The sequence below is a fragment of the Dasypus novemcinctus genome, chromosome 13 (genome assembly GCF_030445035.2).
Source record: "Dasypus novemcinctus isolate mDasNov1 chromosome 13, mDasNov1.1.hap2, whole genome shotgun sequence".
NCBI lineage: Eukaryota > Metazoa > Chordata > Mammalia > Cingulata > Dasypodidae > Dasypus > Dasypus novemcinctus.
In genome coordinates, this window is record NC_080685.1 from 80,472,614 (window position 1) to 80,616,792 (window position 144,179).

At 36.8% G+C, this 144,179-nt stretch overlaps 1 protein-coding gene across 1 annotated transcript; it reads left to right on the forward strand.

Moving 5' to 3' along the window:
* Positions 1-43,775: 43,775 nt before the first annotated feature.
* LOC101424440 (complement factor H-like) lies at positions 43,776-110,924 on the forward strand. Its single transcript, XM_071207301.1, has 13 exons — positions 43,776-43,919; positions 47,658-47,829; positions 60,774-60,956; positions 61,831-62,007; positions 72,676-72,846; positions 74,032-74,208; positions 87,593-87,775; positions 94,679-94,855; positions 100,886-101,095; positions 101,569-101,742; positions 103,837-104,013; positions 109,877-110,056; positions 110,527-110,924. The coding sequence occupies exons 1-13, from the start codon at positions 43,776-43,778 to the stop codon at positions 110,703-110,705; spliced, it is 2,304 nt and encodes a 767-aa protein (XP_071063402.1). The 3' UTR covers positions 110,706-110,924.
* The last annotated feature ends 33,255 nt before the right edge of the window (positions 110,925-144,179 follow it).

A 144,179-nucleotide genomic window follows, 5' to 3' on the forward strand; every position in this document is an offset into this window, starting at 1 on the left:
CTGCACATTTTAGACTTTGAACATTGTTGTGGCGGCTTGCTCGGTCGGTGGCGGTGGGGTCTGGCTGCAGACGAAGGGTCGGTCCAGCTTGGGACGAGGGGTCAGTCCGGCAGCAGACGAGGGGTCGGTCTCACAGGGGTTGCGCGGTTCGGTTGACGGGGTCGCCCGGCGAAGCCGGCGACAAAGGGGTCGCCAGGAGAAGCAGGTGACGAACTGGGGACAAGGGAGGCCAGGCCCTTGTCGGGGGCTCTCAGGACTGGAGGGCGGCACGGCAGAAGAACTACCGCGGAGACGAGGTAAACAGGCAGGTCCAATTTTATTGAGGAAGTGGCTACAGTTTTATAGGGGCTGGGGAAGGCTGATTGGTCGACGCTTATGCCATGTTCTGATTGGTTGCCACAAGCAGTTACTGGGGAGAAAGGTCGGTGGGAGGTACTGGAAGGGGGAGGGGTGGTGATTAGGGATTGGCTGTTGCTGTTGCCGGGGGAAGTGGCAGGGTTTAGGGATTGGTGGCTGGTGTTGCTGGGGTAGAGGGCAGACTTGAGTTTCCCGCCTTGTGCCTGGCTGTTGCTGCTGTCGGGGTGGGGGGGGGGAAAGGGCAGACTGGACTTTTCAGCCCTGCGCCTGCGCAGGGAGAAAGAAGAAGAAGAGTGTTGCCTCATAAGGCATCGTGTGGCGCTATCCGGGCGGAGGGGCGGCCGCGGAAGCATGGCTGCCGAGAAGGGGAGACCCGAGGGCACTCTGCGCCCATGCCGAGCTCCCTTCAGGGGTGGTGGTGAGTCCGACCAGCCACCCTATTATGGGGGCAGTGGCTTGGAATTAGGCCTACCGCGGCTGCTCCCCCGCCAGGCCAGCAAACCACACTTCAGTCTGAGGGGTGACCACACATTGTAAATGTGCTTTTTATTTAAATAAACATGAAATTTAAAAATTAATAATAAAAAATAAGTATTTTTAGGACACTTGATATAAAGACATGATAAAATACTTTAAAGAGCACAATCATTGAAAACAAGAATGGAAACTGAACCAGGTGGATATAAATATAAATCAATAAGAAAGTCAGAAGATAAAAACTCAGATCACAGCTAAATAAAAGAAAAAAATTAGCAGAAAGAAAAAAACTCTTTCAAAAAGATAGCTATTAGGACAACCAGGAATTTGGCAACAGAGTAAGGAGCTTGTAGAGTCATCTTGTACTACTGGGCAGTAGGTAGTCACCCAAAGCTATCCAAACCAACTGTTTGGGTTTCCAGGAGACCAGAAGAGCATCCTGCAACATCCCTGAAAGAAAGGAAGGAAGAGAATGCCCATCTGCAGAGAAGATTTATAAGTAGAGCACTCCACACCACGGAGGCTTGTGCCCTTCCTCCACTGGTGGTACAAACTACCTCAGGAGCAATTCTGCAGGTGGAATTGGAGGCACTATTTCCCAAAAACAGGGGAGGAGGAGACAGGTCACCACTGATTTAGCTTCTGATCAGTAATTAACCTGGCTAAAGTTTAACCCTAAGAACTGTTCAAGTACGAACCTGTGCAAGTCAGAAAGAGGATGGTAGCTGCCATTTTGACTCCACCCCAGCATGAGGGGAAGCTGGGCTGACTGAAAATCACAGTGATGGTAAAGGCTGCCTGCCTCCACCCAGATTGGCTTGCAGCCCTAGCCTAGGCTTCAGCCCCACCTCTAGCAGGAAGGAGGCTGGTGGGCCCTGCAGCAGCCTTTCCAGGTAACTTAAGGTACATTTGGCATGCACAGACTGAACAGTTGGAAATCACTGGGGCAACTGTGGTCATTTTGGACCTGCATGGCAGAGGTTGCTACCCACCCCTGCAGCTGCATCCCCACTCTAGGCAGGGGAGAAAGGAGCTGAAAACTTCATTAGTCTCTCTGAGCAACTAGAGTCTAGGCCTGTACAACTTGGATTATTACACATGGCTGTGGATCTGTCTCTATTCCAGATAAAGGAGAAATTTTGAAGAAGCTTTATTGGTCCCTGAGGAAATGAGGGCTGCTTGAACCTCCAGCTACATCCCTGGTTCCTACTACACAACCAGGAAGGAAGAAAAGGCAGGAAAGCCCTGGACCAAAGGGAGAAACTGCGCCCAGAATAAATACTTCTAATAAGCCAAGTGCTAAGACACCAACAAAAAATCACAACCCACACCAAGAAACAGGAAGCTGTGGCTCAGTTAAAAGAACAAGATAACTTAAAGGACATAAAGGAGTTGGGACAACTAATCATAGATATTCAAACAAGTCTCCTTAGTATTTCAATGGGATGGTTAGAGAGATTAAGGATATTAAGAAGATGTTGGATGAGCACAAAGAATTTGAGAGCATACATAGAAAAATAGGAGATCTTATGGGAATGAAAGGCACAATAAATGAAATAAAAAATACACTGGAATCATATAATAGCTGATTTGAGGAGACAGAAGAAAAGATTGTTGAACTTAAATAAATGGCCTCTGAAAGCAAACACACAAAAGAACAGATGGAGAAAAGAAAGGAAAACATTGAACAATGTCTCAGGGAACTAAATGACAGCAAGGGATGTGCAAAAATATGTGTCATGGGTGTACCAGAAGGTGATGAAAAGAGACAATGTGCAGAAGGAATATTTGAAGAAATAATGATAGAAAATTTCCCAGCCCTACCGAAGGACATGTATATTCATGGTCAAGAAGCACAGTGTACTTCCATCCATATAAGATGCATACTAATCAGAATGTCAAATGCCAAAGACATAGAGAATTCTGAGAGCAGCAAGAGATAAGCAATGCATAACATATAAGAGACACCAAATAAGATTAAGTACTGATTTCTCATCAGAAAACATAGAGGCAAGGAGACAGTAGTATAATATAGTTAGGATATTGCAAGAGAAAAACTTCCAGCCGAGAATATTATATTTGGCAAGATTGTCTTTCAAAAATGAGGGTGAGTTTAGAATATTCACAGATAAACAGAACCTGAGAGAATTTATAACCAAGAGATTGGCTTTGCAGGAAATAATAAAGGGTGTGCTACAGCCGAAAAGAAACAGTAGAGATAGGCTTGGAAGAGAGTCTAGAAATTAAGATTATATCAGTAAAAGTAACTAAACGTGTTAAAAGAGTGGTGTAAATAAAATATGACAGATAAAACCCAAATATTTAGAAATACACTTAACCAATGATATAAAGCACTTGTATTCAGAAAAGTATAACTCACTGTTAAAATAAATAAAAATAGTCCTAAGTAATTGGAAGAACATTCTGTGTTCAGGGATTGGAAGACTGAATATTATTAAGATGTCATTTCTGCTCAAATATGACCAGTGATTTTTAAAGAAATTGAAAACCCAACTATCAAATTACTATGGAAGAGTAAGGGGTCCTGATTAGCAGAAACATCTTGAAAGGGAAATTGAAGTTTTAGGACTCTTACTACTTGACTTTAAATCACATTACCTAGCTACAGTTGTAAAAACAGCATGAAACTGACTTAAAGACAGACACACAGACCAAGGGAAACAAATTGATGGCTCAAAAAACAGACCCTCACATATAGGGTCAAGTGATTTTTGACAGGCCTGTCAACCCACCCAACAAATGGTTCTGGGAGAACTGGATATCCATTGCCAATAGAAAGAAAGTGGGCTTCCATCACACAGCTTATATAAAAATTAACTGAAAATGGAACAAAACTCCGACTATAAAAGCAAGAAATGAAAGCTCGTGGAAGAAAATGTAGGAAAATATCTTTAAGACCTTACAGTAGGTGGTGGATTCTTAAAGGAGATAAGAGGAAGACTGAGATGGACTACTGATACTTAATACATGTAGAAGTTTTAATTAGCTTTACTGTAAAAGTGTGAAAATGTAGAGTTGATGGTAATACATTACAATGAATAAGCTGGTTTGTAAATGGTAATGCGGCTGAGAAGAATTGTCTAGGGATCTAAATGCAAATTGACAGAAAGCTAGAGAATAATCTAGGGACTGAATAACACAGTAAACTCAGAGGTGGATGAGAATTGTGATTGATGGTACAGATGCAAGAAGTCCTTTGAGAGTTAAGGCAGATGTATGACACTATTGGAGGGTGGTGGGAATGGTGGAGGAGCATGGGAAAAATACAACTGGAGTGGCCTATGGTCTGTGGTTAACAGTAATAATGTAATATAATGGTAATAATGTAATATTCATGCTTCTATACCAAAGATGTACTATGTTGGTAATGGGGAGTATGGAAAAGTGTGCCAAATGTACACTGTGGACATAGTAATAATGTGATATTATCTAAGAGCTGTAACAAATGTTGCACCACAGTGTGCTGTGTTGATAAAGGGGTTTTGTATGTGAATTCTGTACATGTGCACAATTGTTTTATAAGTTTACAACTTCTGTCATAAAAGTATAGTTAAAAAATAATAATAGGGTATGTTGGGGGAAAAATTCACCAAATGTGAGATAAGGACATTAGTTAGTGGTGAGATTCTGAGGCTATTCTTTCACAATTTTTAACAAATGTATCACAACAATGCAAGGTGTTGTCGGTGGGTTAAAGTATGCGACCCTTCATGATGATATACATAGCTGTTTTATAAGTTTACAATTTTTAGTATACACTTACTGTTTATGTATGTTCACATATAAATGATATTTTAAAAAATTATAATACGGTGGGTTGGGGAAAAATACACCAAATGTAAGATACTTTGCTGTGTAGTAATGTTTGAGGATGCTCTTTATACCTAAGTTAAAAATATTTCACAATGCAAAGTATTCGTGGTAGGGTAAGGAATGAGAGCTTTGTATGATGTTATGTATATATGTTTTTAAGTTCACAACTATTACTCTATACTTACTGTTTGTGTATGTTTATGTATGAGTGACATACTTCAATAAATGAAAAAAAATAAAATTAAAGGCAAAAGAAGAGATATATATTGAATAGAAAAGCAGGACTGAGGAATTCACACAAAAAGCGTCAGAGATAAAAGCAGAGGAATGAGAAGTTAAGAAGAATGGTGTACACGTTTGAGTTCACAGTGTACCTCTAGTATCATTTTCAAATAAAGAGAATAGAATGTTGCATAAGCAGTATGAAAGCAATAAAGGCTGAAGATTTTTGAAAGTTGAAGACAGACATGAGCTCTCAAAATGTGATTGCATATCAAATACTGAGGAAGATATTTAAAACAAATCCAAACACAGAGACCACATAATGAAAGCACAGAATGAATGTATAATTAGAAAAATGTAACATGATATCCAAGGGAAAAGGGCCTACAAAATAATAATTGGTTTGTCAAATAGACGTTTCATCAACAAATGTCATCAAACCTTCAAAGGATTGAGGGAAAACAGTTGTCAGACCTTTGCCAGGAAATCTATCACTCAATAATAAGGATGAGACAATATTTTCCAATAAGGAAAAAGTGGCTACCTTATTCAGAGGCTTAAGGAATGTCATTCAAATTCAAAATAAACCAAAAGTACGTGTGGGATGAGGGGAAAAATAATGAGAAGAGAAATTCATCCTGAGCTATGGACATGCCCATCCTCAACAATGGGCATGATTAGAAATCTGGTCCTAGATGAATATACATGGGCGTTCACTGCAGTTATAGTGAGCACCATGAATTTAGCAGCAGAAAATTGTTAATATAATAGCAAAAATTTGGAAATGATAAAGGCAAAAGAAAAGAAAGAATTAAGTAATTTACGTTGTATCGGTAAGATGAAATATTTTATATTATGCAAATAATGAAAATAAAATTCTCAAATAAACAAAGAAAATAGTAATTTTTTGAGAAAGCTCCTTAATTTAAGATGGCACACTTCTGTCAGTATAGAGAAGTGGGTTTCCTTTAATAAGTGGCTTATGTTTTTTGTGGTAGGGGGAGTGGCTGGCAATTCTTTTTTTTTTTGTATAGGTAATTAATCTCTTCTTCTTCTTCCCATTTATCTTCATCACCAAGTCTCAAACTGTATCACCTGATTTTAGTATCTCTGTATCAGATAGGGTGCAGTCAGGAGACTGAAACCACCCAAAAATATGAATAGGGAAATTTTCACAAAATTCCCTATCAACAGGGTATTAGAGTTACAGGCTTTGGCAATTAAAAATTAAAGCACATTCTAAAGAAAACAAGGCAAGACAATATAAGGATCACCTACTACACCTAGGGCTGAGAAAGAGAATTCAAGGAAGAGCTTCCATTAAATGATGCTTTCTATCTCCTTCAAGAATTTCCTTTGAAGAGTCATCTTGCATTCATGTGTATGATCAAACATATCATGTTTTTTCTTTGTCATCACGTATTTTAAAAATTAATCAATTATTCCTGCAACAATGCACAACTTCACAAATTTAGTATTGTTGCCTGAAAAAGAATAAACTGAGTTGCAAGGCCATAAAATTGTTATTTGGGGCCTTAGAATTGCAATTTGGGAAGTGCAGTTTTAGGTAGCAACCCAAACTGTTTCCTGTTTATGGCTTTCAAGCAAGCGTTTTTAAAGGAAAGGATGGTTGCATAAATTGTAAAGAATTATTAGTGGGTATTTGGGATAGTTCATATGTCCTTCAAGTTAGACATTTCACTAATTTCTTTATCTTGGATCTAGATGTCCTTAGAACGCTGAGAATCACTGTTGTTATAGTTTCACAAACTTTGACACTTTAAATAGTTTTCTGGATTTACAAACCTTGTGTTCTCTTGCTTGTTTAGAACTTCATATTAGTGGCACTATACTCTATTTACAATTCGGGTCTCACATTTTTACTCAATAATTTATCATTTTTTCTTTAATGATTATTGATCTTCAAATTCTTTAAATAAATATTGGTCTATCATCAATGACTGAGGATATTCCATTCTGCTTTTCTTTCTAGAAACTTAATCATTGGAGAGTCACATTTATGCTTACAAACCAACTTAAATTGCTTTAATTTAACTGGCCAAGGTTCGGTTTTGTTTATCAAGTGTTATTCCACCATTTCTGAGGAAACTTTTTGTCCCAGAATTGTGTTGGTAGACAAAATAAGTGATCTATATGTATGGAAATGTTTCTGGGCTCACTTCTTTAGCACTGATCATTTTCTCTTATATTATGCTTTGAATACACTGTTTTGAACAGTAGTATCCTTATTACATATATTGATGTCTTCTACTGAAAATATTCCATATGTGTTCTGTTTCCTGATTGTCTTCATCTTATACATGTGATTTTTCATCATGTTATACATATATGTGTATATATAACACATATATTTGTATACATATATTTCAATTTGATCATATTAAAAACATAAATTTAAGTAGGTAGAAATGATATCTTAACCATATTGAGTCTGCTAAGCCATGAATACCATGGTCTTCTCTTTGTATTTGTTTTTGTAAATATCCTCAGCAATGTTCTGCCATTTTCAATATAGAGTTCAGGCAGGGTAGTATAGGAAACCAGGGAAGGAGGCTGATCAGAATAAAAGCGTATCAGCTGGAACTCACAGTGCTTGTGAACAAAGCTCTAACCATTACACCCAAAATCCTGCCAAGATGCAGGTCACAAGGTCCCATTTGAAAGCTCAAAAGAAGCCCAGGATAACTCCAAACTGAAAGGCTTCCCTTCTGCTTCCCTGAAAGGAACAGGTGAAGGTAGAAAGGCAACCAATCAGGACAGCAGTTAGCTGAGATCCTCCTTAATGTGGGGAGAAGGGAGGTGGAAAGGCCTTAAAAAGGTCTACCATGGGGTGCCACCTTGCACATCTCTTCCTGTAGCACCCATGTCTCAGGTGTGTACTCTTTTTTTTTTTTAATTGATTTTGTAAAAATATTACATTAAAAAAATATGAGGTCCCATTCAACCCTACCACCCCCACCCCACCACTCCTCCCCCAGCAACCCTCACTCCCATCATCATGACTCATCCATTGCACCTGGAAAGTACAACTCTGGGCATCTCTGCACCCCATGGTCAATAGTCTACATCATGACCCATACTCTCCCACATTCCATCCAGTGGGCCCTGGGAGGATTTACAATGTCCGGTGATTGCCCCTGAAGCACCATCCAGGGCAACTCTAAGTCCCAAAGGCGCCTCCATCAGGTGTGTACTCTCATTCTCCTTTTCTCAATAAGTCCTTTTACTCACAACTCTAAACTGGCACGTCTCTGAATTCTTTCTTGCGATGAAGCGAAGAACCTAGAAACCCAGAACCAGAATGTACTTCTCAAAGAAACAGAAATATTTCTTTAAATTCATTTATAATTTAAGTTTAAAATACTTGAAGGCTATTGGTCCTTCAGGTTTCAGGTTACATTTCTGTGTTACTAGTAGAAAAAACAATTCTTGTGTATTTGTTCTAAGTTTAAAAGAATTTTTTTTTTGCATTATCTGTAAGAATTTTACTTACACAATTGTTTTACTATTTTACCATTTATATGCCTTTTTATTTTTTTCTCCTTGCTTTAGTGAATTAGTATGCACCTGAATTGATCCTTCTTTTTTCACTATTATGAACTACAATTTATTATTCTATTTTTAAAATTTTATATATCTGTTATTAATATAACCACTCCAATTTCTCCAAATTTATTTTTAAAGCCCATTCCTGAGACTCCAGTGAAGTCGGCTAGTAAGATAGGGAATCAATGGGTGGAGCTGGAACCTGGCAAGAAGTCCATGTGGACATCAATAACTCCCAAGATGGCTGCTGGGAGACCCTCCCCAAGACTCTGCCATCTAGAACAAGACTTCCTCCAGAAGCCAGGAGAAGCCCTCCCCAAGGACTTTATCCTTGGGACCTCAGAGGGGATTGATGGGTGTGGTAATCAATCAAAACAGCAAACAGCTGGAATCCCTTCCCTGCCATTAGCAAAGGGGTAGAATAATTAACAGTTCCAAAAGCAGGCACAAGGCCTGAATTCACTCTCTCACCTATGGTTTCCTGTTCTTGCCTTCTGTCCCCTGCTCTCGTCATTTTTCCTCTGTCATGATGGCAGTGCAGGTAAAACCTGGGTGTTTATAATCTACAATGGGGATTTGTAGTCTGTAAATCAGCGTGCCTTATCACTTTTCAGCCCCTTCCTCTTCACCTGGGACCCATGGTCTTTTATTTTATCTCATTTCTCATCCCTCCCTGCCAGAATAAATTACTGGCTTAATTCACTCGACTTGCTCTTGAAATTCATTTCTATAGCATAGTCAAGAACCTAGACAAAATCCTGTAACACCAGGGTTTCAAAGAGATGAAGAGTTTTATTGGTTGTACAAGCAATAGAGCACAATGGCCTTATGGCTCAAAACTGCCTCCCTGATATTCAGAAATTCTAATATTTTATAACATTAGGATAATTGAGATGAACATAGATTCTTACATTAATCAACATGAAGGAGCTGAACAAAACTGACAGGGGTGGGGTTGCAAGCCAGAGTCAATGACAAGGATTTGGGATAAGAGTTTATAGAGCTAAGGTTAAGTTACAAGGTCTTCCATATGGATATTAAACAGAGGTGGCGGCAGACTTGACCCAGTGGTTAGGGCGTCCATCTACCACACAGGACGTCCGCGGTTCAAATCCCAAGCCTTCTCGACCCATGTGGAGCTGGCCCATGCGCAGTGCTGATGTGCGCAAGGAGTGCCATGCCACACAGTGATGTCCCCGCATAGGGGAGCCCCATGAGCAAGGAGTGAGCCCCGTAAGTAAAGCCACCCATTGCGAAAGAAAGTGCAGCCTGCCCGAGAATGGTGCCGCACACATGGAGAAATGACACAGCAAGATTACTCAGCAAAAAGAAACACAGATTCCCATGCCGCTGACAACAACAGAAGCGGACAAAGAAGACGCAGCAAATAGACACAGAGAACGGACAACTGGGGTTGGGGGAGGGAAGGGGGGAGAAATAAATAAATAAAATAAATCTTAAAAAAATAAATAAACAGTTGGGTAGAGTGTTTACCATCCCAATAGTAAGTATACACAAGGGTGAGTTCAATCTAGAATTACCATCACAATAGAAAGCATATACAAGGGGGAGGTTAAGTCTAGAGTAACCATAAATGAGGTGAGACCACTCTAGTCAGCGTCAGTAATTTCGGGTATTAACTTTTTGCTATTTTATAGTATAAAGGCATAGAGAGAGTCTTAATAATCATAATTATTTGTTAATTCTTAGGCCTTGATTACACTTTCATCCTATCTTTTTGTTTTTAAATTTTCCTCTCAAATTTCACTGAGCTTATTATTCAATTTTTATTCAATATAATTTCTTTACCTTGCTATATTTAACTCAATTTTTAAAATTCCAATTATTGCTAATATTGGACAATTGCTTCTAGGCTGACAATTGCTTCTATGACTTCTAATAAATAAATTTTCTCATTTATTTATTACTACGATTCCATTTCTGTGCTTTTTTTCTTCTGATTTTTCTAATAATTTTTTGCATTTCATTTCACATAGATTATTGGTTATTATAGAAAAATTTTTTTAATCACTTAACCTTTTTTTTATGGGTTGATCTAGACTCCAAATTCATTTCCCACATGGCAGTAAAGCATAAAGGAGTTTATTGAAACAGACAAACTGTTTTATAGCACAGAGATAGCAAACCTAAAATGGAGTGAGAGTCTCAATAGCCATCTGGTCACAGGCTTAGAAAGGCATTTAGGGACAATCCAAGTGGGGGTAACAATGATTAACTATCATTAAATTTTCTTTTATCTAAGAATGTCTTACAGGAAGGGATTAATACGGTATTCTAATGTATTCTGTAAAGCTGTCTCTACAAGACCCATTCCGATTGGCTTTCATTATTGGACTTCAACTGGCTTATCCCAGTTGTGCTAAACTGTAATTCTATAAGGTGTGTTCCATTTTCTCAGAAATGGTCAAAATCATTTTTGGGAGAGCAGTAGCTCTATGCAATGCCCAATGCAGGACCCATTTTATTGTACTTAACAAAGGGTTTGCAAAAATGCATCTTTAAAGTATCAGAGACTAGGCAAAATTAAAATTTCACTATATCATGTGATCAACGGACACTTGCTACATCTTCCAATCCTTGCTGTCCCTACTAGGTTAAAACTAACATTCATCAACAAGGTAAACATAGCAGTCTATGTGGCAGCTCTGATTTTCAATTATGCGGACAGCATTTATCTTCAGATACTTTGGTCTTCATAGCATTTACCACAGCTGCATCAGTTTCCAGTTACTAGCATTATGGTCAGAAAACTGTTCAAGTGATAAAAGGTTGGTCAAATCATTCATTATCATAAGCAAGGAAGCAGTATACCTCATTGGTAACAGGGCCAGTTGGGAATCTACAGGCTTTTTAAAGCTGAACACCCTTGTCAGAACAAACCATTTCATCAAAAGTGAAGTGATGTGCATTGAAAATAAGCTTGATCATGGGCATATGCAGAATTTCCTATTTAATATTTTTTTCCTTTGGAAAATATTTTGCAAATCATATACTTGGTAAGGGACTTGTTTCTAGAATATATAAATATTTCTTACAACTCAACAATAAAGAGATGAATAACTCAATTATAAGTAGAAGATTTGCATAGACATTTTTCCAAAGAAGACATACAAATAGCCAATAAGCACATGAAAAGATGCTCGGCATCATCCCCCATCCAGGAAATGCAAATCAAACCCACAATGAGATATCACTTCACACTTAGTAGGGTCCCTATAGTAAAAAAAGAAAAAAAAGATAATAACAAGTGTTGTTGAGGATGTGGAGCAATTGGAACCCTCGTAGACTACTGTTGGGAATATGAAACGGTGAAACCACTTTGGAAAACTGTCTATCTTTTCCACAGAAAGTTAAACACAGAGTTACCATATCATCTAGCAATTCCACTCCTGGATAAATAACCAAGAGAAATGAAAATAGATGTCCACATGAAAACTTGTACATGAATGTCTACAGCAACATGATTCGTAATAGGCAATAAGTAGAAACCAACCAAATTTACATCAACTGATGAATGTATAACTAAAATGACATATCCATCCAATGGAATATTATTTGGCAATAAAAAGGAACTGAAGTACTGATACATGCTACAACAAAGGATGAAACTTATATACCTAATGCTAAGTGGAAGAAGCCAGTCAAAAAGACTGCATATTTTATGATTCCATCTATATTAACTACCCAGAATTGACAACTCAATAGATGTGAAAAATACATTAGTGATTGGTGCAGAATGGAGAGTGACTGATATAAGTATGGGTTTTTTTTGGGCTGGGGGGGGATAATGAAAATGTTCTACAATCTATTGTGAGAATGACTGCACAAACCTGTGGCCATACTACAAGCCATTGAATTTTAGACTTTCGATGAATTATTGTGCATGTGAATTATATCTCAACAAAGCTGTCATTTAAAAAATAATAACAGGACAATCAGATACATATAAAACTCTAATTTAGGATTTAAAAAAAAACAGCCTTGCAATCATGTTTTTTCTTCTGCCATCAAAATTTGTGCTGTTCTGTATTTACTTTCTTTGGTAGATAAGATGACAGATTTATTTTTTTTAACCTCTCTATTGTGTCTTAGCAAATTAAAGAAAGGGAAAGTATATGTCTAATCTCACCCATATTTTACTATTTCCAGTGATCATTCTTTTCCAGAGTTCTTAATTTCCAGTGTCCATGTTCATTACTGTAAGGTAGATGTGATGCAAAAAAGTCTCTGTGCCTAGGTTTACTTCAAATGTGTTTATTTCACTTCTGTTTCTTAAGATTGTTTTTGCAAGATATAGAATTTTCTTTTGACCTTTTTTTTGCATTTTAAATATGCTGTATTTTAATTTATTAGCTCCTTTATTTATTTATTTATTTATTTATTAAGAGAACTATACTCATAGGATTAGCATGGTCTCTTTACTAGGTTGCTTTTAAATATTCTCTTTATGTATCATTTCCAGCATTTTTACTATACTATGCCTAATTATGATTTCATTTGTATTTATTCTTCTTGGTAATAGCTGAGTGAAGATAATCCATTAAAGGAAGGTAAGGTTTGAGTGACATTATTCTGAAAGAAAGGAAATCATTGTATGTGTCAGAATAAATTGTGTCCCAAATAAAATATGTCTAAAATGACCCTAGTTAAAGAATATTTAAATGCTAAAGAATGGGCTTTATCCCTTTTCCTAGCTAAGATGATCTAATATGCCTTAAGTAAAAAATTAGTTGATTTCCTAAGTCCATGAAAATACATGTTTGCTAGGGCCCATATAAGCTATTGTTTTTCAGAGACTTCTAAATAATGAAGAAAGATGAAGGGAAGTGAAGGGAAAAAGAAGGTTGTAGTGACATGACCTGAGAGGTATTCACATATGACTCAACTGTCAGGGATCAATTTTACTCATTTTCAAGAAATATTTTGTTTTATCAGTACTTCTTTTTTAAAAAATTACTTTGGAGCCAGTCCATTTATGTTCCCAGAGGAAGCTATACAAGTACATATCTGGTGATGAATTTGAGAAATCCTTGTGAAACCATGGATCGGAATTATTTAGAGATTCTGCAAGGCTCTTTGGGCTTCGATATTTAGTTAATGACATCAATTAACTAGGTTCATTTTGTGTACTAAAACTGAGTCACATTTGATAACTGCCAGTGAAGCGGGTTTCAAACCTATAATAGCGTAACTGGAATAAATGTATATGCCATCAGGGATAACCAACATGCTGTTCCTCAACCATGTCATTCTCACCTTGTGGGTTTCCCATGCTGAAGGACAAGTTAAGTTGAAATCAGTTCTGAACACTATGCTTCACTTGTCCTTGTCACTTCATGTCACATTGATATTTATGTGTTTGTAGTTTTGGATGAATTGACTTGTAGGAATATTCTGTACTGTGAAAGCATTATAAATAAAGAATATTCCTATGGGAAAGTCACTTCATATTTACTTAAGAAGTATAAAAAATACATTTTGTGGTTACTTTTTCTGGCATACCAAGGTGTGAAAAGCCACTCAATCCTCATTACGGAGACATGTGAATGCACTGACCAAATCTTCACAAGAAAAGCTAGATTACTATTCCAGAATATTCTAAGGATTCTTATTTGTAATACAAGGAAATTTGATGGAGTATGGATATCTTCCTAATGTCAGTTGTCTCCATAGTTTCACAGGTTCATGTCAAAACTTATAAAATTGTGTATTTTAAAACAGTGCAGTTTATTATATATCAAATATCTTTACAAAAGCAGTTTAAAATTATTAATATAACTTAATAATTCAACCATATTAGCTGTATGTAAAAGGAAATACCCCTTCTAACAAAAATTAGAATGTATAATTTGCTTTTAGTGAATTTCTGATATTAAGATAATTCTCTGAGTTCAATGTTAAAAGGAAATTTTTAAATCACTTTCTTTGTTTAAAATATGAATTAGTAAATTGTTTAAAAAGTCAATCACTTTCTTTTTTAACCTAATCCTCTCATTTCCAAATTATTTTAAATGAAACCTCTGGTGAGTTTTAGGATCTGTCCTTAAATTCCATGTGTGAAAACAATATATATCAATGTTCCATATTCTTAATTTACTGTAAGAATTTATTTATAAAACGTTTTGCAGGCTTGCTTTCATATGGTTTTCAGATCGCTTTGGTAATTCCCTTCACTATAAACAGGAACCAACAATTCCCTTCACCAGCACCATTACAGACAACTGATTTCTCTTCTAGGCCTAAATGTCCCAGTTAAATGCACCCTTGTCCACTAATTCACACATAATGAGCAGTTGTTAGTTGATCTGTTAAATGTAAGTTTGAATCAAGGTGAAATTATATAAAAATACAAATCAACAGAAAAAGTTAAGGAAAAATATTCCTATATTGTGGTAATATGTTGAACTTAGGAGAAAATCAACCAAGTTTCTCAATGGTACTATAAAAATGAATGAAAAAAAAAGGAATGATAATATTTATCCAGTTTTTGAAAAGGTTAAGCAAAATCACAAATTTTTGTCATATATCGCACATATGTATGTATATCTACATACATATTAATAGATGACATTCATCAGAAATTACTAGCTAGGTCATGGTGATTTTTTTGTTGCTGTTGTTATCACTGATTTTTTTCATGCATTTTTTTATATTTAAATTCTATTCTCTTTAAATGTGAAAGGCAAAGGGAAGGAGAGTACAGGAAGTAAATGGAGAGCTGAGATCAGCCTTCCCTTGATGTATTTCTTAGACCAAGGAGTCCACTGGATAGAACCACTTTTATTCTCTTCCTTAGTGTTTACATTATTTGGCATGATTTTAATTTTAGAAATATTTCTAAGGAATTTAACCATTATGTGGCACCAAAAATGAACTCCTCAAATACTTTTGTATCTTCATTATAGAATTTCCTAATCTTCAAATTATATATACATGTGGAAAAATTAAGCTAGATTCAATAATATATTTATTAACATGATTAGAAAAATAATGTGAAATTATTTACTAAATTAAGATGTTTTATTTTCTGTGAAAGAGATCTTGTGATTTTCCAGAAATAAGACATGAAATTTTATACGATGCAAACAAATATAAACCAGCCTTCCCCATTGCTGTGGGAATCAATTACTACTACAAACCACGTGACCATAGCTTTGTGTCTCCTTCACAATCCCTGTGAACTTGAATAACCTGCCTGAGAAGGGGTGGGCTCCATCGTCCAAGTGTCCCAGTGAGTAAAATGCGAATGCGCTGATAATTTCTCTGGATGAATCTTGCAGTGAGTCCCAAGCAATGCACCAGAAAGAATTAGAGAATCCATAGGTTTGGGACTGGATGAACTAGCAATGAGGATATCTGTCAGTCTACATTCATAGGAAGCTGTGTAGGAAAAATCACACCATAAAAAAAGGTATAAACTTTGTGAATATCTAAATATTTTAATAATTGAAAATTATTTCAATTCGTACACCCATGGGCAATTATATGAGTACCGTTTTTCTCAAGAGAGTTTATTTGTATGCATAATTTCTGATTTGAAATATGCTGTTTTTTATATTCAAGGAACATTTTTTACCATTTGCCATTTTGTGTTTTCCATTAATCACATCTTTGTTCTTTAATAGTATGTTTATCTTGCCCTGTAAATGAATTTAGAGAATAGGAAGAGAAATAGAATCCTGACATATAAAAACTAGGGAAGGTGGACTAGGGAGATAAAAAATCATTCTCTTCTTCCTTTGTAAAGTAATTTAGGAGAATGATATGAAAAATAAAAATATTAACTTACTTGAAGATCAAAAGAAATTTGCAAGTGTAAAAACAGTATATATAATTGTATACAGATATGCACACACATATAAAGACACACATAGAGCACAGACATGCACAAACACATACACACAATAGAGTTTAATGACATTACATATTAATTTTTTTCTTTTTTTACACACTAGTTCTTAAGAAACAAACTTTTACACTTCATTTCTGTACTGAAGATTACAAAATGGTCCTTCTGTTCATTCTGAGTTTTATATTAGTAATGTTTTGGGTTGTAAGGACAGTGCTTTTTCCCTTTTCTGGAAAATAGTCATTCTGTTTTTTGGGGACAAAGACACCTGGAAAGGGACACTGTACAAATTGTCTGTGACATGGGTTCAACCCTCCAAATAACCATTATATGTGCAGGGGGTGGCTTCTCCACCCCTCCCAGATGTAGCCGTATCTGTAAGGAAATTACTGTTCTCACAGATCCCGGTACATTTCTGATTGTATAAAGAAATAACACTATTTAAAGGTGCATTATTGTTCTTCTTGCTAGTGTCATCTATTTGTGGTTCCAATTGTGTCTGAATATATATGCAAATCTCTGGATAATCTCTATTAAATCAAATTTTCTAGTTATATAAATTAAATACAATCAAAATAGGGAACACGAGTCAGAGACACACTGAAAAATTTGAAAGACAATTTGATGCTCAATTAGCACTAATTTAATGAAGGCAGTGAAATTATTCCAAATATTTTGACACTAAATAAGAATATATTAAAGTTTATATAAACTGCTAGTAGAAATATGACAGCTCTAATATGATGTGTCTAAAGGCACATTTGTGATCCTTATCTTTGTTGGCCAGTGTTAAATTCATACAATACAATGATTTTTGGAATGAAGTATTGATAATTTCCAAAATTGCAAGATGTTTGTATTTCTTAAATTTAGGTTTCTCTTTAATATTTAGAATATACTCATCTCTTCCTTTGTATGCAATATTGAATATGTTGACACAGAACTGGAGTGGCATTTCCCATTCATTTCTATGACTATGAATTTTATAGAAACAAAACAGTTACGAAATTGAATAAGGAATTTCGGACCATAGTAATTAAAGTCCTTAAAACCCAAAGATGAAGAGCGCCATGCCTCAGCCTTTTACAGCTTCCCTCTCTAGTGATGAAAACCAGTTATCATTGATTCTTTTAATAGATTTTTCTCGTGTTCCTATTATAGGGCAAGCACTACTATAAGTGCAGGTGTTGGAGAGGTGTACGAGAGCAGTGTTTCTATATTCACAGATTTCATGTCAACTGGGAGCATAAAAATAATCAATGCAGTAGTAAAGAAAAAAGAAATACACGGATTGTGGATGATGCACGTGGGGGTCAATAAATCATGCTTGTGAAAGAAACTAAGTGGTGAGCATATTTCATGAAAGTTGTTTTTGGTAGTCCTCTGCAATTGCTGACTTTAACGTTGAGATCTGCTAGGTATATGGAACAGTTTGAGGCATTAAAGGACTCCTGTCGCTGGAAACAAAAGCAAAGAAAACTGAAGGTTAGTGTGGCTCATGATGAGGGGAGGAGCATGGAATTAATTTATTTGGGCCTTATCAGTCATGCTATATTTTGAACTACACTCCAATGCAATGAGAAATCACTGGGAAGATTTAAGCCAAGAAATGACACAAAATGAAATCTTTTATTCCTATTTTTATCAATTCTGTTCTTATTCTTCCCTCCCCAAAGTCAATCCTTCTTCAGTTAAATTTTCCTTCCAATTTGAAGAAATGCCCTTCCTATTTGAAGAAATTACTTTTGCCTTTCTTTAAAGAAAGGCCTTCTGAAGACAAATTCTTTGCCTTTTCCTAGGTCTAAGTATTATTTATTTCCCTGATGTTACTGAAGGATATTTGACTGAATTTGGGTTTGTTGTTTGCACTAATTTTATTGCAACACTTCAAAATATTTAGACGCTTCCTCCTGACCTCCATGACACACTGTCATTGGAATACTTATCCCCCAAATGCACAATTTCTTTCCAGTGGCTTTCAAAATGATTTTCTTTAATTTTCAGCATTTTGATAAATGTCATGTCTCAGCATGACTTTCTTTGGAATTCTCCTAATTGATGTTCATGTGGTTTTTTGCCAATGTCGATTTATGCCTTTGGCCCAATTTGGGAAATTTTCCACCATCAGTGTCTTATTTTTATTTTTAAAACCTCCACACCATTTCTCCTTTCTTTGGGACACTGACTTTTTAAAATTTTCCCTCAGGTACTGGAAGCTCTGTTCATATTTCTTTGCTTGTGTATATTTTCTGACTTGGTAATTTCTACTCTTATTTCAGGATCATGTTATTATTGATCTCATCCAATGATTAATTAAAAAATTCCTGTTACGTTTTCAATTCTATAATTCTCATTATTTTAAAAAAATCATTACTAAATAATTCCAACGTCTTTGCCCTCTTGGTATTGACATCTGTTGGATATCTTTTCTCTTTTGAGATTTTCCTTATTCTGGAGGGTAGAGTGATTTTTTTACTGTATCCTGGAAATTTAAGAAATTACGGCTTGAGACGTACTTTGTGTAAATCTCCTATTTCATTGGTGTCCTTTACTGTCATACAAGGTTCCAGTCCAGGCTTCCCACTCAGCTTCCACTGACCCCCTTCTCCCCAATTTCATAGTCATAGTTTATATTCAAAAGGATACAGAGCTAAAGCAGTAGAGCTAGGCTTTCCTGAATAAATCCAAAGAAATTCTGTTTTGACCCTTCACTTGGTTTTATTTTACATGGTCTTTATATTTCATCTTTGGTATACATGTGTTTTATCTATATCTATCTATATCAATCAGTCATCTACTATTTGGAAATGGGTTTATTTTTGGTATTGTGGATAGCTTTTCACTCACAGATTTTTTAGTTAGATTAGTTTCCTGTTCTATTATTTACTCTTTATTCTCTGGCTTCCGCACTTTGTAAGCTGTGATTTTCTTTTCTATAGTCACTTCTCTCTCCAGATTTCATGGCAGCTGTTTGCCATTTGCCTATAATTTGCTGATGGATATTAGGAGAGTTATTGATTTTAAATTTGTTCAACTTTATTCTTATTATGAGAACAAGAGTGACAACTTCCAAGCTCTTCACATATTGGGGTTGAAATACAACTGTTGTAATTTTATGTAAATTTTTACTTTTATCATAATGAAATGTCTATTTTTTATTTGCATAACGTTTTTAAAGAAAAATTCTACTTTTATATTTAAGATTTCTGATAATGTCATTAATTTCACTAATTTTTAAAAAAGATTATTTATTTCTGCTCTTGCCTGCCTCCCCCCCGCCCCTGTTGTCTGCTCTGTCTGCTCTGTGTCCAGTTGCTGTGTGTTCTTCTATGTCCGCTTGTATTCTCATCAGGAGGCACTGGGGATCTGTGTCTCTTTTTCTTGCCTTATCTTGCTGCATCAGCTTTCAGCATGGGTGGCCCCACTCCTGAGTGGGCTGAGATTTCCCTTTGGGTGGCTCTCCTTCTTCAGGGGCCACTCCTTGCATGGGGTTTGGGGGGCAGAGGCACCCTTACATGGGGGCATCCCTGCGTGGGCCAGCGCTCCATGTGAGGAGCAGCACTGCATGTGGGCCAGCTCACCACATGAGCCAGGAGTATTGAACCCTTGGACCTCCTCTATGGTAGGTGGGGGCTCTATCTGTTGAGTCACATCTGCTTCCCTAATGTCGCTATTATTCTCTCTGTTTTTTTTGTTTGTTTGTTTTTTTTTTTGAGGTACTGGGCCCAAGAATTGAACCTGAAACCTTGTATGTGCAAAACTGGTATTCATTCACTTAGCTACACAGGCTCCCCCAAGTTGGTTTTTTCATTTGTTTGCTTGTTTGTTGGGTTTTTGTTTTTAGGAGGCACCAAGGATCAAACCCAGGGCCTTGTATATGGGAACTTTTCTGCACCAATTATAAAATGATCATATGATTTCTATTTTTAAGCCTTTACCAGTTACATTAATTGATTTTCAAATGTTGAAAAAGCCTCTCATACATGGAATAAATGCCACTTGCTCATGTTATATCATTTTTTTATACAGTGTTGGATATGATTTGCTGTAATTTGGTTATGATTTTTGCATCAATTTTCATGAGAAGTACTTGTCTGTAGTTTTCTTTGCTTTTTAGTTATTTATCTCATTTTGATATTAGGGTAATTGTGGCCTCATAGAATGAGCTAAGAAGTATTCCAGATGCTTTTTTTATTTTTGAAGAGATTTTAGAGAACTGGAATCATTTTTTCCTTAAATGTTTGGTTGAATTAACTACTAAAACTATCTGAGACTGCTGATTTTTTTTCAAATTGTTGTCTTTATTTATTTTTTTAATATTACATTAAAAAAATATGAGGTCCCCATATATCCCCCACCCCCCTCACCCCCTACTCCCCCCATAACAACATTCTCCTCCATCATCATGAAACATTCATTTCATTTGGTGAATACATCTCTGAGCACCACTGCACCTCATGGCCAATGGTCCACATCATAGCCCACACTCTCCCACAGTCCACCCAGTGGGCCATGGGAGGACATACAATGTCCAGTAACGGTCCCTGCAGCACCACCCAGGACAACTCCAAGTCCTGAAAATGCCCCTATATCTCATCTCTTCCTCCCACTCCCTATTCCCAGCAGCCACCATGGCCACTTTCTCCACACCAATGCCACATTTTCTTTGATTACTAATCACAATAGTTCATGAATAGAATATCAGTAAGTCCACTCTAATCCATACTCTTCCTCCATTCTGTGGACCTTGGAATGGTTGTGTCCACTCTACATCTATATCAAGAGGGGGCTTAGATTCCACATGGATGCTGGATGCAATCCTCCTGCTTTCAGTTCTAGACATTCTTGGCTCCCTGGTGTGGTGGTTGACCTTCTTCACCTCCATGTTAGCTGAGTGGGGTAAGTCCAATAAGTTAGAGTGTAGGAGCTGAAGACTGTTGAGGCTCAGGGCCTGGCTATCACATGGTCAGTCCAGAGATTCAGGTCCCCTGGGTATACATTAAACCCCAGCACCAACTACAGTTCTGGTAAAAGTAGCAGGAGAGGCTTGTGGGCAAAGATCACATCTGAGTCTAGCTCCATTACAAAGAAACACAAACTCCAAAGTAGGGCCAACTGACATGGCACTGAACTCCACCTGCCATGACCATAGGACCTGTGGGTCTCTGTAGCCCTCAGAAGAACTTATACCCAGGGTTGTATCTACTTTATCTGTCTCTGGGACTCTGCTGAGGTGTGCATAAGGGCAACCCCTCTGATAACCTCTTGGCTCTTTTTGGAGACTCATAGCCATATAAACTCATTTGTCCTTTCCATTTCCCCCTTTGATTCAGGTCAAAAAGCATTTTTAACTCCTGGTATTATATGTAGATTGAGATATTCTGCTGGTCTGAGTTGACCCTTTTATTCAAGGTCATTTTCTAGTTACATCATCAGCTGTTACTTGGTAGTAATCCCTCGGCACCAGGGAGGCTTATCCCTGGGAGTCATGTCCCATGCTGGGGGGAAGGCAACACATTTACATGCTGAGTTTGGCTTCGAGATTGGTCACATTTGAGCAACATGGAGGCTCTTAGGAGGTAACTCTTACACACCCTGCAGCTCTAAGCCTTCTTATTATTTCAGGTGCACAGGCTCACAAGCATAGTCATTAGTATCAAGGGCTCATTTTTGGACCTTCTTTCTTTTTTAGTCTTTGCCATTGTACTTGGGGGATTGTTGCTGTTCCTTTAGGGACTGTGATAGAGCTCCCCTAGCTAGGAACTCAGCACTCCCTCTCTTGTTGTTTTTAATTGTATCCACTAGGAGAATATGCAAACATTTTTAGGTACCCTGGATATATGTCCTGTAGAACTCCCTGCCAACCATGTGTTCCCTGTCAACAACATCCCACACCAGTATTCCTCCCCTGCCATTGTTGAACCTCTCTGTGATCCAAAACTTCTTCAAAAGTGAAGCCCAATATATTGCTAGGTTCCATTAATAGTAAAATGAAATGAGTTTAAAGGTTAGTTATAGAATACATATTAATTTAGCTGATTTCTTTTTTAGAAAGTTATTAAGGACTTAAGTACTGATAAAATGTATTTGATATATATAGGACAGATCATGTTAACTCCTTCTTTGAGTTTTGATAGTATGTGTCTGAAGGAATTCATCAATTTTACCTGAGTTATCAAATTTATGAGCATAGAATAATTTATTATATTCTTTATTATCCTTTTAACATCCATGGTATCTGTAGCATTGATCCCTCCCTCATTTCTGATATTTGTGTCTTCTTTTTTTTCAGTTAGCCTGGCTAGAGGTTTATGAATTTTGTTGATCTCTTCAAAGAATCAGCTTTTAGTTTCATCAGTTTTCTCTATTGTTTCTCTGTTTTCAATTTCAACAATTTTATCTATTTATTTAAGTACTATTTTATTATTGTTTATTTTCTTTTTTTAGGCTTAATTTGGGTTTTCTTTTCTGTTTTTCAGAGGTAATAGATTAGATTATGGTTTTAGGTGGTTTCTTTTTACTAATATATATTATTATTGAATTATTCAATTCCGTGAATAAACATTGCTCTTACTGCATTCTACAAATTTTTATTTTCACTGTCTTTTAATTTTCATTTAGTTCAAGTTTCCTTTTGAATTCTCATGAACCTTCTTCTTTGACCCACATGTTATTTAGTAGTGTGTTGTTTAATTTCCAAATATTTTGGGATTTTCCAGCTGTCTTTTGGGCGTTAATTTGTAGTTTAATACCATTGTAATCTGAGAACATACTTCTTTGTAAGGTGTGTGTTTTGGCCCATTATGTGGTCCATCTAGTCAAATGTTCCATGCAAGCTTTAGAAGAATGTGTATTTTGCTGTTGTTGCCTAAAGGATTCTATAAATGTCAACTTGCTCAACTGGATTGATGGTGCTATTCAGGTCAACTATGCTCCTGACCTTCTGCTTCTTTGACTTATTAATTAAGAGCATTGTTGAAGTCTCCAATTATAATAGTTTATTTGTCTTTTTTCTAATTTTTATTTCTCTCAGGAATTTTACTGTTTTCCCTTGTGATTTCTTCTTTGACCCACTAATTGTTTAAGAGTATGTTACTTAACATCCAGATATTAGTGGATTTTTCAGTTTTCTGCCTTTAATTGATTCCTAGCTTCATTCTGTTTTGGTCCCAGAAGATGCTGTCTATAATATAAGGCTTTCAAAATTTATTGAGACTTGTTTGGTAACCCAACATGTAGTCTCTACTAGAGAATATCCATGTGCACTTGAGAAGAATATATGTCCTACTGATGACATTCCATTTATAGTTGTTTAAAATCACCCAATTTAGGCTACTTTGCTACAGCAACCCTAGGAATCTAAGCTAATTCTCCATAATATTTTAAAACAGAAGACATGTAGATTTGTTCTTTGATTCATGGTAATTGGATATGCTTAATGTGAAAAATCACAATATGTGAGTCCATGAAGGTGTTAACTTAAAATAGTATAGTGTAGCTTATGGGCTAAATATAATTGCAACTTTAATCCATGATGTGTTAGGAAACAGAGTACTGATAGTAACTACTCCCTATATAATAACTTTGTGGAACTTTTGAAATAGATAGATGGCTCTTGGGACATTACAGTGGACTGTGATGAATGAACAATTAAATTTTACCCATAACCTTGGTGATGATACTGGCTATTGTATATACAACAAAAGGTTCAACAAGCAAAAAGTGGTTGATTTCCATGGATTGACGTAATTAATACCTTCTTTTCAATTCCAATCATGAAAAGCACTAAGCAAAATTCACTCTCATGTAGGAAGTGTCCTATTACACATTTACCATGTTGCTACAGGCTTTCAGAATTCATAGATTTATTGTCACAAATTGGCAATATTTGGACCATAGATGTGGACTTGGGCAGATATCAACTCTAATACTAAACTATATTTATAATATGCTGATAACATCAATATCTGAAGAGCAAACCAAAACTGATTTAAATATGGTTGAAAAACATAAGGCTAGCAGGAGATGACTGATAAATCTAGTTAAGATTTAAAGTTATACCCCAGCATTAATGTATTGGAAATTACCACAGCAGGAGTCACTTGAGGCATTTTACAGGCAACTAAAAATAAACGACTAATTTCCCAACACTAAGGCTGAACAAAATATACAAATTTTTGGTTAGGTACAGGATTTTGGAGAACATATAATTCACATTTATATGTATTGCTAGTTACCCTCCATGGAATTATCTGAAAGAAATCCACATTTGAGAGGGATCCTGAATATCATCCACATTAAAATACTGGACACAACTCTTCATCTGTTCATAACTTATGAAACAGACATTAACTTATGTGTTTCTGGGTATTTCTAGGAAAAATATAAAAATGATGGTTTCATTTGGGTCTTCTTGTTTCCTTCAAGAAAGAACTACAAGTGGAAGGAACTCAGATTACAGTTTACCAGTATTCAAGGAGAGTTGGGAGGGAATGCCGTGTTGTTAAGAGAATTGATTAGTCTGTGGTCTTTCAATCTAATGATAATTTCTAGACTTTTTTGGTTATATAAACCATAACCTTATCTCAAATGGAGATTTAAGCAGGCATGTCTTGCTGTACAAATCTATTTTCAACCTGACATTGATTATGAGAGTTCTGATGTTAGTGGTGCCTACTATGTAAATGTATTTATTTCTCAAATTTCTGAGTGATACAGCTAGAGTTGATATAATGAGCAATTTATCTACAGATTTTTGCAGATTGACTAGGGTATTCACTGTGACAGCAACCTGTCCATGAGATTCTGCTCTATTTCAATTTTTACCTTTATTTTTACCAGAACAGACAAAAGTAGGCAAGAGAAAAACATTTAAATATTTTAAATTATTTTTCCATTTCCTCTGAAGCCAGTAAACTACCTAGCCCATGTTCTGATTTAATTAATCACTTAGACATCTCACAACCAATCTCAACACAATTGTGACTTTAAACCATGGACACCTGACAAATTTCTCAGAGTCATTCCCCACACCATCCAAACAAGGCCTTAGCCAGATTATAATGAGTCAGAAGTCATTCTACTTGTTCCCACACTGACACCAACTTTTTGGTAGTTTCCATGGCCAACTCCAGGTCAGCAATTCACTAGAGAGACATATTAGATTCAATAAATTATTACATGCATAGGACTTTTTTTTTTTTTTTTACAGCAAAAGGATACAAAGCAAGAGCTAGACATCTCATTAGGAGTAAAATAAAATTTAGCAGCAGCACAGTACTTATATACCTTGCATGTTTCCAAATATGTTAGGTAATTAATATGAGTGATCTTGATAAAATATTTTCAGAGTAAAAATAGAATTATAGAGATTTTGTATTTGAGAAGTGTGTGACAATTTAAATTTTATGAATCCCAGAGAAAGATTATGCTCTAGAATGAATCCACTGTTTCTGTGGGTGTGGAGACTTAGTTTGCATTATTTCATTTAAAGGAACTTTGAGTAGATCATGTGATTCGATTGCTTTAGGGATGTTTATTGGGCAATGTCAGTGAGGCATGACTCAAGTTGAGTCTCCACTCTCTTGCTGGGTCTTATAAAAACTTAAAGCACATAGAAAGAAAGAGACACAGGAAAAAGAAAGCTGTCACTATGTGTGAGAAGGGACTCCAGGTTCGCCTGCAGATGTAGAAAGATAGACAGAAGCCCCAAAATGCACAAGGAGAGGTGGTCAAGGGAGAGAAGTTTGATGACCCACAGCAGAGCTCTAGGAGAAAGTCGAGAGACACCAGCAGACTCACTATCTTGCCTCACTACATGAAGGACTCCAGGATTTTCTAGCAGCTGCCCCTTGGTGAGAAAGCATCAAAGATGACGCCTTGATTTGGACACTTTTGCAGGTTTGGAACAGTAGCTTTTAGCCCCAAATAAATAAAAACCAACCCATTTCTGGTATTTTTGCATGCCAGGCTTTGGCAAACTGAGACAGAGATGAACACAACAAAAACATACAATACATTGTTGAAGAAGTCATAGCAATATATCCTGAGGTCAGAATTTAAATACATATTTTTGTGACTCTAAAATCTCACCAGTAACCATCGTGCTATTCTTCTCAAATACACAAGATGGTATAATCCCAAGCACTTTCACATAATCTAAAAAGACATTAAAAACATCATGTCTGAAGATGGTTCAGTCATAGAACTTAGGTAACACCATGCAGTTTGTTTACTATGATAAGGATGGTGGTTCAAAATCATGGATGCCGTATAGGTAGGAAATGAAAGGAAGAAAAAATTAGCTGTATTTGTGAAAAGCCAAATTGGAAAAGTGAAATACTTAGGGCAACATATATAGCTTTTACTTTGCTCCCACTGAAGATAATCTATTGTTAATTGTGATTGAACATGCATATTCACATAGACTCATAATCTCAATTATTGACCTAGTTGCAAGTAAATTAGGATGGTAGTGCACCATTACTGCAGCTTTTTTTGTGTGTGAAATAAATTTCTGTTTGCAAGAATTGTTTTTGTATTTTAGATTCTTTTTAAATGAAAAAATTTTGTTTTGAATGGTATTGGGTTATTATTTTATGTGCATGAATTAAGGTATTTACGAAGCAGCAATATTTCTTTTTCATACTAACAAATTGTACTCTGCTAATTTAGAAGGCCCAGGTTCTAATAAACGAATGCTATTACCAGAAGATGAATCGATATTTCCTGTTACTGGAAGTTGAGTTTAACTCTTGGTTATTTGGGATTGCTGGGGTCATTGAACTACCAGGCATGGACGTGGATTATATACACTGGTTGGGGACACTGAACTCAATTGCCAAGTGGCCATTGTTTGTTGATACACAGTGAGAACAGAGACACTGTGTTTGCACACAGAGGATACTCTCAGTATCCTCATTTGTACATATATGTGTACCAGTAAATGTTAGTGGGAAATATCAACAACAATAAATGTTAGCTCATTCGATGCACTGGCAATTTGGAAATGAAGTTCTGGTTAACTACATCAGGTAACCAACATATAAACCTCATACTAATTAACATCCTGACTGAAGAAGAAGAGAACATATAATGGAGGTTAAAAAAAACACACACACAATTTAATGATCAATAACTATAAAATGAAGATTGCTCCCGTACACTTCTCATTTGCTTTTTATAGATATATTTGCCTAATGCAAAGTATTTTTCCTTTCTATTGCCTTATACTTTGTATAAGGATATGATTTATCCTTATACTATCCCTGTGGATTGTGACTAAATTAAGTAAGGAAATAATGTCACCAAATCTAAACAGGATGATTCTTGGAAGTTTTAACTCCTATTTATTGGAAGGACATCTACACTTATAAGCAGGACATTTTAATATGCATGTGGAAGCATTGTTCTTGTGGTGGATAGTGGTGTACCATGTTAGTTACTTATTTGATGTCACCAGTTACCACACTGAGGCACAGTGATCTCACAAAGAGGGACTCCATGGCTATGCTTGCACCCTAAGGAATGTGGTAATTAAGAGTTCCCGGCAAACTGGATGAAGCTGTTAAAGGTTGAAAGAAAAGATGAGCACATACTTTTTGTACTAAATAGAACACGTAAACTTTGTGCCTTGACATAAGATTTTTTGAGTTCCTTAGTAATGCTAATAGTTAACTGCATGTTGCTGCTTGTTGTCAGTTACACTGGGGTATATAGAGAGCCCCTTGTAAACAATAAAGTTGTCTGATGAGTCTCTACTCGCAGACCCCCTGATCCCAGCTCTCTCATTCCTTCTTTTTCTTTCTTTCTCCTTTTTGTCTTTCTTTCATGCCCAATAACCTTCGGGTCCAAATCTCCAACACCACACCCATATTCTATACACTCTTATGTTCCCTTAGAATTCGGATCTTATCAACTATATTTCCCATCATTTTTTGTTGATTGCTTTTGTTTGAGTTTTGCTCATAGAGGTACTGTTGTGAAATGAGAAACAAGGAGGATCATTCTGGTTCCAGCACATACAGGCAGTTTCTGTCATTTTGAAATTTGGAAATAGGTGTACTCAGGCAGAAACTGGGTGATTCAAGAAGAAAAACCATTTTTGGATGTTTCTGCTAGCCTGCAAATGTCTGTCTCCAACAAGAGTGACTTGAGCAAGTTTTTAGGTGCTACCTGGAGGCTTTCTGATTTTATCAGTCATTATTCTTCAGTCCTCCTTTCCTTACCCTCTCTCTTTGATCCTCCTTTCCTTTTTCTTTGATCCCCCAAGATCTTCCTATAATTTTGCAACCAATTCCTACTATTGAATTCTCACTGTAGAAACAGATAGATTGGTTTATGCTTACCTGAGTTGTACTGACACAATAAGTGATAACAAAAAAAGACATATTCGAATTGTGGGAACGTAACATCAGATTAGCCAGATAAGGCTCAGCTCTCAGAAAAACAAAGGAGAAAGAGCAAACAGCAGGAAGCTCAGGATTTGGCTCAACTGATAGAGCATCTGCCTACGATATGGGAGGTCCAGAGTTCAAACTCAGGGCCTGTTGACCCATGTGGTGAGCTGGCCCACATGCAGTGCAGATGCGGGCAAGGAGTGCCATGTCACACAGGGGTGTCCCCCATGTAAGGGAGCCCCATGCACAAGTAGTGCACCCTGCAAGGAGAGGCACCCCCATGAAAAGAAGGGCTGCCTGCCAAGGAGTGACACAGCACACATGGAGAGCTGACACAGCAAGATGATGCAACAACAAAAAAGAGACACAGATTACTGGTGCTGTTGACAACAATGCAAGCAGACACAGAAGAACACACAGCGAATTGGCACAGAGACCAGACAACAGGTGGAAGGGAAGAGAAATAAATAAAAAATAAATCTTTAAAAATAAAGAGCAAATGGCTGCCTGAGTGACCTACTGTAGAGATCAGCAGACCAGGACAGTGCTTCAAAATTTCCAGGAGGCTGAGGGACAGAAAGACAAAGAAGCTGAATTATAGACTGCAAGTTACTAAATCATGGCTTCTACAAAGGGTTCTCCCCCACCCATGCTATATTCAACATGGGTAAACTCCTGGCTCATTTCAGTTGACTGGAAGGTGGCAAATATCTTCCTCCCTGCCAGCTAATATAAGGGAAATGGGGGGGGGGGGGAGGGGAGTACAGCACTTTTCATCAGTGAATTTGGCTAGTGGAGTTAAGTTTGAATCTTGTCACCATGCAAATGGAAACAAAGGAAATTGCAGTGGAAAAGTGCATCAGTGAGCACCGTCTGCTGTCTAGTATGTTAATTACATGGGCAGAAACTGCCTTTAGAGCTCTATTTACCCCATCCCTGGGAGAAAGTCTGCATCCTTTATTGAGTCCTTGGCATGATTTTTTTTAACCTCACCTGGGCTATTTTAAGAACTTAGGATAAGTTGATCCAAATATGGAAGAGTTGTGAAAAAATTAATGAGAAATGAGAAATTGGCCATCAGTGTAAATTCACCTACGTATCAGATTCCCAGACATCAGCAAAAAATTGTAATCATACTAGGAAACTAGAAGAGATGACCCAGCCAAAGGAACAAACCAAATATCCTGAAGAGATTCAGCATTTAAGACAATTAACCTTTTGTAATCACAGAACTTTCTTAAATCATTTTAAGTAATTGAAAGAAAATATGACTTAAAAGATAAAGGATATTAAGAAAACCCTGGGTCAGCATAAAGAAAACAATTTGAAATTCTGCAAAGAAAAGTAATTGAATTTATGGCAATGAAACACATGATGAATTAGATTAAAAATGCATTAGAGGCACATAAGAGGAGATTTGAACTGCTTGAAGTCAGAATTAGTGATTTTGAAGACAGAACATCTGACCTGAACAAGACAGGAGAAAAGAAAGAGAAGAGAATGGAAAAAATGGAACAGGGTCTCAGGGAATTGAATAACAATGCAAAATGCAAGAACATATGTGTTATTAACATCTCAGAATGAGAAGAAAATGGAAAAGGGGCAGAAAGAATATTTTAGGAAATAATGACTGAAAACTTCCCTGCCAGTAAGTGCTGACCTCTCATCAGAATCCATGGAGGAGAGAATGAAAGTGGTATGATATATTAAGACATTGAAAGAAAAAAACTGCCAGCCAAGAATTTTGTAGCTGGCAAAAAAGTCCTTCAAAAATGAAGGGGGCTCAAAGTCTTCACAGACAAACCAAAACTAATAGAATATGTTACCAAAAGACTAGAATTACAAGAGACATTAAAGGTAGTGCTGCAGCATGAAAGGAGAAAACAGGGGTGAGAGATTAGAGAAAAATGTAGAATTGAAGATTATAAGAAAGGATAAATTAAAGGGAAAAACTAGACAATAGTACAATATGAAAACAGAAAGCCAAAGGTCCAAATGGATGAAGTAAGTATCAGTTGTAACAATGATAGTTAATTGCTTGAACTCCCCAATCAAAAGACACAGACAGATAGAATGGATTAAAAAATGCTAGACATCTATACATTGTTTGTAAGAGATTCATTTCTGACGTAAGTATACAACCAGGTTAAAAAGAAGGGCTGGAAAAAGATATTCCATGCAAAAGTAACCAAATATGAGCTGGAGTAGCATTAACTAATGTAAGACAAATTAGATTCTAAAGTCAAAATGGCTATAAGGTATGAAGAAGGTCATTGTTACTAAAAAGGGCAATTCAACTATACAAACTAACTAGTCTCAATATTTATGCACCTAACTTCAGTGCCCCAAGATCCATGAGGCATACACTGGCAAAGCTGAAAGGAGAAACAGAGTTCTCTACAATAATAGCTGGGGACCTCAATACACCATTCTCAGTATTGGATAGAATATCTGGAGAGAGTTTAAATAAAGAAATGAGAACTTGAATAATATGTTAAATGAACTAGACCTAATAGAAATCCATAGAGCATTTTACTCCAAAACAGCAGGATATAACTTCGTTTCAGGTGCTCAAGGAACCTTCTCCAAGACAGACCACATGTTGGGTCACAAGACAAGTCTCAGTAAATTTAAGAAGATTGAAATTATACCAAACACTTTCTCTGATCATAACAGGATGAAACTGGAAATCAATAATGGACAGAAAAAGGGATACTACCTAAATATATATGGAGATTAAACAACACACTTTTGAACAATCTGTGGGTCAGAGAAGAAATTGCAAGAGAATTCAGCCAATATCTTGATACAAATGAAAATGAGTACACAACATATCAAAATGTATGAGACACTGCAAAAGCAGTGCTGAGAGGGAAATTTATATCCTTCAATGTTTACATTAAAATAAGAAAGACCTAAATTTGATGATCTACTTGCACACCTGGAAGAACTAAATAAAGAACAGAAAACTATTCCCAAACCAAGCTGGAGGAAAGAAATAGTAAAGATGAGAGCAGAAATATATGACTTTGAGAAAAAAGATCGATAGAGAAAGCCAACAAAACTAAAAGTTGGTTCTTTGAGAAGATCAACAAAATTGACAAACCCTTAGCTAACTTGACAAAGAAAAAAAGAGAGAAGGCACAAATAAAATCAGAAATGAGAGGTGGGACATTACCACTGACCCCATAGAAAAAGAGAGATCATAAGAGGGTGCAATGAAGAACTGTATTCCAAAAAACTGCAAAATGTAGATGAGATGGACAAATCCCTGAAAACACATGAACTACCTACACTGACTTTAGAAGAAATACAGGACCTCAACAAACCATACACAAGTGAAGAGATTGAAACAGATATCAAACACCTTGCATAGATGAAAAGCCAGGGACCAGATGACTTCACAGGTGAATTCTACCAATCATTCAAAGATGAATTAATACCAATCTTGCTCAAACTCTGCCAAAAATAGAACAGGAACGAATGTTACTGAACTCATTCTATGAAGTCAACACACCCTAATACCAAAACCAGATAAAAACACTACCGCCCCCCCCCCAAAAAAAATTATAGACCAGTATCTCTAATGAATATAGATGCAAAAATCCTCAATAAAATAGTTACAAGCAGCATACAAAAAAATAAAACTGATTTGTTAACAAAAGAGACATATTGTGACATGAAAAAAAGGGAAATAGGTTTAAAGGGACATTGGTATAACGAATAATGACATCCATATCTTTGTAGTCTTATTTTATACACCTTTCCATGTCTATTATTCACTAATAAACAATGCAAAAACTAACTTTAATAAATAATAAGAACCAAAATGAGATATTTTGAATGAAAATTAAATTAGTGATTAATGTAAGATATTATTTAATTTGTTTCTCTCAAGACAACATCTGTGATTTCCTAGAAATAATGCATACAAAACTTCATATTAGCAAAGAGAATCAATCAAACATCTCAGCTACTACAGAAAACATTTCTACTACTCCTGTTAGCATAGTTTGGGTCTCCTTTTTCACCATTTTGAACTCAGATAATCAGAAGAGAGCAGCATGGTCACTGTTTTTTAGTTTACTGACTAATAAAATACTAGGAAATGGGTGGTCTTAAACATGGAGAATTTATTGACACAGTTTAGAAGGGAGAGGTCCACAATCAAGGTAATGTTTTCTCCTAGATGACTGTGGCATTCTGGGGCTGGCTGCCTCACATCCTTTATCCTTGGCTTCTGTCACATGGGAATGCACAGGTGGTCTTTTCTGGCTCAATCTGATTCAATTGACTTCGGCCTCTTCTGTGGCTTTCTCTCTGTGTGACTGAATTTAATTCTGCCGGTGAAGAACTCCAGCAATAGGATGAATACCCACCCTCATTGTGTTGGGCAACACTTCAACTGAAGTAACCTCATCAAATGTCTGTATACAATGGGTTCACACACAGAGGTATGGATTAAGGTCAAGAATATGTTTTTGTGGAATACATAACCAAGCCAGCACAGCCACCTATGCCAAAATTTTGCAATGCTCCTTTGCAGGGTGCTAACTTCACAGTTTGACTGGATGCCATCAAAGTCTCTCCTGTTCATAAGTCCTAACAAAGCTCTTGTCTAAATGTTTGCTTGATGGGCTCTTTGGTCTCCTGGCTGCCCCAATCTGTGCCCTTCAAAGTTGGGTTAAAGCCCTCCTGGTTTTAGCATTTCAATTTACATAATTTATTACTTATTTTTCTCCCTTTTCCTTAGTTACTTATATAACCTATCACATACTAGCTTAAATTTATACTTATATTTTATTATTTGATATAAAGTGTCAGCCCCTTGCAAAGATTTCTTTTATCTCCTGTAAAATTTTATGTTCTTCTTGCCATGTTTTCTTCTATATATTTTGCAATATATTTTTATTAATTCTGTTTTATACCCTCCATAGTATATTGGCAAATTTAAGGAAAGGAAAATATTTATCTATATTCACGAGACTTACTGTTTTCAGTGCTCTTCATTCTTTACTGCCTGTCTACATAATCAGGTGACATTAATTCTCTTTATCTGGAAGATTTATTTTAGCATTACTTCCAGTGTGACTCTGTTGCAAGAAATTCTTTATACTTAGGTTCACTGTTTATTTCATCTTTGTTTTTAAAGTGTATTTTTGCTGGTTATCATTTCTCATTTAACAATTTTCATTTATTTTAGTCCTTTAAGGTTTTCTATAGTCTTCACATGACACTTCTTCAAAGGTGGTTAAGATTTTAATAATTCTTTCAATCTTCCTTTTTCTTTATGATTCAGTTCAGGGAATTTCTGTTAAATTATTTTTAAGCCTATTGATAACTGTTTTTTCCATTGTTCATTCAGCTGTGATTTTTCTCAAGTGTTTTATACTTCAGAAAATTTGGATATTATAACATCCAGATATAATAATTGGATGTTACAATTTCATTTTTATGATTCAAATTTGATTATTTCATAAAATACACATCTCTTTAACAATTATAAAAAATGTATATTCCCTGTAATTCTTTGATATCTCCTTTCTCTTAGTCATTTTAAAGTGAGTTTTTTCCTGCTTATTTTTCTATTCTGTTATCTTTGTGCCTATTTTTACTCTTAGATTTTTTCCCTCTTGTATGTAGGTCATATCTCTGCTTCCTTACAAGTCTAACAGTTTTTCAAAAATACACTTTTAATTTTTTTAAAGATACTTAGATTATGTAAACCTTACGTAAAAATATAGAGGATTCCCATATGCTCTGCTCCCTACCTGTATTACTCAGGGTTCTACAGGGAAACAGAATCAACAAGAGATATCTGTTGATAGTAAGAGATTTTCTCAGAGTCTCTCATGTGACCATGCGGATGCACAAGTCCAGGTTCCACAGGCAGGCTGCAACCAGGGGCTCCAATGAAAGCCCAACAATGAGTTCTGGGAGATGTTGGCTGTCCAAAGACAAACTGGAAAATTCTCACTCAATGCTGGAATCACTTCCCCTTTTAAGGCATTCAACTGACTGGATAAAGCTTCACTCATTGCTGAATGGCAATCTCCCTGATTGATGTAACTGTAATCAGCTATCTATGATTTACCCCTGCAGCAAAGTCAATGATGACTAAAGTCCATAAATGCCCTTGTATTACAATTAACCCAGTGCTTGCTTGACCAAACAACTGGGTACAATTACCTGGCTGAGTTGACACATTCGCCTAACCATCACATAACTTTCCCACATTTTCCCACTTAACAACAGCCTTCATTACTGTGGTACATTTGTTACAATTGATGAACACATTTTGGAAAATTGCCCCTAAGCATGGATTATAGTTTGCGTTGTAGTTTACACTCTCTCCTGCACAATATTGTAAGTTATGCCAAAATACATAATGGCTAGTATCTGTCATTGCAATGTCCTTTAGGATAATTCCCAAGTCCTGAAAATGCCCCCATTTTTTACCTGTTTTTCCCTCTCCCTCCCCTCAGAACCTCCAGTGTCCAGTGCCTCCAGAGCAATGATATAAATTCTTCCATTGCTAGAATCACAATAAGTCTGTAGCGGGATACCAGTAAGTCTACTCTAGCCCACCATTCTTTCCCCATCCTGAGGATTATGGGATGGTGATACCTACTCAAACTCTAATTGATAGGGAGCTTAGGTCCCATGGGACAGATGGATGGGGCTATCTTGCTTGCAGTTGCAGACTCTCTGTGTTCCTAGGGATGGTCATTGTCCATCATCACTTTTTTAGTTGTCGTGGATGAGTCCAATGAACTGGAGAGTGGGTGTTGCAACACTATTGTGATTCAGGGTGCAGCCTACACATATTTAGTCCAAAGATTTAAGTCTTTTGGACTTATACCTATAAACTCGAGTACTAACTATAGGTTCAAATAGAAGGGGCATAAGAGTCATGTGTAGGGAAACCACAACTGAGTCCTGCTCTGTTACACCAGGGAGCATAAATTCCAAAGTAGGACCAACTGGCAGGTCACCAAACTCCTGCACTCTCTGCTCTGCCTATAGTGTCTGGATGTCTCCAGAGTCCTCAGGAGCCCTGCTATATGATGCATTATTTACACTTAAACACTGAGATGTGCTTAAGTTTAACCTCTGGAATAAGGTCCTGACTCATTTTGAAGTCTCTTAGCCTTATAAACTCTTTTGACGTTCCCTTTTCCCCCTTTGGATCAAGGCCTTTTTCCAAGTGCATTGTAGTTGGTTCTAACAAGTTTTTATTGCACACTGTATATTGTGAAAAATATATTGTAGAAATTATAGACTATGATCTACTCATCTGAAGGATATTGACATTTCTTCTAGCAGTTATATTCCTGGTAGAATACTACTCTCTTAAGGTTTGACTTTCAGTTTTGTTAGGGTAGGATTATTTCAGTTTGCCTTATTCCAAGTGATAGCACTTTGTCAGCTTCTGGGTGCTGGTACTTACTCCTAAAACACCTTTTCTGAATTTCAATAGATCAGTTGATAAATTTGCAAATATTCCTTAGCTTTGAACTCCAATCTCTATCCACACTGGTCATTTAGCTGAATTTTGCAGTTTCCAGCCATTCAGCAATTTGTTCTAACTGAGCTATTTGGAGTTTTCACCCCATGCATGCTCAGTGTAGGGACACCAAATTAAAAGGACTGGTATGCAGATATTTGGAAACTTCACTGATGGGTGTCCCTTTATCCCTACATTTAACTTCTCAGATAAGAGATGTTCTGCCAGCCCAGGATTCAGGCCTGTAATTCCCCATAGAAATAAGATTCCTATTTTTTTTTTCATGGGATTCATCATTTGAAAGGCTGGATAAATATGGCTTTCACAGCTTGAGTTCATTCTTTCAAGAATTGAAGACTTAACAATTTCTGCATGCTTTTGCTCACTCAAACAGTTAATTTTTATATTTCAGATTGAATTTATAATTATTTGTAGAAAGCTTATCCTGATATAAAATAATCTGCTGTTGTGGAATAAATGTGTTTTTAATTAATGAAAGTTAAAATTACTGCACTTATAGCATAAAAAAAACAAATATTAAGAAAAGTATATAAATAATTTTAAATGTGTTAGCTCTTTTACTTTGGACACATTTGTTTTTTCCTCTTTTATAGTAATATTGTATTTTCAATATTAACTATGTTTGTTAGAAGTTCTTTCATAGTGAAGAATGAAATCTTCAGACATAACAAATATACTTGAGTATAAAAAATATATATATAAAGAAGATAAAAAAAAAACCAATAAGAGAGAAGACAGTATCTTTAAAGAAAATGAGGCTTTGGTGAAATTCTTTCAACAAAAAAAAAATCCCTTTATGAATCAGAAGAAATTATCCCCTATAAAGAAGGTGTTTCAAACACAGTTGTTAATATCAGTTTTAGGAATTCAGATGCTTCCCTGCGCTCATGAAAATATAGGTGTTCAGCTAGGTTCCAATACACTGCTTGATTTACAGAGATCCCAAAGTAAGGAATGTAGGTAACAGTGAGTAATGCATTAAGAAAGGTATAATGGCATGGCAGAGTTACTCAATACAAATCAACTGGTTGGGAAAGGATCTCACCTATTTTCAGAAAGTTTTGTTTCAAAATGAGAAATTTATAATACTTTGGTGGTAAATCCATTCCTGTTCCCACAAAAAGTTGTGCACCACATGTCAGCTTGTCAGGTAATAAACTCAACAAATTATAGTGAAAACACTGAAAAGAGTCAATTAGTGATTTTGCAAAATCATTGAACTTTGGTATTTTCTAAATGACGTCAATTAGCTAGCTGCTTAAAATGCTCTTAAATTCAGAGCCACACTTGAAAACTGCTACTGAAGCAGAGTGGAAATAAATAGTGCAACTAGAATATATGAATTTATACACCATCAGGAATATCTAAAATACTGCTCCTTGTCAATGTCATTTTCAGCTTCTGGGTTTCCTCTGCTGAGGGACAAGGTACTGTGACAAGACATCTGAATACTCAGTTTCTCTATTAAATGTAGCTTGATGTCATATCTAGTTTCATGTGTCTATTGTTATGGTGAATTAACTGGTAAGAATATTCTGTATTGAATGGTTGTAATAACTTGTATTTTTATGGAAAAATTATCGCAATCAAAGAGGGGAAAATAAATTATGTTTTCTTTGTTTTCTGAGATCTAAAGTAGGAAAAGCCCTTCATACTGATTATGGAGACATGTAAATCTTTTGATATCTAGAAATCATATCATATGAAAAGCTAGATTCTGAAGACAAAATGTTATGGAATTCTCATTTTGTGTTTTAAAAATACTAATGGGACTGTTAGACGGTTTCCTTCTTAATTGTGGTGGTATTGTCATGGATTTCTCTGTCAAAATATCAAATTGTACATTTTAAATGTGTATATTTTATTGTCACTAATAAATTTATTGTAAGTTATGAAAATCTTTATCAATTAAATATTTCAATAAAATTAGGAGTGTGCAAAAAAAGAATATCTCTTTTAACAAAGGGCAGGTCGTAGTCTCAATTTACAATGTTGTGCCAATAAACTTTGGTTTAATTTTCTCAGCTCTTTACTAAATGTAGAAGCAAAATAAACTTTTAATGACTTCTATTACTAAAAATAATACATTCTTCACTGTATTCTTTTAAAAGCCCACTATTTTAAAAAAATCCAGGACTCTCATATTCAAGTTCTTGTAAATTAAGGCCCACTTGGAAAGATCCCTTTTATTTTTTTTTTTAACTTTTTATTTTTTAAAGATTTATTTATTTTATTGTTCCCCCTTACCCCCCACCCCTACACCCACCCCCACCCCAGATGTCTGTTCTCTGTGTCTATTTGCTGCATGTTCTTTTTTGTCCACCTCTGTAGTTGTCAGCAGCACAGGAATCTGTATTTCTTTTTGTTGCGTCATCTTGTGTGTCAGCTCTCCGTGTGTGCAGTGCCATTCCTGGGCAGGCTGAACTTTCTTTCGCGCTGGGTGGCTCTCCTTACAGGGTGCATTCCTTGCACGTGGGGCTCCCCTATGCAGGTGACACCCCTGTGTAGCATGGCTCACCTTACATGCATCAGCACTGTGCGTGGGCCAGCTCCACACAGGTCGAGGCAGCCCGGGGTTTGAACCGCGGACCTCCCATGTGATAGGTGGATGCTCTAACCACTGGGCCAAATCTGCTTCCCTGGAAAGATCCCTTTGAACTCTGTAATCCAGATATTTTATTTTAATTTTTCTATTTGATTTCTTTTAACATTTAACATAATTTTTGTTTTGTGTCTGACTTGCTTCGCTCAGCATAATGTCCTCCAGTTTCATCCATGTTGTCATATGTTTCAAGACTTCATTTCTTCTTACAGCTTCATAATATTCCATCATGTGTATACGCCACGATTTGTTTAGACATCATTTGGTTGATGGAAGGCTGTGTTGTTTCCAATTTTTTGCTATTGTGCATAACACTGCTATGAACATCGATGTGCAGATATCTATTGCTGTCACTGCTCTCAGTTTTCCTGGCCATATACTTAGCAATGGTATTGCCAGATCACATGGTAAATCTCTATTCCTCTTCCTTAAGAACTGACAAACAAATCCTCCACAGTGGCTGTACCATCTACATTCCCATCAACAGTGAATACGCATTTCTACTTCTCCACATCCTCTCCAACCTTTACAGTTTTCTGAATTTTGATTTTAAGATTTATTTTATTTACTTATTTCTTCCCACATGAATGTTGTTTGCACTTGCCCTGTCTGTTTGTCTGCCTTGTTTCTTCAGGGGACACCAGCAACCAAACCCGGGACTTCTGATATGGAGGGGAGGTGTGTCATTGTTTGAGCCACCTCCGTTCCCTGCTTTGTTCTGCCTCTCACTGCATTTTTCTTCTTGTTTCTCTTGCTGAGTCATTTTGTGGCATCATCTTGCTGTGCCTGCCTACTGCGTCAGCTCGCTGTCTTGCTCATCCTCTTTAGGAGGCACCGGAACCCCTGCTTCCTGCTTTGTTGGATTTCTCGTTTTGATTTTCTTCTTGTGTCCCTTGTTATGTCAGTTTGACTCTCTGCCCATTGTGCCAGTTTAGGAGGCACTGGGAACTGAACCAGGGACCTCGCATGTGGTAGGTTGAAGCCCGATTGCTTCAGTCACATCAGCTTCCCCTGAATGTTTAATAGTGGTCAGTCTAATAGGTGTGCAATGATATCTCATTGCACTCTTGATTTGCAATTACAAAATAGCTAGTGATGTTGAATATTTTTCCATGTGTTTTTTCACCATTTGTATCTCTTCTTTGGACAGTTGACTTTTCAAGTCTTTTGCTCATTTTTAAATCAGATCCTTTGTCTTTGTATTGCTGAGTTGTACGATCTCTTTAAATATCATGAATATTAAACCCTTATCCAATGTGTGCTTGTCCACGATTTTCTCTCATTAAGTCAGCTGCCTTTTCACCCTTTTGACAATGTCCTTTGACATGCAAAAGTGTTCTATTTTGAAGAGGTCCTATTTATCTTTCTTTTTCTCGTAATGATCATAGTGTGGTGTAAGGTGTAAGAAACTACTATCTACCACAAGATCTTGAAGATGTTTTCCTGTATTTAATTCTTGGAGTTTTATGGTTGTTGTTTTTATATTTAAGTCTGTGCTCCATTTCGAGTTAATTTTTGTATAAGCTGTGAGATGGGGTCTGATTTCTTTATTTTGGATATGGTTACCAGTTTTCCCAACAAAATATTCATATGATAAGTAAGCATATGGAGGAATATTCAACATATTCAGTGATTGAAGAAATATAAGTCAAGGTTAGTAATGGATACTATTTTCATAATCATTTCATGCATGAAGTTTTTATAAAACCTAATCCAATGCTCAGAAAATAATCTCAGATTTTATGATCGCTTCCTATTTGAATTATGATTTTGTCTCACACCTTACATTTTCATGTGATTTGCCTTGCTTATGCAAGAGGTATACAGTCATGTTGCCTTAGATTATCTAGCCTTTCTTTTATAATATTTGTAAATGGAATCCATTTGATTCTGATATTTGGTATTTTTTTCCCTTTTTAAGTGAGGAATAATTAATATGCAATAAATGTACACATCACTATTGTTCAGTTAGATATGGTCTAGCACTTTTTTGCACCGAGGGGAACCAGCATACAAAGCAAGATATAGAATACTTGCATCATCCCAGAAACTTTCTTTTACTTCACCATCTGTCCATCCCAGAAAAAGGACAATATATTTAAGCTTCCTTCCATCTGGCCGTAGACATCTAACTCCCCGAGTTTTATTTGAGGGTGAATTACCAAACTTTGATGTCTTTGTTCAATTGGGGAAGGTCTATGAGAACAAATCATTTCTAGGATTAATTAAATGTATCAAAACCTAAAAAATAAAAGTCACTTTTGTTCCGTTAGCTTTTATTCCTATGAAGACTACATTTTCCACTGACTCTATTCATACTGTGCCAACCTTGAATTGTTTTATTAGTTCAAATTCCTATTTGATTTTTCTAATAGAAGAAAAAATATGGCCCTACAATTTGGACAGTCTCTAAGATCATGTTTTGAATTGAGGTTATGCCCTTGGCAATATTTTACTAACACGATTTTTTTAAAAAAAAGCAGCTAAGGAGTTCAAGGAATTAAATTTTATCAAGAGATTTACATTGAGTGCTTGCAAGTGATTGATAGAAGGCAATCTATGCTTCATTAATTGAGCAAAAATGTCTCTATATCGTTTTGTGGGTCTCTTAAGTAAACTCTTATTATTTATGTCTTATAGCTTTGACTCCAAGGCTGATTTTAAGTTCAGCTACATGACTAAGCAAAATATAAATAACTATATGCAATTAGACTATAATGGGTATATGAAAATATAATAGAAATAGTAAAAGAAATGAAAAATACATAAATGAATATGTTTGATGTTCCTTTGTGATATGCCAGTTCTTAGCATCACACACTTAATTGTATTTTATTTAAAAATTCTGTTTAGGTGTTCATATATTATTTCTGATATTAGCACTAAGTAGCGATATGACTTGTTGTTAATACAGGCATGTTAAAATTTTATTCTTGTCTAATAGAGTATGAATTTAAGACAAATTGAAAGAGTGTTGCTATATCTCTAGGACCTAAATATGCACAGTGACAGTCCTGTATGGAGAGGAGGAAATACATAAGTGATAATTAAATTAAAACTTTACAGGGTATGATATCAAACAATGTTAGAGATTGATGAGGAAAGAATGTGGAATAAACTTCCAAACATTTGTCATGGGATTCTTGAGTCACACATTAAATGTCAAACACAGGAGGGAGGGTATGTTGGAGACAAGGATGCTGGAATAGTCTGATATATAAAGAGTCAAATTTGCACATGAATATTATATATGAACTTGACCTGTGTCATATGTAAATATCTAACTACAGTTAGATATTTAGATTTGGATTCCACAGAGGAAGTTATCAGCATAGTGGCGGGAGCTTTTTGTTATGGAAGTGTCTAGAATGACATGGAGGATATGAAGAGAAAAAAATATAATAAAAGACAAATATCATGAAAACCAACCTGGAAGGCAGAAGTGTTCATTCATATAACACCTATAGGATCTTCAGCAAAATTATTTCTGAGGTGGTGACTGATGGTGATAAGCATGAATGTGAAAATCTGGGGGAGGGTGGAAATCATTTAAGGCAAGGAATAGAAAGTGCTCTGGTTAAGAATAAGCTTCACATGTTTGGAGACAGACAGAAGGCCAGTGTGTTCAAAGTAGGCTCAAAAACAAATTTTTGTACACTAAACACTCTTTTATTGCTTTGATATTCAAATATATATGTGTATATATATATGAATGTAAGTATGAGTAATAATACAGTAAATGACACAATTCTCCAAACATCTGAATTAAAAGAATGGGTATGAATAATATCATCTAAAACTTGTATTTAGTTATTTATTGTTTTATAAAATTGTTCCTTAATATAAAGAGCCTTAAAATAACAAAACTTTATTATCCCACAGTTGCTATGGGTCAGGAATCTGAGGGTGATTTAGCTGGGTTTTTCAGAGTCAGGTTCTCTCCTCGTGGCCGCAGTTGGAAAGTTGGTCCAGGCTGCAGTCATCGAATATCTTGACCCGGCTGGAGGATCCCCTTCCTAATTGTCTCCCTCCTATAGCCTTAGGCAGGAGGTCTCAATTCCTTATCACATGGCTCTCTAAATAGGTTGCCTGAATTGCAGCTAACTTTTCCAGAGCTAGTGATCACAGAGAAGAGGAAGCCTCCGTTTATTTTATGACCAAACACTACCACTTCAGTCATATCTTTTAAAAAATTTCTCACTAAATCTAGCACACACTAAAATGGATGAGGGGAAGCGGATTTGGCTCAACAGGGATCAATTGATAGAGCATCCACCTACCACATGGGAGGTCCAGGATTCAAACCCAGGGCCTCCTGACCCATGTGGTGAGCTGGCCCACGCACAGTGCTGATGCGTGCAAGGAGTGCTGTGCCACGCAGGGGTGTCCCTCGGATAGGGGACCCCCACATGCAAGGAGTGCACCCCGTAAAGAGAGCTGCCCTGCACAAAAACAGTGCAGTCTGCCCAGGATGGCTCTGCATACACAGAGAGCTGATGCGGCAAGATGGCGCAACAACAAGAGGCACAGATTCCTGTTGCCACTGACAAGAATGCAAGTGGACACAGAAGAACACACAGTGAATGGACACAGAGAGCAGACAACAGAGGGAGGAAGGGGAGAGAAATAAAAATAAATCTTAAAAAAGATAAAATACAATAAAACGGATGAGAATTAGGCTCCATTTTTGGGAGAGATGAGAGTTGCAGTAGTTGCATGTTTTTCTAAAACTATTACGTGTAACAAAATGCCTCACAATTCAATAGATGTATGTGTCAGTATTAGCTGTGCTAAGGACAAATAAATAGCGCACTTCTTTATTTTCATATCCTGTATTATTGTAAATGGCTAACCACTCCTACATTATCTATACATCCTATTTCTTTTCAGAAGTAACATGTGTACCTCCTTATATTGCCAATGGCTTCTACAACTCTCAAAGGATTAAATATAGACGTGAAGATAAAATCACGTACACGTGTGAAAAAGGATTTTATCCTTCCTCCCGGTGAGCTACGGCAACATGTACTCGTAGTGGCTGGATACCTGTTCCAAGATGCATTCGTAAGTTCCTTTCATGTATTTACTACTGTTTAATTCTGAAATAACTTTCCCTTAAGTGCAAAATTATGTTTATTATTGTATATGTAAAGTCACTTTCTTATATATATTTCTTTTGTAGTCACTTTCTTCTTTCCCAAGTAGGCAATTTTAAGTAGGCTCAAATTCAACTTTTATGAACTGAACACTCTTAATCACTTTGTTACTCAAAGATAATATATGTGTGTTTATGAATATATACTACTCTAAATGATACACTTTTCCAAATATATGAATTAAATGATTGGGTAAGAATAGTATCATCTAACACCTCGCATATTAGTTATTTATTGCTATGTAACAAGTTTTTCTCAGGACAAAGTAGCTTAAAACAACAAACCTTTATGATCTCACAGTTTCTATGGATCAGGACCTCAGGGTGATTTTGCTGTGTGTCCAGACTCAAGCTCTCCTCACGTGGCTGTAGTCAGAATGTTGGCCAAGGCTGCAGTCACCCACTACTTTGACTGGCCTTCACTCTGTTTTCTGCCCTGGCCTATTACTCATTGCTATCGCCAAATAGTTTAATGGTTTAGAGGGAAAGCAGAACAAATTCACAACTGGAATGCTACAGGGGATGAGAGTGAATCTGCAATGGACAGATCCATGCATCAAAGAGAATATTATGTAGTAGGTTGTTCCAACTAGAAGAAAGTTAACAGCAATATTGATAAGATCCTGGGCTTGGATCAAAGGAATCAACTGCACTAATACAGACTAATTAGCAACAGCTATGAATTAGTCAATGTTTTAATCAACATTTGTAGAATGGTTTGAGTCAAGAATGTGATGGAAGCACCATAACTTCTAAAAAGAACCACAACCTGCATTGATAGACGTATAGGAGGTAAAAGAAGTCTGTTCTTAGTCCTGCAAATCTCAATGCTGATAGATAACAGTTGTAACATTATATTCACCTTAAAAGAGATAAGATAAAGGTAGACTTTTGTGTTCATATGAGAGAGATTAGTGAAGAAGCACAAGGCTATGATAAAAATGATATTTCATTATGTCTCTGGTGGGAAAAAACTGGCAGATCACATATAAGAAATGAGATGAAGATGAGCATTTTAGTCTGCAGCATATTGTAAGGTTAAAAGAAGTGTGAAAAATCTATTCACTATGAAAGAAATGGACTGCAGGCCTGGATTCCATCACAAGAGGAGGTGTCATTTACAAATCATGGGTAAAGACAGACATTTAGGATAAACAAGGATTGAAAATGTATTATCCATATAACACATTGGAAGAAATTATCTGAGAAAACTTGTAACGAAACAAAAAAGGAAGTACATCAGTGAACACAAGATAGGAAGACGAAGATGGCAAGGAATTGATGCTGGACATTGGGCGTGTATGTGCTGGATTTTTTTTTAACTTGTTACATGAGATTTTTTGGAATAGGAAAATCATATTTCAGAGAAAAACTAATACTAGTCACAATTAAAAATAATAAACTCTTTCTAAACATCCCAAGAAAAGTGCAAAATTTCTGAAGGAGTAAGCTATAAACCTGTCAATATACAATATAACTCCTAAGTATACCAGTCAAAACTGTTCCAAATAATTTAATGAAGTACAATTAGATTGTACCTCATTTATATAATAAATATGGTTTAGGGCACACTAAAAAGCATTTCATTCTCCAACTAAAATCGGAAGCAAATCAGTTTACCATACTCATATATTTTTGGTTATTAAGAAATATTCTTAGCCCACTTTCCCTGGTTAAAAAGTTACTAAAGGCAAACTCACCTGGATGAATGTGAGTGAGAGATAAATAAGAGTCTTTTTCTATGTGATGTGACTAAAGGAAAATTTTTTCTGTTTTCGTATATTACCTAAATTGGCTCCAAAGAGAAAAATTAACTAACAAATGTTATTAAAATACAACATACAGTATATCCCCTGAGCTGATCTTGAAAGAATAGGAAGCCCTTCAAACTCTTGTGAGGATGAAAAAGAAAGAAGAAGAAAAATCAGGTTACGTAGGGGTAAAATCCGCACCTGCATCCTTCAGCCAGGATGCTGAATTATCACACAGGCAAGGGATATCTGTACTGAAGGAAATACATTAAGTAGGTCTATGCAGGTTTCTTCTTAGAGAGTCTTCATGCAAATTTATGCCTCATGTGACCCAGATAATATAATTTCATTTTTATTAGCAATGATCTTCTCGATACATCAGGGATCTGAATTCTCTATGTTGCCTTGTCCCACAGCCATTAGTACAAGGAAAGCAATTATGGTAAAAATAGACTATATTTCATTAAAGGAAAGCTTACTATCCAATTTGAATGATTTTAAGATAAAATATTTGTACTGTTTTGTATTTTTTTAATTTAAGTGAAGCCTTGTGATTTCCCAAATATAAAACATGGATATTTAAAGCAGGACAACCCAAAGGAAATTCTTACTATTACCATTGTAATGCTAATTTTGTGACTCCTACTACACAACATAACAGAGGTTACTTGAAATGCACACAAGGACAATGGTCGCCAGCAGTACCATGCCAAAGTAAGTCAATGTCTTTAAAATGATGCATGTATACATCTTTCAGTGTTAGTGAGAAAAGAGCACAGCGTGATTCCAATCAAGAATTTTCCTGGAAAGTGGATGTGGCTCAAGTGATAGGGCCTCAGCCTACTATATTGAAGGACCCAGGTTCAATTCCTGGGACCTGCTGGTGAAAAAGAAGAAGCGAAAGCATGCCTGCATGGGGAGCCAGTGCTCGCCCAGTGAGCCAGTGCCCATGCAAGTGAGTCACCAGCAAGATGATGACACAACAAAAGAGAGACAAAGAGGAGAGTCAAGATGAAGCACACCAGAGACCAGGGACTGAGGTGGCACAATTGACAGAGAACCTCTTTCCACGTCAGAGGTCCCCAGGATCGAATTCCAGTGACTCCTAAAGAAAGACGAGAAGACAAAAGGAAAAATAGAGAAGATCACACAGTGAATGGACTCAGATAGCAAAAACAGCAGGGTGGGGGAAGAGGAGAGGGAGAAAAAAAAATGTCCAAAAAACAGGGCCGTGAAAAGAGTGATGCTGGCCAGAAGGACCAAAGTGGATCTGTTCTTTTTTAAGGTGCTGTTCAAGACTTGCAAATGAGAAGTTAAGACGGGATTATAATAAGGGTATCTCCCAAGCTACACTTTAACGTATTTTAATTATAAAGGCCAAAGACAATAACAATGAGTATTGACTGTTCTTTTTTTTAAACAAGCCTTAGGTCGAAGCTGAAATTTCCCCTTAATGTGTACATCATTTGTGGATGCTTATGCATTCTCATTTAATCATTCTAAATGAAATTGTTTAATATTGTTATGGGAGAATTTGTATGTAGGTTTACAAAATAATCATGCAGAAAATACAGAGTTCCCATAAATCTCCCTAACCCACAGTTTTCATATTATTAACACTTTGCCTAGTGTGGTAGCTTTGTTACAATTGATGAATGAGAATTACTATTTTTGTACTATTCTCCATGGTCCAAAGCTTATATCAGGTTTCGCTCTTAGTGTTGTATAGTCCTGCAGTTTTGTTTAAAAAATTAAAAAAATAGAACATATATTCAACCTAAAATTTCTACTTCATGTTCATTATTATTATTACTATGACTTTTTATAATTTATTATTTTCAGCAAAACCATGTTTGATATTGTTTCCATTTATTTTTCTTATGGCTTTTAGGACAGTGCATTTTCTATTCTGTGGAAAATGAACATTCTTCAAACAGAGGAAACAGATTTGTAAAAGGTCAATCTGTAAACATTGTGTGCAAACCTGGCTACAGTCTTCCATTTGGTGTGAGCAAAATTACATGTACAGAGCATGGCTGGTCCCCTCCTCCCAGATGCATCCTTGTCAGTAAGTAAACAGGTCTGAGATCTCAAGATGTTTATGCTTTTATAAGACTCATATATATTTTTATGGTAGTAACATACATAGATTAACTTCTACTTGTCAGTTGAACATATTTAGTTTTTCCATGTACATGAATGTATATACAATTTCTTGACAAATGCAGGAAAACGACTCCTCCTATCTGTAGGTTTTTGTCAAGAAAAGCATAAAAGAAATTTGAAAACAATATTTGTTGGCTAAGTCATGTGAAATATTTACACTAAAATCACTTAATCAGTTGGCTCACAATGATTATCAATTGTAAATAGAGAATAAATCCTATGCTCACTAAAAATGTAATTGAAATAGTTAGGTAGCGTTTCCATATATACTTTTTCAGTGATGTTATGAGTCTCTGGGTTTCTCGAAGATGTGTAACTAGGAATGGATTTTCTGAAACACTGTGTATGTTTTACTTTACAAGGCGTTTCCCAACTGTTTTTCCTAATTGATATACTAATCTACATTCATAATAACAGTCAGTTGTTGCTCTTCATCCTTATTAATGATTAGTGATATCATATTTTAGTATTTGCACTTTCAGTGGTTATAAAATATCATCACATTATACTTTCAATTCGAATTCCTTTTTATTAATTGGGCTAAGCATGTACTCATATTTTTTTTATTATTACATTTTCTAATCTATGAAATGCATATTGATGTTTTTCTTAATTATATTATTGCACACTTTTGCACTGAGCGTTTGGGGTGTTTTAGACAGGATTCAATAATTTACAAAACATGGTGTTATCATTGACTGGTTATTACATGAATATAATTTGAGTATATATTCCAGAACCAAAAATGTGTACTTTCCCATGATGGTATCTTAGGGGTTGTAGTTACTCTGAAATATACTTAGGTTACAGTATGCCAAAGATCTTCCCAGAGGTGTCCTGGTTGAGCACAGAGGCTGTCAATCATAGATGTCTAAGCCCACCATGATGCTCCAATATTGCCAATGTTTATAGTTTGACAAGGATTCCTTACCTTGAATATCATCACCCTCATCACAAATATGTGGTCTAGGGCAGGGCCAGGCAGTAAATAAATTGTTATGGAAAAGGCCAGATTTAAATATATGTGGCTTTTTGGTTCATATTCTTTCCTTTGCAAATACACAACTTTGCTATTGTATCATGAGAGCAGTAATAGACAATATGTAAATGAATGAATGTGACTCTGTTCCAATAATACGTTATTTCCCAAAACAAGAACTGAGTTGCATTTGTTCCACAGGCTGTAATTTGCCAAGGCTTGTTCAATTGGCTTTGGGTACTTATGAATATGTCAAGTCAGGCATGCCATGGAAATATTGTGTAAAGCGTATTTAACAGATAGTCATCTAGTTTATATGGTCTGAGCCTCTGTTGTTGAACAGTGTACTTTGCCTGCATATTACAGTTAACAGTTCCAACAAATTGCTACCCACAAGGGGTTCTCTCATACAAATACCTTAAAAAATTGGAAACAAAAAAGCAAAGTGATGTTACTTATCTTCCAAGATAAGTTATTCATAAGGTGTTGTTAGTGGTAGTGAATTGCATCACATAGTCGGGTCCAGACAGCATGCTCTTTAAATCTCTCAAACCCATCCTTCCCATCCTTGACCTTTAGTTTTAAACAAAAAGGAGGTATATGCAGACAAAAGGCTTCATCTTTATGGACATTTGTAAATTCATCAAGAAGATAATATAGTTTGGTTTCCACCATCTACAGTGTAGCAAGGCAGTGATAAATTTTTATTTTTACTTTATGAAATAATTGGCCTGTTTGGGGTCAGCAATCTTTCCCTTCCTCTTCATTTAGGGTTTGTATTCACCAAGATCCACTACCCACATAACAAACCAGGGCGAAACACTCAGGGTGAGCAGGAGGACAGACCCATAGAAATAGCAGCAATATGGGTGTGGCCAATGTACCACCCTTTGTTCATTTTCAGTAATATAGAACAGGGGAAATGAAGACAGTTTATAAGACTCACTCATCCATGGTGTAGGAAAGAGGTAGAAACTGTTAATTCAAATTTAGGCACCTGAGGAGAAATATCTATCCATGATGCCCACAGGAATTTGATCATGAGTGTTTAGACGTATTATTTATGGTACCAACTTTGGAATTGTTCCTTTCTCTGTATTTGAAAATGCGATCCAGTGTCCAGGACTACAGAATACTTAAGAATAACAGAAAATTTTTCAGAAGTAGCAAAGAATTTTATTTAATTTTCTATGTTAAACCCCTTTCCTTTTTCCTATCTTCTACACAAATTCTCAACAATTTATCCAAAGTGATGCATGTGTAAATTCATGCATAATAAAATAGAGCCCTCATTCATCCAGTCATGTAAGACATTCTCTGAGTCTTTTCTCACCACACCCTACTCAGTTTAGTAAGTAGGCATTTCCTTTGCTCATTCCAGTTTCAATCAATCCAATACTTTTATGGGTGATAAGGTAGAAATTTGTATATTGTATATAATGCTTCCTGTTACCTCATTGTTGCACTGTACCTGTAGTAAAATAGACTCTCCTTGATCAAATGATAGATAGTTGGGAGAAACAAACTGCAGTATTTCTGCTCTATGCCTCAAATACTCTTAGAGGTATTTGCTTCAGTTGCTCAATAAGAAAATTAAGATTCAGTACATGTAGTATATATCCTAGTCAAGATCTTTGGGATCTCCATGGAAGTCAGGAAGGAAGCTAAGAAAATCCACATGTGAGCAGTGGGCTGCCCCTGTCCTATTGGTAATTGGCCCATAGTTTCTTTTAGGGTCTAATAATCCCTTTGCATATTTTCTTTTTCCCCTGGTGGATTTTTGAAGAGAGGCTATTAACATCCCCTGATGTGTTAAGCAATTGCTCCAAAAACAAGACAAGCAATCAATTTTGTGCTTCCTGCTTTGGTTCTGGTGCTCACTGTGCCTGGGGATGAGCACAGGACTTTTCTGACTAAGCATAATGACTTGAACATGCAGATGGCTTTCTAAACTCCCTTGTATATTAGTCTGCCAAAGGGGTGCCAATGTAAAGTACCAGAAATCTCTTGACTTTTATAAAGGGCATTTATTTGGGGTAGAAACTCACAGTAACAAGGCTGAAAAAGTCCAGGTCAAGGCACTGTAGGAGGTGCTTTCTCGGGAAATGGACTTGGCCCAGTGGTTAGGGCGTCCGTCTACCACATGGGAGGTCCGCGGTTCAAACCCCAGGCCTCCTTGACCCGTGTGGAGCTGGCCCATGCGCAGTGTTGATGTGTGCAAGGAATTCCCCCCCCCCACGCAGGGGTGTCCCTCGTAGGGGAGCCCCACGCGCAACGAGTGCACCCGTAAGGAGAGCTGCCCAGCGCGAAAGAAAGTGCAGCCTGCCCAGGAATGGCACCGCCCACACTTCCCATGCCACTGACGACAACAGAAGCGGGCAAGAAACAAGACGCAGGAAATAGACACAGAAAACAGACAACCGGGGGAGGGGAGGCGGATTAAATAAATAAATAAAAATCTTTAAAAATAAAAAATAAAAATAAATCAACATACACACACACACACAAAGAGGTGCTTTCACACCAAAGTCAGCTGTCACATGTTGAAGCAAGATGGCCGCCTATCTCTGGTTGGTCTCTGCCTTCCCCTCCTGTCTCTTCTTCTCTTCTTGAGCAGAGAGGGCCCAACCTCTTAGGCTTCATGTTTAAGTAAGTCACATGGTACTTCTCTCTCTTCTGGAATAAAGGCTTGTTTCATCCTGAGACTCCTACATCAGTCTAGGTTTGTCTGTTGTCTTCCCAATCTCAGCTGTAAACTATCAGGGAGATTGGCTTATCTCTCCCAGGGGCTTCAACTATTTGAGCTGTCTTGTTTCTGTCACATGGCAGGATAAAAAATGGCAAGCTCTCCCTTCCTGTGTCCTTGTGACTCATCTTTTGTATTAGAACCAGCAAGGAAGCCAGGACCACCCTGATTTAAGCCCTCTGACATTGTTGGATCAGAAGACCTAATCTTAACAGGTAATCTAGTCAAAGACACCTCAGCTGAATATAATGCAATCCATTCTCAGAGGAAGGGATTAGTTTACAAACATAATCTTTTTTTGGGGGGATTGATAAAATAATCTCACAGTGGCACACATGGTATATGAGACACTTTTGAACGCAGTAATTCCCAAAAGAACTGTCTTGCTAGGTTTTCATTCCAGGATTTCAATATTTTACTGTAAGACTTAACTGTAATCTTTGAGCCTAGATAGCTGCAAATTGTCCAGTTCCCCTATATAGATGGGTTCTTGGATGTACCCTTTCCAATACCATCATCCATTTATTTCTTGTTGATTGAGTTTGTGGCTTTAAATGTGTCAGTTCAGATATCTGGTGAATGTGCCCGCATACAAAGACATAGCATTCTCTTATTATCGTTTTAATATCAGTAATAATATAGTAATATCATCTCTTTCATTGTTTATATTGACTCTTTACGTTCTCTTCATTTTACTGATCAGTCTCTATAAAGGCTTATGGTTTTATTGACTGTCTAAAAGAACCAGCATTTGGTTTCATGGATTTTCCCTAATTTTTTTCTCTTTCTACCTTTTTATCTTCTACTTTAACTCTTATTCTTCCCGTTCATTTTCTTGCTTTGAGCCTAATATCCTCTATATTTTATAATGCTTAAAGTTGAATCTGAAAACATTAATTTGAAGCATTTGTGCTTTTGTAATATGGGTGTTCAGTGTGAGATATTTCTTTTAAAGCATTGTTAGTGGCATCCCAGAAATTTTAATAGGTTGTGTGTTTCTATTCTTTCTGGTAAATATACTTTTCTGTTCCATTTTAAATCTTTTCCCTTAGCCTTATTTCAAAATGTCTTTTTCAGTCTCCAAATGTTTGTGGCTTTTAAAGAGATATAATATTATTATTGATTTCTAATGAACTCTATCAGAGATTATATTTTGTCTACCATAAATACTTTTATTTTATTTTTTTCTTCTTTATTTTTTTTAAATGTTACATTCAAAAAATATGAGTTTCCCAAATACCCCCCCACCCCCCTCACCTCACTCCTCCCACATCAACAACCTCTTTCATCATTGTGGCACCTTCACTGCATTTGGTGAATATGTTTTGGAGCACTGCTGTACCACACTGATAGTGATTTGCATTGTAATTTACACTCTCCCCCAGTCCACCCAGTGGACCTTGGAAGGATATACAATGTACAGCATCTGTCTCTGCAGTACCACCCAGGACAACTCCAAGTGCTGAAAATGCCCCCACATTATATCTCTTCTTCCCTCTCCCTACACTCAGCAGCTACTGTGGCCACTTTCTCCACATCAATGCTACAATTTCTTCCATTACTAATCACAATAGTTCCATAGTAGAATATCAGAAAGTCCACTCTAATTCATACTCTTTTCCTACAGCCTGTGGACCCTGGATGGATATGTTCAGTCCCCCTCTATATCAAGATGAGGTTTAGATTCCACATGGATGATGGAGGCAATTCTCCTGCTTGCAGTTGTAGGCACTCTTGGCTCCCTGGTGTGGTGGTTGACCTTGTTCACCTCCCTGTTAGCTGACCAGGGCAAGTCCAATAAACCAGAGGGTAGGAGTTGCAAGTCTGCTGAGGCTCAGGGACTGGCTGTCACATGGACAGTCCAGACATTCAGATCACCTGAGTATACACCAACCCCAGTGCCAACCACAGGTCCGGTTAAAGTAACAGAAGAGGCATGTGTAGAAAGGTCATATCTGAGTCAAACTCCATCACACTCAGGAACACGAACTTCAAAGTAGGGCCAACTGACATGGCCCTGAACTCCAGAGCCATCTTCCATGACCATAGAACCTGTGGGTCTCGGTAGCCCTCAGGAGAACCAGTACCTGGGCTTCTATCTTCTTTGGCTGTCTCTGGGACCCTGCTGAGGCATGCATAAGCATCACTTCTCTGATAACCTCCTGACTCTTTTTTGGAGACTCATAGCCATATAAACTCATTTGTACTTTCCATTTCCCCCTTTTATCAAAAGTTCTAAAGCAGTTTTTAATACCTGATATTACATGTAGGCTGAGATATTCTGCTGGTCTGAGTTACTCTTTTATTCAAGGTCTTTTTCTAGTCACATCACCAACTGGTGCTTGGTAGTAATCCCTCAGCTCCAGGGAGGCTCATTCCCGGGAGTCATGTCCCACGCTGGGGGGAGGGGAGGTAATGCATTTACATGCTGAGTTTGTCTTAGAGAGTGGCCACATTTGAGCAACATGGCGCCTCTCAGGAGGTAACTGTTAGGCACCCTGCAGCTCTAGGCCTATGTCATATTTCAGGCACACAGGCTCATAATCATAGCCATGTGCATCAAGAGCTCATTGTTGGTCCATCCATCTTTACTGCTCTTTGCCACTGCACTTGGGGAATTGTTGCTATCCCACTGGGGAATGTGATAGAGCTCCCCTGGCTAGGAACTCAGCACTCCCTCAGTTGTTGTTTTTAACTGAAACCACTGTGAAGATATCCAAACATTTTTATGTACCCTATATACATGCCTTGGAGAACTCCCTCCCAACCATGTGACCCCTATCATTAACACCCCACACCAGTGTTCCTCCCCTGCCATAGATGAAATTCTCTGTGGCCCAAAACTTCTTTAAAATTGAAGCCTAATATATTGCCAGATTCCATTAATAGTAAAATGGAATATAGTGATGGGTTTAAAGGTTAGATATAGAATACACACTAATTTAGAAAAATAAAGTAAAAATAAATTGGGGTATCAAAAAATGAAAAAATGAAAAAGCTTTGTTTTTGATGTTTTGTCTTTCATCACTGCTATAGGTATTGCCCTGTATGTACAGTGGCAAGGCAATTTCTTCCATTTATTCCTCAGTGTCTACATCCTTTCTCTCTCTTTTTTTTTTTTACTACTTATTAAGTTTGTCTTCACTAAAGTGTTAGATCACAGTAATTCACATACTCAATATATGGCACTCCCACCTATCGACTATCAAACCCTTTGTCCTTTCCCCAGCAATGATTTTTTTACATGTTCATATTCTATTTGCTGCAGCTGATGTACAGATATTGATACAATAGCTTTCAAACATGGTTCCATTTGGGTTTACATTATGGTTTATATTTTAGACTATACAATTTTCTAAATTTTTAGTTATCTTATGTTTTACATTATGGTTTACATTTTAGCCTTCAGACTTTTATACATTTTTGGTGTAATTTAACATGTCCTATATCCATCATTGCAGGATCTTGTGGAACGCTTCCATTGCCCCACAGTTACACTGATTCCATCTATTCAATACCTCTTTCCTCCTCCCCTCAGGGCCCACAGTGACAATCAATCTTCATTACTTGAAGGACCATATTCAGAGATACTTGCAAGGGTTGTACTCTCAACACTTGAGGGCTTGTCACACTCGATTGCCCTAATCCATTGGGAACCACCAATTCTCTCGAGAGATACAATTCCCTCTGTTTGAGAATATCAGTCCTCCCTAGGATGTGGGTATACCTTCCCTCTCATTGTATGGATCTCCACACAATGATATAACCCACTATGACAGCATGAGCACTCACACACTCCCTAGAAGCTTGCCCTGTGTCAAATGCTGCCCTCCCCCCTTAAGCATCTTAAACAGGTAACCTTCCTTATTATATTTTCTAAAGAGTTTTCTCTACATTATAATTTCAATCACATACCTGACAATCTCCTATGTTCAAATGTTGAATCATTTTAAATGTATTTATTGAGCCTTGTTTTAAGTTACAGAATATGATCTACATTGTTCAATGTTTCAAATGCTTTTATTTATTTATTTTTGTTTAAAATGGAAAGTTTATTTGCTCAGTACACCAAATAGGATGCAAGCACTGTCATGACAAATATACAGAAATATGCAGATCAACGTAAAACAGTATTAGTTTAAATGAAGGGAAATCTCTTCAAATGTTATAGCAACATATTCCCAGGAAGAATCTTTTCTTCTGTTAAGTTAACTATACATTTCAAAAAAATAAAGGGTGATAAAGGATTAAGTGGATGTTAGCTATGTGGATTTTTCTTAAAAAATAAAACTCCAACTCTACAATCCATGCTAGTTAAACACTATAACTAAAATTCTCAAATAAGTGCAAAAAGAGAGAAAGGAGTTAGTTACCATTTTTGTTTGATTAGTTCAGAGAAAAATGGTTACTACAAATACAGCAGGCAAACTGTTAAGACATAGAACAGTATGGTACTGACTTTCAGTCTCAAATTGTGCTAAATGCTCATCATTGGTATGGCACATTTTGGTCCATGATGTGGTTATAATGCCAAGCTAGATCTCAATTTGTTATAGAAACACATAGATTACTGTTGCTTTGTGTTTGTTTTTAAATATATGTATTTTAAAAAGCCAGATATACTTCCACATACAAAGGCAGGTTTTCTGAGGCGCAATTTACAGGAAGTAGTCTAGTGTGGGCCGGGTAACGAGGTTCTCCACGACGAGCTGCTGGGTCAAACTCTTGCACATTTGATTCTTTTGTTAAAATTTCCTTATCTTGGTTCTGGTTCAGCTGCTTACAGTCGTTCAGCTGCCCCACCCACTGGTCCAGCTCCTTGGTGAACGCCTTGTCATCCATCGCAGCCGGAGAGCCTTCCACGGGCCTCCCTCCGCTCTCCTGCCTGCGAGCACTGAGCAGGGCAGGGCGGCCTCAAATGCTTTCAAATAGTCTATATTCTTCAGTTGTTTTTAGATGGAATCTTCATAAATATGAACTCCGTCAATTTGGCAGATTATATTATTCAAATTCAGTATGTTTCATTGATATTCTGTTCACTTTTTTCTATCAATAATTGAGAGAGATTGATTTAAAATATTTTCTTCTAAGTGTAGATTTGTCTAATTCTCTTTTCACTTCTTTAGTGTCTGCTTTGAATACTCAGGAGTCCTGTTGCCATATGCATAAATAGGTAGAACATGTAAGTCCCCTGGCTGAATTGATTTATTATTATAAAAGCCCTCATTAATTTGGTTATACTATCTTCACTCAAATCCACTTTGTGTGATATTCCTATAGCCACTAAATATTTATTTTGTTATATTTCCTATCCTTTCAGTGTTTTTGTTTTTTTTTTAAGATTTGTTTTTTATTTATTTCTCTCCCCTTCCCCCGTTGTCTGCTATGTCCATTTGCTGTGTGTTCTTCTGCATTCGCTTGCATTATCTGGTGGCACTGGGAAACTGTCTCTTTTTTGTTTCATCAGCTCTCCGTGTGTGCGGTGTCACTCTTGGGCAGGCTGTGCTTTTTTTACACAGAAAGCTGTCCTTGTGGGGCGCACTCCTTGAGTGTGGAGCACTCCTACTTGGGGATGGCCCTGCGTGGCGTGGCATTCCTTGTGCACTGCAGCACTGTGAGTGAGACAGCTTACCACACTGGTCAGGAGGCCTGGGGGTGGAAGCCTGGACCCTCCATGTGTTAGACTAACGCTCTATCAGTTGAGCCATGTCTGCTTCCCCATTTACTTTCGATCCATTTGTATTTTTATATTTAAAGTACATTTATTTTTCTCACTCTGAATATTTCTGCATTTTAGTTGTCTTGACTAGAACATTTATGTTTAATGTGATTATTTTATAGTAATGTTTAAGTCAGTAATTTTGTTATTTATACTATGCTTTTCTTATCTCTTTTTTGTCTTCTTTTCCTCATTTCTTGTCTTTAAAAATATATAACCATTGACAGAACTCTATATTCCAGGAGCAATAATTCCCATTTCTTTCTTTGCCTTCTTTCATGGTAAATTCTAATATACTTTCTGTTTTTATGGATTTACTAACTCTACATATTCATATAAGTAAAACACACAGCATTTGTCCTTATACGTGCCTTGATTACTTCACATAGCATAATGGTTTCAGTATTCCTACATTTTGCATTATGTTTCAGAATTTCATTCTTTCTTATAGCCAAAAATACTGCACTGTATATATTTAATGTATTTTGCTTATTCATTCATTTCCCAGTGGACACCTGGGCAGGTTCCACATTTGGGCTACTGTGAATAAAGCAACTATGAACATCGTTTGAATACCTGTTTGAGTCCGTGTTTTCAATTGCTTTGGCTGTTAAACTAAGAGTGGAATTAACAGATCATATGCTAACTCGATCTTTAAACTTTTGAGGAACCACTCTATTGATTTTCACCATGGTTTCAGCAATTTGCATTCCCACCCACAAGGCGTGAGGGTTCCTATTTCTGTGTATCTCTTTCAACACTTAATATTGCTTGGTGTGTTTTCTCTCTTTGTTTTGTTTTGTTTTTAATAATAGTCTTCTTTGTGGGTAGAAAGTGATGTCTCTTTGTGGGTCTAATAGGCATTTCTTTAATGGCTAATGATATCGAAAATCTTTGAGTATTCTCATTGATCATTTGTATATTCTCCTTGGAAAAATGTTTGTTCAAGTCCCTTTTTCATTTTTAAAATTTTTTTGTCTTTTCATTATTGAGTTATAGGAGTTCTTTATGTATTCCATTTAGTAAATCCTTATCAGAAACATGACTTACAGCTATTTTCTCATAATTCTATAGTTAGCTTTTTCACTTTCTTGTTATTGTCCTTTGATGCACAGAAGTTTCTAATTTGATGAAAATGAATTAATCTCTTTTTTCTTTAACTCATCTTTTGGCATCATATCTAAAGATCCATTGCTGTAACTAAGTTCATAAGCATTTGCTCCTACACTACCTTCCAAGTGTTTTATGGTTTTGGCTTTAGCATTTAGGTATTTGATCCATTTTTAGATAATTTTTGTATATGGCGTGTGGTCAAGATCCAAGTTCGTTCTTTTGCATGTAGATGTTTAATTTGGTCACTACCACTTGACCCTTATATACAGCTAGGAGGAAAGCTAAAAAATGATAACATGGAACTGTGTATGAGAGTAAATCACATGTAAAGCACTAATATGGGTGATATTGCATATACAAAACTTTTTCAAAATATAAGTACAAATATGCTAGAGAGAAGGAAAAAGAATAGCAGCTATGTGCGGCAGGGGACACATAGAGAGACTGAGAGATTATGAGGTGTCTTTGCTTTTTATTATTATTATTATTGGAATAATGAAAGTGCTCTAAGATTGTTTGAAGTGATGAACACACAAATATGGGATTACACCAAATAACATTGATTGTTTACTTTGAATACATTTATGCTTTATTAATATAAATCAATAAAATTGATTTGTTAGAAAAAATAGAATGACCTTTGTAGTTATGAGGATTTACAGGCATGTCTTAGTTTTTAAACTTTATTATGCTTTGTAGATGATGCATTGTTTGCTAATTAAAAGTCTGCAGCACCCTGTGTTTGACAAGTATATTAGTATCATTTTAAAGGGCAGAATGCTTGGATTATGTTTAGCATTTTTAGCAATATTTATTAATTAAAGCATGTACATTGTTTATTAGATATAGTCTATTGTGCATTTAATAGGCTAAAATGTAAAGTGTAAAGTTAAATTTTATGTTCATTGGGAAACTAAACATTTTCTGTGACTCACTTTATTGTGATATTTGCTTTATTGTGGTGGTCTGGAACTGAACCTGAAATATCTCTGAGCCTTTATTTTTGAACTCTTAAGTCCATAGTCTATATGTCATTCCTTGTGCCATTAGAAGTCTATTTTGATTACTGTAGCCTTGCATAAGTTATGAAACTAGGAAGTGTGAGTTTTCCACATTTGTTATTCATTTTCAAGATAGATTTCTCTATTTGAGCACCTTACCCTTCCATTGGAATTTGATGATTGGCTTTTCGACTTTGGCAAGAAGGATGCTGGAATTTTGGTTGGAATTCCACTGAATATGTAAACTGATTTGGGTAGAATTGACATCTTAAAAATATTTAGCCTGTCAATTCATGAACACAGAATTTCCTTTCCTTTATTTAGTTCTTTAAATTTTTTAACCAATATTTTGTAGTTTTCCATGTATAAGTACTATACTCCTTGCTTAAATTTACTCACTGATATTTTTTTTTTTTTTAGTTGGTATTAAAATGAGGTTGTTTCTTTAATATCATTTTTGAATTGTTCATTCCTGGTAAATAGAAACATCACTGACTTTTGCAAGTTGTTCTTGTATCTTGCCACTTTGTCAAAATCATTTATACACCCTAGTGGTCTTCTTGTACATTACTTGGGTTTTTTATACATAAGATAGTGTCATCTGTGAATATGGATATTTTCATTCATTTTTCTTACCTAATTGCTCCGTCTTGAACTTTCAATATAATGCTGAAGAGCAGAGGAGAAAGCAGCCATCCTTGTCTTGTTCATGTTCTTAGTGGGAAAGCTTTCATTCTTTACCAATGACTGTGATGTTATCAGTGGGGTTTTGTAAATGTCCTTTGTCATGTTGAAGTTTCTAAGTAATCTTGTTTTCTCAGTTTTTGAAGGAAAAGGTGCTGAATTAGGTAAATTCCTTTCTCTGTAATTTGAGATAATCATGTTCCCTCCCAATCATTCTTTTAATATGATGTGTTATATAAATTGATTTTGTTGAACTAATCTTGCATACTTGGGATAAGTCCCACTTGGTCATCGTGTGAAATCATTTTCTGTGTGAAATCTCAGATTCAGTTTGCTAGTATTTTGCTGAGGATTTTTGCATCTATGTTGCTAAGGAGTATTGTTCTGTAATTTTCCTTTCTTGTGAACTCTTTATATGATTTCAGTGTTAGTGCTGACCTCACTCAGTGATGGAAGAAATGTTATCGTCTCTCAAATTTCTGGCATGTTTGAGAAGAACTGTGCAAATTTACTTATTATTTAATTATATTGTAATATCATTTGGCTTTTTTTTTTTTTTACAATATTGTGTGTTGAACATATGTTTGTTCTTTCTTCCTTTTAGAAACGTGTTCAAAAGTAGATATAAATATCTACAATGGCTTCTTTTCTGAATCTGATTATACATACCCTTTAAATAAAAAAACATATTATCATTGTAAACCTGGATATTTAACACGAGAAGGTAAAATATCAGGATCAATTACATGTTTGCAAAGTGGCTGGTCTGCTCAACCCACATGCCTTAGTAAGTAATTTCATATGTTATTATTCATGAGAGTTGTACCAAGTTCTATTAACATAATTCTTCTTGGGGGCAGGGTATGTGTTTCTATTTGAAAAGATAAATAAACCATTTCAGAAATTGTATGTCCATGTGTATATAAAAATATAATGTGTATTTAAAACTGTTTTTCTTTCTCTACCACCTAGGTGATTTTGAAGATTTTCTAAGAACAATTTGCTTACTTTACTGACTAACTTAATTATCTGATAAGCACTCAGTTATATTTTGATGAATAAGATATTCACTTCATACTATTTAATTTTATTTTACTTTCCTTTAAATTTCCTTGATTTCTGTGGTCTCTGATTAACGAAAATTGATTAATGTTGCCCCCATGGCAACACATTTTCTACTAATTTGTGATTAATTATCCATTATAAAACTTTCTTTTTATAAAAGAGAAAATGTTCATTAATGCACTGATCTCTTAATCTAATTAATCTATTTTCTCTAGTATGTCTAACTGCTAACAGTTATATTACTTCTAAATTTTCAATATGTCTTTCTGCTTTCCTGAAAAATGAAATTCACAGCATTATGTCCTATTTTAACACCAGCATCTGATAAACTCACAGAAGGAAATAGAATTGACATAAATGTTATATACTTAATATATTTTTGAAAGAGTTTAATAGATGAGGATAAACATGTTCCTAGAAATAAATCTTTCATTTTTAGTAGCTCTTCAGGACAACAACATCATTTCTCTCCTTAGATTAATTTTAAAAGTTAAATTACTCAATTAGCAATGGGCAAACTTTCTGTTCCTGGGAAGGATTTACTCAATTATCCATTAAGTGACATTAGAACTAACCTCAATTTTATAATACTTCAGAATCTTGTGATATGCCAGTATTTGAGAATGCCAGAGCCAGAAGTAAAGGTACCTGGTTTAAGCTCAATGACAAGTTGGACTATGAATGCAATGATGGATATGAAAGCAGAGATGGACGCACCACAGGCTCCATAGTGTGTGGTGATGGTGGTTGGTCCGATACCCCCACTTGTCTAGGTAAGTACTTTTATTTCAGCCATTCATTTTTAAGAATTAAAAAAATATTGTGTGCTCTTTATATCAGAATTGAATTTCTAAGGAGGCTCTTAAGGAACATTGATCAAATACAAGGTCTTTTCTTATTTAATGTGCACTGGGAACAGATCATGTTTTCAAGGCCAAAGAAAATATTCTACCTTTAATACACTCCATCATAATAATATTTCTTGTGGGGCACATATGTTACAGATTTGTGGTTGACATAGAAATCATTTTCAAATTATTCCAAAATATTTAAAACTGATCACTCATTACCAATATTATGGCTTGCTAAACTTCCTCTGTTATTTTCCTCCTGAATTTCTGCTTTATATCGTACTCCTTGAGTGTTTTGTTTTTTTTAAGATTTATTTTATTTCTCTCCTCTCCTTCCCTGCCCCATTGTCTGCTCTCTGTGTCCACTCTCTGTGTGTTCTTCTGTGTCTCCTTGCACCTTCGGTGTGCAAAAAGGAAATAGCAACTCTTTTTTTTTGTTGAGTCATCCAAAGTAGAGCCCACTGGCAGGTAACCAAACTCCTGTACTCTCTGCTCTCCCTAAAGTGTCTGGATGTCTCCAGAGTCCTCAAGAGCCCTGCTATTTGATGTAATATTTACTTTGGCAATCAAGGAGATCCTGCTGAGACGTGTGTAAGTGTAACCTCTGGAATAAGGTCCCAGCTCACTTTGAAGTCTCTTAGCCATGCAGACTCATTTGACTTTCCCCTTTCCCCTTTTGGGTCAATGTCTTTTTCCAAGTGAATTGCTAGTTGGTTCTAACAAGTTTTTATTGCACACTATATATTGTGAAAAATATATTACAGAAATTATAGACTTTGATCTACTCATCTGAAGGATATCGACTTTTCTTCTAGAAGTTATATTCCTGGTAGAATACTACTCTCTTAAGGTTTGACTTTCAGTTTTGTTAGGGTAGGGCTATTTCAGTTTGCCTTATTCCAAGTGGATAGCGCTTTGTCAGCTTCTGGGTGCTGGTACTTACTCCTAAAACACCTTTTCTGAATTTCAATAGATCAGGGGATAAACTTACCAATATTCCTTAGCTTTGAACTCCAATTTCTTTCTATCCACACTGGACATTTAGTTGAATTTTGCAGTTTCCAGCCATTCAGCAATTTGTTCCAACTGAGCTATTTGGAGTTTTCACCCCATGTATGCTCTGTGAAGGGACACCAAATTAAGAGGACTGGTATGCAGATATTTGGAAACTTCACTGATGGGCATCCCTTTATCCCTGCATTTGACTTCTCAGGAGATGTTCTGCCAGCCCAGGATTCAGGCCTGTAATTCCCCATAGAAATAAGATTCCTATTTTTTTGCCTGGGATTCATCATTTGAAAGACTGGATAAATATGGCTTTCACAGCTTGAGTTCATTCTTTCAAGAATTGAGCACTTAACAATTTCTGCTTGCTTTTGCTCACTCAAACAGTTAATTTTTATATTTCAGATTGAATTTATAATTATTTATAGAAGGCTTATCCTGATAAAACTAATCTGCTATTGCAGAATATATATTTTTAATTAATGAAAGACTTAAAATTACAGTACTTATAGCATAAAAATAAACAAATATTTAAGAAAGGTATATAAATAATTTTGAATGTCTTAACTCTTTTACTTTGGGCACTGATTTTTTTCCTCTTTTATAATAATATTGTATTTCCAATATTAACTATGTTTGTTAGAAGTTCTTTTATAGTGAAGAATGAAATCTTCAAACATAACAAATATACTTGAGTACAAAAAATACATATAAAGACGATAAAGAAAAAACAGTTAGAGACAGTATCTTTAAAGAAAATGAGGCTTTGGTGAAATTCTTTCAACAGAAAAAAAAATCCTTTCTTGAATCAGAAGAAAGTGTGCCCTGAACAGAAGGTGTTTCAAAGCATAGACATTAATATCAGTTTTAGGAATTCAGATGCTTCCCTGCGCTCATGAAAATATAGGTGTTCAGCTAGGTTCCCATACACTGGTTGATTTACAGAGATCCCAAAGTAAGGAATGTAGGTAACAGTGAGTAATGCATTAAGAAAGGTATAATGGCATGGGCAGTGTTACTCAATACGAATCAACTGGTTGGGAAAGGATCTCACCTATTTTCAGAAAGTTTTGTTTCAAAATGAGAAATTTATAATACTTTGGTGGTAAATCCATTCCTGTTCCCACAAAAAGTTGTGCACCACATGTCAGCTTGTCAGGTAATAAACTCAACAAATTATAGTGAAAACACTGAAAAGAGTCAATTAGTGATTTTGCAAAATCATTGAACTTTGGTATTTTCTAAATGACGTCAATTAGCTAGCTGCTTAAAGTGCTCTTAAATTCAGAGCCACACTTGAAAACTGCTACTGAAGCATAGTGGAAATAAATAGTGCAACTAGAATATATGAATTTATACACCATCAGGAATATCTAAAATGCTGCTCCTTGTCAATGTCATTTTCAGCTTCTGGGTTTCCTCTGCTGAGGGACAAGGTACTGTGACAAGTCATCTGAACACTCAGTTTCTCTATTAAATGTAGCTTGATGTCATATCTAGTTTCATGTGTCTATAGTTATGGTGAATTAACTGGTAAGAATATTCTGTATCGAATGATTGTAGTGACTTGTATTTTTATGGAAAAATTATCTCAATCAAAGAGGGGAAAATAAATTATGTTTTCTTTGTTTTCTGAGATCTAAAGTAGGAAAAGCCCTTCATACTGATTATGGAGACATGTAAATGCTTTTGATATCTAGAAATATTACCATATGAAAAGCTAGATTCTGAAGCCAAAATGTTATGGAATTCTCATTTTGTGTTTTAAAAATACTAATGGGACTGTTAGACGGTTTCCTAATCTTAATTGTGGTGGTATTGTCATGGATTTCTCTGTCAAAATATCAAATTGTACATTTTAAATGTGTATATTTTATTGTGTCACTAATAAATTTATTGTAAGTTATGAAAATCTTTATCAATTAAATATTTCAATAAAATTAGGAGCGTGCAAAAAAAGAATATCTCTTTTAACAAAGGGCAGGTTGTAGTCTCAATTTACAATGTTGTGCCAATAAACTTTGGTTTAACTCTCTCAGCTCTTTAGTAAATATAGAAGCAAAAGTAAATTTTAATGACTTCTATTACTAAAAGTAATACATTCTTCATTGTATTCTTTCAAAAGCCTGTCATTTTAAAAAGTCCAGTACTCTCATATTCAAGTTCTTATAAATTAAGGCCCACTTGGAAAGATCTCTTTTAGCTCTCTAACCCAAATGTTTTATTTTAATTTTTCTATTTGATTTTTTTAACATTTAACATAATTTTTAAATTTGTGTCTGAATTGCTTCACTCAGCATAATGTTCTCCAGTTTCATCCATGTTGTCATATGTTTCAAGACTTCATTTCTTCTTACAGCTTCATAATATTCCATCATGTGTATACTCCACAATTTGTTTAGACATCAATTGGTTGATGGACGGCTGTGTTGTTTCCAACTTTTTGCTATTGTGCTTAACACTGCTATGAACTTCGATGTGCAGATATCTATTGCTGTCACTGCTCTCAGTTTTCCTGGCCATATACTTAGCAATGGTATTGCCTGTTCACATGGGAAATCTCTATTCCTCTTCCTTAAGAACTGACAAACAATTCCTCCACAGTGGCTGTACCATCTACATTCCCATCAACAGTGAATAAACATTTCTACTTTTCCACATCCTCTCCAACCTTTACAGTTTTCTGAATTTTGATTTTAAGATTTATTTTATTTACTTATTTCTTCCCACATGAATGTTGTTTGCACTTGCCGTGTCTGTTTGTCTGCCTTGTTTCTTCAGGGGACACCAGCAACCAAACCCGGGACTTCTGATATGGAGGGGAGGTGTGTCATTGTTTGAGCCACCTCCGTTCCCTGCTTTGTTCTGCCTCTCACTGCATTTTTCTTCTTGTTTCTCTTGCTGAGTCATCTTGTGGCATCATCTTGCCGCAAGTGCCTCCTGCGTCAGCTCGCTGTCTTGCTCATCCTCTTTAGGAGGCACCGGAACCCCTGCTTCCTGCTTTGTTGGATTTCTAGTTATGATTTTCTTCTTGTGTCCCTTGTTATGTCAGTTTGACTCGCCTGCCATTGTGCCAGTTTAAGAGGCACTGGGAACTGAACCAGGGACCTCGCATGTGGTAGGTGGAAGCCCAATTGCTTGAGTCACATCAGCTTCCCCCTGAAATGTTTAATAGTGGTCAGTCTAATAGGTGTGCAATGATATCTCATTGTACTCTGGATTTGCAATTCCAAGATAGCTAGTGATGTTGAATATTTTTCCATGTGTTTTTTCACCATTTGTATCTCTTCTTTGGACAGTTGACTTTTCAAGTCTTTTGCCCATTTTTTAATCAGATCCTTTGTCTTTGTATTGCTGAGTTGTACGATCTCTTTAAATATCATGAATATTAAACCCTTATCCAATGTGTGCTTGTCCACAATTTTCTCTCATTGAGTCAGCTGCCTTTTCACCCTTTTGACAATGTCCTTTGACATGCAAAAGTGTTCCATTTTGAAGAGGTCCTATTTATCTTTTTTTTTTCTTGTAATGATCATAGTTTGGTGTAAGGTTTAAGAAACTACCATCTAACACGAGATCTTGGAGACGTTTTCCCATATTTAATTCTTGGAGTTTTATGGTTGTTTTTATATTTAAGTCTGTGATCCATTTCGAGTTAATTTTTGTATAAGCTGTGAGATGGGGTCTGATTTCTTTATTTTGCAAATTGTTACCAGTTTTCCCAACAAAATATTCATATGATAAATAAGCATATGGAGGAATATTCAACATATTCAATGATTGAAGAAATATAAATCAAGGCAAGTAATGGATACTATTTTCATAATCATTCCATGCATGAAGTTTTTATAAAACCTAATCCAATATTCAGAAAATAATCTCAGATTTTATGATCGCTTCCTATTTGAATTATGATTTTTTCTCACACCTTTCATTTTCACGTGATTTGCCTTGCTTATGCAAGAGGTATACAGTCATGTTGCCTTAGATTATCTAGCCTTTCTTTTATAATATTTGTAAATGGAATCCATTTGATTCTGATATTTGGTATTTTTTTCCCTTTTTAAGTGAGGAATAATTAATATGCAATAAATGTACACATCACTATTGTTCAGTTAGATATGGTCTAGCACTTTTTTGCACCCAGGGGAACCAACATACAAAGCAAGGTATAGAATACTTGCATCATCCCAGAAACTTTCTTTTACTTCACCATCTGTCCATCCCAGAAAAAGGACAATATATTTAAGCTTCCTTCCATCTGGCCGTAGACATCTAACTCTCCGAGTTTTATTTGAGGGTGAATTACCAAAACTTTGATGTCTTTGTTCAATTGGGGAAGGTCTATGAGAACAAATCATTTCTAGGATTAATTAAATGTATCAAAACCTAAAAAATAAAAGTCACTTTTGTTCCGTTAGCTTTTATTCCTAGGGAGACTACATTTTCTACTGACTCTATTCATACTGTGCCAACCTTGAATTGTTTTATTAGTTCAAATTCCTATTTGATTTTTCTAATAGAAGAAAAAATATGGCCCTACACATTGGACAGTCTCTAAGATCATGTTTTGAATTGAGGTACATGCCCTTGGCAATGTTTTACTAACACGATTTTTTTTAAAAAAGCAGCTAAGGAGGTTAAGGAATTAAATTTTATCAAGGGATTTACATTGAGTGCTTGCATGTGATTGATAGAAGGCAATCTATGCTTCATTAATTGAGCAAAAATGTCTCTATATCGTTTTGTGGGTCTCTTAAGTAAACTCTTATTATTTATGTCTTATAGCTTTGACTCCAAGGCTGATTTTAAGTTCAGCTACATGACTAAGCAAAATATAAATAACTATATGCAATTAGACTGTAATGGGTATATGAAAATATAATAGAAATAGTAAATGAAATGAAAAATACATAAATGAACATGTTTGATGTTCCTTTGAGATATGCCAGTTCTTAGCATCACACACTTAATTGTATTTTATTTAAAAATTCTGTTTAGGTGTTCATATATTATTCTGATATTAGCACTAATGTAGCTATATGACTTGTTGTTAATATAGGTATATTAAAATTTATTCTTGCAGAATAGAGTATGAATTTAAGACAAATTGAAAGAGTGTTGCTATATCTCTAGGACCTAAATATGCACAGTGACAGTCCGGTATGGAGAGGAGGAAATACATAAGTGATAATTAAATTAAAACTTTACAGGGTATGATATCAAACAATGTTAGTGTATTGATGAGGGAAGAATGTGGAATAAACTTCCAAACATTTGTCATGGGATTCTTGAGTCACACATTAAATGTCAAACATAGGAGGGAGGGTATGTTGGAGACAAGGATGCTGGAATAGTCTGATATATAAAGAGTCAAATTTGCACATGAATATTACATATGAACTTGACCTGTGTGATGCTACAGTTGGATATTTAGATTTGGATTCCACAGAGGAAGTTATCAGCATAGTGGCGGGAGCTTTTTGTTATGGAAGTGTCTAGAATGACACGGAGCGTATGAAGAGAAAAAAATATAATAAAAGACAAATATCATGAAAACCAACCTGGAAAGCGGAAGTGTTCATTTATATAACACCTATAGGATCTTCAACAAAAATATTTCTGAGGTGGTGACTGATGGTGATAAGCATGAATGTGAAAATCTGGGGGAGGATGGGAATGATTTAAGGCAAGGAATAGAAAGTGCAAGTGATAAGAATAAGCTTCACATGTCTGGAGACAGACAGAAGGCCAGTGTGTTCAAAGTAGGCTCAAAAACAAATTTTTGTATACTAAACACTCTTTTATTGTTTTGATATTCAAATATATATATATATATGAATGTAAGTATGAGTAATAATACAGTAAATGACACAATTCTCCAAACATCTGAATTAAAAGAATGGGTATGAATAATATCATCTAAAACTTGTATTTAGTTATTTATTGTTTTATAAAATTGTTCCTTAATATAAAGAGCCTTAAAATAACAAAACTTTATTATCCCACAGTTGCTATGAGTCAGGAATCTGAGGGTGATTTAGCTGGGTTTTTCAGAGTCAGGTTCTCTCCTCGTGGCCGCAGTTGGAAAGTTGGTCCAGGCTGCAGTCATCGAATATCTTGACCCGGCTGGAGGATCCCCTTCCTAATTGTCTCCCTCCTATAGCCTTAGGCAGGAGGTCTCAATTCCTTATCACATGGCTCTCTAAATAGGTTGCCTGAATTGCAGCTAACTTTTCCAGAGCTAGTGATCACAGAGAAGAGGAAGCCTCCGTTTATTTTATGACCAAACACTACCACTTCAGTCATATCTTTTAAAAAATTTCTCACTAAATCTAGCACACACTAAAATGGATGAGGGGAAGCGGATTTGGCTCAACAGGGCTCAATTGATAGAGCATCTGCCTACCACATGGGAGGTCCAGGATTCAAACCCAGGGCCTCCTGACCCATGTGGTGAGCTGGCCCATGCACAGTGCTGATGCGTGCAAGGAGTGCCGTGCCACGCAGGGGTGTCCCTCGGATAGGGGACCCCCACATGCAAGGAGTGCACCCCGTAAAGAGAGTCGCCCTGCACAAAAACAGTGCAGCCTGCCCTGGATGGCTCTGCACACACAGAGAGCTGATGCGGCAAGATGGCGCAACAACAAGAGACACAGATTCCTGTTGCCACTGACAAGAATGCAAGTGGACACAGAAGAACACACAGTGAATGGACACAGAGAGCAGACAACAGAGGGAGGAAGGGGAGAGAAATAAAAATAAATCTTAAAAAAGATAAAATACAATAAAACGGATGAGAATTAGGCTCCATTTTTTGGGAGAGATGAGAGTTGCAGTAGTTGCATGTTTTTCTAAAACTATTACGCCTAACAAAATGCCTCACAATTCAACAGATACATATGTCAGTATTAGCTGTGCTAAGGACAAATAAATAGCGCACTTCTTTATTTGCATGTACTGTATTATTTTAAATGGCTAACCACTCCTACATTATCTATACATCCTATTTCTTTTCAAAAGTAACATGTGTACCTCCTTATATTGCCAATGGCTTCTACAGCCCTCAAAGGATTAAATATAGCCGTGAAGATAAAATCACGTACACGTGTAAAGAAGGATTTTATCCTTTCTCCCAGAATGCTTTGGCAATATGTACTCATAGTGGCTGGATGCCTGTTCCAAGATGTATTTGTAAGTTCCTTTCATGTATTTACTACTGTTTAATTCTGAAATAACTTTCCCTTAAGTGCAAAAATATGTTTATTATTGTATATGTAAAGTAGAACCTTTGTAGTCACTTTCTTCTTTCCCAAGTAGGCAAATTTAGGTAGGCTCAAATTCAACTTTTATGAACTGAACACTCTTAATCACTTTGTTATTCAAAGATAATATATGTGTGTTTATGAATATAAACTACTCTAAATGATACAATTTTCCAAATATCTGAATTAAATGATTGGGTAAGAATAGTACCATCTAACACCTAGCATATTATTTATTTATTGCTATGTAACGAGTTTTTCCAAGGACAAAGTGGCTTAAAACAACAAACCTTTATGATCTCACAGTTTCTATGGATCAGGCACCTCAGGGTGATTTTGCTGCATGTCCAGAATCAAGCTCTCCTCACGTGGCTGTAGTCAGAATGTTGGCCATGGCTGCAGTCACCTACTGCTTTGACTGGCCTTCACTCTGTTTTCTGCCCTGGCCTATTACTCATTGCTATCACCAAATAGTTTAAGGGTTTAGAGGGAAAGCAGAACAAATTCACAACTGGAATGCTACAGGGGATGAGAGTGAATCTGCAATGGACAGATTCATGCATCAAAGAGAATATTATGTAGTAGGTTGTTCCAACTAGATGAAAGTTATCAGCGATATTGATAAGATCCTGGGCTTGGATCAAAGGAATCAACTGCGCTAATACAGACTAATTAGCAACAGCTGTGAATTAGTGAATGTTTTAATCAACATTTAATCAATATTTAATAAAGAACAGTTTGAGTCAAGAATGTGATGGAACCACCATAACTTCTAAAAAGAACCACAACCGGCACTGATAGAAGTATAGGAGGTGAAAGAAGTCTGTTCTTAGTCCTGCAGATTTCAATGCTGATAGATATCAGTTGTAACATTATATTCACCTTAAAAGAGATAAGATAAAGGTAGACTTTTGTGTTCATATGAGAGAGATTAGTGAAGAAACACAAGGCTATGATAAAAATGATATCTCATTATGTCTCTGGTTGAAAATAAACCAGCAGATCACATATAAGAAATGAGATGAAGATGAGCATTTTAGTCTGCAGCATATTGTAAGGTTAAAAAAAGTGTGAAAAATCTATTCATTATGAAAGAAATGGACTGTAGGCCTAGATTCTATCACTAGAGGAGGTGTCATTTACAAATCGTGGATAAAGACAGACATTTAGGATCAACAAGGATTGAAAATGTATCATCCACATAACACATTGGAAGACATTATGTGAGAAAACTTGTAATGAAACAAAAAAGAAAGTAGATCAGTGAACACAGGATAGGAAGACGAAGATGGCAAGGAATTGATGCTGGACATTGGACATGTATGTGCTGGATTTTATTTTATCTTGTTACATGAGTTTTTTGGAATAGCAGAATCATATTTCAGAGAAAAAAACTAATACTAGTCACAATTAAAAATAATCAACTATTTCTAAACATCCCAAGAAAAGTGCAAAATTTCTGAAGGAGGAAGCTATAAACCTGTCAATATACAATATAACTCCCAAGTATACCAGTCAAAACTGTTCCAAATAATTTAATAAAGTACAATTAGATTGTACCTCATTTATATAATAAATATGGTTAGGGCACACTAAAAAGCATTTCATTCTCCAGAAAAAATTGGAAGTAAATCAATTTACCACACTCATATATTTTTGATTATTAAGAAATATTCTTAGTCCACTTTCCTGGTTAAAAAGTTACTAAAGGCAAACTCGCCTGGATGAATGTGAGTGAGCGATAAATAAGAGTCTTTTTCTATGTGATGTAACTAAAGGGAAAATTTTTCTGTTTCTCTATATTACCTAAATTGGCTCCAAAGAGAAAAATTAACTAACGAAAGTTATTAAAATACAAAATACACTATATCCCTTAAATCTGAACCAATCTTGAAAGAATAGGAAGCCCTTCAAATTCTTGTGAGGATGAAAACGATAGAAGAAGAAAAATCAGGTTATGGAGGGGTAAAATCCAAACCTGCATCCTTCAGCGAGGATGTCGAATTATCACACAGGGCAAGGGATATCTGTATTGAAAGAAAATACATTAAGTAGGTCTATGCAGGTTTCTTCTTAGAGGGTCTTCATGCAAATTTATGCCTCATGTGACCCAGATAATATAATTTCATTTTTATTAGCAATGATCTCCTCGATACATCAGGAATCTGAATTCTCTATGTTGCCTTGTCCCACAGCCAGTAGTACAAGGAAAGCAATTATGGTAAAAATAGACTATATTTCATTAAAGGAAAACTTAATATCCAATTTGAATGTTTTTAAGATAAAATATTTGTAATGCTTTGTATTTTTTTTATTTAAGTGAAGCCTTGTGATTTTCCAAATATAAAACATGGACATCTACATCCAGGACAACCCAAAGGAAATTCTTACTATTACCATTGTAATGCTAATTTTGTGACTCCTACAAAAAAAAGCAGTGGTCACTTGACATGCACACAAGGACGATGGTCGCCAGCAGTACCATGCCAAAGTAAGTCAAAGTCTTTAAAATTTTACATGTATACATCTTTCAGTGTTAGTGAGAAAAGAGCACAGCGTGATTCCAATCAAGAATTTTCCTGGAAAGTGGATGTGGCTCAAGTGATAGGGCCTCAGCCTACCATATTGAAGGACCCAGGTTCAATTCCTGGGACCTGCTGGTGAAAAAGAAGAAGCGAAAGCATGCCTGCATGGGGAGCCAGTGCTCGCCCAGTGAGCCAGTGCCCATGCAAGTGAGTCACCAGCAAGATGATGACACAACAAAAGAGAGACAAAGAGGAGAGTCAAGATGAAGCACACCAGAGACCAGGGACTGAGGTGGCACAATTGACAGAGAACCTCTTTCCACATCAGAGGTCCCCAGGATCGAATTCCAGTGACTCCTAAAGAAAAACGAGAAGACAAAAGGAAAAATAGACAGAGAAGATCACACAGTGAATGGACTCAGACAGCAAAAACAGCAGGGTGGGGGAAGAGGAGAGGGAGAAAAAGAAAGAATTGTCCAAAATACAGGGCCGTGAAAAGAGTGATACAGGCCAAAAGGACCAAAGTGGATCTGTTCTTTTTTAAGGTGCTGTTCAAGACTTGCAAATGAGAAGTTAAGATGGGATTATAACAAGAGTATCTCCTAAACTACACTTTAACGTATTTTAATTATAAAGGCCAAAGATAATAACAATGAATATTGACTGTTTTGTTTTTTAAACAAGCCTTAGGTCGAAGCTGGAATTTTCCCTTAATGTGTCCATCATATGTGGATGCTTATGCATTCTCATTTAATCGTTCTAAATGAAATTGTTTAAAGTTGTTATGGGAGAATTTGTATGTAGGTTTACAAAATAATCATGAAGAAAATATAGAGTTCCCATAAATCTCCCTAACCCACAGTTTTCATATTATTAACACTTTGCCTAGTGTGGTAGCTTTGTTACAATTGATGAATGAGAATTACTATTTTTGTACTATTCTCCACAGTCCATAGCTTATATCAGGTTTCGCTCTTAGTGTTGTACAGTCCTGCAGTTTTGTTTAAAAAATTAAAAAAATAGAACATATATGCAACCTAAAATTTCCACTTTATGTTCATTATTATTATTACTATGACTTTTTATAATTTATTATTTTCAGCAAAACCATGTTTGATATTGTTTCTATTTATTTTTCTTATGGCTTTTAGGACAGTGCATTTTCTATTCTGTGGAAAATGGACATTCTTTAAATGGAGGAAACAGATTTGTAGATGGTCAATCTGTAAACATGGTGTGCAAACCTGGCTACAGTCTTCCATTTGGTGCGAGCAAAATTACATGTACAGAGCATGGCTGGTCCCCTCCTCCCAGATGCATCCTTGTCAGTAAGTAAACAGGTCTGAGATCTCAAGATGTTTATGCTTTTATGAGACTCATATATATTTTTATGGTAGTAACATACATAGATTAACTTCTACTTGTCAGTTGAACATATTTAGTTTTTCCATGTACGTGAATGTATATACAATTTCTTGACAAATGCAGGAAAACGACTCCTCCTATCTGTAGGTTTTTGTCAAGAAAAGCATAAAAGAAATTTGAAAACAATATTTGTTGGCTAAGTCATGTGAAATATTTACACTAAAATCACTTAATCAGTTGGCTCACAATGATTATCAATTGTAAATAGAGAATAAATCCTATGCTCACTAAAAATGTAATTGAAATAGTTAGGTAGCGTTTCCATATATACTTTTTCAGTGATGTTATGAGTCTCTGGGTTTCTCGAAGATGTGTAACTAGGAATGGATTTTCTGAAACACTGTGTATGTTTTAGTTTACAAGGCGTTTCCCAACTGTTTTCCCTAATTGATATACTAATCTACATTCATAATAACAGTCAGTTGTTGCTCTTCATCCTTATAATGATTAGTGATATCATATTTTAGTATTTGCACTTAAGTGGTTATAAAATATCATCACATTATACTTTCAATTCGAATTCCTTTTTATTACTTGGGCTAAGCATGTACTCATATTTTTTTTGTTATTACATTTTCTAATCTATGAAATGCATATTGATGTTTTTCTTAATTATATTATTGCACACTTTTGCCCTGAGCGTTTGGGGTGTTTTAGACAGGATTCAATAATTTACAAAACATGGTGTTATCATTGACTGGTTATTACATGAATATAATTTGAGTATATTCCAGAACCGAAAATGTGTACTTTCCCATGATGGTATCTTAGGGGTTGTAGTTACTCTGAAATATACTTAGGTTACAGTATGCCAAAGATCTTCCCAGAGGTGTCCTGGTTGAGCACAGAGGCTGTCAATCATAGATGTCTAAGCCCACCATGATGCTCCAATATTGCCAATGTTTATAGTTTGACAAGGATTCCTTACCTTGAATATCATCACCCTCATCACAAATATGTGGTCTAGGGCAGGGCCAGGCAGTAAATAAATTGTTATGGAAAAGGCCAGATTTAAATATATGTGGCTTTTTGGTTCACATTCTTTCCTTTGCAAATACACAACTTTGCTATTGTATCATGAGAGCAGTAATAGACAATATGTAAATGAATGAATGTGACTCTGTTCCAATAATACGTTATTTCCCAAAACAAGAACTGAGTTGCATTTGTTCCACAGGCTGTAATTTGCCAAGGCTTGTTCAATTGGCTTTGGGTACTTATGAATATGTCAAGTCAGGCATGCCATGGAAATATTGTGTAAAGCGTATTTAACAGATAGTCATCTAGTTTATATGGTCTGAGCCTCTGTTGTTGAACAGTGTACTTTGCCTGCATATTACAGTTAACAGTTCCAACAAATTGCTACCCACAAGGGGTTCTCTCATACAAATACCTTAAAAAATTGGAAACAAAAAAGCAAAGTGATGTTACTTATCTTCCAAGATAAGTTATTCATAAGGTGTTGTTAGTGGTAGTGAATTGCATCACATAGTCGGGTCCAGACAGCATGCTCTTTAAATCTCTCAAACCCATCCTTCCCATCCTTGACCTTTAGTTTTAAACAAAAAGGAGGTATATGCAGACAAAAGGCTTCATCTTTATGGACATTTGTAAATTCATCAAGAAGATAATATAGTTTGGTTTCCACCATCTACAGTGTAGCAAGGCAGTGATAAATTTTTATTTTTACTTTATGAAATAATTGGCCTGTTTGGGGTCAGCAATCTTTCCCTTCCTCTTCATTTAGGGTTTGTATTCACCAAGATCCACTACCCACATAACAAACCAGGGCGAAACACTCAGGGTGAGCAGGAGGACAGACCCATAGAAATAGCAGCAATATGGGTGTGGCCAATGTACCACCCTTTGTTCATTTTCAGTAATATAGAACAGGGGAAATGAAGACAGTTTATAAGACTCACTCATCCATGGTGTAGGAAAGAGGTAGAAACTGTTAATTCAAATTTAGGCACCTGAGGAGAAATATCTATCCATGATGCCCACAGGAATTTGATCATGAGTGTTTAGACGTATTATTTATGGTACCAACTTTGGAATTGTTCCTTTCTCTGTATTTGAAAATGCGATCCAGTGTCCAGGACTACAGAATACTTAAGAATAACAGAAAATTTTTCAGAAGTAGCAAAGAATTTTATTTAATTTCCTATGTTAAACCCCTTTCCTTTTTCCTATCTTCTACACAAATTCTCAACAATTTATCCAAAGTGATGCATGTGTAAATTCATGCTTAATAAATTAGAGCCCTCATTCATCCAGTCATGTAAGACACTCTTTGAGTCTTTTCTTACCACACCCTACTCAGTTTAGTAAGTAGGCATTTCCTTTGCTCATTCAATCCAATACTTTTCAATCAATCCAATACTTTTATGGGTGATAAGGTAGAAACTTGTATATTGTATATAATGCTTCTTCTTACCCCATTGTTGCACTCTACCTGTAGTAAAATAGACTCTCCTTGATCAAATGATAGATAGTTGTGAGAAACAAACTGCAGTATTTCTTCTCTATGCCTCAACTACTCTTAGAGGCATTTGCTTCAGTTGCTCAATAAGAAAATTAAGATTCAGTACCTGTAGTATATATTCTTGTCAAGATCTTAATAATCCCTTTGCATATTTTCTTTTTCCCCTGGTGGATTTTTGAAGAGAGGCTATTAACATCCCCTGATGTGTTAAGCAATTGCTCCAAAAACAAGACAAGCAATCAAATTTTGTGCTTCCTGCTTTGATTTTGGTGCTCACTGTGCCTGGGGATGAGCACAGGACTTTTCTGACTAAGCATAATGATTTGAACATGCATATGGCTTTCTAAATTCCCTTGTATATTAGTCTGCCAAAGGGGTGCCAATGTAAAGTACCAGAAATCTCTTGACTTTTATAAAGGGCATTTATTTGGGGTAACAACTCACAGTAACAAGGCTGAAAACGTCCAGATCAAGGCACCATAAGAGGTGCTTTTTCACCAAAGTCAGCTGTCACATATTGAAGCAAGATGGCCGCCTATCTCTGGTTGGTCTCTGCCTTCCCCTCCTGGCTCTTCTTCTCTTCTTGAGCAGAGAGGGCCCAACCTCTTGAGGCTTCGTGCTTAAGTAAGTCACATGGTACTTCTCTCTCTTCTGGAATAAAGTCTTGTTTCATCCTGGGACTCCTACATCAGTCTAGGTTTGTCTGTTGTCTTCCCAATCTCAGCTGTAAACTATCAGGGAGATTCTTCAACTATTTGAGCTGTCTTGTTTCTGTCACATGGCAGGATAAAAAATGGCAAGCTCTCCCTTCCTGTGTCCTTGTGACTCTTCTTTTATATTAGAACCAGCAAGGGAGCCAGGACCACCCTGATTTAAGCCCTCTGATATAGTTGGATCAGAAGACCTAAAATTAACAGGTAATCAAGTCAAAGACACCTCAGCAGAATTCAATGCAATCTATTCTCAGAGGAAGGAATTAGTTTCCAAAAATAGTCTTCCATTTTGGATTCATAAAATAATCTCAAAGTGGTACACATGGTATACGACGCACTTTTGAATGCATTAATTCCCAAAAGTACTCTCTTCCCAGCCTTTCATTTCAGGATTTTTATCCTTCTACTGTAAGACTTAATTGTAAACTTTGAGCCTAGATAGCTTCAAATTGTCCAGTTCCCTTCTAGGGATGGGTTCTTGGATATACCCTTTCCGATACCATCATCCATTTATTTCTTGTTGACTGAGTTTTGCAGCTTTAAATGTGTCAATTTAGCTAGCTGGTGACTGTATCTACATAGACAGTAATAGTGTTAGGCCTCAAAGCAAGGCCTTTATGGATAACCAGAGATGACATGAAGAAAACTTCAGCAGGAGAGTTAGGCAAATTCAAAATTATTACGTCTGCAGAGATAAGGAGCCAAGGCCAGTCCAAAGTGACTCAGACCTGACCCGCCTTGCTGCAGTTTCAGTCTTGTTTAAATACCCGTTACTACTTAGCATTTGCTTTGATTATGCATTAGTTTTTATGCATATGGATGAACACACATAGCTGGTTATATAATTGTATGATTAGCATGTTCAGGAAATCACGCTTGCACATACCTTGCATGATCAAGAAAGGGGTGGATAACTCCACCCCTGGGTGGGAATTTTACTATGTTAATTAAGCAAGTTGAAGTGAGGACAGCAAGGGCTACTTCTGTGCAGGTCTGGCCAGCTGGTTGAAGCTGATTTTCATAATTCATTGCTTCAATAGGATATTCTTGACCACCAAAAGCAGAATTTGGCCCAAAGAGAGGGTTGCATTTCATTACCTTCTGATTTACATACAATTCTTTTCTTTGTATCCTAGCAACAGGGAAAGAAAGAAGTTACTTTCAGGTATTCAGTCATCCTACATCCATCAATAACAGCCATTTATTATCTTTTTAATATCTGTAAAAATGTAGTAATATCTCTTTCATTGTTAATATTGGCTATTTATGTTCTCTTCATTTTACTTATCAGTCTCTATAAAGGCTTACAATTTTATTAGCTGTCTAAAAGAACTAGCATTTGGTTTCATGGATTTTCTCTAATTTTTTCTCTTTCTACCTTTTTATCTTCTACTCTTTTATCCCTCCCTTTCTTTTTCTTACTTTGAGTCTAATATCCTCTATATTTTCTAATGCTTAAAGTTGAATCTGAAATCATTAATTTGAAGCATTTGTTCTTTTGTAATATTGGTGTTCAGTGTGAGAAATTTCTTCTAAAGCATTGTTAGTGGCATTCCAGAAATTTTAATATGTTGTATATTTCTATTCTTTCTGGTAAATATGCTTTTATGTTCCATTTTAACTCTTTTCCTTCAGCCTTATTTAGAAATGTCTTTTTCAGTTTCCAAATGTTTGTGGCTTTTAAAGAGATATGTATTTATTATTATTGATTTCTGATTAACTCTACTCTGGTCAGAGATTATATGTTGTATGTCATGAATCCTTTTAATTGTATTTATTGAGCCTTGTTTTATGTTGCAGAATGTGATCTACATTGCTAAATGTTTCAAATGCATTTTAAATAATCTATATTCTTCAGTTGTTTTTAGATGGGATGCTTTATAAATATGAACTCCATCCATTTGGTAGATTATATTATTCAAATCCAGTATATTTCATTGAAATTTTGTTCATTTTTTTCTATCAATAATTGAGAGAGATTGATTTGAAATATTTTCTTCTAAGTATAGATTTGTCTAATTCTCTTTTCAGTTCTTTAGTATCTGCTTTGAATACTCAGGAGTTCTGTTGCCATATGCATAAATATGTAGAATTTGTAAGTCCCCTGGCTAAAATGACTTCTTTATTATTATAAAAAGCCCTCATTTATCTTGTTTATACTATCTTCACTCAAACCTACTTTGTGTGATATTCATATAGGCACGCAATGTTTATTTTGTTTATCTCCCATACTTTCACTGTTTTTTTTTCATAGATTCATTTTTTAATTTATTTCTCTCCCCTTTCCTCCATTTTCTGCTCTCTGTGTTCATTTGCTGTGTGTTCTTCTGCGTCTGCTTGCATTATCCGGTGGCACTGGGAAGCTGTGTCTCTTTTTTGTTGCATCAGCTTTCCATGTGTGCAATGCCACTCCCGGGTAGACTGTGCTTTTATCATGTGGGGCTGCTCTCCTTGCGGGGCACACTCCTTGTGCATGGGGCACCCCCTACTTGGGAACGCCCCTGCATGGCACGGCACTCCTTGTGTGCTGCAGCACTGCGAGTGGGCCAGCTTACCACATGGGTCAGCATGCCCTGGAGATCGAACCCTGGACCCTCCATATGGTAGACAGATGCTCTATCGGTTGAGCAATGTCCACTTCCCCTTTCATTTTTTATCCATTTGTATTTTTATATTTAAAATACATTTATTTTTCTTATTCTGAATATTTCTGCCTTTTAATTGTCTTGACTAGAACATTTATGTTTAATGTGATTATTTTATAGTAATGTTGAAGTCAGTAACTTTGTTACTTATTATACTTTTCTCATCTCTTTCTTGTCTTTTCCTCATTTATTTTATTTTCTTTAAAAAATCTGAAAATTGACAGAACTCTATATTCTACAAGCAATAATTCCCATTTCTTCCTTCCCCTTCTTCTGTGGTAAATTCTAATATACTTTTTGTTTTTATGGATTTGCTAACTGTACATTTTCATGTAAGTAAAACACACAGCATTTGTCCTTATATGTGCCTTGCTTATTTCACTTAGCATGATTTCAAGGTTCCTACATTTTGCATTATGTTTCAGAATTTCATTCATTCTTATGTCCAGAAATATTGCACTGTATATATTTAAAGTATTTTGGTTATTCATTCATTTACCAGTGTACACCTAGACAGGTTCCACATTTGGGCTACTGTGAATAAAGTAGCTGTGAACATGGTTGTATAAATATCTGTTTGAGTTCTTGTTTTCAATTGCTTTGGCTATTAAACTAAGAGTGGAATTAACAGGTCATATGCTAACTCGATCTTTAAACTTCTGAGGAACCAATCTATTGATTTTCACCATAGTTTCAGCAATTTGCACTCCCACCCACAAGGTATGAGGGCTCTAATTTCTGTGAATTTTTTTTTTAATAATAGTAATCTTTGTGGGTAGAAAGTGATATCTCTTTCGGACCTAATTGGCATTTCATTAATGGCTAATGATATTGAAAATCTTTGAGTGTTCTCATTGATCATTTGTGTATTCTCCTTGGAAAAATGTTTGTTCAAGTCCTTTTTCACTTTTTAAATTTTTTTGCCTTTTTGTTATTGATTTATAGTAGTTCTTTATGTATTCTGGATAGTAAATCCTTATCAGAAACCTGATTTACAGCTATTTTCTCATATTCTATAGTTAGCCTTTTCACTTTCTTGTTACTATCTTTTGATGCGCAGAAGTCTGTAATTTGTGAAGATGAATTAGTCTCTTTTTTCTTTAACTCATCTTTTGGCATCATATGTAAAAATCCAGTGATGCATTTTTAGATAATTTTTGTATGTAATGTGTGGTCATGGTCCAAGTTCATTCTTTTGCATGTAGATGTTTAGTTTTGTTACCACCAAGTGACCCTTATATATCACTAGGAGGAAAGCTAAAAATGGTAACACGGGACTGCATATGAGAGTAAATCACATGCAAAGCACTAATATGGGTAATATAGCATATACAAGAATTTTTCAAAATATAAATACAAATATACTAGAGAGAAGGAAAAAGAATAGCAGCTATGAATGGCAGAGGATGCATAGAGAGATTGAGAGATGATGAGGTTTCTTTGTTTTTTTTATTATTGTAATAATGAAGGTGAAGGTGCTCTAAGATTGTTTGACTTGATGAACACACAGATATGAGATTACACCAAATACCAATGATTTTACACTTTGGATGGATTTATGCTTTATTAATACATATCAATAAAATTGGTGTGTTAAAAAAATTGGCGAACCTTTGTAGATATGAGGGTTTACAGGCATATCTGTTTTTATACTTTACTTTATTGTGCTTTGTAGATATTGCATTGCTTGCTAATTAAAAGCTTACAGAACCCTGTGTCTGACAAGTATATTAGTGCCATTTTAAAGGACAGAATGCTCAGATTATATTTAGCATTTTTAGCAACATTTATTAAGGTATGAACATTGCTTTTTAGACATATTCTATTGTACATTTAATAGACTAAAATGTAAAGTGTAAAGTTAATTTTTGTTTAGTTTTTTAATTGAAGTATATCACTCATACATTAACATACATAAACAATAAGTGTATAATAATCATTGTGAACTTACAAAACAAACATATAAAACATCATACAGGACTCTCATAACTCATCCTACCACCAATAACTTGCATTGTTGTTAAACATTTTTAACTAATGATTAAAGAGCATTGTCAAAATATTACTACTAAACAAAGTAGTTCCCCCCAACCAATCTATTATTATCTTTATATCATTCATATATGAACATGCATAAACAATTAAGTATATAGTAAATGTTGTGAACTTACAAAGCAAAGAGGCATAACATCATACAGGGGTCCCATACATCAACCCTTCACCAACACCTTGTATTTTCATGAGACATTTGTCCCAGATTATGAAAGAATATTGTCAAAATCTTACGATTAATCATAGACTTCATCTTACATTTAGTGTGTTTTTCCCCCAACCCACCCTATGATTATCACAGAAGATGTAAACTTATAAAACAATCATGCACATATGCAGAATTCCCAAACAACACCCCGCCATCAACACACAACAATGTGGTGTGTCATTTGCTACAGATGAATTAATATCCTCTGATTGTTACCATTAGTGCACATTTGGCTCACATTTTCCATACTGCCTCAGTATCAACACAGCACATCTTTCACGTAGGTGCAAGAATATTATATTATGACTACTAACCTCCATATGTCACTTTAGCTGTACTTTTCCCATATCCCTCCACACTCCCAAAACCCTACCCTAATGATATACATTTGCTCTAGCTAATAAAGGACACTCTTGCATCTGCATCATCAACTGCAATTCTCACCCACCTCTTGGTTTACTGTACTATCCAGTTCCTAGATTATTCTCTATCATTCTGTCAATTGGCATTTACATAAATAGTCTACTATTTTCAGTCACATCCCCATTTATAAACTAGCTGTTACTCACTGTGTGTTACCATCCACTCTATACATTTCCACACTTTTACAGTAAAGCTAATTAAAACTTCTACATACATTACCCATCAGTAGTCCACTCAGTCCTTCTCTTATCTCCTTTAAGAATCCACTACCTATCACCAGGTCTTGAAGATATTTTCCAATAATTTCTTCTAGAAGTTTTATGGTTCTTGCTTTTATTTTTAGTTTTTTGATCCATTTTGAGTTAGTTTTTGGATAAGGTGTGAGATAGGTGTCCTCTTTCTTTCTTTTAGCTATAGATATTAATATTCTTTAAGCAGCATTCATGGAATAGATTGTTCTGCCCAAGCCATGTGACTTTGACAGGCTAGTCAAAAATCACTTGACCATATCTGGGAGAGTTATTTCTGAAGCAAAAATTTGGTTCCATTGGTCTACTGTGTCTGTCTTTAGGGCAGTACCATGCTGTTTTTACTACTATAGGTAGGTATTATGATTTAAAGCCTGGAGATGAGGGCTCACTTTTCCTTTTTTGATGTTTCTGGCTATTCAGGACTCCTTACCCTTCCAAATAAATTTAATGATTGTGTTTTCAATTTTTTCTTTAATGCTGGTGGAAATTTTTATCAGGATTGCATTAAATCTGATTATCAATTTGAGTAGAATTGGCATCTTAATGATATTTAGTCTTCCAATCCATGAGCATGGAATGCTCTTCCAGTTATTTAGGGCTTTTTTGATTTGTTTTAACATTGGGTTACAGTTTTCTGAATGCAAGTGCTTTACACCATTGGTTAAGTTCATTCCTGACTCTTTTGAGTTTTATCTGTCATATTTTATTTTCACCACTCTTTTAACACTTTTAGTTACTTTTATTGATATAATCTTCATTTCTGGGTTCCCTTCCAGGCCTCTCTCTCCTGTCTTTTCTTTTCAGACTCTAGCAAACCCTTTAGTATTTCCTGAAAATCTGGTCTCTTGTTTAGAAATTCTCTCAGTTCTATTTATCTGTGAATATTCTAATTTTGCCCTCATTTTTGAAAGATAGTCTTGATAGATATAAGATTCTTGGCTTGGAGTTTTTCTCTTTTAGAAGACCACTGTCTTCTTGCCTCCATGGTTTCCGGTGAGAAATCAGCACTTAATCTTATTGGATATCCCTTAAATATTATGCATTGCTTTTCTCTTGTTGCTCTCAGAATTCTCTCTTTGTCTTTGACATTTGACCTTCTGATGAGTATGTGTCTTGGAGTTGGTCTATTTGAATTATTTCAGATGGGAGTACATTGTGCTTCTTGGAGAGGGATATCTATGTCCTTCAATAGGGGTGGGAATTTTCTACCATTATTTCTTCAAATATTCCTTCTGTCCCTTTTCCCTTCTCTTCTCCTTCATAGACACCCATGACACATATGTTTGCACACCTTTTGCTGTCATTTAATTCCCTGAGACTTAGTTCAATTTTTTCCATTCTTTTCTTCATTTCTTCTTTTGTATGTTCATTTTCAGAGGCCATTTCTTCAAGCTCACTAATCCTTTCTTCTGCCTCCTTAAATCTGCTATTATATGACTCCAATGCTTTTTTAATTTCTTTGATTGCACCTTTCATTGCCATAAAGATCTGCTATTTCTCTGTGCATGCTTTCAAATTCTTCTTTGTGCACATTCAATGTCTTATTCTTAATATCCTTAATCTCTTTAGCCATCTCATTGAATTTTTTAAGGGGATTTGTTTGAACATCTATGATTAGTTGTCTCAACTTCTTTATGTCATCTGGAGGCTTATCTTGTTCCTTTAACTGGGCCATAGGCTCCTGTTTCTTGGTGTGGATTATAATTTTTGGTTGGTGTCTTCGCATCTGGTTTACTAGAGTATTTATTCTGGGGGCAGTTTTTCTCTTTAGTTAAGGGCTTTCTATCCTTTCTCCCTTGCTGGTTGTGCAGTAGGAGCCAAGCATGTAGTTGATGGTAGAAGCTGTGGAGCCTCAAGCTGCACTCATTGAGCCAGGGACCAATGAAGCTTCTTCCAACTTTCCCCTTTGCAAGTGATAGGATCAGAGTCACAGCTGTGTGGAATAATCCAAGTGCAGGCCTAGACTATATTTGCCCAGAGAGACTGATGAAGCTTCACATCCCTTTCTCCCCTTCCTGGGGCAGAGATGGAGCTGCAGGTGTGGGCAGCAATCTAGGCAGTGTGGGTTCAAGATGACTGCACTTACCCTGGCAGACTTCTGATTTTCAGTCTATGCCAGCCAAAGTTACCTGCAGTTACCTGTATAGGCTGGTGCACGGTTCCTCAGCCTCCTCCCTGCCAAGGTGGGGCTGAAGCCTAGGTTAGGGCTACAGGCTGATCTGCATGAAAGAAATTGATTCCTGTTAATACTGAGAGTTTCAGTCAGCTGGGCTTCCCCTCAGGCCGGGGTCAAAGTAAAAATGGTGGCCATCAGCCTCTTTCCGACTTGGGCTGGTTCACACCCCAGCTGTTCCCCAGGTTAAATCTCACCCAGCCAAATCTACCAATCAGTAGCTGAAATTGACAGCCAACCATATCCTCCTCCCCTGTTTCTGGGAAATGGAGCTTCTAATTCCAGCCACAGAATAACTCTGGGATGGCTCATGCTGCCAGAGTAGGATAATCACCGGGCTCCATGGCTTGACCAGTGATTTCCTGGAGAGCCTGGCACAGGTTCCTACAGCTTCCTCCATGCTGGAGGTGGCACTGGGGCCTAGGTTAGAGTTGCAATCTGACCTGGATGGAAAGAAGCCGGTCCCCACCAGCATTGGAATTTTCTGTCTACCCTGCTTCCCCTCGTACCAGGTCACAGAGTTACTGAATTGGACAGGCTCAAACTTTAGCTGTTCTCAGGTTTATACTGTAGCCCACTGAATTTACTCATCAGAAACTGAAATTGGTGCTGAACTATCTCTTCCTTCCCATTTTGGGAAGTGGAGCTTTCACTTCCAGGTGTGGAACAGCTCCCGAGATGACTTGTGCCTCTCGTGGAGGATGGGCACCAGCCTCCTGGGCATAGGGCACTTTACTTATGAGTCGTCATGGCAGATGGGCAGTCTCTTCCTTCCACTCCTTCAAGGATGTTGCACGGTGCTCTTCTGGCCTCCTGGAGTCCCCAAACAGGTGCTTCAGCTTGCTCCAGAGAGCTCTGTGTGTTTACTAACTGCCCTGTAGCAGAGCTTACTCTAGGACCTCCTTACTCCACTGCCATGTTGCTGGTTCTCCTCCATAAAGTTGACTTTTATGTTCATTGGGAAACTAAACATTTTGTGTGTCTCACTTTATTGTGATATTTGCTTTATTGTGGTGGTCTGGAACTGAACCTAAAATATCTCTGAGGCTTTATTTTTGAACTCTTAAGTCCATAGTCCATATGTCATTCCTTGTGCCATTAGAAGTCTATTGTGGTTACTGTAGCCTTGCATAAGTTATAAAACTAGGAAGAGTTTTCCACATTTGTTATTCATTTTCAAGATAGATTTGTCTATTTGAGCACCTTACCTTCCATAAGAATTTGATGATTGGCTTTTCGACTTTGGCAAGAAGGATATTGGAATTTTGGTTGGAATTTCACTGAACGTGTAAACTAATTTGGGTAGAATTGACATCTTAAAAATATTTAGCCTTCCAATTCATGAACCTGCAATTTCCTTTTCATTAACTTGGTTCTTTAATTTTTTTCACCATTGTTTTGTAGTATTCCATGTTTAAGTGTTTTACTCCTTGCTTCAATTTATTCACTAATATTTTGTTTTTTAATTGGTATTAAAATGGGGTTGTTTCTTTAATATCATTTTGAATTGTTCATTCCCGGTAAATAGAAACATCACTGACTTTTGCAAGTTGTTCTTGTATCTTGCCACTTCGTCAAAATCATTTATGCACCCTTGTGGTCTTCTTGTACATTATTTGTTTTTTTTATACATAAGATAGTATCTATCATCTGTGAATATGGATATTTTCATTTCTTTTTCTTACCTGATTGCTCCATCTTGAACTTTCAATATAATGCTGAATAGCAGAGGAGGAAGCAGCCAACATTGCCTTGTTCATTTTCTTACTGGGAAATCTTTCATTCTTTTACCAATGACTCTGATGTTATCTGTGGGTTTCTCATAAATGTCCTTTGTCATGTTGAAGTTTCTAAACATTTCTTGTTTTCTGAGTGTTTTTATAAAGAAATGGTGCTGGATTTAGTTAAACTCCTATTAAGTGTCAGTTAAGATAATTACGTTTCCCCCCATCATTCTTTTAATATGATGTGTTATATAAATTGATTTTGTTGAACTAATCTTGCATGCTTGGGATAAGTCCCACTTGGTCATCGTGTGAAATCATTTTAATGTGCTCTCAGATTCAGTTTGCTAGTATTTTGTTGAGGATTTTTGCATCTCTGTTGCTAAGGACTATTGTTCTGTAATTTTCCTTTCTTGTGAACTTTTTATCTGACTTCAGTGTTATGATGTTAACCTCATTCAGTGATTGAAGAACTATTACCATCTCTTAAATTTCTGGCGTATTTGAGAAGAACTGTGAAAAATTACTTATTATTTAATTATATTGTAATATCGCTTGCCTTTTTTTTACAATACTGTGTGTTGAACATATGTTTGTGCTTTCTCCCTTTTAGAAACGTGTTCAAAAGTAGATATAAAAATCTACAATGGTTTCTTTTCTGAATCTGATTACACATATCCTTTAAATAAAAAAACACATTACCGTTGTAAATCAGGATATATAATACCAGAAGGTAAAACATCGGGATCAATTAAATGTTTGCAAAGCGGCTGGTCTGCTCAACCCACATGCATTAGTAAGTAATTTAATATGTTATTATTCATGAGAGTTGTACCACAGTTCTAGTAACATAATTCTTCTTGGAGGGAGGATATGTGTTTCCATTTGAAAAGATAAATATACACACATTATATATCTGTGTGTATATACAAATATAATGTGTATTTAAAACTGTTTTTCTCTCTCTACAACCTAGGTGGTTTTGAAGATTTTCTAAGAACAATTTGCTTACTTTACTTTACTGACTAACTTTATTATCTGATAAGCACTCAGGGATATTTTGATGTATATAAGATATAAACTTCCTATTATTTAAATTTCTTTTTTTTTCCTTTAAATTACCTTGATTTCTCTGGACTCTGGTTAAGGAAAAATGATTAATGTTGCCCCCATGTCAACACATTTTGTACTAATTGTGATTGATTATCTATTACAAAACTTTCTTGTTATTAAATAGAAAATTTTCATTAATACATTCATCTCTTAATCTAATTAATCTATTTTCTCTCGTATGTATAACTGCTAACAGTTATATTACCTCTAAATTCTCTAATTTTTCAATATGTCAATTTCTTTTTTTTTATTTTTTAATTTTTAATTTTTATTGACTTTGTAATAATATTACATTAAAAATATATATGTGAGGTCCCATTCAACCCCACCCCCCCCACACCCCACCTCTCCCCCCCCCCCAGCAACACTCGTTCCCATCATCATGACACATCCATTGGATTTGGTAAGTACATCTTTGGGCACCTCTGCACCTCATAGTCAATGGTCCACATCATGGCCCATACTCTCCTCCATTCCATCCAGTGGGCCCTGTGAGGATTTACAATGTCCGGTGATTGCCTCTGAAGCACCATCCAGGGCAGCTCCATGTCCCAAAGACGCCTCCACCTCTCATCTCTTCCTGCCTTTCCCCATACCCATCAGCCACCATGTCCACTTTTCCCAATCCAATGCCACCTCTTCTATGTGGACATTGGATTGGTTGTGTCCATTGCACCTCTATGTCAAGAGGAGGCTCAGATTCCACATGGATGCTGGATGCAATCCTCCCACTTTCAGTTGTAATCACTCTAGGCTCCATGGTGTGGTGGTTGTCCTTCTTCAACTCCATCTTAGCTGAGTGTGGTAAGTCCAATAAATCAGATTGTAGGTGCTGGAGTCTGTTGAGGCTCAGGACCTGGCTATCACATTGTCAGTCCAGAGATTCAAATCCCCTAAATATATCTTAAACCCCAACATTAACTGCACCTCCAGCACATTAGCATGAAAGTCTTATGAAGGAAGATCCCATCTGAGTCCAGATTCATCACACATAAACACCATTTCCAAAGAGGGGCCATCTGACCTGGTAGTTAACCCCATCGGCCATGACCATAACTCCCATGGGTCTCTTTAGCCCTCAAAGGAATCAATATCTGGGGGTTGTATCTGCTTTATCTATCTCTCTGACTCTGCTCAGTTGTACATGAGGGCAATCCTTCTGCCAGCCTCCAGACTCTTTTTTAGAAACTCGTAGCCATATAAACTCATTTTTCCTTTCCATTTCCCCCTTACATTAGGTCAAACAGCATTTTAAAGTCATGTTATTTTATGTAGACAGGGATATTCTGCTGATCCGCATTGAACCTTCCATATAAGGTCATTTTCCAGTTGCATCATCAGTTGGTAGTTGATAGTGGTCCCTCGTTGCCAGGGAGGCTCATCCCCGGGTGTCATGTCCCACGCTGGGGGGAAGGCATTGCATTTACATGCTGAGTTTGGCTTCGAGACTGGCCACATTTGAGTAACATGAAGGCTGACAGGAGGAAATTCCCAGGCACAATGTTGCTCTAGGCCTTGTTCTTATTTTAGGCTTATCAGCTCACAAGCATAGTCATTAGCATCAGGGGCTCACTGTTGAACCCTCACTCCCTCCCGGTCCCCACCGCTGCACCTGGGAGACTGTCGCTGCTTCCCTAGGGACCACGGCAGAGCACCACTGGCCAGGAACCCAGTACCCCCCCTGCTGTGGTTTTTAATTGTTGCCACTATGAGTATATCCAAACATTACCATGCACCCTGGACATATGTTCTGTACAGCTCCCTCTCAGCCATATATCACCTGTCATTGGTATCCCATACCAGTATCCCTACATTGCCATTGTTGAAACACTCTGTGATCCAGAACTCCCCGAAATTTGAAGCCCAATATAATGTCATGGTCCCTTACTAGGGAATGGCATATAGCGATGGGTTTAAAGGTTAGATAAAGAACTTGGATAAAGTTAGATAAAGAACTTAAAGAATGTTGACTTGAAAAAATTCTACATCCTATCTTTTTCTTTTTTTTTATTTTTCCCCCCTAATTATTCAGCTTCTCTTCACAGAAGTCCTAGACCACAGCAATGCATATATATAGTATACAGCACTCCCATACATCCACCACAAAACCTTTTTCCTTCCACAGCGATACTCTTACACCCTATTCACATCATATTTACTTAACGTGATGTACAGAGTCTGAGACATTAGCTTTCTAACAAGGTGACATCTGTGCTTACATTATGGTGCATACTTTAGGATACACAGTTCTTTACATTCTTAGTTATCCTATGTTTTACATTATGGTTTACATTATCAGTCTGTCATCTCCTATATGTTATGGTATAATATTACATGTTTTATATCCATCCTTGTGTACTCTCAAGAGACTCCTCTCTTACCCCCCATTTACCTTGGTTCCACACATTTAACGTCCATTTTCCCTTCCACCTTGGTGCCCACAGTGACAGCCAACCTCCGTTTCCTGAGGAGCCACTTCCAGAGATAGATGGAATAGTGTTCAGGGCCTAATTTGCTCAACTGCCCCAATGCCCTGGGAGCCACCCTTTCTCTCGAGGGATACAGTTCCCTCTATTTGATGGCATTAGTCCTCCCCAGGATGTGGGTCCACCCCCACTCTCACTACTTGGGTTTCTACCCCATGGTGTCACCCACTCTGGCAGAATGAGCATTTAGACATTCCCCAGGAGCCTGTCCTGCATCAGACCCTCCCCTCCGAGCATTCTAAACAGGTAACCCTCTTTATTATATTTTGATATGATTTTCTCGGCATTTTACTCTCCACCAACACCTGACCCTCTCCTGTGTTCGTATGCTACCCCTCCCTCCCCCCACTTTTGGGCAATGTTACCCATCCGTCCCTCCCCAGCCACCCTCAAACCCGCAAAGCCCCAACCAAAGGCAACCCCTTGCCCCCCTTTTATCTCTTCTTTGTGTTCATACTTACCACCATCTCGTCTTAAATTCCACCCCTGCAGACATCGGCTCATATCCTTCCTCCACCCTCCGATTTCCTGTAAGCCTATCGTTCAGTCTCTTGCTATCTAGGGCAGCTTGTTTATTTCATATCATTGAGGTCATGTAGTATTTGTCCTTCAATGTCTGGGTTGCTTCACTCAACATAAGGTTCTCAAGATTCATCCATGTTATCACATATGTTTGTAGTGTGTTTGTTCTTACAGCCGAGTAGTATTCCATTGTGTGTATATACCACATTTTATTGATCCACTCATCTGTTGATGGGCATTTGGGTTGATTCCAACTTTTGGCAATAGTGAACAATGCTGCTATGAACATTGGTGTACATATATCGGTTTGTGTCCTTGTTTTCAGTTCTGCTGGGTATATACCCAGCAGTGGTATTGCTGGGTCATATGGCAAATCTATGGCTAGTTTTTTGAGAAACCGTCATACTGTCCTCCAGAATGGTTGGATCCTTCTGCATTCCCACCAGCAGTGGATGAGTGTTCCCCTTCCTTCACATCCTCTCCAGCACTTGTATTCTTCTGTTTTTTTCATAGCTGCCAATCTTATGGGTGTAAGATGGTATCTCATTGTAGTTTTGATTTGCATTTCCCTGATAGCTAGAGATTTGGAACATTTTTTCATGTGCTTTTTTGCCATTTGTATTTCTTCTTCAGAGAAGTGTCTGTTTAAGTCTTTTTCCCAGTTTTTAAATGGGTTGTTTATCTTTTTATTTTCAAGATATAGAAGTTCTTTATATATGCAAGTTATAAGTTTCTTATCAGATATATGATTGCCAAATATTTTCTCCCACTGTGTGGGCTCCCTTTTTACTTTCTTGACAAACTCCTTTGAGGTGCAGAAGGCTTTAATTTTGAGGAAGTCCCATTTATCTATTAGTTCTTTTGCTGCTCGTGCTTTTGGTGAGATATTCATAAATCCATTTCCTATTACAAGGTCCTGTAGATGTTTCCCTACACTGCTTTCTAAGGTTTTTATGGTCTTGGCTCTTATATTTAGGTCTTTGATCCATCTTGAGTTGATCTTTGTATAAGGTGTGAGATGGTAATCCTCTTTCATTCTTCTACATATGGCTATCCAGTTCTCCAGACACCATTTGTTGAATAGGCCACTCTCTCCCAGTTGAGAGCATTTGGTGGCTTTATCGAATATTATGTGGCTGTATATGTGAGGTTCTATATCAGAGCTTTCAATTCGATTCCATTGGTCTATGTGTCTCTCCTTATGCCAATACCATGTTGTTTTCACCACCGTAGATCTGTAGTATGTTTTGAAGTCAGGTAGTGTGATTCCTCCAATTTCGTTTTTCTTTTTCAGTATGTCTTTGGCTATTCGGGGTCTCTTTCCTTTCCAAATAAATTTCATAGTTAGTTTTTCTAGTTCCTTAAAGAAGGCTGCGTTGATTTTTATTGGGATTGCATTGAATGTGTAGATCAGTTTTGGTAGGATAGACATCTTAATAATGTTCAGTCTTCCTATCCATGAACAAGGAATAGTCTTCCATTTATTCAGGTCTTCTTTGATTTCCTTGAAAAATCTTGTATAGTTCTCGGTGTATAAGTTCTTTACCTCTTTAGTTAAATTTATTCCTAAGTATTTGATTTTTTATTTACTATTGTGAATGGTATTTGTTTCTTGATTTCCTCCTGATCTTGCTCATTATTGGTGTACAGAAATGCTACTGATTTTTGCGCATTGATCTTATAACCTGCGACTTTACTAAACTCATTTATGAGTTCTAGAATCTTCGTTGTAGATCTCTCAGGGTTTTCTATGTATAGGATCATGTCATCTGCAAATAATGAAATTTTGACTTCTTCCTTTCCAATTTGAATGCCTTTTATTTCTGGTTCTTGCCTCAGTGCTCGAGCAAGTACTTCTAAGACAATGTTAAATAGGAGCGGAGACAGTGGGCATCCTTGTCTTGTTCCTGAGTTTAGAGGGAAGGAGTCTAGGATTTCTCCATTGTAAACAATATTGGCTTTAGGTTTTTCATATATACTCTTTATCATGTTCAAAAAATTTCCTTGTATTCCAATCTTTTGGAGTGTTTTTATCATGAAAGTGTGCTGTATTTTGTCAAATGCTTTTTTCTGCATCAATAGATATAATCATGTGATTTTTTTTCCTTCAATCTGTTTATATGGTGTATTACGTTGATTGATTTTCTTATGTTGAACCATCCTTGCATACCTGGGATGAATCCCACTTGGTCGTGGTGTATAATACGTTTAATGTATTGTTGAATACGATTAGCAAGTATTTTGTTAAGTATTTTTGCGTCTAGGTTCATTAGAGAAATTGGTCTGTAATTTTCCTTTCTTGTGATGTCTTTGTTTGGCTTTGGTACTAGGGTAATGTTGGCATCATAGAAGGAGTTGGGTAATGTTCTTTCTGTTTCGATTTTTTGGAATAGTTTCAGCAGGATTGGTGTCAGTTCTTTCCGGAATGTTTTGTAGAATTCACCTGTGAAGCCATCTGGCCCTGGGCTCTTCTTAGTTGGGAGATTTTTAATAACTGATTCTATCTCTCTGCTTGTGATTGGTTTGTTAAGATCATCAATTTCTTCTTTTGTCAATATGGGCTGCTTATGTGTTTCTAGGAATTTGTCCATTTCCTCTAGATTGTCATTTTTGTTGGAATATAGTTTTTCAAAATATCCTCTTATGATAGTCTTTATTTCTGTGGGGTCAGTGGTGATATCGCCTTTCTCATTTCTTATTTTGTGTATTTGCATCTTCTCTCTTTTTTTCTTTGTTAGTGTTGCTAAAGGTTTGTCAATTTTGTTAATCTTCTCAAAAAACCAGCTCTTGGTCTTGTTTATCTGTTCAAGTGCTTTCTTATTTTCTATTTCATTTAGTTCTGCTCTTATCTTTGTTATTTCCTTCCTTCTTCTTCCTGTTGGGTTGCTTTGTTGTTGTTTTTCTAATTCCTTCAAATGTGCAGTTAGTTCTTCAATTTTTGCTCTTTCTTCTTTTTTGATATATGAATTTATGGCTATAAACTTCCCTCTCAGTACTGCTTTTGCTGCATCCCATAAATTTTGGTATGTTGTGTTATCATTATCATTTGTTTCAAGGTAGTCATTGATTTCTTTTGAGATTTCCTCTTTGACCCACTGTTTTTCTAAGAGTGTGCTGTTTAATTTCCAAATCGTGGTGTGAAATCTGGGCTTCTGTCCCTTGCAAATCTCCAGCTTGACTCCACTGTGGTCAGAGATAATGTTTTGTATGATTTCAATCTTTCAATATGTCATTTTCAATATGTCATTCTGCTTTCCTGAAAAATGAAATTCACACCATTATGTCCTATTTTAACACCAGCATCTGACAAACTCACAGAAGTAAATAGAATTGACATAAATATTATTTCCTTAGTATATTTTTAAGAGAGTTTTATAGATGAGGATAAACATGTTCATAGAAACAAATTTTTTATTTTTAGTAGCTATACAGGATAACAGCATCTTTTCTCTCCTTAGATTACTTTTAAAATGTAAATTACTTATTTAGCAATGGGCAAACTTTCTGTTCCTGTGAAGGATTTACTCAATTGTCCATTAAGTGACATTAGAACTAACTTCAATTTTATAATGCTTCAGAATCTTGTGATATGCCAGTATTTGAGAATGCCAGAGCCAGAAGTAAAGGCACCTGGTTTAAGCTCAATGACAAGTTGGACTATGAATGCAATGATGGATATGAAAGCAGAGACGGACACACCACAGGCTCCATAGTGTGTGGTGATGGTGGTTGGTCCGGTACCCCCACTTGTCTAGGTAAGTAATTTTATTTCAACCATTCATTTTTCAGAATTGAAAAAAAAAATTGTGTGTTCTTTATTTCAGAATTGAATTATCTAGAGAGGCCCTTAAGGAGCATTCATCAAATACAAGGTCTTTTCTTATTTAATGTGCACTGGGAGCAGATCATGTTTTGAAAGCCAAAGATAATATTCTACCTTTAACAAACTCCATCATAGTAATGTTTCTTGTGGGACACATATGTTACAGACTTGTGGTTGACATAGAAATCATTTTTAAGTTATTCCAAATGTAAACTTTCAAATTATTTAAAACTGATCACCCGTTACCAATAGTATGGCTGTTAAACTTCCTCTGTTATTTTCCTCCTGAATTTCTGCTTTATGTCTTACCCCTAAGTGTTAATTTCTGCAGAGAAGATCAGGAGCTCCTCTTTTTCAGACATTGACAAGTTCTGTGGACAATTTGCAATTTGTTTTCCAGCACTAGAAAGGGGGCTTGCATGTGTGGAAAAATGTGTGAACATAGTGTGTTCCAGATAGAGGAAATGGAATACACAAAACTTTGAAAGTGAAGATCTATATGGGAAATACCAGGGTGTGTAGAGTCAATTTAAGATGTGCAAAGATTTAAAGAGCTGAGGCTGGATAGGAAGTCAATTCAAGTTATCCAGGTCTTTCATATATGTTAGGTTTATGAAAGAAAAGTCAAACAATACTTTTAAGCAAAGAAATGATAAAATGAAAATTGCATTTTTGAAAGATTTTTCTTTGCATGTCGTTTTCTTATGGTGGGCAAGAAAGGAAGCTGTGGGTTCATGTAGGGTGGGAAATGGTTGGCTTTAAGACCATATGATGCCTGTGGGAATGCAGAGCAAAGATGTGAATTTTTGAAATGGATGTTGTCATTGATGTGGAGAGAAAGAAACATTTAAAAGAGGAAGTATTAATTGTACAGCCTTTGGAGCAATTTGCATAGAATCTATTTCCGGTTCCTCTGTTTACTATCAGTGTATCTTTGGGCAACACACCTAGACTCTTTGAAGCTTTGTTGAATCTTCCTTTCCTATAAAATATTTGATACTTAAAAATGTTCTGATTTATCACAAGATTGTAATTGTTATAAGGGCAAATAATCCACGTAACGGTCTTGGCACAGTGCCTATCAAATGTAAGACTAAAGGGAAGAGGAACTTAATTTCAATAGTAGAATAATTGTGGTGATCCTTATGTTTAATTCCATTCATACATTCAGTTACTAGACGGTAAAAGTGTGGTGTATTTGGCAACATAGAGGCCAATGATAATTGGCTTGTGGACATAACTTTTAAAACTTTTGCTGTAACAGGAAATAGAAAGCCCAGAATATAGCTGAAAAAAATTATGCCCTGAAATGAAGTTTTCTTTTATAAAGGTGAGAGACATAACGGCATCCTGAATGCTAAGAGAGGCCCACGGTGGAGAGGAGAGCAGGGAAAGATGGAATACCTGAGGTAGCTATGTCCTCATGAGCGAGACAGAAGGGGAACCAGAGCCCCTGGGAAAGGACTGGGCTTTTGCCTACAGGGCACTTACTATTTTGTAGCAGGAGACGGGAAGAAAGGAAAACGGGTGCGTAAATATCATGCAGAAAGAAGCAAGAGCTGATGGTTTCTACTTCTCCATAAAATATGGAACAAGGTTATCTGAGCATGAATAGTGTGTTGGGATGGGGTGGTATAGGTAGAAGAAACACTTGATGAAATATGGAAAATAGAGTTTGCAGAGGAAAGAACAACATGCTTATTAAAGCAAAGAGGTCGACTTGCTTAGAAGTATCGAAAGCTGAGTGATACACGATTCATTCAGACCATCAAAAAATATCTATTATGTTCCAGAAATGAAGAAAAATAGAAGATGAGCCTGATTTACAGATTATTCAAATATAGCAGACTAAAAAAAACAATAACACAGTAAATTAAAGCAATAATGAATCAAAGGATAAATATAATTTTTATCTGTTTTGTATATCATTGGTTATAAAGAAAAGAAAGAAGCCAAGGATTTAGATGGGATGTTGGAGTGGGAGAGGGCTCTATTTTGGCTAGGATGCCATCCATGCCATTAAGATTAGGAAAACATTTGAGGGCAGAGGAAGGGATTTTTGTAACAACCCAGGCAGCACTGAACTTGACCTATTTTTTTTTTTAATTCAAAGGTAAAAACATCTGGGTCTGGATTGAGAGGGGGAGAGATGCTTAAAATTATATTGCAAGCATAGACAAGGCTAGATCATGAAGAGCCAGGAATTTATCCTAAGTGAAAAGCTTTTTAGATGATTATGCATTTTATTCCTTGTGATTACAGGGAGATAAAGGTTTATGAAGCCAGAAGCTTATGCCTCTTTTAAAAAGAATGCAAATACCTGAATACATAATTTCTATGGCCATTCCAATGCTGTCTATCATCAAACAAAAATATGAAGGAAAGGAAATTTGAGTAACAGAGTCAGCAGTAGAAACTGAAGTTTAATGTTTAATGTTTAAATTTGCAAATTTTATCAAAATTGATGACAAGGCGAATATATTGTTAGAAACAGGGAACAGATTTTTTAAAAAAATATTTATTTATTTTTATTTATTTCTCTCCGCTCCCCGCCCCCCCCCCCCCCGAGTTGTCTGCTCTCTGTGTCCATTCGCTGTGTGTTCTTCTGTGACCGCTTCTATCCTTATCAGCAGCATCAGGAATCTATGTTTCTTTCTTTTTGTGGTGTCATCTTTTGTGGCATCAGCTTTCTGTGCGTGGGGCGCCATTCCTGGGAAGTCTGCGCTTTCTTTCGCGCTGGGCGGCTCTCCTTACGGGGTGCAGTCCTTGCACATAGGACTCCCCTATGTGGGGCAGACCCCTGCGTGGCAGGGCACTCCTTGCGCGCATCAGCACTGCGCATGGACCAGCTCCACATGGGTCAAGGAGGCCCGGAGTTTGAACCGTGGACCTCCCATGTGGTAGGCGGACATCCTAACCACTGGGCCAAGTCCACTTCCCCTAGGGAACAGATTTTAATTCTCTGATGATTGAATGAACGAATGATAACATAATATTCTTTTAAAAATTTCTTTCCTCAGTAATTTGAAGAAAACTGCATCCAGATTGGTTATACTTGAGTTTAATTCAAATGTACTGTGACTTCTATCCTTCGGTGAGATGTTTCAAAAAAAATTATCATAAACCATGTAAAATAAACAGTGTTCTTAACGTAAAGTTTACAATTAGAAGTAGAAAATTCATGAGAACTTTTCAGAGTCAATACTAGGATTTGAGTTTGACATTAAAGAAAAGACAAATGTATCTAATTATGAATATGTTCAATCAAACTCATCTTTAAATCACATTTCATATAAACATAGTAGTTGGAAATTACCCAACAGCTATGATGAAGTTTTTTTTCCTTATAAATAAGTTTTTATCAAAACATGGTGAGAAAAGCAATTTGCATAAAATAAGCACGAAATATGTAAACAAGCACAAGTACAAATAAAATAATTGCTGTGTGGTCTATTAGAAATGAATATAGGAGAGAAATTCCAGTGATTCTCACTCAAATATGATTTCCTCAGCTAAGCTACTAAACTCAACATAAAAACAAAAATGAAAGCAAATTTGCTTGGTTACTTTTCTTGACTTGTAAAACAGGTATCTTTGCATCCTTTAAAAAAATAACTAGTTATTATTACAAATACTTTTCAAGCTGGAGAATAATTTAGAAATGAGCCAAAACATTATTCTAAACACTAATTGTATCTCTACATTAGTTAACCCTAAAACAAACCATCTAGAAACTTGGTCGATTTAAATTAACATCTGGGTACTAGGTATGGTCATTAGTGTTGGAGTCTTATAGCTTCTCATTCCTTTGTTTAGATATATATGTATCCTCACCTCTAGCTCCACATATACCTATACCTGTACCTAAATGTTGCCCACATGCACACCTATACTTATACCTATGCCTCTAACTATTACCTATCTATACCTATCTCCCAGCTGTCTATTCACCATCATGTAACAATTATCTATCAATCTACCTTCTAATCTTTTATCTATATTCATAATCTATCTATCATCTATCTATTTCTCTGTCTTTCTATTCATATTTATCTTCCCTGACTCATATTTACACCTCCATTTCCAACTAAATAACACAGGGTTCAATCTAATCCCCTCTCTATTAATATTTGTAATATTCTTCCCCAACTGTGGGAAACCTTGCTCCATATCCTTGTTATTTTTTAACAATTTATACAAGCCTAGAATATACACAGATTAGTTTCTGGCCAATAGAAATGTAAACCTACTACATGCAGTTAACAGGTAGATAGTTATTTCTTATGGAAGCAAGTAGTGACATATATAGGTTTTATGTTTCCATCTAGAAACTTTGTAGTTTTAGCATTTAATTTTAGGAATAGTATCCAGTTAATATTAATTTTTTAGTATTATATGGAAGGATTAATATATTTTTTTCTATGTTAGTAGACAGTTCTAGAACATGTATGGAAAAGACTGAATGAAAATAATCTAACTATTGGGGCCTTGGTTTATTTTTGGATTCTCTAGTCAGTCTGTTTGACTATTTGTCTACCTTTATGTCCAAACCACATTGCTTTAATAATTAAATCTTTATGGTAAGTCTTGTAATCTGGTATATGTTCTCTGTGTTGTTCAATATTAAGATCATTGCAGATATTCTGGCGTTTGATTTTCTCTGGCGGTGTTAGATACAGAAGAAAAAAAATTATGAGAACACATTTTAAAATGTGTAATTTAAATTATGCCCCCAAATTTAAAAACAAAAATAAGAAGAAAGATATTTTTGGTAAAATATAAAATATTCATATTGAGTTAGATATAGATAGAAAAACCAGATGATATAATAAAAGGATAGTATCAGGTTGATTGTTAGCTAAATTTAATTCTTCCCATTGAGAGAACATAAACTGAGATTTTTAATACAATTCTAATATATTCAATCATGGATATCTGTAAGAAATGTCCTTACGCCATTTTTATTTATTGTCTGATACTGAGAATTTGTAATTCAGTTAAAGTACACTAAAGGTTAGAAATAATCAAAATAGATTTTAAATAATTTGTACAGGATTCATCAAAGAAAGAAAAAAAGGAAGAAGCTGTAAGGGAGACATGAGAATATAAACCCTAACTGAAATATTAAAGTGTTATGCAACTGTAATCTATTACATATATAAATGCAGAGCATAATAGTATTTGATTGTTTGTAACATATTATTGAATTTGTAGTTATTGGAAATTCTCTTTTAATATTTTTAACTTCTGATTTTTAACCAAGCAATTTAATTTTAATATTTCTAGGGAAAAAAATCCAATTTTTTTCCTCAAATTCCTAATACTCAAAACACCTCCACCTCAAATTCCTAATACTCAAAACACGACAAGCACAATAAATTATCAGGATGGAGAAAAAGTATCTATCCTCTGTCAGGAAAATTATCTAATTCAGGGTGGAGAAGAAATTGTGTGCAAAGACGGAAGATGGCAGTCAATTCCACGTTGTGTTGGTCAGTAGTTCATAACTTGCTTGATAACATTCTTTCAAAATGAGTTTCATATGCTTCTGGATTTTGCTTAAATGAAGATGAAGATATTCCTGTAAATCTATTATACCTTATCTTGAAACAATAAATTACAATTTAGGTGCCCAAGTTAATCACATTTCTTTCATTTCCATTGTTAAATGTGTTCAGGCAAAAAAAATTAGAATACTATTTAAGTACCAGATAAAATTTTGTTCATGCATAGTTCACTCCTCATGATAAACAGGACAGGAATGAAAGAGGATATTAGCCAAGAGAATAGTAGCTTAGATATTATGGAAATATGTATCTTTGCAAGTTCCAAATATTTGTTCAGTTTTCAATAGTATTTGCTTGTATTACCTCTCTTTTAAAACATCCAATAATATTTGATTTTCTTTTTCAGTTTAAACATGACATTGTGCTTGACACTTTGATCTTTGTATTTTATCTAGAAAAACTTCCATGTTCTCAACCACCTCTTATAGAACATGGATACATTGAATCATCCAGATTTTCAGCAGGAAGTGAAGAAACAGCCAACCCTAGGCCCTACAACCATGGCAATAAATTAAGATATAAATGCGAAGATGGTTTCTCAATATTGGAAGAAGATGGGATAACATGCCACATGGGAAAATGGATTTCTATACCTCAGTGCATAGGTGAGGGCAGTATGCAAAACTGATACTCTGTACTCAGCGTAATTTCATTAAGAGGCAGCATCATTTAGATTAAAGCATATGTATTTAAATGTATATATAAATCCTTGTATATCTACTATTAAACCAATTTTTATCATGTCCTTTTGATTCCCTGCAATGTGATAGTACTTTTCTTGGTTCCATTATCTTCAATCTGTTTCCATTTAACAGTCATGGTTAGTTAGAGAAACCCTAGTCAACTCTTTGATAAATGTATTGATATTTCAATGTAAGTTTCTGCTCAGATTGTGAGAGTGACAGACAACAGAATGGTGTTTTAGGAGACAATTTGTCCCTCGTCTGTGATGTGACAAAAGTCACTGTGCTATCTTTTTTTTTTCCAAATAAACCCACTAAATAGGATGTCCACTACTCAAAACTGCATTTTAGAATTTGTGATATGGATTTATAATTTCTTTTTTTTTTTTTTTTAGGAAATCCATGTAAAGAGCCACCTATGATTTCTTATGGTGCTCCTTCTCCAAGGTTAGACAGTTACCAACATGGAGAAGAAGTTACATATAACTGTGAAGATGGCTTTGGGATTGATGGACCAGCTTCTATAAAATGTTTAGGAGGAAAATGGCCAAATCCACCAGAATGCAAAAGTACAGTGTGTTTAATTTTATTGTATAGATGATAGATATCAAAGCATTAATGGTTCAGTTATGAAACTAAGTCCTAATTTTAGAATTTTGCAAGATATCTCTGAAAGTTCTGGGTTCTGACTGAGAATTATAGACTTAGTGAAAAGAAAAATTTATCAACATGAACCAAATTATTACCTTTGCATATCCTCTTGTGTGCACTTTCTGCATCCTCTGCAATACATTCTCAAATTGTTCATGTCTTTTCAGCTCAGCTGACCCCCTTCATTAACTGCATTATTATTTACTCTGCAATTATTTTATTAATCATGTCCTTATAAATATACAACTTTCAAAAATATTCAAAACAATTATGTATGTCTTAGATTTTGACAGAAGCAAAAAAAGAAGGAAATAGAAACGTAATGTTGATAGCTGTATGAGGAAGGAAAGAATTTAAATGTAAGAAATAGAAAAAACTGTGTGCTTTACATCTACACATATCTTCTCAGGCTTCTAATATTACTATTTTCACTTTATTCTTTTCATAAATGTAGAATAATTAAATGCAATTAATTCAAGTCTGCTTGCAATCATATTTTGTAAAGTTATTAAAATATTGATCAGCATTAATCATTTTTATATGTAGCTAATTATTATTCTGGAATTTAATTATTGGATATTGGATATTTTTTACAGATTTACTGAATAAATAAATTTTTTTTTAAATGTATAGATACAGATTGTTTGGAATTGCCCAGCATTGATAATGCCATACTCCTAAACCAAGTGAAGAGATCATATAGGTCGGGAGAACAATTAACGTATAAATGTCCACCGAATTTCCAATTGGATGGATCAAATGTTGTAAAGTGTATTAATGGCAAATGGATAGGAGGTCCAACATGCAAACATACTTTCCTGTGATTTAAAAATTTACTTATTAAAGTGTTTTAGACAATAAAATATAGAAGTTTTTAGACAATAAAATAGAAGTTTCTGTCTCTAACATCATTTAAAAATGGATGTAGAATAATTTTTCAATACTGATTAAATAAGTGTACGCCTAAACATAATGAGAATAGACTGCATGTCCAAGTTAATCTAGATGCTCAAAGGTTCTCAAAGACTCTTCCCTGGACTAGCACCGTTTTCATCTTCAAAATTGTTAGAAATGGAAGTTCGTAGGTCCGGCCCAGATCTACTGAAACAGAAACTCTTGGGGAGGGATCCTGAAACTATTTTAACAAGGCCTCCAGGGCATTCTGTGTACACTTCAGTTTGGGTCCCAGAGCCATAGCCTTTTATTACTTCACACTATCCTGAAACTTCTCATGAATGTGATGCCATTGTTAATGTATCCTTAAGCAGTTGCCTTAAGCATTAGAGTTGTTTTTATTTACTATAGATTTACTTTTTTGTTACTATCTCACATTTTCTGTTTGGCCTTTTAAATTGATATATTCCTGTTCCTTTAATTATAGTATTCTTTAACGTGTGGCCTTAATTCTTAATTATTTTCTAAGGAAGTGCTTACTTTTCTGAGGGGCTAAATTTCTGATTAATAAGCAGGATGATTGCTAACCCATTCTGTTATTTCATAACCTTTTTATTATGCCTATTTTAGATTCTATATTTGTAGTGAATTTATATTTTTTGTAATATTTATATCCTCAAAGATTAATTTCAGAAGAGATCTTATTTTCACGGATTTCATTAAGACAAAAAAACACAAAAAACCAAGCAACAACAACAAAAAAGTCTCCCAATTTTCTAGTGGAAGTAGAGGGAGAAACATTTAAGGATGTACAATTTTAAATACTACATGGAACATTGCTTTATGTACTTTTCCTCTATCTTACATAAAAATTTTGTGAAATTAGTAAAGATTTACATAAGAGATTACTTACTGATTCTATATCTTCCTTGAAATATATATCATTTTAAACAAATCAGTTTTATTGATACATCCAAGTGTACCAGCGGTGGTATTTGGTGTATTCACATAGTTGTACATTCATCACTTCAGTCACTGAAATATATTTTGAAAGTCCTTCACTGAGTTTCTACTCAAAATGATTATTTAGTGCACATAATTTTTGTCTTTCTATTCAGATGTTTCCTGTGTGAGTCCACCTGTAGTAGAAAATGCTAATATTATATCAAGTCTTATGGATAGATATCCACCTGGTGAGAGAGTACGTTATGAATGTATGGAATCTTTTGATATATTTGGGGAAGTAGAAGTGATGTGTCTAAATGGAACCTGGACAGAACCACCTAAATGTGGAGGTAGAGTATCTAATTCCAGTATTTTATGTGAATACAATAGGGTTAAAATAATTTGATATATATATATAGTGAAATAGAGAACAAAGAATGTATTAGTTCAAATGAAAATAAAAAGATGTTGCTAAATGTCCCCTGTTTTAGGGATTGTATGAGTCTGTTAAAGGGTTGCTAAAGCAAAGTACTAGAAAGTGGTTGGCTTTTAAGGGGTAAAAGTTTGTGGTCCCAAAGCCACAGAAATTCCAACTCTAGGTACGATAAGAGGTCCTTTCTCAGCAAAGTCAGCAGCCATGTGTTGAAGCAAGATGGTGGGTGATCTCTGTCAGGTTTCAGCCTTCCCCTCTGGGCTTCTTCTTTCTCTTGAGGCTCTGTGGACCCAGCTTTTCCTGATCTCCCCTTCAGGCTGGCATGCAGCTTGTCTCTTAGGACTTCCTCTATCAGTCTCTGCTCTCTTAGCATTAGCTGTAAGCTATCAGGAAAATGTCCATTGTCTCTGGAGCTTTAGTTGTTTGAGACTTCTCCCTTCTCTCACATGGTAGTATCTAAAATGACCGAGTTCTCCCTGTGTGCCTATCTCAGTCCGTCTGTCTCTGTGTTTCCATTTACAGCAGACCCACCAGGGGGCGGGGACTCAATCTGAGTCATGCCATCCTGAAGTGGTCTAATCGAAGCCCTAATTTTAACAGGTTAGTCTAATTAAGGCAGCTCAGTTGAATTTAAAGCAATCAAAGTGTTTCACCCCCAGTGTAATAGATTAGTTTACAAACAATCTTTTTCTTATTGGGATTCATAAATAATCTCAAACTGCCATAGGGACTAAACCAGTAATTTTATTTTTAATTAATTAGTTAATTAATGTTATTTTTTAATTTTTAAATTTTTTAAATTTTTAATTTTTTGGTAAGATTCACTTTTTTTTTAATATTGTATGACTGACACTCAAAAATATTGATTTCCTGCCTGCACAAGACAGAACAGGTGAGACCTCCAGTTTATCATATACTTCACCCATGTATGCAACAGCTCGCAACCTTCCTCTCTCCGCCCCAAAGTTCCTTTATGCCTATCTTCCAGTCTCTAGTTCTCTGAGACAACTTGATTTGCTTGTTTCATATCAGAGAGGTCATGTAGGATTTGTCCTTCAATGCCTGGCTTGCTTCACTCAACATAAGGTTCTCAAGATTCATCCATGTTACCATGTGTGTTTGTACTGTATTCCTTCTTACAGCTGAGTAGTATTCCATTGTATGTATATGCCACATTTTATTTATCCATGCGTCTGTTGATGGGCATTTGGGTTGATTCCAACTTTTGGCAATAGCGAATAATGCTGCTATGAACATTGGTGTGCATATATTGGTTTGTGTCCTTATTTTCAGTTCCTCTGGAATTGCTGGGTCATATGGCAAATCTATAGCTAACATTTTGAGAAAGCACCAAACTGTCCTCCAGAATGGCTGGATCTTTCTGCATTCCCACCAGCAGTGGTCGAGTGTTCCCATTCCTCCACATCCTCTCCAGCACTTGTAGTCTTAAGTTTTTTTGATCACTGCCAGTCTTATGAGAGTAAGATGGTATCTCATTGTCGCTTTGATTTTCATTTCCCCAATAGCTAGTGATTTTGAGCATTTTTTCTTGTGCTTTTTAACCATTTGTATTTCTTTGGAGAAGCATCTCTTCAGTCAAGTCTTTTGCCCATTTTTCAATTGGGTTGTTTGTCTTTTTATTTTTGAGATATAGAGTTCTTTATATATGCAGGATATAAGTCTCCTATCAGATATATGGTTACCAAATATTTTCTCCCATTGAGTAGGCTTGCTTTTCACTTTCTTGACAAATTCCTTTGAGGTGCAAAAGGCTTTAAATTTGAGGAAGTTCCATTTATCTATTTGCTCTTTTGCTGCTCCTGCTTTGAGTGTAAAATTCATGAAGCCATTTCCTATTACAAGGTCCTGTAGGTGCTTCCATACATTATTTTCTAAGGTCTTTATGGTCTTGGCTCTTATATTTAGGTCTTTCAGCCATCTTGAGTTGATTTTTGTATAAGGTGTGAGATGGTAATCCTCTTTCCTTCTTTTGCGTATGGATATCCAATTCTCTAGGCACCATTTGTTGAAGAGGCCATTCTCTCCCAGCTGAGTGAGTTTGATGGCCTATTTGAATATCAGATAACTGTATATATGAGGATCTATATCAGAACTCTCAATTTGATTCCCTTAGTCAGTGTATCTATTCTTGAGCCAATACCATGCTTTTTTCACTACTGTAGCTTTGTAATATGTTTTGAAGTCAGGTAGTGTGATTCCTTTGATTTCGTTTTTCTTTTGCAATATATCTTTGGCTATTCGGGGCCTCTTTCCTTTCCAAGTAAATTTCATAGTTAGTTTTTCTAGTTTGTTGAAAAATGTTGTGTTGAATTTTATTGGAATTGCATTGAATCTGTAGATCAATTTTGGTAGGATAGACATCTTAATAATATTTAGTCTTCCTATCCATGAACTGGGAATAGTCTTCCATTTATTTAGATCTTCTTTGATTTCCTTGAACAGCTTTGTATAGTTTTCTGTGTATAAGTCTTTTACATCTTTAGTAAAAGATATATTTGATTTTTCTATTTACTATTGTAAATGGTATTTTTTTCTCGGTTTCCTCCTCAGATTGCTTATCTGAGAAGAAAATGCTACTGATTTTTTGTGTACAGAAATGCTACTGATTTTTTGGATTGATCTTATAACCTGTGACATTACTGAACTCATTTATAAGTTCTAGAAGCTTTGTTGTAGACTTCTCAGGGTTTTCTATGTATAGGATCTTGTTATCTGCAAATAGTGAAATTTTCACTTCTTTCTTTCCTATTTGGGTCCCTGTTATATCTGGTTCTTGCCTCAGTGCTCAAGCAAGGACTTCTAACATAATGTTAAATAGAAGGTGCAATAGTGGGCATCCTTGCCTTGTTCCTGATCTTAGAGGGAAAGATTTTAGGATTTCACCATTGTAAATGATATTAGCTGTGGGTTTTTCATAAATATCCTTTATCATGTTCAGAAAGTTTCCTTCTATTCCTATCTTTTGTAGTGCTTTTATCAAGAAAGGGTACTGTATTTTATTGAATACTTTTTCTGCACCTATAGATATGATCATGTGTTTTTTTTCCTTTAATATGTTTATGTGGTATATTACATTAATTGATTTTCTTATGTTGAACTATCCTTGCATACCAGGAATGAATCCCACTTGGTCATGGTGTGTAATTCGTTGAATGTGCAGAAGAGGTCTTGATACTTATTATCCTGGTAGTTCAAATTAGAGCTCCTGAGATAAGAGGAACCAGCAAAGGAGATAGTATTAATATATTATTCTCTTCTGTTTTGTTAAGTTAAATGTTTACCTGGTTAATTATTTCTCATCTTTTACTTTGAGAGTGCCTACATTTTTATGTTTGACTAGAGTATTTTGTAGTCATCATATAGTTGGGTATTGCTTTATTTTCACATATTCATTCTTGGTCTTATAAATAATCCTTGAAATGTTAATGGGCAATCTGCTATTTTATTATTTGTTTTGTGCTTGTTTCATCCATTTCTTTTTCCCATTTCCAGTTTCTTTTCTTCCTTATGCGTTTCTTGATCATTTATATAATTTCACTTTGATGTTTCTGTATGGTTTTTGAGATATCTCTTTGTATAGTTCTATTTTTTAGCAGTTGTTCTATGTATTAAATATGTACATAGGAAACTTATCACGCTAAATTGGCATTAGCATTTAAAAAAATATATGTATATTTTTAAAGAAGTTTTAGATTACATAAATATTATTTCAAAAATATAGGGGATTCCCATATGCCCCACCTCCTCCACCACCCCCACTTTCCCAAATTAACACCATCTTTTATTCCTGTGATACATTTGTTACAATTGAAGATCACTATTGAAGCATTGCTGCTAGTCATGGAATATAGTTTACATTATAGATTATACATTGCACCTCCCAATTTTATAGGGTTGACAAAACGTATAATGGCCTGTATCGGTCATTGCAGCATCTCTTTAAGTGAAGTATGGAAATCTTACTTCCATTAAAGTCCATTTATCTTATATTAAAATATAATATAGAAATAGCAGTTCCTCTGCATATGCTGAGAACCTCAAAAGATGGTATGATTTTGCTTCAATCATCAAATATCATTTACAAAACTCATGATAAGAAAAATAGTCTATTATGTCTATTCCTAATTTTATCAGTAACATCATGGATTCTTCCTACTCGAAATCTCAATCCTCCTTCCGTTATCTTTTTCTTAGTATTTGAAGAAATTACTTTTGCTCCTCTTTTAAAGGGAGATATGCTGGAGATAAACCTTCTTAGTTTTTCTATGTCTGAGGATATCTTTATTTCCCCTATGTTCCTAAAAAATACTCCTCCTAAATTTGAATTTGATTTTGACAGTTATTTTCTTGCAGCACTGCAAAAGTATTGAACCATTTTCCTTTTGACCTCCATGGTCAGCAGAAAACCCCGCTATCATTTGAATACTTATCCCCCTTAATGCCTAATTTCTTTCAAGTTGCTTTTAAGGTGTTTCTCTTTTTCTTTAGATTTCAGCGAGTTGATTATAATGCAACTCAGCGTTTATTTCTTTTGAATTCTCCTATTCAGAGTTCACTAAGTTTCTTGATTTAGATTTATGTTTCAGGTCCTATTTGGGAAATATTCAGCCATAAAGTTTTCTTTCTTTTTTTTTTTAACCTCCACAGTATATCTCTCTCTTTCGGGAAACCTATGCTTTGTTATTTTCCCTCAGGCCTCTGAAGATTTGTTTATAATTTTTTTGTTTATTTGTCTTCAGTGTATATTCTGATTGGGTAATTTCTATTGTCTTATTTTAACTTCATGAATTCTTCTTCTGCCATATTCAATCTATTATTGAGCTCATCTATCACTATTTTAAAAAATTCTGTTGTCACAGTGTCAATTCTTTAATTATCATTGTGTTTAAACCAAATTGCTAAATAATTCTAACATCTTTATCATGTTCATGTTCACATCTGTTGAATTCCTTTTTCCCTTTGAGATTTTCCTCGTAATTTGTAGGTAGAGTGACTTTGAATAGTATCCTAGAAATTTGGGATATTAAGGCTTGGACCTTGACTATTACTTCAGACTTCTAACTCATTCACCTTCACTACTGTCAGCCAGGATGCAAGCTTAGGCTTCCCCTGGCCTCCACTGACCCCATGGGAAAAGAAATAGGTGCCCTCTCTCAGGTTATTCTTGAGTCCCACATTCCTATCTATTCTTCTCTACCCCTTTCTGAGTCTTCTTAGTTTCATTCTACATAATTTATCCAGGATTATTAGCTTTAATATGCAGAAGAAATAGGCAGAAGTATTTTTACCACATCTAGTCCATTAGAGGATACCAAAAAATAGCACAACTTTTCACTTTACACCAATTGCATTCATTGAAAATTTCCAATATCTTGATGCCTCTTAAGTAATAAAAATGAAAGTCAAGAAAAATATCTACAGACCCAAAGGAAACTAAAGTATGTTATCTAAAACAAGAACTTTTGCCTGTTTATCTTAATTATCCTATATTAAATACTGAATCATAGAAAAAGAACAATATTTAATATTGGAATATTACAAAGCAAACATATGAATACTTAGCATGTGATTTAATGTGGGGTTAAAGGACAGGCTTAGAAGTGGTATAATTCTCACTATGTTTAATAAGAATTTCTTTAGTGAAACATTTCTACCATTAAGAAAGCATATATGCCTTGATATCATATATTGTGCTCTAGTTTTATTTGCCTCAATTTAACCTGTAAGTTGATGTGGTCTCTCAAAACAACATTTTGTAGGTCCAAAGGCAAAATGTGGGATCCCTCCCGCTATAGACAATGGGGATTTGGTCACATTTCCACGAGCAGAATATGCTCCAGGAACGTCTCTGGAGTATCAATGCAAGTCCTATTATGAACTTCAGGGCAACCCACATGTAACATGTAGGAATGGGCAGTGGTCAGAACCACCAAAATGCTTGGTAAGTACTTCAATATTCCATTGTTCCTGGAAAATTATAGTGAAAAGATAATTTTTTGTATTTCTGACAATTTATTGGATTAACAAATAACTAATCTGTTTAGTGCTTGACTGCCAAACACAAATATGTGTGAAAACCAAGATTAGGAAATTATTATTCAAACATTGCAGTCATGGAAGGTATATAAATACAAGATGCTTGAGTTGATAATTCACATTATGAATCTTTGATAGTAATATCTTATTATCACCCCTTAAATGTAACACTTATTTTAAGCCACTTATATTTTCACATTTAAAAATCTACATTACACTTTTTTTCATAGAGATGGTTTAAAGTATGTTTTGAGAAAGCATTCCTGAGTCAGTATTAAATATACTATTGAAAACCTAGAGGTATATGGAAAGAAGTTTTGTGTCCAAAAAAAAGAGGTTTTGTGTTAATATTTATGTTCATTTTTTCTCCTTACAGAGGCATGTGTGATCTCACAGGAGAGCATAAATGAACATAACATAGAGTTAAAATGGAAATATGACCAAAAAATATATTCCAAAACACAAGATAGTATTGAATTCAGGTGCAAGGACACCACTCGCTTCTTTTCAAACAAAGTGTCAGGAAGGGATAGTGATATATCCCACTTGTGAATAAAATTTGGTATCTGTATTCAAGTAATTAAAATAAATGTATTTATTCCGAATTTTGCATTATTAATCCTATTCATCTCCATTTTATTTCCCACATGTTAATTCATTATTATTCATGTCAGAATTTGTGTTAAATATTAATTAGATGATGTAATTGTATTTGGAAACACCTCTGCCTCCCCGATTAAATATACCACATTAAAATTTCGTGAACAATAATGTTGTCTGTTCTAATTGTAAAATATCTGCTGTAAGAAATTAGGTGCAGCCACTTCAGAGCTTGCTTCTGTTCAGCACTCTACTAATACTCTCAAAACTTTCTCCAAAACTTATGAGCCTTTCTGTGCCTCTGTATTTCAGAAAGAATGGAAAATATAGCTTGGCCTTCACCTTCAAAATCATATTACTTCTTATGTATGTAAAACCAACTAAGTTATTCCTTGTGAAAGAACCTGATATCTGTAGTTATCTATCAGTTCCTAGTATAAGCCTACTTATATTTCAAAAGATAAAAACAAATATGATGAAATGTGTGATCCTTTACATGATGTCTAGCATACTCCAGGATCCAAACAAATCAGAGAGAGGAATAGTACCAGTTGGGTATATAACCATTGTAACGCAGTCTTATAAAGTGATACATATTCAATACCAGGTATAATCAAGCACACACATGTGAATCTTTGATTACAAAATTCATGTTTATAGAAATAATAGTAACATAAAATTCAATAAAATATTCAATTGACTATACGTGTGTTAGAAATAATAGGGGTGAGTGGTGGTGCTTAACTATTACATATGTATGTGTACACTCAAATTTGTCTACCTTTAACCATTGATTACCAAGAATGTACTATTTAAAAAGAAAGATGGCTGGAAAGCTAAGGAATACATGTGGATAAGAAAGAGCAGCTTGTTTGTAATGATCTTGAGATGTATAACATATTCATGATATTTTCTGTAAAGAAGGTTCTTGAAAATTTCTCAACAACAAAATTCTAAATTTAAATTTTTGTATCCATACATTTCAAACGGCAGTAATGAGCTAAATCATTCAGAAATATTTTAGAAATATTTTAATAAATTTTGTAGAAATATTTTAATTTCTACAAAACATAAACCTTTAAAGTTGAAACTCATCTTATTGATTGAATTTCAAAGATACCTCTGGGAACTACAGCACTAATGGAGTTGGACTGAGGAACTCACCCCATGGCACAGCTGAACTGACTAGGACGAAAATGCAGGGAGTTCATCCCCTTTTCTTACTCCTGCCTACTCCCAGAGACTCAGAATCTCCAACAAGAACAATATTTTAGTGCAAGAACACTTTGTAGGTGATACTGTACAATCAATTTTGTGTCACTGCTGAGATACACAGATGATTCTAAAGAGCCAGGTGCCATCCCTGAACAGTTACATCTCCTTTGCCAAAAATAAACATGATTTTTGAGGTGATCCTTTGGCATAAAGTGGGTGGAGAATTTCCCACCAACCACTTACTATTATTATTGTTAAAAACGGTAGTCAGTCACAGTCATGAGATTTACACAGCAGCAGAGGGAAAATTCTATTTTGATGATAAACCCGGAACATAGATTTTTCCCTAACTTGTAAACTACAGATCTCTTAGAATAACAGTATAATAAACACTGGTAGAACAAAAATCTTGATTCAACCATTGTTAAAATTTATTGAAGACATTTTCTGTAGTAATCTGACCCTTTACAAATGTCTCTATTTGTGTGTGTTAGGGGAGGAAGAGTTAATCATGAGTAAATAATTTGCATACATTATAAAAGTCTCCTCTGGATTCTTCAAAATGAGTCTCCAACGAAGAAGTATATCTGCATGTATAAAAAGATATCATTTTCAACTATGAAATTTTTTGGCAATTCTTCGGTATCACCTCCTAATCATCCCTTATTGTTGTTATTTAAACAAAAAAACTAATCAGTGTTCATTCATTTCAAATGACTGCCTAGCTTTTTCACTTTCTTTTAAAAGACTATGTCACCCTTATGTTATTAGCTTTTGTTTTTCAAAATTAGCAAGATACATGTACAATTAAATGTAACTCTGTGTGAATATACAATTGCTCCCAAACCTTGCACCTAATGTATATAGAATGATGTATGATGGCTGCCGATAATTATTTGGTGATTGCTGCATATATAACTTTTAAATCAATTCTATGATTTTTCTGCCTTTATTAATTGTCATTCTCGGTAAAGATGAAAAACCCTACCGATTGTGTTTAAATTTAACCTTTACCTGAAACCTTTTTGTAAATCTTTATTTCAATGATAACTTTCTTTTGTGTTGGGTATATCACCAAGGATTTTTGAATTTTATTTATTTAACATCTTATAAATAATTATAATCACAGTCTTTCTGGAATTGAAATTTTCTTATATTTGGTAGATATACCCCTCTCAGCTGGCTTCTGATGACTTTTCATGTATCTCCATGGACTTTGACCTTTTCTTCTCTTGGTACCATAATAGAATGTTCCAGTCCATAATGTCCTGCGCAATACCTGTCATTAGGCACCTTAGCCGGTTGCCCTGATTCTGTGTATTTGAGAATATTATTTAGAACCAAAAATGTGTGCGCTCTAATTGCTTGTTGGGAGTGTTAAACACTATTGAAATGTCATTAATTCCAGGGTCTCCAGTAGGTCAAACATTTCAAATATAAATGAAATTTAAAATTCATTAATTCCTTTTGAAATTGACAATTAAATTTTAATAATACAGTTTTAAAAAATAAACTTTTAATATATTTTATCTTTTCATTTTAGTTGTTCATTCTTCTTTAATAATAGTCTTGAGAGAAGTCACAAGTAAAGTGAAAGCATTATCATCTATGACAAAAAATAGATAAAATTACAGTATTTATTACTGTGTAAACTAAAAGTGGGGCCAATTAATAATAATTACTATTTTCTAATGGATTTGTACTCAGTTCCAATGATCAGTTTGTGATAAACTCTGATAAAGTTGTGCTTAGTCTCAAGATTCAGATTCTCTGTACTTAAAAAATGTCATTCTTAACCACAACTCCCAAAAACTGTTACCACAAGAGAACCTCTTATTTTTTCATTTAGCTTAAAAATAAAAACGTTAAAGCCACTTGCTGCCCCCAAAAACCAGGTAAATTCATTCTTAGGAGTGACATTATTATCATATTGATAAGGTTTTTCATTTATATGCTATAGTTTGTGTTCAGGGTATGTTTTGTTTTCCCTTTTTTATTTTTTTATTTTTTTTTAATTTTTAAAAAATTATTGAAGTATATCACTCATACATGAACACACATAAACAATAATTGTATAATAACCATTGTGAACTTTCAAAACAGACATATATAACATCATACAGGACTCTAATAACTCACCCTACCAACAATAACTTGCATGATTGTTAAACACTTTTAACTAATGATTAAAGATCATTGTCAAAATATTACTACTAAACAAAATATTTTCCCCAACCAATCTTATTATCTTTACACCATTTACATATGAATATACATAAACAACTAAATGAATAGTAAAAGTTGTGAACTTACAAAGCAAACATGCATAACATGAAACAGGGTCCCATACATTAATCCTCCACCAACACCTTGCATTGTCATGAGATGTTTGTTACAAATTATGAAAGAATATTGTCAAAATCTTACTACTAATCATAGTCCTCATCTTACATTTGGTATGTTTTTCCCCCCAACCCACCTTATTATTATATTTTAAATATATTTTTTATGATAGAAGTTGTAAATTCATAAAACAAACACGCACTTGTGCAGAATTCCCAAACAACACCCACCATCAACACACCACAATGTGGTGTGTCATTTGCTACAGATAAAATAATATCATCTGATTATCGCCATGTCCATAGTGTATATTTGGCTCACATTTTCCATACGGCCTCAGTATAAACACAGTACATCTTTCGCATAGATGCAAGAATAATATATTATTAGTACTAACCATAGTCCATAGATCACTCCAGGTATATTTTTTCCCATGCTTCTCCACATTCCCAACACCCTGCAGCAGTGATATACATTTGTTTTAGCTAACAAAGGACACTCTTGCATCTGTACCGTCAACCACAATTCTCATCCACCTCTTGGTTTACTGTGCTATCCAGTTCCTAAATTATTCTCTAGCATTCTGTCATTTGGCATTTACACAACTAGACTACCATTTTCAGTCACATCCCCATTTATAAACTAGCTGTTACTGTGTGTTACAATCCACTTTATCCATTTCCACACTTTTACATTAAAGCTAATTAAAACTTCTATGTGCATTAAACATCAGTAGTTCACTCAGCCCTCCTCTCATCTCCTTTATTTTTTTTTTAAGATTTATTTATTTATTTCTCTTCCCTCCCCCCGACCCCGGTTGTCTGTTTTCTGTGTCTATTTGCTGTGTCTTTTTTGTCCGCTTCTGTTGTTGTCAGCAGCACAGGAATCTGTGTTTCTTTTTAGTGGCGTCATCTTGTTGTGTCAGCTCTCCGTGTGGGCAGCGCCATTCTTAGGCAGGCTGCACTTTCTTTTTTTTTTTTTTTTTTTTAAATTTTTTTATTTTTTATTGACTTTGTAATAATATTACATTAAAAATATATATGTGAGGTCCCATTCAACCCCACCCCCCCATCCCCCCTCTCCCCCCCCCCAACAACACTCGTTCCCATCATCATGACACATCCATTGGATTTGGTAAGTACATCTTTGGGCACCTCTGCACCTCATATACATTGGTTCACATCATGGCCCATACTCTCCTCTATTCCATCATGTAGGCCCTGTGAGGATTTACAATGTCCGGTGATTACCTCTGAAGCACCATCCAGGGCAGCTCCATGTCCCGAAGACGCCTCCACCTCTCATCTCTTCCTGCCTTTCCCCATACCCTTTGTCCATTATGTCCACATTTCCCAATCCAATGCCACCTCTTCTATGTGGACACTGGATTGGTTGTGTCCATTGCACCTTTATGTCAAGAGGAGGCTCAGATTCCACCTGGATGCTGGATGCAATCCTCCCATTTTCAGTTGTAATCACTCTAGGCTCCATGGTGTGGTGGTTGTCCTTCTTCACCTCCATCTTAGCTGAGTGTGGTAAGTCCAATAAATCAGATTGTAGGTGCTGGAGTCTGTTGAGGCTCAGGATCTGGCTATCACATTGTCAGTCCAGAGATTCAAATCCCCTAAATATATCTTAAACCCCAACATTAACTGCACCTCCAGCACATTAGCATGAAAGTCTTATGAAGGGAGATCCCATCTGAGTCCAGATTCATCACACATAAACACCATTTCCAAAGAGGGGCCATCTGCCCTGGTAGTTAACCCCATCGGCCATGACCATAACTCCCATGGGTCTCTTTAGCCCTCAAAGGAACCAATATCTGGGGGTTGTATCTGCTTTATCTGTCTCTCTGACTCTGCTCAGTTGTGCATGAGGGCAAACCTTCTGCCAGCTTCCAGACTCTTTTTTAGAAACTCGTAGCCATATAAACTCATTTCTCCTTTCCATTTCCCCCTTACTTTAGGTCAAACAGCATTTTAAAGTCATGGTATTTTATGTAGACATGGATATTCTGCTGATCCGCATTGAACCTTCCGTATAAGGTCATTTTCCAGTTGCATCATCAGTTGGTAGTTGATAGTGGTCCCTCGTTGCCAGGGAGGCTCATCCCCGGGTGTCATGTCCCACGCTGGGGGGAAGGCATTGCATTTACATGCTGAGTTTGGCTTCGAGACTGGCCACATTTGAGTAACATGAAGGCTGACAGAAGGAAATTCCCAGGCACAAAGTTGCTCTAGGCCTTGTTATTATTTTGGGTTTATCAGCTCACAAGCATAGTCATTAGTATCAGGGGCTCACTGTTGAACCCTCACTCCCTCCCGGTCCCCACCACTGTACCTGGGAGACTGTCGCTGCTCCCCTAGGGACCACGACAGAGCACCACTGGCCAGGAACCCAGTACCCCCCCTACTGTGGTTTTTAATTGTTGCCACTATGAGTATATCCAAACATTACCATGCACCCTGGACATATGTTCTGTACAGCTCCCTGTCAGTCATATATCATCTGTCATTGGTATCCCATACCAGTATCCCTCCATTGCCATTGTTGAAACACTCTGTGATCCAGAACTCCCCGAAATTAGAAGCCCAATATAATGTCATGGTCCCTTACTAGGGAATGGCATATAGCGATGAGTTTAAAGGATAGATAAAGAACTTGGATAAAGTTAGATAAAGAACTTAAAGAATGTTGACTTGAAAAAATTCCACATCCTATTTTTTTCTTTCCCCCCCCCCCCCTAATTATTCAGCTTTTCTTCACAGGAGTCCTAGACCACAGCAATGTATATATATAATATACAGCACTCCCACACATCCACCAGAAAACCTTTTCCCTTCCACAGTGATACTCTTACGCCCTATTCATATCATATTTACTTAAAGTGATGTACAGAGTCTGAGACATTAGCTTTCTAACAAGGTGACATCTGTGTTTACATTATGGTGCATACTTTAGGATACACAGTTCTTTACATTTTTAGTTATCCTATGTTTTACATTATGGTTTACATTATCAGTCTGTCATCTCCTATATGTTATGGTGTAATATTACATGTTTTATATCCATCCTTGTGTACTCTCAAGAAACTCCTCTCTTACCCCCCATTTACTTTGGTTCCACACATTTAACGTCCATTTTCCCTTCCACCTTGGTGCCCTCAGTGATAGCCAACCTCCGTTTCCTGAGGAGCCACTTCCAGAGATAGATGGAATAGTGTTCAGGGCCTAACTTGCTCAACTGCCCCAATGCCCTGGGAGCCACCCTTTCTCTCGAGGGATACAGTTCCCTCTATTGGATGGCATTAGTCCTCCCCAGGATGTGGGTCCACCCCCACTCTCACTACTTGGGTTTCTCCCCCATGGTGTCACCCACTCTGGCAGAATGAGCATTTAGACATTCCCCAGGAGCCCGTCCTGCATCAGACCCTCCCCTCCGAGCATTCTAAACAGGTAACCCTCTTTATTATATTTTGATATGATTTTCTCGGCATTTTACTCTCCACCAACACCTGACCCTCTCCTGGTTCGTATGCTACCCCTCCCTCCCCCCACTTTTGGGCAACGTTACCCACCCGTCCCTCCCCAGCCACCCTCAAACCCGCAAAGCCCCAAGCAAAGGCAACCCCTTGCCCCCATTTTATCTCTTCTTTGTGTTCATACTTACCACCATCTCGTCTTAAATTCCACCCCTGCAGACATCGGCTCATATCCTTCCTCCACCCTCCGATTTCCTGCAAGCCTATCGTTCAGTCTCTTGCTATCTAGGGCAGCTTGTTTATTTCATATCATTGAGGTCATGTAGTATTTGTCCTTCAATGTCTGGGTTGCTTCACTCAACATAAGGTTCTCAAGATTCATCCATGTTATCACATGTGTTTGTAGTGTGTTTGTTCTTACAGCCGAGTAGTATTCCATTGTGTGTATATACCACATTTTATTGATCCACTCGTCTGTTGATGGGCATTTGGGTTGATTCCAACTTTTGGCAATAGTGAACAATGCTGCTATGAACATTGGTGTACATATATTGGTTTGTGTTCTTGTTTTCAGTTCTGCTGGGTATATTCCCAGCAGTGGTATTGCTGGGTCATATGGCAAATCTATGGCTAGTTTTTTGAGAAATTGCCATACTGTTCTCCAGAATGGTTGGATCCTTCTGCATTCCCACCAGCAGTGGATGAGTGTTCCCCTTCCTTCACATCCTCTCCAGCACTTGTATTCTTCTGTTTTTTTCATAGCTGCCAATCTTATGGGTGTAAGATGGTATCTCATTGTGGTTTTGATTTGCATTTCCCTGATAGCTAGAGATTTGGAACATTTTTTCATGTGCTTTCTTGCCATTTGTATTTCTTCTTCGGAGAAGTGTCTGTTTAAGTCTTTTTCCCATTTTTTAAATGGATTGTTTATCTTTTTATTTTCAAGATGTAGGAGTTCTTTATATATGCAAGTTATAAGTTTCTTATCAGATATATGATTGCCAAATATTTTCTCCCACTGTGTGGGCTCCCTTTTTACTTTCTTGACAAACTCCTTTGAGGTGCAGAAGGCTTTAATTTTGAGGAAGTCCCATTTATCTATTAGTTCTTTTGCTGCTCGTGCTTTTGGTGAGATATTCATAAATCCATTACCTATTACAAGGTCCTGTAGATGTTTCCCTACACTGCTTTCTAAGGTTTTTATGGTCTTGGCTTTTATATTTAGGTCTTTGATCCATCTTGAGTTGATCTTTGTATAAGGTGTGAGATGGTAATCCTCTTTCATTCTTCTACATATGGCTATCCAGTTCTCCAGACACCATTTGTTGAATAGGCCACTCTCTCCCAGTTGAGAGGGTTTGGTGGCTTTATCGAATATTATGTGGTTGCATATGTGAGGTTCTATATCAGAGCTTTCAATTCGATTCCATTGGTCTATATGTCTCTCCTTATGCCAATACCATGCTGTTTTCACCACCGTAGCTTTATAGTATGTTTTGAAGTCAGGTAGTGTGATTCCTCCAATTTCGTTTTTCTTTTTCAGTATGTCTTTGGCTATTCGGGGTCTCTTTCCTTTCCAAATAAATTTCATAGTTAGTTTTTCTAGTTCCTTAAAGAAGGCTGCATTGATTTTTATTGGGATTGCATTGAATGTGTAGATCAATTTTGGTAGGATAGACATCTTAATAATGTTCAGTCTTCCTATCCATGAACAAGGAATAGTCTTCCATTTATTTAGGTCTTCTTTGATTTCCTTGAACAATCTTGTATAGTTCTCAGTGTATAAGTTCTTTACCTCTTTAGTTAAATTTATTCCTAAGTATTTGATTTTTTTATTTACTATTGTGAATGGTATTTGTTTCTTGATTTCCTCCTGATCTTGCTCATTATTGGTGTACAGAAATGCTACTGATTTTTGCGCATTGATCTTATAACCTGCGACTTTACTAAACTCATTTATGAGTTCTAGAATCTTCGTTGTAGATCTCTCAGGGTTTTCTATGTATAGGATCATGTCATCTGCAAATAATGAAATTTTGACTTCTTCCTTTCCAATTTGAATGCCTTTTATTTCTGGTTCTTGCCTCAGTGCTCGAGCAAGTACTTCTAAGACAATGTTAAATAGGAGCGGCGACAGTGGGCATCCTTGTCTTGTTCCTGAGTTTAGAGGGAAGGAGTCTAGGATTTCTCCATTGTAAACAATATTGGCTTTAGGTTTTTCATATATACTCTTTATCATGTTCAAAAAATTTCCTTGTATTCCAATCATTTGGAGTGTTTTTATCAAGAAAGGGTGCTGTATTTTGTCAAATGCTTTTTCTGCATCAATAGATATAATCATGTGATTTTTTTCCTTCAATCTGTTTATATGGTGTATTACGTTGATTGATTTTCTTATGTTGAACCATCCTTGCATACCTGGGATGAATCCCACTTGGTCGTGGTGTATAATTCATTTAATGTGTTGTTGAATACGATTAGCAAGTATTTTGTTAAGTATTTTTGCGTCTAGGTTCATTAGAGAAATTGGTCTGTAATTTTCCTTTCTTGTGATGTCTTTGTTTGGCTTTGGTACTAGGGTAATGTTGGCATCATAGAAGGAGTTGGGTAATGTTCTTTCTGTTTCGATTTTTTGGAATAGTTTCAGCAGGATTGGTGTCAGTTCTTTCCGGAATGTTTTATAGAATTCACCTGTGAAGCCATCTGGCCCTGGGCTCTTCTTAGTTGGGAGATTTTTAATAACTGATTCTATCTCTCTGCTTGTGATTGGTTTGTTAAGATCATCAATTTCTTCTTTTGTCAATATGGGCTGCTTATGTGTTTCTAGGAATTTGTCCATTTCCTCTAGATTGTCATTTTTGTTGGAATATAGTTTTTCAAAATATCCTCTTATGATAGTCTTTATTTCTGTGGGGTCAGTGGTGATATCGCCTTTCTCATTTCTTATTTTGTGTATTTGCATCTTCTCTCTTTTTTTCTTTGTTAGTGTTGCTAAAGGTTTGTCAATTTTGTTAATCTTCTCAAAAAACCAGCTCTTGGTCTTGTTTATCTGTTCAAGTGCTTTCTTATTTTCTATTTCATTTAGTTCTGCTCTTATCTTTGTTATTTCCTTCCTTCTTCTTCCTGTTGGGTTGCTTTGTTGTTGTTTTTCTAATTCCTTCAAATGTGCAGTTAGTTCTTCAATTTTTACTCTTTCTTCTTTTTTGATATATGAATTTATGGCTATAAACTTCCCTCTCAGTACTGCTTTTGCTGCATCCCATAAATTTTGGTATGTTGTGTTATCATTATCATTTGTTTCAAGGTAGTCATTGATTTCTTTTGAGATTTCCTCTTTGACCCACTGTTTTTCTAAGAGTGTGTTGTTTAATTTCCAAATCGTGGTGTGAAATCTGGGCTTCTTTTCCTTGCAAATCTCCAGCTTGACTCCACTGTGGTCAGAGATAATGTTTTGTATGATTTCAATCTTTCTGAATTCGTTCAGCCTTTCTTTGTGGCCTAGCATATGATCTATCTTGGAGAATGATCCATGTGCGCTTGAGAAAAATGTATATCCTGCTGTGTTTGGGTGTAGCGATCTATATATGTCTATTAGATCGAGCTCCTCTAATATACTATTCAGATGTTTTGTTTCTTTGGTGATTCTCTTTTGAGATGTTCTGTCCAGAATTGATAGTGGTGTATTAAAATCCCCCACTATAATTGTAGATGTATCTATTCTTTCACTTAGTTTTTCCAGCGTTTGCCTGACATATTTAGAGGCACCCTTGTTAGGGGCATAGATATTTATGATTGTTCGATCTTCTTGACAGATTTTCCCTTTGACTAAAATGTAGTATCCTTCTTTGTCTCTCACAATTGTTTCACATTTAAAGTCTATTTTGTCTGATATTAATATAGCTACTCCTGCCTTTTTTTGGTTATTGTTAGCTTGTATGATTGTTTTCCAGCCTTTCACTTTCAATCTCCATGCGTCTCTGGGTCTAAGATGTGTCTCTTGTAGACAGCATATGGATGGGTCATATTTCCTTATCCAGTGTCCCAGTCTGAATCTTTTGATAGGTGAGTTTAATCCATTGACATTCAGTGTTATTACTATCAAGGAATTATTTGTGTTAGCCATATTTTGATTGGATTTGTGTTTGTCATATTTTGTTTGTATATTTTTTTTTGTCTTTTTTGTTGTTGTTGTTGGTCTTATACTCTCCTCCAACTTTGCCTTTCCTGTTTTTTCCTTTCTTCCTGCAGAACTCCCTTTAGAATTTCTTGAAGGTGAGGTTTCTTGTTGGTATACTCTTTCAGTTTCTGTTTGTCTGCGAATATTTTGAACTCTCCATCATGTTTGAATGCTAGTTTAGCTGGATAGAGTATTCTTGGTTGGAAATTTTTTTCCTTTAGTACCTTGACTATATCATACCACTGTCTTCTTGCCTCCATGGTTTCAGAAGAGAAATCAGCACTTAATCTAATTGAGCTTCCCTTGTATGTGATGGTTTTCTTTTCTCTTGCTGCTTTTAGGATTTTCTCTTTGTCTTGAGCATTGGATAATTTGACAAGTATATGTCTTGGGGTGGGCCTGTTGGGGTTTATGACTTGTGGAGTGCGCTGTGCTTCTTGGATATGTACATCTGTCTCTTTCAGTAGATTTGGGAAGTTTTCAGCCATTATTTCCTGCAACACTCTTTCTGACCCCTTTCCCTTCTCTTCACCTTCTGGAATGCCTATAATACGTATGTTTGAGCATTTTGCATTGTCATTCAGGTCCCTAAATCCTAATTGGATTTTTTCTATCTTCTTATTGACCCCTTCTACTATCTGTTTGATTTCTGATGTACTGTCTTCCACATCACTAATTCTCTGCTCTGTCTCTTCTAGTCTGCTGCTATTTGCTGCAAGTGTATTTTTGATTTCTTGAACTGTGGTGTTCATTCCCATCATATCTGTTATGTTTTTGCGTATGTCTGCAATTTCCCCTCCAAGTGATGTCTTCATGTTGTTAACCTCTTTCATTACTGCATCAAATTTGTCGGTGATAAATGTTCTGAGATCTTTCATTGCTTGTGCCAAGTTTTGCTCCCCTTCGTGATTATTGGTTTGTTGATTGGATTCAGCCATGTTTTCCTGATTATTGGTTTGGTTCGTAGATTTTTGTTGCTTTCTGGTCATCTCTTTATTTTGACGAATTTAATCAGTTCCTTAGCTTCTTTGTCTGCTCTTGGAGGTTAATTAGTTGTTATTTTTGCACAGGTGTTATATCTTCTCTTTGTCACTTTTTTCTTCTTATTCTAGTTACTTGTTGTTGGTTAAGTTCACTTTAGAGGAAAGTATTAGTGTTGGGGAAAGGCAATTGTGTAAGCAAGGGAAAAGTGTAAAGTTGTATTGGTGATGTATGTTAATAAAGCAGGAATATGAGATCTGGAAGGATGGAGGTTAGATTCATGTAGATTGTATAGGGTTATAGCTGTAGGTAGAGTACCTTTTATGAAGTTGATGACTGAATTTGGGAGGAATATGGTATGAACTACACAGCTATTGTTTTCATGAGAGAGGGAAAAAGAAAAGAAAGGTAATAGTTTCAAGAGTGGATAATAGACAGAAAGCAGAACGAAGGTATTAGAAATTAAGAGTTAGACACTTTGTGGATCAAAGAACGGGAGGTGGGGGGTGGAATATAGGAGAGACAGTAGATGATAGTGGATATCAAGATGCAGGGGAAGGGGGATAGTGTAGGTAGCCTAAATCAGTTCACACAGAAATGAGGCAGTGGAGGATGGGAAAACCCAGCAAATGTGAGGTGTTCCCTGTAGCACCTATTGTATACTTGAATTAAAGTAAAAATAAGTGGAAGATGAGGGACAAGAGGGAAAGAGAAAACCGAAAAAAAAAAAAAAAAAACAAACTAATTATAATAAAGAAAAAAGAAAGGCAAGAAGAAAGGAAGAAAGAAAAAGAGGATGGGCAAACGGTGGGGAACGGATAGGGAGAAGAGAGATACAGGTACACACGTGTCACAATTGCAACACTATCTAAAACAACAACTTCCCCCCGCTTTGCCCTAAAACCCCCCCGTCTGTCTGCCCAAATGGGTCTGCAAGCACCTCCCTTCCCACAAACCCCCAATAGGCCGCCCAGGGCCCACGAACTCCCCAGTACTGCAGATGCTCAAAAAAAAAAAAAAAAAAAAAAAAAAAATTAAGTAAAATTAAAAATAAAAAAAAAACAAAACAAAAAAAAACAAACAAACAAACAAAAAAAAAAACAAAAAAAAACAGAAACCCCTCCGCAGGCCCGGCTCCGCCCGCCGCGGAGGCTTGGACCGGCTCTGTCCGGCTCCTCACGCCGCCTTGGCCTGGCCTGGCTCCGCCCAGCTCCGCTCGCTACAGCGGCCCAGCAGGCTCCGGCATCCACCTCCCGCCACCGCGGCCTGGACCGGCCCTGCCCGGCTCCGTACCCGCTGCGGCCTGACCCGGGCCCGCCCGGCTCCAAACGCTACCGCGGCCCGCAGCCGGGGCCTGCACCGGCCCCGCCCGGCTCCAAGCGCTACCGCGGCCCGCAGCCGGGGCCTGCACCGGCCCCGCCCGGCTCCAAGCGCTACCGCGGCCCGCAGCCGGGGCCTGCACCGGCCCCGCCCGGCTCCAAGCGCTACCGCGGCCCGCAGCCGGGGCCTGCACCGGCCCCGCCCGGCTCCAAGCGCTACCGCGGCCCGCAGCCGGGGCCTGCACCGGCCCCGCCCGGCTCCAAGCGCTACCGCGGCCCGCAGCCGGGGCCTGCACCGGCCCCGCCCGGCTCCAAACGCTACCGCGGCCCGGCCCGGCCTGGCTCAGCCCCACCGAGCGGGGCTAGATGCCTCGTCTCCGCCTACCCAAGAAGGGAATCCTCTACAGGTAGCTGGGATCTCCGTGTATATTTCACAGACGAATCCTCTCTGTTACCTTCCCTCCAAATCGATGTCCAGACACCTCCGGACCAGCAAAAATCCCGAAACAATCCGGTCCCAAAGAGTCTCCAACGCCGCCCAGCCGATTCCCTGCAGAAGACTCTAACAGGGATGTTCACTCAGCCGCCATCTTGCCCCCTCTCCCGGCTGCACTTTCTTAAGCACTGGGGGGTTCTCCTTATGGGGCACACTCCTTGCTCATGGGGCTCCCCTGCGCGGGGGACTCCCCTATATGGCAGGGCACTCCTTGGTGCCTCAGCACTGCACATGGGCCAGCTCCACAGGGTCAAGGAGGCCTGGGGTTTGAACCGTGGACCTCCCATGTGGTAGACGGATGCCCTAACCACTGGGCCAAGTCCACCAGTTCATCTCCTTTAAGAATCCACCACCTATCACCAGGTCTTGAAGATATTTTCCAATAATTTCTTCTGGAAGTTTTATGGTTCTTGCTTTTATTTTAGGTTTTAATCCAATTTGAGTTACTTTTTGGATAATATGTGAGATAGGGTTCCTCTTTCCTTCTTTCAGCTATGGATATCCAATTATTTCAGCATTATTTGTGGAATAGAGTGTTCTGCCCAAGCTGTGTGAGTTTGACAGGCTAGTCAAAATTCACTTGACCATACCTGTGAGGGTCTGTTTCTGAACCATAAATTTCATTCTGTTGGTCTATTGTGTCTGTCTTTAGGCCAGTACCATGCTGTTTTTACTACTATAGGTAGGTATTATAATTTAAAGTCTGGAGATGAAGGTTCACTTTTCTTTTTTTGATGTTTCTGGCTATTCAGGACTGCTTACCCTTCCAATTAAATTTAACGATAATATTTTCATTTTTTCTTTAATGCTGGTGGAATTTTCATCGGGATTGCATTAAATATGTATATCAATTTGAGTAGAATTGACATCTTAATGATATTTAGTATTCCAATCCATGACTGTGGAATGTTCTTCCAGTTATTTAGGTTTTTTGATTTCTTTTAACATTGAGTTGCAGTTTTATGAATACAAGTGCTTTACATCATTGGTTAAGCTTATTCCTGACTATTTGAGTTTTATCTATCATATTTTATTTTCTCCATTCTTTTTACACTTTTAGTTACTTTTATTGATATAATCTTGAATTCTAGACTCTCTTCAAGGCCCCTCTTCTGTCTTTTCTTTTCAGGCTCTAGCACACCCTTTAATATTTCCTGAAACTCTCGTCTCTTGCTTTGAATTCTCCCAGTTTTGGTGTTTCTGTGAATATTCTAATTTTGCCCTCATTTTTGAAAGTCGGTCTTGCTGGATGTAAGATTCTTGGCTGAAATTTTTTCTCTTGTAGTATCTTAAATATATTAGACTACTCTCTTCTCTCCATGGCTTTTGGTGAGAAATCAGTGTTTAATATTTTGGATATTCCTTATATGTTATGCATTGCTTTTTGCTTGCTGCTCTCAGAATTCTCTCTTTGTCTTTGGCATTTGACTTCTGATGAGTATGTGTCTTGGAGTTCATCTATTTGGATTTTTTTTTGGATGGTAGTACATTGTGCTTCTTGGACAGGGATATCTATGTCCTTCAATAGGGTTGGGAAAATTTCTACCATTATTTCTTGAAATATTCCTGCTGCCCCTTTTCCCTTCTCTTCTCCTTCTGGAACACCCATGACATGTATGTTTGCATGCCTTTTGCTATCATTTATTTCTCTGAGACCTGGTTCAATTTTTCCCATTCTTTTCTTCATCTGTTCTTTTGTATGTTCATTTTCAGAGGCCATTTCTACAAGCTCACCAATCCTTTCTACTGCCTCCTCAAATCTGCTATTACATGATTCCAATATTTTTTAAAATTTCATTTATTGCACCTTTCATTCCCATAAGATCTGCTATTTTTCTAAGTATGTTTTCAAATTCTTCTTTGTGCTCATCCTGTGTCTTCTTAATATCCTTAATCTGGTTAGCCATCTCTTTGAATTTGTTAGGGAGATTTGTTTGAACATCTATGATTAGTTGTCTCAATTCCTATATGTCATCTGGAGGCTTATCTTGTTCTTTTAACTGGGCCATATCTTCCTGTTTCTTGGTGTGGATTGTAATTCTTTTTTGGTGTCTTCACATCTGGCTTACTAGAGTATTTATTTTGGGTGCAGTTTTTCTCTTTAGCTTAGGGATTCCTATCTTTTCTCCCTTGCTGATTATGCAGTAGTACCCAAGCATGTTTTTGGTGCTGTAAAATATGGAGGCTCAAGCTCTCCTCATTGTGCCTGGGAACAATGAAACTTCCTCCAACTTTCTTCTTTGCCAGGGGTAGGGACAGATTCACAGCTGTGTGGAATAATAAAATGCAGGCCTAGACTGTAATTGCACAGAGACTGGTAAAGCTTCACATCCCTTTCTCCCCTGCCTGGGACAGGGATCGAGCTGTAGGTGTGGACAGCAATCTATGTAGGGTGGGTCCAAGATGACTGCAGCTGCCCAGATAGGCTTCTGATTTTCAGTCTATGCCAGTAAAAATTACCTGCAGTTACCTGGATAGGCATGGCTCCTCAGCCTCCTCCCTGCCAGAGGCGGGACTGAAGCCTAGGCTAGGGTTGCAGGCTAATCTGCGTAAAAGAAACTGTTTCCTGTCAACATGGAGAGTTTCAGTCAGCCGGGCTTCCCCTCAGGCTGGGGGTGGAGTTGAAATGGCAGCTACTGGCCTCTTTCTGACTTGGGCTGGTTCACACCCCAGCTGTTCCAGGGTTATATCTTAGCCAGCCAAGTCTACCAATCAGCAGCCAAAATTGGCAGCAACTGTCTCCTCCTCCCCTGTTTTGGGGAAATGGAGCTTCCAATTCCAGGCATAGAATAGCTCCTGGGAGGCTTGCATTGACACAGTAGGATAATCACTGGCCTCTGTTGCTTGGCTGGTAATTTCCTCAAGAGGCAGCTTCCTCCCTGCTGGAGGTGGCCCTGGGAGCTAGGCTAAACCTGAGATATGATCTGAATGGAAAGAAGCTGGTTCCCCCGGCACTGGGATTCTCAGTCTGCACCACTTACCCTCATGCCAGGTGTGGAATTAAGGTGACAGCTCCCAGACTCTTTCTGACTTGGATAATCTCAAACTTGAGCTGTTCTCAGGATTATACTGTAGCCTGCTGAATTTACTCATCATTAGCTGAAATTGGTGCCCAGCTATATCTCTTCCTTTCCCGTTTTTGGAAGTGGAGCTTGCAGTTCCAGCCATGGCACAGCTCCTGAGGCATCTTGTGCTTCCAGTGGAGGATGGGCACCAGCCTTCGGGGCTTTGAGCACTCTTCTCACGAGTCTTCTCTGCAGATGGGACGTCTCCTCCTTTCACTCCTTCAAGGAATTTGCAGGATGCTCTTCTGGTTTCCTGGAGCATCCAAACAGGTGTTTTAGCTAGCTCCAGAGTGCTCTGGTTGTTTGCTAACTTCCCTGTAGCAGGAGCTGTCTCTAGGTGCTCTTTACTCCACTGCCATCTTGCTGGTTCTCCTCTGTTCCCTTTTTAAATCTAATGTTGTGTTTTGGCTTTGAAAAGCTACTTTATATTTCTTTAGTCAAAATTGTACCCAAGGATTCTGTTAATGTTGGGCAAGGAAGAAGGTCTCCTATGTTTCCCCACATCCTCTGATGGTGTTTCATTAGACATTCATTTCTACACAGTCTCACTTTAGCCATTCATTGGGTTACTTAAAGGCCATATAAATTTTTCTACCAGGTTCAGGTTAACTTTATTTTCTCTTGTGCCACCCCACCCCTCACTTTTGTTTTGCTCCAGTTCTTTAAATTTTTCCACTTTTCTGATAAGGAAAGTCCTTTAATAGCAACTAGTATAATAAATCAAATAGAATTTTTCTCACCATTATCTCACAATTACCTAGCTAAGTTGATACATTAGCCAAACTATCACAGTCCACACCTTGTCAACTTGACAGCATTACACATCACTTTAAACCATACTTAATCTCTAAATAAAAACAATAACAGTAATTTAAAAAAATTTAACAATAGTCATCTGTCCTGTGTACAACCAGAAATGCACTAAATCCCTCCAGAATAGGGTGTAAGTACTTGATAATATTCATTCTTAAACATGACATTATCAAATCCTATGTCATGAAATGCATACAACTCAGGTCATATGATAATAGGAAAGGATAGGGAAGAAAATAAAAATACTCATTTTGCATACATATCCAAAGATACTCATAAAAAAACAAGAAATATTTGTGAACCTGTATAGGACTTATTTCTGTAACTGGTCACAAAATCAAAGCTCCTATTTTTCACTACCTTCTTTCACTACCCATTTTATGTTCCTTTGATTCTCAGTAAGCAACTCAGCTGGCTGTGTTTCATTGCCTGATGGGCTGACCCAAACCTTCAGTGCCAAAGAAACTGAGCCGTTCTTAGTCCTTCCTGGATTGGCTGTTGCAGTTTTCCATTGAGTTTAATCACAGAGCATGATAGTACTTAGAAATGTCCCAAAGGACGTCCTAGATTACAGGCTAACTCTTCTTTTCCTCAATTGTATAGTTTCGGTCCTATTTACCCTTGATAGTCAGGACCAATCTTAGCAGCCATTAAAATCATTTCCATTTTTCCTGTTAATTCAGAGGCCTGAAGTGAGGTCATAGTCTTAAATTCCAGTTCAATGGAATCCTTGTTGTGTCTCTTGATGGAAGCACTCCTCTTTTTGGTACCAAGACCTGTACACCAGCAGAGCTTACAGTTGCAGGGAAAGGAAACAAAAATTTTCCAATTGATCAGTATGGGTTATAGTCATTGGTACCACTACCAATTTCACCTTTTGGTTCTTGGGCCCAAGAATCCTGGCTAAGGGAGAAAGAGTCCCATACAGTAGAAGTAGATGTAGTGCATACACAGGCCCCTGGAGAACATTGACCCAATTCTGAGGGTATTGCTACCCATTTGGCGCCATAATTGAGTCCTCAAAAGGCCATTCCACCTCTCTACTGATCGACTGCTTCAGGACGATAGGGGACATGGTAAGTCTAGTGAATTCCATGAGTGTGTGCCTATTCATGCACATCATTTCCTGTGAAGTACTTTCCTTGCTCAGAATCAATGCTTTGCTGAATGCCATGATGATATATATGACATTTGGTAAGTCCACAGATGGTGGTTTTGGCAGAATCTTTTATACAGAGAAGGCAAATCCATAGCCAGAGATTGTGATAATTTCAATGAGAAGAAATTACTGCCACTTCAAGGATGCAAATGGTCCATGTGATCAACCTGTCACCAGGTTGCACCTTATCAGGTGCTGAGCAATGGTCACTGCTGCTGGTAGATTGAGCACTTAGCAGTAGCTTTAGCCAAGTCATCCTTGATGAGTTTTGATGCAGGGCATGAAGAAACCAGAAAATAATGATTAGGGAAATACCAACTTTCCAGAAATAAAGTCCTTAGATGATAGTGTCACATGTGGGAACCCAGTTAAACTTGGAACTTATAAGTCAAGATCAGAAATACAGTATTCCAGGTAGGAATTGTGAGAAGTCTTACTGTCTGAGGGGTTGGAACCCTGTTTCCTGCATGATAAAACAGTAAGTTTTTTCTAAAGTATGTATGCACAAAACCACTGACATCTTAGAAGTAAAAGGACAGGGAGGGGAGAGATTGAAGGCTTCAAGAGGAAAACCATGGGTGCTGAGGTCTGGAATTATGGCATCTATTTGGAATGAGAGAAACCCCAACCATATCTATGGAACGGGTGAGATTGCCAGCATTCCAAGACTGTGGATGCTCCAGCCCATTGTTTAGGAAGTTTGTTAGGAAGTTCCCCAGGCTATAGAGAGTGAAACATATTCCCCATGGGTTCAGGAGAATTGGTTAACTACCCCACTGCTCTGATTTTGTTGTGCCTGTTCCCTATAGATTTGCAAATTTTGATCACCTTTTTGCTGTTCTGAAATGTTTGGGCCTGTATGCCTAAGATTAAGGAAACTGTTGTCACCACCTCACTGCCTTAAGGAAGTTGAGAATGTCCCCCAGAGAGTGGAGAAAGTGTGGCCATCACCCCAGTGTTCTTGGAAAGTGAAGTCTGTAGCTCATTTGCCACCCAGGTGCTTGATGAGGGTGGAACCAAGAAAATGTTCAAAAAATTTCCTTGTATTCTGATCTTTCGGAGTGTTTTTATTAAGAAAGGGTGCTGTATTTTGTCAAATGCTTTTTCTGCATCTATAGATATAATCATGTGGTTTTTTTCCTTCAATCTGTTTATATGGTGTATTACATTGACTGATTTTCTTATGTTGAACCATCCTTGCATACCTGGAATGAATCCCACTTGGTCGTGGTGTATAATTCATTTAATGTGTTGTTGAATACGATTAGCAAGTATTTTGTTAAGTATTTTTGCGTCTAGGTTCATTAGAGAAATTGGTCTTTAATTTTCCTTTCTTGTGGTGTCTTTGTTTGGCTTGGTACTAGGGTAATGTTGGCATCATAGAAGGAGTTAGGCAATGTTCCTTCTGTTTCGAATTTTGGAATAGTTTCAGCAGGATTGGTGTTAGTTCTTTCCGGAATGTTTTGTAGAATTCACCTGTGAAGCTGTCTGGCCTTCGGCTCTTCTTAGTTGGGAGGTTTTTAATGACAGATTCTATTAGTATAACTAAAAATTTAGAAAACTGTATATCCTAAAATTTGGACCACAATGTAAGCACAGATGTCACCTTGTTTGAAAGCTATTGTCTCGGAGTCTGTACATCAGTTTAAGTAAATATGATATGAATAAGTTATAAGAATATCGCTGTGGAAGGGAAAAGGTTTTATGGTGGATGTGTGGGAGTACTGTATATTGTATATATGAATTACTGTGATCTAGGGCTCTTGTGAAGAGAAGCTCAATAATTAGGAAAAAAGAAAAGAAAAAGATAGGATGTAGAATTTTTCCAAATCAATATGTATTCTATATCTAACCTTTAAACTCATCGCTATATTCCATTTTACTAGTAAGGGAACCTGACATTATATTGGGCTTCACTTTCAGGAAGTTTTGGATCACAGAGTGATTCAACAATGGCAGTGGAGGAATGCTGGTATAGGATGTTATTGACAGGTGATATATGGTTGACAGAGAGTTATACAGGGCATATGTCTAGGGTGCATGGTAATGTTTGGATATACTCATAGTGGCAACAATTAAAAACAACAGCTGGGGGGCTACTGGGTTCCTGGCTGGGGGTGCTCTGTTGTGGTCCCTAGGGGAGCAGCGGCAGTCCCCAGGTGCAATGGTAAGGACCAGGAAGGAATGAGGGTCCAACAGTGAGCCCCTGATACTAATGACTATGCTTGTGAGCCTATACGCTTGAAATAAGAACAAGGCCTAGAGCAGCACTGTGCCTAGGAGTTTCCTCCTGACAGCCTTCATGTTACTCAAATGTGGCCAGTCTTGAAGCCAAACTCAGCATGTAAATGCAATGCCTTCCCCCCAGCATGGGACATGACACCGGGGATGAGCCTCCCTGGCACTGAAGGATCACTACCAAGTACCAGCTGATGATGCAACTAGAAAATGACCTTGAATTAAAGGTTCAACGCGGACCAGCAGAATATCCCTGTCTACATATAATAACAGGAGTTTAAAATGCTGTTTGACCTAATGTAAGGGGGAAATGGAAAGAAGAAATGAGTTTATATGGCTATGAGTCTCTAAAAAAGAGTCTGGAGGTTGTCAGAAGGATTGCCCTTATGCAAACCTGAGCAGAATCTCAGAGACAGATAAAGTAGATACAACCCCAGGTATTGGTTCTTTTGAGGGCTAAAGAGACCCACAGGTTCTATGGTCATGGCAGATGGGGTTCACTGTCATGTCAGTTGGCCCTTCTTTGGAGCTGGTGTTTCTGCATGATGGAGCTGGACACAGATGGGATCTCTTTTCACAAGACTTTCATGCTACTTTATTGGAATTGTAGTTGGTGCTGGGGCTTAAGATATATCTAGGGGATTTGAATCTCTGGACTGACAATATGATAGCCAGGCCCTGAGCCTCAACAGACTTCAACTCCTACACTCTGATTTGTTGGACTTACCCCACTCAGCTAACATGGAGTTGAAGAATGTCAACCACCACATCATGGAGCCTAGAGTGACTACAACTGAAAGCAGGAGGATTGCATGCAGTATCCATGTAGAATCTAAGCCTCCTCTTGACATAGATGTGCAATGGACACAACCAATCCAAGGTCCACAGAGAAAATGTGGCATTGGTGTGGGAAAAGTGGCCATGGTGGCTGCTGAGTGCGGGGAATGGGAGGAAGAGATGAGGTGCAAAGGCGTTTTCGGGGCTTGGAGTTGTCCTGGGTGGTGCTTCAGGGACAATTACCAGACATTGTGGATCCTCCCAGGGCCCACTGGATGGATCGTGGGAGAGTATGGGCTATGATGTGGACCATTGACCATGAGGTGCAGCGATGCCCAGAGATATACTTACCAAATGCAATGGATGTGTCATGATGATGGGAGAGAGTGTTTCTGTGGGGGGAGTGGTGGGGTGGGGACGGTGGGGTTGAATGGGACCTCATATATTTTGAATGTAATATTTAAAAAAAATATTCAAACAACAAAAAAAAAAGAAAATGTTCACTGTGCAATGCTATGGAAGGGCTGGGCCCCATGAGGTCCCAAGGAGAAGTCATCATTCTATGACTTTGAAGTCTAATGGAGAATGCCTTGCAAACTTTCAGAACTGTTGATGATCCATTATTTTCCCTCTCAAGTTCTCCTTATCGTAATGCACATGTTTATCCTAAGACTGACAAACATCTGTATATTGGAAACAGATAATATATTTTATAAATTTCACATGTTTACAGCCAGAGAGATCTTTTGAACCAAGCCAAACTGGATGCTTATAAATAATTTTGATGTGATTTTATACTTATCATTGCTATTGAATTGATTTAAGGTATTTGGAATATTGTGCTGTAATGAACATTTTGCGTATGAGAAGATGTGTTTTGGGGATTCAGAGGTGGAGTTTGGCAGTTTTGGATTATACTATGAATCCTACAAAGAGAAACATTATGTTTTTGCATTAATCTATCTCTATGGTTAGATATCATTTGATGGAATTAAATTTGGTTGAGGTTATTTTGATTAGATTACTTGATAAGATAACTTTAGGGCTTTTGATTGGACTACATTAGCACATGACTCAGAATGAGTCTTCTACCTCTTATGGAACTGAAAAAATGCAAACTCAGAGAGGGACACACAGACTCAGGAAAAGGAACCGGGAACTTGGGTCCTGCCATCTGAGATTGGCCTAGAGGGTTGCTGAAGCACAAAACCCCCAAGAGGTGGGGTCACAGAGCACCTCAAGAAGAGCAGGTGATCAGGGAGGGGAATGCTGAGATCTCTGCAGATATTGGTCACCATCAAGTTTTGCCACATTCCTGGACAACAGAATCAACAGTAGTTGTCTTTGGAGAAAAATCACCTCTTAGAGTGCCTCACTTTGGACTTTTCATGACCTTGAATGTAAACTTTCACCCTGAATAAATCCCCTTTATAAAAGCCAAACCATTTCTGATACTTTGCATTGGCAATCCTTGGCAAACTAAAACAGTTGTCTCCAAAATCCAAAAAGGCCAACTAAGCATAGTGCCTCCTATTTGGTAGCAGCATGGGCCAGATGCAATAGTTTATCCTTTACCTAAGAAGGAATGTCCATACCCCTGGATACATAGAAATTTCACTGAGGTGGAACACGCATATATTTTTATTGGATTTGTCTCCTATACTCAGACACACAAATGTCTAATCAGTATGTCTAAATTAGTTGCTAATTCTTGCTCACTAGGTCCAGTTAGTTCCAGTCAACAAGATGTCATCAATAGAATGGATAATTGTGATGGCCTTGTGGGAGGAAGATACGATCAAGTTTCCTGTGGACAATGTTATGATATAGGACTGGAGAGGTGATATACCTCTGAGGAAAGACACTGAAGGTATATATCTGGCCTTGCCAGCTGAAAGCAATTTGTTTCTGGTGGTACTTGCTAATAGCAATTGGAAAAAGATAATAATTTGCCAGATCAAGAGCTGCATACCACATGTTAGAAGATGTTTTGATTTGCTCAAGCAATGATACCACATCTGGAACAACAGTTGCTGTTCAACACTTTGCTCACTACTTTCATCTTCCAAGATCCATCTGATTTCTGCACATGCAAAATTGGAAAGTTGAAGCATCACCCATGGATCCTTCAAGTTCTTGAGGGTGGAAGTGATTTCTGCAATCTATCCAGGAATCTGGTGTTACTTTTGATTCACTATTTTACTACATAGGGGCAATTCTAGTGGCTTCCATTTGGCCTTTCCTATCAAATGGATCTTATGACACAAGTCAGGGATCCAATTTGGGAAATCTGCCAGTTGCTGACTATGTCTGTTCTAATTATACATTCTGGAACTGGGGTCTAAACAGAAATTGGGCCCAGGGACCCCCTGAACCTCCTGTGAGATGGACCTCTGCTAAAACTCCATCAACTACATAACCTCCATAACCTCTACTTGACTGTTGGATCACAGTGACGTTTTGGGTCTGTTGGAATTAAAGTAAACTTCTGCGACAGGAGCTAATAATCCCTGAAATGTCTGATCATTTCCTTTTCCCCAGGGCGTAGTTACTCTAGTAAAAGGCCATAGTTGTCTCTGTCTAAGAATCACCTCCCACCACTAGGGCTGAGGCAGGGAATTCAAGGAAGAGCTTCTGTGTCATGAATTAAAATAATAGAGGGTTTTGCATACCACCATGATGCCTTAGCATCTCTAAGATCCGTACCAAAATAAAGTTTGCATTGTCATAATGCCTCTGAATCTTAGAACCTCTGGTTAGTTCCCTCAGAGACACCCCTGACACGATAAGTATCAGTATTTAAATAATCTGTGTATATTACAGTCATATGTTTGCAAGACTAGCATCCTCTGATCACCACAGAAAGGGAAAATAGAAATTAGTGATGTGCATGTTTGTTTTTTTAATGCAAGTTGATTTGATATTTATGTCCAAATTTTATCAATATATGTTCATCTACATTCAGATTACACTCATTTACTTTCACATTAAGAAAAACTTCATTAGAATGAATTAGAATGAATTTTGCAACTGCTCAGAAAATGTAGAATCATGCCAAAATAAGAGCTTTATTTATAAAGAAAACATAAAATTGCAACATATCTTTCATTTCTGAGATTTAAATCTGCGCTTATTGCATAAAAATTTATAATCATATTAAATGATGTTTTCTATCTCCTTAAAGAATTTCCTTTGAAGAGTTATCTTTCATTCATGTGTAGAATCAAACATTCCATGTTTTTTCTTTGTCATCATGTTTTATAAATTAATCAGTTAATCCTACAAAATTGCACAACTTCACAAACTTAGTATTGTTCCCTCAATATGATAAACTGAGTTTTAAGGCCATAAGAGTGTTATTTGGCATTTTAGAATTGTAATTTGGGGAGCACAATTTTAGGTAGCAACCCGAAGTCTTTCCTATTTTGGGCTTTCAAGCAAGGGTTTTTAAAGAAAAGGAAGGTTGCATAAATTGTAAACAATTATCAGTGGATATTCAGGGTATTCTACATGTTCTTCAAGTTAGACATTTCATGAATTTCTTTTTCTTGGGGTTGGTTCACAGATCTAGACATCCTTAGAGTTCTGAGAATCATTGTTGCTTAGAATTTTACATACGTTGGCAGTTTAGTTTTCTGGATTTGTAAACTTTGTGTACTCTTGCTTGTTTTGAACTTCATATTAGTGAAGCTCTAATATAATATAAATACTCTCTCTATATGTATAGGTCTCACATTTTTTCCTCAACAATGTATCATTTTTTTCTTTAATGGTTATTGATCTTTAAATCTTTATCATTGGAGCATCATATTTATGCTTACAACCCAACTTAAATTGCTTCAATTTAATTAGCCAAAGCTCAATTTTGTTTACCAATTGTTATTTCACCAGTTCAGGGAAACTTCATGTCCCAGAATTGTGTTGGTGGATAAAACAAGTGACCTATGTGTGTCGATGTGATTCTGGACTCACTTTGGTTGCATTTATTAGTTTCTTTTCTATTACACCATGTTTTGACAACATTATCTTTATTATATATCTTGATATCTTCTAATGAAAATATTTCACATTTGTTCTGCTTCCTGATTGCCTGGGCATTCTACACATGTGATTTTTTCATCATCATATTATACATACATGTGTATATATAAAATACATATATTTGTATATGTATATTCCAATTTGGTCATATTAAAAACTCAAATTTAAGTTGGTAAAAATGATATCTTAACCATTTTGAGTCTTCCAACCCATGCAAACCTTGGGCTTCTCTTTGTATTTGTTTTTTTAAAATATCCTCAGCAATGTTCTGCCATTTTCAATATAGAGTTCAGGGGGATTGGAATAGGAACCAAGAGAAGGCAGCTGGTCAGAATAAAGCCATATCAGCTGGGACTCCCCTGGTCGGTACATAGCCATGACACCCCACCCAGAGACCCCTTAAGTGGAGGCAGCTGCTTGAGAACAAAGCTCTAAAAACCTGTGAAATGGGTCAGGAGATCCCATTTGATAGCTCAAAATAAGCCCCAGATAACTGCAAACAGGAAGGCCTCCCTACCAGTCCCCTGAAAGAAACAGGTGAAGGTAGAAAGTCAACCAATCAGGACAGCAGTTAGCTGAGTTTCTCCTTAATATGGGGTGAGGGAGCTGGAAAGGCCTAAAAAGACCTTAAAAGGGGCACTACCTTGGTGTCTTATCCCATAGTATGCCCACAGCCTTGTCTCAGGTATGTGGTCTCACTCTTTCTCCTTTCTCAATAAGCCCTTTGACTGGCCACATCTCTGAATTCTTTCTCGTGGTGAAACCAAGAACCTAGAAACCCAAAACCCTGAATGTTCCTATAAAAGAGACAGGCATATTTTGTTGAATTCATTTATATTTTAAGTTTTGAAAATATTTTAAAGAATATTGCTCTTTCAGGTTTCAGTTTACATTTCTGTGTTACTAGTAGAAAAAAATATTTTTCGTGTATTTGTTCTAAGTTTATAAAACAAATTACTTGAATTATCTGTAAGAATTTTACATACACAATTGTTTTACTGTTTTACCATTTATATATCTTTTATAATTTTTCTCCTTTAGTGAATTAGTAAGCATCTGAATTGATCTTTCTTTAATCATCGTTATGAGCTATGTTTCATTATTTTGTTATTTCTGTTTTTGAATTTTATTTATCTCTTATTAATGTAATCATTCAAATTCCTCCCAATTTAACTTTAAAGTCAATTCCTGAGACACCAGAATTTCCAAGACAGGAAGAGATTTATTGGTTGTGCAAACAGTGGTACACAGTGTCTTCATGGCTCAAAACTGCCTCACTGATCTTCAGAATTTCTAATATTTTATAACAGTGTCCTAATGAATATTGGGGTGTAGATGAATAGATTCCTTCACTGATCAGCATGAAGGGGCTGAACAGGACTGACAGGCCTGTAGTAGCAAACTAGGGTCAATAACAAGGATTCAGGATAGAAGTATATAGAATGAAGGTCAGGGACAAGGTCTTCATAAGGATATTAAACACAAGAGGGTGGAGAGGTTACCATCCCATTTGTTAGTAGAAACAGAGTGAACACAATCGAGAATTACCATCACAATAGTAAACATATACAAGGGTGACTTTAAGTCTAGAGTAACCATAAACAGGGGTGAGACTACTCTAGCCAGGTTCAGCAATTTTAGGTATTAGTTTTTTGCTATTTCATAATATAAAAGCAACTATAGAGTGATTTAATAATCATAATCATTTGTTAAACCTCATGTTGGGTCCAAGCTCCAAAGTCAGAGTGGGGGAGTCAGGGCTGTTAGTAAAGAAAAAGGACCCATGGGGATGCATAATGAGTTTATTCCAAGCTCTTTCCCTTCCTCTGCTCTCTGCTGTCTCCTGTTCCTGCTCCTTTAAGCTTTCTATGTTCTCTCTGCTGCTCTGTTTACATGGGAGCTGTGTTTATGTTACTACTATCAGAATATATAATTGGCTCTTATACTGGCATACTTATCATGTTTCATATACTGATAGCTAGCTTATGTGTCGGTCAGTGTCAAGTTCATCCCCCAGAAGCTGAGTGCTGTTACACTGTGTCATTTAGTCCAGGATAAATCAAAGAAGTATCCAGGATGCTTAGGCCATTTATCTACTGGGCTCTAGCTCCCCATACATTCCACCCCTTAAATGGCCAGTATCTTAAGGGCTTGCTGCCACAGGGCTGCACCCTGGGTCCAAAGGCCACAACAACAATATAAGGCACAACAAAACATAACTAAGAAAGCTACAAAACCAATGCCAATTATCAAAACCCATTTCCACATGAATCCCAGATGTTCACACCAATACCTGGTTTGACTATTGACTACAGTACAATTACAAAGAAACGGGAGGGTCTATCTGGGAATCATTGGCACATTGTTCAATACACTGGAGTATTTATTTCCCTTAATGTTATATGTTGTATGTTCAGCTGGAAGTCACCCCCACCTACTATAGATAGCACAACCCACTGAGGGGCGGATATTGTCCATATCTCTGTGGAGTAGCGCTTCTACTTGTCTTCATGTTGTTTCTTATTCTGGTGCGGATGGGTCGGTTGTCTGAAGCCATGTCCAATTAGCCTCGGTGGCCAAGGTGATGGTCCATGAAAGGCGGCCTGCTCCTTCTGCTGGCAGGTCAGTGCATACCCAGCACCACATTATGTTGTGAGCATGGGCAGAGGTATGAGCCCATGACTGTACTGTATTGGCTGCTGTCAATGTGAGGAGGAAGACAGTAGGGCTAAAGATACCATGAGAAGTAAATCACATCCTTCAGGCAATATACATGCGACGTGTTCATCTTGGGACAGAATGGTGGCAGGCCCTGTGGCCACACTGGTCTGGAATACCATACCTTGTCTCCCCACACTAAAGTCAACCACAAAGGGAGTAGCTCCACTGGGAGCAATGGCATAGGCCACATTTGCAAGACAAAAGTTCCCCACAGAAGGGTTCCTCTGAGTTTTCAGGCAGTGCAATTTGTACCTCAGTTGGCCATTTACAAACCCATTGTGTCATGGTCAATCCCTCTTTATGCCATCTCCATTTTGTAACAGGACAGCTCTCCAATTGGGGACTTCAGTTACAACAGTCCATGGCCATGATCCACACACTGTTTGGCCTGATCCCAAGGCAGTGGGCACAGGCTCTACATGAGTTCCATTTAAAAATTAAGGAAATTCAAAAGAGTGTCAGGTAGTCATTATTACATGTAAGGGTAAAGCATATCCCTGTACAATCAAGTCTAGGGACAACTACCCCATTCATTGAGGCTGCTCATTAGAAGGTGTATTGCCCTTGGCAGCCAGGTAGCCCACCTCTGCAAAGTCAGCTCATTTGGAGACATCATGCCTAACTTGTCCTTTAATAAACCATTATACCATTCAATCATGCCTGTTACCTGCAGTCGATATGGAACATGCAAATGCCAATCGGTGTCTTCATTTTTTGACCTGGTTTACACTTTGGAACCTGGGCAATGGATGCCTCTGTCACTCCACATTTCAAGGGAATGCCCATATCAGGCACTCAAAATATTCAGTGCCACAATGGTACTCTTTAGGGTGGCTATTCAGAATGGAAGGGCAAAAACTAACCTGTATTAGTATACACAGTTGTTAACAGGAATTTATATCCTTTACAGAGGGCAGGGATCCGTTATATTCTACCTGCCATACCTGTATGAGTCTATCTTCTTGCTTTACAGCCCCTTTCTTCATGGGCACCTGATGTCTACATGGTTATTGTTTAGCACATAGCTCACAGGCTGTTACCATGTTCACTGCATCTGTTGTTAATGGGATGCCATATCACCTGGCTATATGCAGGAGAGTTCGAGCCCCCACATGTCTTATGTGCCTATGGAACCAGGTAGTCCCACTCTCCATCATACAGTATAAAGCTCTTACTTGTGCTAGACTGTCTGCAGCATCATTTCCTGGGCCTAGGAGAGGTTTATACCCTGCAACATGATAAACAGTTATGCTGCATTCCTGCCTTTTGGACCACAAGTCCTTCCACATATTTTGTCCCCAGAGAGGTGTTTTATCAATCATTCATTCTTACTGCTCCCACTGGGGTAGCCATAAAATTAGTCCTTTGTACAGGGCCCAACTCTCTGTACACATGATAAGGGGGCTGGGTTCATGCATTATAACTAACCACATGGCTCTCAGTTCAGCCCACTGGCTGCTTTGACCAAATTTGGTTTCAATCCAGATTTCTTCTTTATCCACTCAGATACCTACAGCAGTCCAAGACATCAGTATGTCTTTTGCTGTATCCATCTGTATACCAGGCATCAGCTGATATAATGTCCATTCCATCCTTGTACAGGCTAGGCTCTAAACCCTGGGGAGCAGGAAGCCCTCTGTCTGAGGGCTCAACTAGACACTCTTTTGGTCCTAACACTTCCTGGAACTGTGCAGACAGGGGCTAGTACTCAACATTGTCCCTTCCTATAGTTGAGACCAGAACTCTATGGGCATCCTGCATTTCCCATGTGTTTGCCAGAGGCCCCAGCAATACCAAGCATCATGACAAGTAACATCAAGTTGGAAAGGCAGAGAATGATCTATAACTTGCAAGACCTGAGCCTGACCAGCTCCCTGCTTAGCAGCTTCAAAAGCATGTTCATGGGTATCAGTCCAATCCCAAACACTTCCCTTCATCTGGGTGGCATACAAGGTGTAGATTATCTCTGCTAAATGAGGTATAAACACCCTCCAATATCCTAATAGGCCAATAAATGCCTGTAACTGTTCTACAGTAGCAGGTTGGGGATACACTGTACCTTATCTATGGCTACCTCAGGAATAACATTTTTCTTACCCAACCAAACAACTCCCAAGAATTTGACAGATACTCCATGTCTTTGGATCTTTGCTTTTTTGACTGCCCAACCCCATGTTCTCAATCTTTCTCATAGGGCCTTGGCTGCTGCTTCTAAATCTGAAAGAGAATCAGAGTTTAGCATAACACAGCAGGGCGTTTACACATCAAAGTAGACAGATCCTGCACAATCAAACCATGACAGATGGTTGGGCTATTAATATATCCTTGAGGAAGTACCAAAAATTCCACTGGCATTCTTCCCATGCAAAGGCAAATTGTTCTTGACTGGGAACTCCCCAGCATTGTGTCATATCATCCAACACAGAGTCCTGGGGGTGGTGTGGGGACCCAGTCTGGGGCTCATTGCGAGTACTCACAGAACCATTGGCCTCCCTGAGAGCTGTCTCTTCCTCCAACACACTCAGGTGGGCATCCAGTCCTTCCTGCCACCCTGTAAGTCTCTGAACTTGGGCTTGCACAGCCAAATTCCCTGTGATGCTCCTGCAACATAGTTAGGAACAACCAGGGCACTTTCCTAGCCCATTCCTTCTGGGAAAGTGGGTAGTGCGGCTCCCAAGGATTCCAGAGCCTTCTGCAATAAACTTCAGGGTGGGATGAACCATATCCAAGCTCCCCAGAGGTGCTCATTACAGAAGAATTCACTGCCACCAGAAATTAAAGACCCAAAGGGGTCCACATCCTGCTCCCATCATGCACTGTCAAGTCCACTGGGGCTGAAGATGCACTCATCATGCTTGGACAGTCCTTCTGTCAGGTCTGATCTCCTCATCCAAAGTAAAGGAGTCAGGGTAGTTAGCAAAGAGAAAGGCACATGGAGCCATGGAGAGTTTATGCATATTGAGTTTATTCTAAGCTCTTTCCCTTCTCTTCTCTCTCTCTGCTTTTTCTCTCCTGCTCCTTTAAGTTTCCTTTGTTTTCTCTGCTCCTCTGTTTACATGGGAGTTGCTTTTATGTTATCACTACAGATATATGACTGGCTATTACAGTGGCATACCTATCATGTTAACATACTGATTAGCTGGTATACATATTGGTCGACATCAAGCTCATTCCCCAGAAGCTGAATGTGTGGAGAAGTAGGACCCTGTGACCACCCCCACCCGAGAGGAAAATTCCACAGCCCCCTAACCGCATATATCTCACTTCTGTAACAAACTTGCTAGACTGTAAAACCTTATCTCAAGGCCTCCTCCTGTAGAAAGTCTCATCAGCCCCTACAAAAAGACCAATCTGATCCAGACCCTTGTAAATAACAAGAACTCCCCAACCACTTGTCTCCCCTGATAGAATTCTCAGTGCTTGTTTAACCACAAACACCTGCTTCTGTACATGCTTGCTTGCTGAGCTATTACCCCCCCACCCTGAACCTAAAAGCCTATATAAGCAAATTTCCCCCGTGACTCGGGGCTGCTCTCCCATCTGCATAGGACAAGGCAGTCACTGCATGGCTAATAAAACTCTCAATTGGAACTTTATTCAGAGTCTGAGTCTGGTCGGTATCGCTAGTCTATAACAAGTGGAGTTATGCTGTGTCATTGTGTCGTAGAGAAGTCGGGTGTATGATGTATGGAAGGTCAGGATGCGAGAACTCTGAGAAGGAAGTTGATTTATTTCAACTGGCTGGACTTGGAGGACTCCTGTCCTAATAAAAACCGAGCCCCAAATAGAATTTTTGAGTCCCTTTTATACAGAGGAAATAAGAGTAGGGAGATAAACGGTGTTTGTATGCAAAAAGACTTTTTGTTAGTTTCTTTAAGTGTTTTATCTGAGTATTAGATAGGTTATTTCCTCCAGGTAAGTTTGATTCAACATAAATTCCCCACATTCCAAGCCAAGTTGAATTTAGCATATCCTCCACATTTTGTCTGGATGCAACCTTGAATACACATTCAGTCTTACATCCTTTCTGAACATTCAAAGACCGTAGGGCCTATATTACTTATTTGGATTTCTAGAGACTAGGTACACTTGGAAACACTTTTGATTTTATGTACAGGCTATACTAATTGCATTCCAGATATAGCCAAGAAGTATCCTGGATGCTTAGGCCATTTAACTATTGGGTTCTATCTCCCCCTATTCCTCGGTTACACATTCATCTAGAATTTGTTTTTATTTTTAAATTGTCATCTCAAACATCACTTATTGGAAACTGAGCCACAGTGGTCTCACAAGGAGAGATGTGCTGTTTCCATGGCTATGCTTGCAACCTAAGGAATGTGGTAATTAAGAGTTGGGGGCAAACAGGATGAAGCTGTTAAAGGCTGAAAGAAAAGATGAGCAGATAACATTTTGTAGTAAATAGAACACTTAGACTTTGTACCTTGAGATAAGATTTTTTGAATTACTTAAACTATGAGTAATGCTGATGGATACCTGTATGTTGCTGCTTGTTCTCAAGTGAACTGGAGTATATATAGAGACTCTTGTAAACAATAAAGTTGTCTGATGAGTCTCTACTCGCAGACCCCCTGAT

Excerpts from the sequence above, each read along its gene's own strand:
- LOC101424440 (XM_071207301.1), top strand. The coding sequence starts at position 43,776 with ATGGCTTCTACAACTCTCAAAGGATTAAATATAGACGTGAAGATAAAA. Across the intron at positions 87,776-94,678 it reads TGCTCAACCCACATGCATTA|AATCTTGTGATATGCCAGTA; the intron begins GTAAGTAATTTA and ends ATAATGCTTCAG. Across the intron at positions 101,096-101,568 it reads TTCTATACCTCAGTGCATAG|GAAATCCATGTAAAGAGCCA; the intron begins GTGAGGGCAGTA and ends TTTTTTTTTTAG.